The sequence below is a fragment of the Macrobrachium nipponense genome, chromosome 18 (assembly GCF_015104395.2).
Source record: "Macrobrachium nipponense isolate FS-2020 chromosome 18, ASM1510439v2, whole genome shotgun sequence".
In the NCBI taxonomy this organism is placed as follows: Eukaryota; Metazoa; Arthropoda; class Malacostraca; order Decapoda; family Palaemonidae; genus Macrobrachium; species Macrobrachium nipponense.
In genome coordinates this window covers 78,551,573-78,695,751 of record NC_087211.1, presented here as the reverse complement: position 1 = coordinate 78,695,751, position 144,179 = coordinate 78,551,573, and the positions used below count along the sequence as shown (strand labels likewise).

At 42.4% G+C, this 144,179-nt stretch overlaps 2 protein-coding genes across 4 annotated transcripts in view; one reads left to right on the top strand and one right to left on the bottom strand.

Moving 5' to 3' along the window:
* LOC135197232 (zinc metalloproteinase nas-23-like) overlaps nucleotides 1-16,195 on the top strand; it is an 86,299-nt gene extending 70,104 nt beyond the window's left edge. Inside the window, exons 9-10 of the mRNA XM_064224317.1 lie at nucleotides 8,334-8,379; nucleotides 11,424-16,195. Coding sequence (XP_064080387.1) covers nucleotides 8,334-8,379; nucleotides 11,424-11,974 — 597 coding nt within the window. The 3' untranslated portion in view covers nucleotides 11,975-16,195. The remainder of the gene's footprint in view (nucleotides 1-8,333; nucleotides 8,380-11,423) is intronic.
* A 22,176-nt stretch (nucleotides 16,196-38,371) lies between these two features.
* Nucleotides 38,372-121,608, bottom strand: LOC135197231 (uncharacterized). 3 transcript variants are annotated; one of them, XM_064224314.1, is made up of 4 exons: nucleotides 121,454-121,608; nucleotides 102,315-102,933; nucleotides 78,220-78,408; nucleotides 38,372-41,044 (listed from the first exon to the last, which is right to left on the bottom strand). In XM_064224314.1, exons 2-4 carry the CDS (start codon nucleotides 102,844-102,846, stop codon nucleotides 39,189-39,191), a joined length of 2,577 nt encoding a protein of 858 aa, XP_064080384.1. In that variant the 5' UTR covers nucleotides 102,847-102,933; nucleotides 121,454-121,608; the 3' UTR covers nucleotides 38,372-39,188. The 3 variants fall into 3 exon arrangements, with proteins under 3 accessions (XP_064080384.1, XP_064080385.1, XP_064080386.1); XM_064224315.1 differs by lacking the exon at nucleotides 121,454-121,608 and adding an exon at nucleotides 121,283-121,363; XM_064224316.1 differs by lacking the exon at nucleotides 102,315-102,933 and having other exon boundaries at nucleotides 121,454-121,605.
* Between the last annotated feature and the right edge of the window lie 22,571 nt (nucleotides 121,609-144,179).

Sequence of the window (144,179 nt, the reverse complement as noted above, 5' to 3'; positions counted from 1 at the left end):
ATAATGATAAACATAACACGAGATAGAGGGAATTTTCTATTATCCTCAGTGAACACTAATACCCAGTTTACCTACTACGTCAAAACTGCAAGAAGTGTTTAAGTGCCTACACACTGTCATACTGTTTGCATAGAACCAAAATCCGACCTAGACGCCTTTTCTTTCTGCTGGTCAATGTAGAATGATGCCATACCCAAAACCCATGTCTTTTCATCAGGGAAGAGGGGGATGGTTTGAGGACTCAATGGTAACTACCAAAAATAGGTTTTTCCTACATCAAAACCAGTTTCTTTTTATAGCATTGTCACTGTCTCATCCTCAAGGAGCTTTACAAAGAAATTGACAGGTGATGAAAAGCTCTTGGATTCTAATCATAACAACCCAAAAACATTTTTGGTCCAGGGTCAAGCCACTAGTTTCAAGGCCCCATTTTTTATTCCAAATACCTTTAGGTTTGATAGCAAAGAACAAGAAACTAAGTGCAAACTTACATTTTATAGGGTGAATTTCTCTGATGACTTACCTAAGGATGCTGGGTATGGTTGCAGTATTGTCAAACCCTCCCCAGCGATAATTAGCATACCCGCCTGCTGGGAAGACCCATGGTTTGCTGCTGTAGCGCCTATGAGCCAAGAATATATATGCCACCTACCTGGGCATAATGTTGTCTGCTAATTCTAGTTTACTAAGAGTAGGAGATTTCCTTCTTAAAGAAGTCCCATTCTTGGCCAGGAATGACAGGCCAGAGGACAATAAAAATTGATTGTCAGCTCTTTGCTTGATGTATTATCTCCGTCTATGAGATCCTGGTTTACTAATATGAGCTCCTGATACTAATGCAATCAAGAACATTGCATACTGTAGCTTGTGAATTGTGGTTGTCCCCCTCTAATAGGAAGACCCGTGGTTTGTATCAATTCAGGTCCACTGAATTGCGGGGCTGATCGAATTCTAAGCACCTTGTTCAAGGACCAAGTAACTGGAACCCTTCTAGAGGGGATCTTTGTAGTGTAAAGGACTGCAGAAGGGAAGTGACAACTCTTATATTAGAGTCAAATCACGAAATCACAAATCAATGATTCTGTTAATGCTGCCTTGTATTCCATGATTGCTGTAACTGCAAGGCATTTGTCTTCAAAAGGGTTGAGAAATTTTAAGATTTGTTTCCCTAGAATTTTTTATTGGGTTCTCAGTATGGATATAATGTAACTTTATCTTCCGTACATACTGGTATTGTCAGATATATGAAGTCTGTAATTTTTGCACCAGGTACCTAGCAATGTTGGGGGAGTAATTTTCACGGTATAGATGTTTAAGAAAATCCACTCATGAAGGTCTTGGCTTAGAAAGGAGGATCCTTAAAACGACTTTCCCTCCCACTATCTGGGATAAAACAGCAAACAGTTTAGGAATTTATCACTTTGCCCGTTATTTAAGTACGAGGAACCAATGCCTGTTTTGCCAGTTTGGGGCTGTTAAGTAAGCTGTTCCTTAGTAGGTTAGGAGTTTGCTCAACACCCTCGAAATCTGGAACTATGGAGGAAAGGGTATATCATCCTCCATCTGTTCCAGTCTTGTAGGAAGCATCTCTTGCTGTTGCTTGCCTGGTAGTTTGTGATTCTCATATATGGCGAACAGTCCACTTCCATTTGCAGAAGCATGTTGGCTTTTTTCTGAGAGTGGTTGTCCAATTCCACTCTGTTGAGGATGTCATTTTCCTTGATAGCGAGTCTATATTACATTAAGACACTCCGTAATGTGAATTGCAGAGAAGTACCACTTCCTTTCTTGTCCCATCGAAGGATGGCTAGCATTACCATATGGAGAGGAGGTGGGTATTATCCCGACCTCTTAATGTAGGACATTGCAGTCGTGTTGTCTAGAACCAACTAAATGTGTCTCATCTAGAGGTTTGAGTTATTTGAGAGACAAAAAGGCAGCTATCAGATCCAGGAAATTCATATGACAATTCCTTGGAGTAGCTGAAGACCTCCTTGCCACCTGACGCTCCTCCCAACCTGTCAACAAGGCATTTGTGTGTATTATCATTCATACAGACTGAGGAGTCAGGGTGACCTGTATCGCCAGAGATTCCTTCCAGGATCAAGACCAAAGTATCTCCCCAACATTTTCAATATGTAAATTCGTAGACTACAAACCTTAAAATTATATAGTCTAGAAAGGAGAAGAGAATGCTACATGATAATTCAGGCATGGAAACAGATAGAAGGAATAGCCGAAAACATCATGGAGCTAAAAATATCAGAAAGAGCAAGCAGAGGTAGATTAATAGTGCCCAAAACTATACCAGGAAGAATAAGGAAAGCACACAGGACATTAATCCACTACGCACCAGCATTGATAATGCAGCGTCTATTCAATGCGTTGCCAGCTCATCTGAGGAATATATCAGGAGTGAGCGTACATGTGTTTAAGAATAAGCTCGACCAATATCTAAGCTGCATCTCCCAGACCATCCAAGATTGGAAGATGCAAAATATACCGGAAGATGTACTAGCAACTCTCTGGTAGACATTAGAGGTGCCTCACACTGAGGGACCTTGGGCAACCCGAACAAGATGTAAGGTAAGGTAAGGACTGTTGTCATTTCCACTGGGTTCAGGTGGATCCTTGTATCCCTTATGGGGAAGGATCCTAATTTCCTTATGGAATTGATCAAATGCCGCAAGCTGTGTATCCCATTTGGGGAAGCTTGCACATTTTGACTGAGATTCAACAACTGAACTGTAACTGCCTGTTACTAAAGGGACAGAGGTCCTGGGTAAGTTACAATACCCCTACAGAAATATAGTAATATCAGTTGGAGTCAGATGGATCCTAGTATCCCTTTTGGGGGAAAAGATCCTCTTCAGCATCGATAGCTATAAATAGGGATAGAATTTCTTCTATAAGGGTTCTCCCATGGCTACCTCAAATTTGTGTCCCTGACCCATCTGGATTCGGCAGGGTCATTTCAGTGGCAATGCCCCCTTCGTATTCTATAGTAAGAATGCCTCCCTCATATAAAAATCCCTCTGTTTCCTCTGCAGGTTTAACCTGGGAGGTAGTGGGGACTGATGTTACTGGGTTTTTGCCCAAACATAAAACACCTTGGAGGTTACTGGGTTTTGACCCAATCATAAATCTCGGTCTGAGAAAAAAGGGTTACATATCTGCTGCTGTAGTTTTGCCGGAAAGACAATTTATGCTGAACCATAGGAATCAGTTTCATCATTAAAACTTGCTTGCAGTTGGTATGAGCCATATCCACTAGCACAAAATGACCCAAGCAATACAGAACACTTGAACTGAGGGTCCTGCATAATGGCAGCCCTGTAGTGATATAAAGCAAGTTGTTATTAGAAGCCAGTCAGTATTAAATCATGGGACACCTCTGTAGTTCTTCATACAGTTTCCATATTTGTAATAGATTCTATTAGAAATCTATGTTAACATAAGCCCTTTGAGATTTAAGTTAGTTTTGACAGCCATATATATACTATGGCTGTGCAATATATGTCTTTTTGCATTATCTAGCCTATGTATAATTTTAATTTTAATTCTCATATCATTTGGACTAATATCCTATGTACTAATTTCTGTAGTTAGCCCAAGCCACTGTATTTAAATGCTTTGGGTTAATTAATTACGCCTACGATACGGTTTATATCCCGTCCTAGGCTATTCAGGCTAAACTACCACTTAGTACAGCAACAAAAAGAAGTTTCCTAAATTGTTCTTCTAGCCTAGTATAGGGCATTGCCTAATCCAGATTATTTTAGATCAAATTAAAAGCTATATAAAAACAGTTACTTTCATGTAAATTCGTAGTTAGGCTAACATCTTTTGTCTAACTCGGATTGTTTATATCTAGCCCTAGGCTACTTGGTCTACTATATAAAACAGTAACTTTCTAATATGAAACTCACTGATGTGTAATTTTATAGTAAGGGTATCACCTAGTATAGGTTGTCTAATCCTGATTAATTTACCTTTAGAGGTCTGGGATTAACCAGGTGTAATTTGTAGTCTTCAAGATAGGCTACTACCTCATAGTCCATTAAATTTTGGTCTATGCACTGTTTTTGGTCCATATAAAACAGTAAATTACTAATGTGAATCTTTATAGCTAGGCTATCACCTAGTGTCCATTATTGTCCTCCTGATTCTCATTTAAGTCTACTAAAGCTAGGCTAGCCTATCATCTAGTTAGGGTCACTGTTCAAAATCAACGTAAATTATCTGATTCCCTCTCAAGGGTATGCACATGATAGCCTACAGTATTAAGACAATGCTTAAATATACAGGCTATATAGAAAGTGAAAATGAAAATGTCTGTAGCCTTTTATCTAATTCTAAGGTCTTTGGTGTAAACTTCGGCTACTGACTATAGGCCTATAGCCTAAAGGCCTGTCCACACGACTGGGCCTGATCAGCTGACCTCCCCTCTTAACGGGCACACTTGACGGCGAACCGTCAAATTGCCTGATGGGTCTTGTAGCAAAATCACCATGGTGGTGCCCGATGGCTTGAGCTTCGACCCTGGCAGACATACGTTAACCAAATACATTTCTTTTACTGAGCCATTTTTTGCACCACAATCTCTTCTTTTTCATCTCGCACAAAGCAATTATTGTGCTACACTATCTTCTTTGTGGTAGGCACGTTTATCGTACAGCACTGAACACTACTGGCATCGTCGGGCAAACCCACCTCTCCATCGCCTCACCCGTGTGGACAATATTCACGGGTACGCCCGCCAGAATTTGCCCGTCAACCCGGGAGTACGCCGATCAGGCCTGCTCGTGTGGACAGGCCTTAACAGGATATGTCCCTAAATCTTACCTTAATTAAGTTTAGTGCTTAATCCAGGTTATTTTTTTCTTCATCCTAAAGGATACATAATCCTAGGTTATAGGCTACAGATATCTATTACAATCTAGCTAACATACTCACTAAATCGACATAGATTGTAGGCGACTATTCAAAACAACTTTCACTTCTACAAACAGCTAACGAGTGCAAATTGTGAAAAGTGCCGATATGTATTGGTGAAAAAAACCGGTTTTCTGCTTTCCACACATTAATACAACTGTTCCATGGTCTAAACTAAAATATTTTTAGTTGGAACTTGAATTTACATACTCAGCTTTCAAGTTGGAGGTTTCCATGAACTTCGGCAATGAAATCAATAAGCGAAGAATGAAACTCACGGAGCTAATGATCCTAAATCGCCAGTGCCGACATGTACGGCAAAAATCGACGGTTTACGGCTTTTCTCGCACACAAAAATCATTGTTCCACATTATAAACTTGCAAAATTTTTAACTGAAACCTAAAATTGTACACTTACCTTTCAGCGTATGTTTCCATGATCCTTGGTAATGAAATTAATAAGCGAAGAACAAAATTCTTGGACTTAGCATAAGATTATAAATCGTAAGAAGTGCAACTTGCGTTGGCGAAATAAGCCTTTTACAGTTTTTCACTGTAAGTCATTGTTCCACTGTAAACTAAAAAATTTTTAACTGGAACTTACAACTATGCACTTAGTTGAATCAATAAATGAAGAAGTGGCTGAATCAATAAGCGTAGAAAGGGCTTATCTGAGCTCTGGTTTCTTGAAAGACTAGAAAAAGGAATGGGGTCTTAGTCAGATTTTGGTCGTTCGTAAACAATGTGACGGTGCGTATGCGCATAACCTCCTCCTCTTCTTGCGGTTTTGACTTAGTAAGTAAACTGTGTATTAGCGTTCGCTGAGGATAATAGAAAGTGCCCTTTCTTCCTGAGTCCATTTATACTCTATCACATGTTATAATGTTTATCATTACAACACAATACCCAGCCATAAGACCAGTTAAGAGAATTCTTTGACATTAGTCTGGTCACCATGGAGCTTTGGATAGACCACGGAAAGGGTACTCCCTTGAGGACGAGTCAGCAACTACGCTATCAAAAATACTCATGTAACTAGTATGTCAATCCATTCATTCTTTGAAGATAATCACCAGAGCGTGTTTGAAAAAAACCACAGGTAATAAAATTGGAATAATAAGAAAACTTTTCATGTCCTCTGGAAATTGATACACCAGCTACATGCTGATGTAAAGAAGATATGAATGTATTAAGAAGAATAAATAAGACAATATAAATTAAATGCAGCAGAAACAGCCATTATTTCTAATAAAAATACTTTAAAAATAATAATGATAATAGTGAAGAGTATGCCATAAGAGATAAGACAATTAGGTAATTAGGTACAAGTCTAATGCAGTGAGAAGATAACCTTCCAATAATTCAATGGGGCAAGCTATCGTTAAGAATGGGGAGAAAAGTTATCTTTTATGAAATTTGTTAGGAAAGTAGCATTTTTATTCCTTACATTATACTTTATTCCTTACATTATACTTAACATAAAAAGATGAAGGTATTTATGGCTAAAGAATGGCCTCCAAGGTCAAGAGAGCAATTGAGCACTCTACGTTCTGTACTTAACGTAAAAAACTGGGGTATATTTTAAAATTTATACAATGATTTGTCCATATAAAAATACAGTTATCTTCTTTGGAAGCTGGTGCTCTTTTTAAAGTTTGGTAAAAGAAAAAAGGGTAGTTAAATAGTGGTGGGTAAACAGTAAATTGAATCACTTTTGTCTTCAGCTACCATACTGTGCAGATACTGTTGGAAATGCTCTGATCATGGTAGTGGTTGAAGCAAATGCATGTGCTTTATTTTCTAATTTTGAATGGTTGACAACTTTGGCTTGTTTGTGGATTACTGTATTGTGGTTTTGACTGTGACAAGGTTGGTGCCTGATAATTCTCTGGATCGGTGTAGATGTTCCAGGCAAGATTAAATTATCACTAGATTTGTCTGTAACTGTAGACCCTCATTCTATGTACTGATTGCATAGATCAGGAGTGTATGCTGTCCTTGAACTGTGTTAAGCATATCTCTTGATTTCCTACCCAGTGGAAGATACACAGGTTAGGAGGAAGAAGTCAAAGGTTACATTAGGGTCTTCTGAGAATATGTTGCTATTCGCACCACTTCTTCCCTGACCTGTGCTTACTTTGACCCTGCTGCTGCTTTTGGGGTGGTGTCTGCCTGTTCTCACATTGTTCAGTCCAAGAAGGATGTTTGTTGGTCAGAAAGCGATCCACAGTCTCACCTGCTTCAGTCCCTACTTCTCTAGCATTAATTTAAAGATATCCCAAGGATATGAAGGAGCTCCTAAGGGTGCTGTCATCTGGCATTTTGTGAAATCTTTCCCAGTATGCCTCCCTTAACCATTAGCTTCAGCTTATAGTTGTATTTGACAGTCAGCAGTTTCTTTTTAGTGGTAGGGCATGACATTGTTGAGTCCATTACTGATTATGATAAGAACAATGCTGGTCTACCAATTGCTAAGAAAGGTCACTAGTTTAAGGGAAAGGCTCAAGAGTTTTGGAGTGTGTCCGACTTTATTCTCGGAAACTTGCTTGTTTTGACTGAGCGTGCAGTGAAAAACAAGTGAACAGTAAACCTATACTCTGTTTTTTTCCATCTGTCCATCCGCCTGTGGTGTTTGCGCATGGTAACACTGCGGGCTTTAAATAATACCTATTTCGAATATTAACGGTGTAATTCGCATATAGTAAATTATTAAAACACTTTTCAGTTGCAAATGTACACCCAGATATCCTTTTATTTACCTAAAACTTACACATAGCGTAACTATTTAAAGCTCGGGACGCAGTGTTACCATGCGAAAACACCACAGGCGGATGGACAGATGGAAAAAAATAAAGTATAGTAGGAGGTAAACACATTGCCATGGGGGTAACTGCGTGAATGGCTATCAAAGCTAGCGGTTAACCCAGATTTTGGCAGTGAACCTTGTGAAGCTTTGTTGCATAGGAGTGGTTCTTCACGCGAGACAAAATTTGCATTGTCATTGGAACAAGTTGTATATTATATTAAAATAATTAGCATTTTTCATAGATATGCAAACATGGTTATTTATTAAAGTCCTATCTTTATGATTCTTTTGCATAAGGGAAAAGTGACATTGTTAACTGAGTGAGTGGTTTCCCTCAAACCCCCATTCACCTTGTTGCCAAGTTCCAATGATTGGACTAGCTTTTGATATGGTAATTTTTATGCAAATAGCATTGAAATTGATAAAAAGGAAATCCCTTTTACCCTGACATGAACAGAAAAATTTTTGATGAATTGGTCTGATTTACAATAAATGATAAAAGGGTTTTCCAGAAAGTGTCAACATAATTTATGAAATTGGTTTCTCTTACATTTCAAAAATAGCCAATGGTTAATTAAACGCTCTCTTTCAGATTGATTACCAAAAGCTAAATCATCTGTACAGATGTGCACGCCAAGGTACAGTATTTCAAATTTTTTCAGAACTTTCTTGTGATTAACAAATTACCTTCAACATTCAGCAGAGTATACATGATGACTCAAATAGTGTATAAATTACGTTTAGTCTCCCAGTTGAAAAATGTCATTCAGATTGCTATAACTCTCTTAACTGCAGTACAGTATTTTATATTTCATGAGATTTACTATAAACCTTAAACAGAAGAGTGGATAAAGTCTTAATAAAAAATCTCAGTTTTGTAGAAAGTACAATTCCCCAGTAACTTTTATTAGGCCTGTAAAGAATGGCCATTGTCAACTCCTAAATTGTCGTTTTTCTATTATAGCTGTGCATATGAGGACACCACTGAGTACAAAATGATAGTGAATGGAAGGTTTTAATTTCTGAAGACAGACTTATAGTATTGAAACAAAAACATTATATTGACATGACCAAGACTTCTCAAAGGCGCATTCTAGATGTGTTTTTATTGTGACAATGAACTTAAATAATCCTAATTATATTGAAACGTGGTCAGAAATCAATCCTGGTGCATAATGTAGAGTGCGCCTTTGACACATGCCATATTGATAAGACTTGTTCCTCTAGATTTTCTTCCTTACATTGAATTTAAAACTGTGGAGATCACTTCACAATAGCAGTGTGAAAGTGTTTTGCAAAGGACTGTGGAAGACATTCTCTAAAAGAATGACCAAAACTGACGCAGTTATTTTGAAAACTGACCTGTCTTCAATAAATAAAGGTAAGTCTTGTATTGTGGCTTTTAAAACTCGAGGGAACGTCATTGGAATTTCACCATTTTTAATATTGCTGAAGACAGGCTACGTAATACAAGAAAGTAGCCAATATCATATGTATCTTTGTCAAGAAAGTAGCCAATATCATATGTATCTTTGTCAAGAAACTGTTTATCATATAATTTACTCATATGACTAGCATGAAAGATTAGATATTGACTGATGAAAATGGACTTGAGTGTAGGGAAAAGAAAATGGATGAAAATTTACAAACTGGAGTACATGTTGAAAATAATCCTTAGGAAGTATTGTCCATCAGTGTCCATGACATAGTAAAATCTCATTAGGGAGTGGTTCCCCTTTAAGTTTTATACGTCAGCAGGTTTAAAGGAAATTAACTGATATATTTTCAAAAGTTCTGTGGAATAACTTAATTTAGTCAAGAAAGTCACCAGATTTTCGTAGTGACAGATCTGGGCCTAGATTTGAGGAAACTAAATTTCTTGTAAACTACAGTATTTAGAGCATTTCTGTTCAAAAGTTAAGCTCTAAATTGTCTAATCTTTTAACACTTCAAGACTCGTTGGCTTTTGCAGAATTCATATAGCACATCAACTACTACTTAAGTCTTAGCGATATTTGCCTTTCAGTGCTCACAGTTGCAGTAAAAGTAATTTTCTTGCTAGGGTACGGAACTTACATTATTTTGAAGCTGAATTGATGCAAGTTAACCTAGTATATCCATGAAACAAGTTAAAGTTACATGAAACCAAATGGCTTTATTTTACCTTAAAAATTATATATATATTTTATTTTGCTAGTTACAACAATATACAATGAGCTGCCCTTTCTGAGTTTTTTTGTTCAAATGAAGTTTCTAGCCAAATAGTAATGCATGGTAAATTAGCAGTGAACTTTTACAACTGTCATGCTGCTGTTGAAAATCGGAATGAACAAATATGTATCAGTTTCCTATATATAAACCATTACAACAGTGATGTTCAAATCCTATGCGACATGATTCTTTTTGTGTCGTTCAGATTCTCAGACAATGTGACGTTGCCAAGTAGTATTAACTTTTTTTTTATTTCATGTCATACATGACAAAAAGTTTGCGAATTCACAGCTTGCACTATTTTCTTTATGGTTATATAAATATGATCCCTTTTATGCATTGGTATATAATTCGTAATTTGTGTGATTTAAACAATTTTTGTTTTTTTCGGGTTGCTTAGTTCAAACTACGGTGTGATACGGTTAGGCGGTGCCATCAATGACAGCGCACATAACATGCTTCTCGGGCTGGTCAATATAACTACATCTGCAACATTATAACAGTAGACTTAATAAGCTCAACAGTCATAACAACATTTTCAAAATAGGGCTATGAATTACAAGTTTTCTTTTAGGCTGTGTATAAACCTAATAAAATAATCTAAGCATAGCTGTTAATGAAATTATATGTAGAAGTTACCTGTTCTTTGAGGAATAAAAGATAATGATTTTAATTATTAATTATATGTAGAAGATGGCTATTAATCGAAATATTTATTAGTATTAATATCAAGGCATATGGAACACTTGTTTTTTTTTAACTGGCTTAAAATATTATTTTCTTAAAATTCCTTCTGCTCGCTTTTGGTGTATAATTAATTATTTCATATGGTAACTTGAAGTGCAAGAATGTATGGATAACCTCATTTGCTTTCTGGCCAGAAATTGTTAATTATAGAGAAGTGAATGCTGAGTGTAAAGTAAAAAATTCTAACACACCTAGGCATATGATCAAAATGTTGGTTTTGACAAAAGAATTATTGCATAGGCAAATATTTGCTACTAAGCATGAATTTTTAAAGTGATTTTACAGTTTTGAAATATACGACAGATCTCACTCTTACGGAATATATTATGACCCTATTGTATGCAATAATTGTGTTTTTACATTGAATTAATAGATAAATATGGAGCACGTTAGGTTGCCAGTTAGTGAATTTTGAACGAAATCCTATGCAATCGTGTAGCATCAGTTCTGAGCATATCTGTATAATTACAGCCTCCTTCCATGTTTGAGTTTGTAGTTTATAAATATAATTCAGTAGTTTACCTTGACTATTTTCTTTGCACTTAAAGTTCTGACATAGATCTGCATTGTGTAGCCTACTCTGTGTATACTACATCATGCATTAGCTCTAAAAATATTTAAGTGATACAGTAGTTTAGTAACAATATGGGCAAATTGGTACTGTGCAATTATAATTTCTTTATGGTAAAGATTTAATAATGTTCCAGTTACATTTGAATTTCAGGTCGAGTTTTGGTCTCTCTGGTTGGAAACACTGGGCCATCTGCGTCCTGGTTTTCAGACAATGGCTTTGAGTTAGACTCCCCAGCCATTCAACAGAATCCAGAAGTAGAGATCCTGCATCCATCACTTCTGACAGTACAAGCAGGACTAAATGAGAAAATGCCATCCATTGTTTCTAACCTAAAGGCCTCTACTGTAATACGCACTTCAGGTCACAATACTGCAAAAGCAATATTTCCCGTGAATAGTACCAGCACTCTTAGAAACTGGGTTAGGCCAAGGCAGGTACCTTTGCCAAATACTGGTAGTGTAAAACCAGTAGTCCTAACGACAAGAACTTCACCTCTTCTAGCCTCCTTACGGCCAAATTTACGTCCTGTTCCATCTTTGATTCCACATAAATCGTTACAAGGCAGGCTACAAAATATAACATTGCAAACTAACTTTGGGATTCAAAGGCAACGCCCATATATCAAAGGTTTAAGCAGGCGTCCTGTCCCAAAAGGCAGTTATGCACATCAACTGCAGTTCAGGCCACGAAGACTGTCTTAGAATAGTTGGGTATATAAAGAAATATTTAATCCATTTTACTGGATCATCAACTACCTCTTCATAATTTTCATGTAGTCCAACAGTTATCATTATTTATTGTGTGATAAGAACTGTGCAGTAGATGACATTGAAATATTTAGCTTAGCATACATTTCATTTGTTTTAAATTCACTAGTATTATACTTAAGTTCTTACCAGAATAAGAATTTGTAGCATCACAAGTATGACCGGCATTTAGAAAAAATTAAATTTACATGATTAAATAGCTTCAAAATGTAAAGGTTTTAATCTGTATACACGTAGATTATTATATATTCCCGATACTGTAAATGTAAACAGCCAAAGTCAAGTTATTTAGCATTTACTGTTTTTAGTATAATATAGATGAAAGCAGTGATTTTCAAATAACCGAACACAATAATGTCAGGTGTGAGGTACTGTAATTGCATTCAGGGACCAAACCACTTGGGTACTGTCTGCAAACTTTTCCTTGTCTTTCCTCAGGATTTTTTTTAAGTACAAATGGCTCTGTCCTCTTATACTGTAAGTTGCCTTGGAAGTGGATCATTCAGCTGTGAAATTTAAAGATCAGTAAGAAGTCTGTCGTATGAGATACCTTGATTTACATGGGGCCTATTGAATGAAACCTTGCATTGCTATGCCAGATTGTATAGGTTACATGAGTCAGGTGTCCCTTGCAAGTTTCTAATGTATACAAAGCAGAGCCTTTTATTAGATCAGGAACAAGTGATTGGGGGTTCCCCCCAATCACTTGTCGACCTCATTCTGATTAATACTTCTCAAGAAAAGGCCATAATACCTTTCAAGAAAAGGCTATGGTTTGTATGTGTGAAAATATAAATTACTCTAAAGATCTGGTATTACAACTGTTGAACACTAAATAGTGTATATCATTTAATACAAGTATAGTACAGAATGGCACAGATGTAACTGAAAGAACTATTTGAAATTCTTCTATTATATGGAAAGTAGTGGCATTGTGAACCCTACAAACGTCTGAAAAGGCCAAAAAAATATGCAAAACACTACAACTTTGTCACTTAACCTTTTATGTCAAGATTGTTGCAGTGACAGCTTTGTATATAGGCTTCCATGAATGGAGGATTTTCTGTAGTTAAAACCATGTATAAGCCTCCATGAACGGAAGAGTTGAGTTCAGTAACAGCAATGTATAGACTTCTGTGCCCCCTCACATATTGGTTAGGTTTTATTTAGTGGTAATATATATTGTTTGCTCAAATGTAAATAGGACTTCGTACATAATGTGTAGTACGTAGTATATTTTGTATTAGTTTACAAAGACCGCTGAGTTTGTCTTGACTCTTTTGGGTTGGTATTCAAGAATTGTGTACCCATAGCAGTTATATTGTTTACCTCATAAATAGTGTGTTAGCATTATGATTTTTTTTTTATTTGACAAAATGAGACAAATTTTTAATCAATTTCATATTTTTCATAGCTAACAAACCTGAGGTCTTAACAATAGGATAATTTTCTAGTGCCAGCTGGAAACCAGTTAAAAAAAGTCAAGGATTCTGTGTCATCTGGCAACTTGTGGATATATACGAGGTGGAAGCTGGTCACTAAATGGGCTTGGAACCACGTGACACGTCAGTCTTTCTTCGAACCCGGGATATGAGAGGGCCAGTTAGAGGTGAGCAGTTAACGTTAAGACCTCAGGTTTGTTAGCTGTGAAAAATACAAATTGATTAAAAATTTGTCATTTGTTCGTGAACGGAACATACCTTCTGTCTTAACAATAGGATAAACTTATACTTAGAGGGAGGTACAAGTACCCTGAATCAGTTGGAGGCTCAGCCCACTCGACCATCCTTCCTAGAAGCCTGGAGAGAATAGATAAGCAAGCGTCTAAAAACTCAGCCTGCTGGGATTTAACGCAATGAGACATATCCAGATTCATTGCATTTGTGGAAGCTAAATAGAACTCTCTCTGTTCAAGCAACAAACAATGTAGGCCACAGGGGTTTATTACCACTCCTTCCCGCCCTTGCCAGAGGGAGGAGTAAGTGCTACTGAGAAGCAGATTTGTCTATTGTATAGGAACAAACTAAATAACTGCAACTAGTATGGCTGCCACACTTGCCTGTATCAGACCAATTCCAGCATATAACGTGTGTATTCTTCAACCTACCCATAGAAAGAAAGGAAAAAAACAAGAGAGACCAGCTATCTCACTCATTCTCTCCCACACGATCATCTTGGGTAAGATACTATCTGCCATCCTGCCAGGAACACTGGATGAGCAGCCACCGCTGGACCTAAGAAAAAAGCGTCCAAGGACCTGTGGGCAATGTCCTTCATGAAAAGGAAGTGAAGTCTGCTGAAGCCAGGAACCAGCATTCAAAATCTGTTCCTCCGATGTCATGTGCTCTAGCCTGCACAGACTGTGGCAGAACTATAAGGTGAGGAGTATGCCTGTTTAATCACCTCACGCAGCCAGAATGAAATAGACACTAACATTCTGGACCGGCCAGTGCTAACAAAGTCTACGAAACCTAAGCCTTAGGTGATAAGTCCTTTTCAGAGAGCAGTGCATAGCTCTGACAGGACAAGGCAAAAACTCACTCAAGGAGGGAATTGAAGATGAGGCAAATCTGCCATCATGGACCAAGGGATTTTTCAGTCTTGGCTACGAATTCTGGGACAAATTCGAAGGCCACAGACCCCCAACCAGGTGTGTTTAGCATCATAACTCTCTTCGAGGAAGCCAAGGCCAACAGAAAAACTGTCTTTAGAGTCAGATTCCTGACATCGGAAGATTGAGTTTTCTTGGTGAACAGGATTGTTTAAAACTCCTGAACAACATTGAGATTTCCCAGAATGAAGAGATGTCCATGCCCTTCAGGCGCAGAACTAGCCCAAGCAGCCCTGTAGCCCCTGAGAGCTGAGACAGAAAGACCTTTCCCGTTTCTGAGAGATTAGAAAATCCACTATCGACCGAACAGAAGTTCCAACAAGTGGAGAGAAACCCTGTCAATGACCTCAATCACAGTAGATGCCCCACTTGCCTTGGTAAACTACTGATGAAGACCTATTAAGATGGCTGGACATCTGGCCCGCTACTTTGCGAGAAAAGCCTCTTGCTCTCAGGAGATACTTGACAATCTCAAGCTGTGAAGCAATAGAGACCCTACCTACTGGCAGGACCTTTCCACACGAGGCTGGAAAAGGAGGTTGTGCCATTGGGGAATTTCTCTTAGAACCACTGACAGAAGAGGTGAAAGGTCTGGGAACTGCTCTGCCTGTGGCCACAGAGGCTCCTCCAAAGTCATCCGGAGATTCCCAGAACTCATTGCTCTGTTCAGGGCCTGACGGGTCAGGCAGAATGGAGGGAAGGTGTACACCTTGAGATTGTCCCAAGGATGCTGTAGAGCATCCTCTGTCAGAGCAAGAGGATCCAGGACCACCAAAAAGTAGACCACTAGGTTCCTGTTGGAGTAGCAAAGAGGTCTAACTCAAGTCTTCCCCAAAGGTGAAATGGCCTGTCAGCTATGTCCTGATGCAGAGATCACTCCATACCTAGGACTTGACTCTGACGACTTAGCCTGTTGGCCACCACACTTGTCTTGCCTGGGATATACCAGGCCATGAGCTCCACTGAGTTATCTGTCACTCAATAGTGCATCTCAACTGTCAAGTGGAGCTGGCGGCAGAAAGGTGTCGTCTTTGCCAACGAACAATTCTGGAACCATAAACAGAAGACCTCTAGCTTCTGTCAAAGAGAAGTCTAGCACAGGTCTTTCCAAGTAGACATTAGATAATAGGATATCCCAAGAGGATGTCCTACAACAAAATGCTCAATACAGGTACGTTCTAAATAGTATCCTACTGCCAGTTTGTGCATTGTCAAAGTAATTGCACTGAAGACAGGGAGAAGTCCATGAGCTGCCCAAGAAACATGCACCTCCAACAGTGGAGAAGTCCTATGAAGATAGGACATCCCCCACACCCCCTTGACTAAGGAACCACCATGGCGACATTACAGAGCAACATATCACAAACTACGATGGATCTTAACTGCTTCAGAGATAACAACACAAGGATGCGAGTTACATTTCTGATCTGGTTACTTGGATAAAAAGGTGGGTTAAGCTAGGCACCGAACTGAATCTTACAGAATCACGAAGCACATGCTCAGGGAATCTGAAGAGTATGCTAAAAAAAAAAAAAAAAACATAAGTAGGATCGACTAGCTAGGATAGGTCAGGCTAAACACTAGCCTGAGTGGTTGGGTTCTTAGCCTAGCGAGTGGTTTTCTTAGCCTGGTCTAACTAGTTTGAAACTACCTTAACCTAGCCTAAATGTCTGAGTTCTCAGCCTAGCAAATGGTTAAATCAGAAAGGCCACCAGTTCTTATCCCTCCTTTGCCTTGAAGCCTTCTTGGTCTAGTCTCAAGTAACTAACCAGAATGTAGGTCTGAATCCCAATGAAGCTGTATGGCTTGATTGAATGAATCCATTGACTTGCTCTGGAGAACATCTGTCAGTCTTTTGCTGTGGACAAAAGATATTGTACAGACGTTCCGAATTACTGTTGGGTGGGTCGTCATCTCTTTCACCAGAAGAACTAAGCTCTCGAATGATGGAATAAGTCTGAATTCACCTTGACAAGGAAGAAAGTGGAATGCCGCAGTGTACATACATGGACGTGCAATGAATCATGTACATGGACGTGGGATGAATCATGTTCTACATGAATGTGCAATGACACATGTACACAGTTGTGAGATGTAGAACGATCCACAAGTGAATGTCAGGGAGAAGATCGCCCTTGCCTTGAAGTCTCTCGATCCCTTACTCTGGAAGGCGTATGAAGGAAGTAGGCCCGCCATCACGTACAAGGACATGCAACGAATAGTGTACACAGTCGCGATATGTAGAACGATCCATATGAGAGCATCAGGGAGATCCACCTTTGCCTAGAAGAGTCTTAACCCCTAACTCTGGAGAAAACAATTAAAGCAGGACCCCCATCATGTACAAGGATGTATGATGAAACACATACACAGCCGTGTTCACCTTTGACCCTGAAATCGGAACCTTCTCATCATGCAACTAACTTGAACAGGCTGAGGAGACGGAGAACCAGCCTAAGAACCCTGATGCGAGGGAAGAACACAGACTGGAACACATCCACACACTTGAAGGGGAGTCACGTACGTGCTGGGAAGATAGTGAAACACCTCTCTCTCAATCTCAGAAGCCACAAAGTCCTGAATCCTCCAATGTCTGGCTAGAATGAGGCAGAGGAGGAGGAGAAGGCAATGGAGCCCCTGCCTTAAGACATCTCTTGAAAGAACACCTCCAATGGGTTGACAACTGACTGCGATGACGTCATGGACGAGGATGAGAGTGACATCACGGCAACACATTGAGGGAGAGACGTCACAGGCGCAGAAGTGCTGAGTGATGTCATGGCATTCGGACTGGTAGCCCAAATCAAAGGCCTCACTGATGGCGAAGATGGCAGAAAGGTTGTTTCCTCTTCTATTGCAACCAGAGGGCCTCCCCAGGACACATATACATGAAGAATAGTGAAGAATTTACCAAGTAAATCCACTGTCGAAGGAAGCAGAAGAAAGATCACCACTCACTTGAACACCAATCGAAACTATTTAGTCATAAGAAGTCATGACGTCACAGGCCCATCCATGATGTTCACAGCAGACTACTTTTACAGTGAGAGAAAACAATGTGTAAGTTCAGAAAACCATTCAAACACAACCATACTACAATTTTATTTCATGACAAAAGGGAGTACCAAGTCAAACATCATTGGATGACAAAACATCAGAGAGAGACTATATCCACACATTGGAGAGCCATCTGTAAGGTTGGTATCCCTGCATGACGACGCAGTATAGGAACACACCGCCGATAGGACTGACTGGGTTCCAAACTCTCTTCACAGCACCAACAAGCATACCAAAATCAGTGAAGTGGCATCTCTGTCAGAGGGAAGCGAAGCAGAGGGCCTCCCAAGTTCTGAGTAGAATGCCGCCACTGCCATACTTCAAAACGAGAACCAGGGCTTACAACTGAAGAGCCTGTAAAGAAGCAAATAACATCTCTCCCTCAGGAAAGAAGATATCTTCTATCCTGTGAGAGCAAAAAGAATCATATTTATCTGTAAGGATAAAGGGAAGAGAGTGAGCCGTACAACTCATGCCCCTCCCCCACCAAAATGACGAGACAGCAATCATGACTGGTCCTGCAAGCAGATAGGACCAACGCAATCAGATTTTGTCCACTAATAAAATTAGAGTTGAAAAAGTGTAGCAATACTCCTATGCTAGAAAGCTGAATCCTAGCATAAAAATCTTAGTCTACAACACGAACCCCTAACGTCCCGAAATACAAATTCTAAAAGACTAAAACATTACCACGTTCCCAGAAAATGTGTTACTAGATAAAATAAAAATTGAATAAAGTCATAATACAAATGTTTTCAAAATATCATCAATATAAAAGTAATAAGCTAAAGAACAAAATGTAGCTGGCTCCTCTCACCCTGAAGGGGCAATATCTCTTTGGGAGACAGACCAGCATTACACATAAAACAGCAATATGCATCTATCCCAAAGGAACAGGAATTCTGGGCTGGATAAATATGGAACAAAGCCCATAAATACGGAACAAACCATGGGCTTAAGAAAAAAATTGGCTTGTGGGGAGGAGAGCAAAATGAAAGTCAACTCTTCACGGCAGTTAAAGAAAGACGTGTCACGAGGTTCCGTGTCCAGCCAGTGACCAGCTTCCACCTCGTATATGCACGAGTTGCCAGATGCCACAGATTCCTTGCCTTAGAATCTTTGATTGTTTTTTAACTGGTTTGTAACTGGCACTAGAAGATTATCCTCTTGTTAAGACCGAAGGGGTGTTCCCCATGTGAACAAGCTTAAATTGAAGAATAATCTTCATTTAGTTTTTCCATACAACCTGTATATACAAGAATTTGAAATCTCTTGTCTACAGTGGGTATGTTATATTAAATTTGTTCAAGTCCAATAATTATTGCTAACCCCTTATTTGGAAATGTATCAGCAATATTTATTAGTCTTTTATTTCCCTGTAATTTTATATTAGTGTTATTATAAAATGAAAAGCAAGCTACTGGGGTGAGTTGTGTCAATACCTGAAGAAAAATAAAAAAGCAAGAAAAATAATGGTGCAAGAACAAAGAAAGGGGCAGATCTTTCTGTCTCTTAAAAGCAGGGAGCTTGCAAGTCACTGAAAACAGAAAAGAATGTCAGTTTTGTAGTAGAAGGAAAGTAAGATTACTAGGAAGAATTCTCCCACCGAGCTCAAAAGAATAAGGGCAAAAACAGTACCTATGGAAAAGAGGGAGAAATGGTGGAGAGGAAAGAGACAGAAATGCGAGTTATTTGTGATAATTCATCAAAAAAATTGCCCAAGATTTAATGCTAACAAGAAAATAAAATGAGCAATAAATATGAAGGCAACACCAAAAACAGATGGAGTCATTTGTTACCATAAATTAGTTTATGACATTTTACACATCTCTAGACCCCTCTTAAAGCTCATCCTTCCAACCTTTTCAACATAAATCTTTAGTAGGCAAGATGAAGTCGAGAATTTATGGTGTATACAATATAAAAAAATACTTCATTTCTTAAAGAATTTACGGTATACAATATAAACACCAGATATCTTATTGGAAGGTTGTACAATTATAAGAAATCATTCTCTCTAAAACAGAGAGGGCAATCTCGACAACTAAAATATTAAGAACCATGAGATTCAATTACATTTTCACTTAAAAATAATGGGATGAAAGAGAAAACAGAAATATTGTAAGAAACATGCTATGAAAGAAATGACTCTTGTTCACAAGCTTACCATCAGCAACATTTACAAGATCAAAAGTAAGTCTACCTCCATCTGTAGGGCTCTTCTCTTCTGTAATTACCGTTTTCACTTATATAACTTACCCGGTGGTTACATATAGCTGTCGTCTCCTGACGTCACGGCAGAATTTGAAATTCGCGGTAGCGCTAATGGTTTGACAGGTGATCCCTCTACTCCCGCCCTCTACCGGGTACCGGGAACCATTCCAACAATAAATCAGAAGTTTCCTGCCGTCGGAACCGGTAACACGGTTCCTCTGCTGGTTGGAATTTGGAATTGATCATCTTGGTTTTCTCCTTTTGGTGATGTACCTTGAGTTTACTGATCTTTTTGCTAGCGCTATAGTTATTTTGGTTTTGATATTGTTGTCCTTTTTAGGAATTATTTTGAATTCTTCACGATGTCTGACACCGGCTCTGTTCAGTATAGGGTGTGTAGTAGTGGGTGTAAGACTAGACTTCTTAAAGCTTCACTTGATCCTCATTCTACTTGTTGGTTAGTTGTAGGGGACGTGAATGTTCTTTTGAGAATACGTGTGAAGAATGTAAGTCTCTAACATCTCAGGAGTGGAAGGCACTGGAAAGTATATGAGAAAGTTAGAAAAGATAGAATCAGAAGGCTTCACAGAGATCTTCTTATAAGTTAGTGAGTAGCCAGGATATTCCTCTGAATTCTATTAATCCTGTTCCTATTAACCCCGTAGTGGTTGCTCCTGCCCATCGAATCTGGTATCTCCTCTTCCCTTGTAATCTCCGATCCCGTCCCCCGGTGTCAGTATTACGAGCCGATATGGACTCGAAATTGTCTCTTTCCTCACCACTATGCAGAAAATGGGTGAGACAGTGCAAGAAGTGGTAGTTAAGTGTGATAATTACTTAGTGCAAGTGTAGTGGAGGAGGTGGTTGTTCGGCCCGTTCGTTCTCCTAGGTCTAGGCCCCTGTCAAACTCCCCAGATCCTGGGAGGAGGCATGCCGAAAACCGAAGGGAGGCGAGCGGGACCTGCTCCCGAGCAGCCGCCCCCAATCAAGCAATCTGCTAGCCGTTCTATCACCCAGGATGCTGTCGCTCACCATTGGAAAGGTGTTGCGAGGAAGTTTTTTCGTCAAGTGACTCTAGTTCAGATGTTTCCTCTTATAGAGGTTGGCGTAATAAGACTTCTAGACCGCTGAAAAGGTCGCGCGATGTTTCGCCTGCTGCGGTTCCCAAGAAGGTGGCGGCTGCCGAACCTTCTTGTAGTTTTTGGGAGGAGCCTGAAGCTTTTTCTCCGGCGGTTTCGATTTATCGCCCTTCTCTCATAGAAGTGGAGAAGCCGAACACGCACACTCCTTCGGAGCCTTCTCCAGAACCTCCTCAAGTGATAACTCCTGCGGCTCCAGACTGTTTTGTGGATCATCCTTCTACACCTCCCGCGCCTTCTACGTCGGTGGATCCTCACCTTCGGTGTTTGAACAGATGAATGCCAAGTTAGGCAGTATCTTGGAGCTTTTTGGCAAGTCTCTTCGTCCCCGAATGCGCTCCCGACCGCCTTACATCTTCCGCAGACTACTGTGCAGTCCTCTTCGCAGGCTCCTTTTGCAGTCGCCTCTTCAGGCTCAGACTCTCCATGTGACTCCTCTTCAGACGCCACTTCAGGCGCCTGGTCGGACTCCTTTCCTGACTCCGTCTATGGCGCCACGTCAGGCTCTCGCTCGAGCGCCAGCGCGGCCGCCAGCTCAGCCGCCAACGCAGCCGCCAGCTCAGCCGCCCGGATACGTCTCAGTACAGGCTCAGACGTCTTCTCCTGCTTTCTCACACCCTCCTCGGACGCGTCAGGGTGCGACTTCGCCGAACAGGATTCCTCTTCCGATGGAATGTTCGCCAGTTTCGTCGAAGGAAGCTTCGGAGTTGGAGGAAGAAAGAGAAGGACTTACAGAAAAAGACAAGCATTTGTCGGGGTATAAACTCCTTTTACGATCCTTCGTTGACAACTTTGGAGATTCTTTTGCGCCTTCCGTTCCAGTTTCTCCTAGTTCGCAGTGGAAAAAGGACAGTAAGCCTGACTCCTCGTCCTCGTTCACGCGTCTCGTCCTCTCGATTTCGGCTAAGAAAGCTATCAAGAAAGTTAACGCTTGGCTTTTGGAGAAGAGGGAACAGGGGAAAAATGTTTTTTGTCTTCCCCCTTCGAGACTTTCGTCAAGGAGCCGTGTCTGGTATGACACTGGAGAAGTTTTTTCCCTGGGTGTGACTGCCTCCGCTCAGGGAGACTTTTCTAGTCTCGTGGACTCTTCCCGCAGAGCAGCCCTTAATACGTACTGCTAAGATTTTCTTTTCAACAAATGAACTGGAGCATCTTTGCAAGAGTGTTTTCCGTGTTTTCGAAGTTGTTAGCTTCCTGGATTGGTCCATTGCTTCGCTGGCCAGGAAAGTCAAGTCATTTGGACTTTCGGAGGAGCAATTGAAGGATTTTGCCTCGGTACTGGATTGTATCGATAAAGGCATCTGTGATGGAGCTTCGGAGCTCGCTGCCATTTTCGCCTCTGGAGTGTTGAAGAAGAGACAGCTTTGGTGCTCCTTCTTGTCGAAAGGGGTTTCATCGAACCAGAAGTCTGCCTTGCTCTTCTCTCCTTTGGACAAGAAACACCTATTTCCGCAAGAGATTGTGAGCGAGATCGCTCAATCTTTAACACAGAAAGCGACCCAGGATCTTTTAACACAGTCAGTGAAGAAGCCCAGGAAGATATGCTCCGGTTCTTTCTGCTTCTCGGAGTGCTCCCTCCACGGAAGCTCCTAAACCATTTCGAGGGAGAGCTCCCGTTCGTCTTCCTCCAGGTTTCGTGGGAGAGGTAGAGCCTCTTCTAAAACCACTCCCTCTTCCATCAAAAAGTAGGCCCGTAGTCCTCCACACAGCAGTAGGAGCCAGATTACACCTTTTCTGGCAGACCTGGTTTCATCTCGGAGCGGATCCTTGGACGGTCCAGGTCCTGAAGGAAGGATACACCATTCCGTTCATCAAGCACCCCCCTCTCACAGAATTTCCTGTGAATTTGTCAGCCTACTCGGAGAACTCCGAAAAATTTGCTGCCCTCCATCAAGAAGTTCTCGCCTTACTGGCAAAGAGGGCCATAGAGTTAGTGGACTCTCCGCAGGAACCAGGATTTTACAATCGCCTTTTTCCTGGTAAAGAAGGCCACGGGGGGTTGGGTTGGAGACCGGTGTTGGACGTCAGTGCCCTGAACGTCTTTGTCCTGAAGACGAAGTTTTCTATGGAAACGACCCAATCGGTATTAGCAGCTCTTCATCCTGGAGATTGGATGGTTTCCATAGACCTTCGGGACGCTTATTTTCATATTCCGATTCATTCGGAAGATTCCTGAGATTCGTGTTCCAGGGCCGCATTATCAGTTTCAGGGCCCTCTGCTTCGGCCTGTCGACAGCTCCACAAGTGTTCACCAGAGTTCTGTCGTCAGTAGCAAAGTGGCTTCATCAGACGGGATACGAATATCCATGTATCTAGACGATTGGCTTCTCAGGGCAAGGTCCAGACAGAAGTGTGTGGAGGACCTACAAAAGACTTTAAGGATGACGGAAATCCTAGGTTTGTTAGTAAACAAAGAAAGTCATGTCTCACTCCTTCTCAGGAGATAGTTTATTTAGGAGTGAGACTGAATTCAGTTTCTTTTTCAGGGCTTTTCCTCTCGCCAAAGGATCGACTCTTGCCTGAACAAAATAGACGAATTTCTCGTCAGACAAACTTGCTCGGCGAATCAGTGGATGAGCCTTTTAGGAACCTTGGCTTCAATAGAGCAATTTGTAAGTCTGGGCAGGCTCAACATGAGACCACTTCAATTTTACTTGAAGCAGAAGTGGCAAAGGAAGAAGTTCCCAGACTCCTTCGTGTTTCCCCATCTCGGAAGGAATCAAACAGGACCTACTTTGGTGGAAATCAGAAGGAAGGCTAGAGGAAGGCTCTCTAAGCCAGTTGAGCCCCAACCTTACTCTTTTGTCAGACGCATTGGACAAAGGGTGGGGAGCTACTCTGGGGAGAAAGGAAGTGTCGGGTCTTTGGCAGATTCATCAGAAAAGCTGGCACATAAATCTAAAAGAGTTGAAGGCGATTCATTTGGCTCTAATGCACTTCAGACAGAGGTAAGAGGGAAAGTAGTGCTGGTTCAAGCAGACAACACCACGGCTCTCTCTTACATAAAAAAAAAAAAAAACACAGGGGTGGGGGGGACACACTCGTTCTCTCTGTGCGAGGCGGCGAGAGACCTACTCATTTGGGCGAAAGAGAACAAGGTTGTCTTGAGCACAAGATTTATTCAAGGCTCGAAGAATGTAAAGGCAGACATTCTCAGCAGGAGAGGACAATTCCTCCCTCCACAGAGTGGACATTACATCCTCAAATATGCAAGAAGCTTCGGGGATTTGGGGATGTCCTCAGTTGGATCTCTTCGCACAAACAAGACAGCTCGTCTACCACTGTATTGCTCCCCAGTTCCAGACGAGGAGGCGTTTTACAGTGGATGCCATGCTTCTGGACTGGTCAAATCTGGATCTGTATGCCTTTCCACCTTTCAAAATGCTAAGATTAGTTCTGGCAAAGTTCAGAGGTCATCAGAACGTCCAGGATGACTCTGATAGCCCCCTTTTGGCCGGCCAGGGAATGGTTTCCGGATATACTACTGTGTTGACGGACTTTCCAGAGAGTTACCGTTAAGGAAGGATCTACTCAGACAGCCCCACTTTCTGAGGTTCCATCACAACTTGTCCGCTCTTCGACTAGTCGCCTTCAGACTGTCGAGCATCTCCTCAGAAAGAGAGGATTTTCAAAGAGAGCTTCAAGGGCTATTGCTAGACCCAGAAGAGAATCCTCTGATCGAGTGTACCAAGCTAAGTGGGTCCAATTCAGAGCTTGGTGCAAAAGAAGAAGGAATTTCGTCTTCTAAGACCTCTATAGCTCAGTTAGCTAACTTCCTTCTTTTTCTTCGTGAGAAGAAGAAGCTTTCTACCCAGACGATTAGGGGTTATAGAGCTATGTTGTCTTCTGTGTTTCAGACATCGAGGATTAGACATTTCTAATAATCAAGACCTCTCAGACCTGATTCGTTCCTTTGATACGACCAAGACAAAGGAGTCAAGAACAGTAGCTTGGAACCTGGATGTAGTTCTTAAATGGCTGATGTCAGATAGATTCGAACCGATCTCCTCTAGTTCTTTTAGAGATCTGACCAGGAAGACCCTTTTTCTTTGTGCTTTAGCATCAGCTAGAAGAATCAGTGAGCTGCATGCTATTGATAAGAGAGTTGGATTCGCTAAGGGCAATGCCATTTGCTCATCAATGCTGGGGTTTTTGGCTAAGAATGAAAATCCCTCACGTCCTTGGCCTCGTTCTTTCTCTATAAAGAACATTTCGGAGTTAGTGGGCCTAATGAGCCTGAATGTCCCTTCTCTGTCAGTGAGAGCACTTAGACATTATGTGCAAGGACCAAAGGTATAAGAGGTAAGAGTGATAACCTGTGGTGTTCAGTGAAAGATCCTTCTCGTCCTCTTTCTCCTAAAAAATGCGTCTCCTTCTTTTTAAGGAGTTTGATTTCCTGAGGCACACGGACAATGTCAGGACTCAGATATCAAAGTGTTTAAAGTCAAAGCTCATGAAATTAGAGCAGTGTCTACGTCTATGGCCTTTAGACGTAATCTGTCTTTGAAAGACATTATTAAATCTACATATTGGAGAAGCAATTCTGTCTTCGCATCTCATTATCTGACAGATTTGCAAACCACATATGAAAATTGCAGTACATTGGGGCCATTCATTGTGACTGACACGGTAATTGGGTGAGGGAGAGAAGGATGTATCCCATCCTCACTAACTTTTCTCCTTGATTATGTTTTTTGTATTTTTAAGGTTGTCTGAAGATACAGGGATTTTTTTTGAGTATCTTTCGTTCTTTTAATGTCTGGTGTATTTCTTAAACGGTTGTGGTGATCCCTCGTTTTTTCATTGTATTTTGTGGTGATTTGTACTGCGCCCTGAGCAGGGGCATTATAGTCTTGTCCGTTACGGTCACGTCCTCAACGGCAAGTACTTATTATTGTGTCCGACGCACGGATCCATATATCCTGTCGGTACAATAAAGGCCAGCAGACTACAGAGGCAGTAACCACTGAGTCAGCGGTCTTTAAAGGTAAGGAACCTATATCTTCGGATAATTCCAACAGTTATTTTAGCTGCCATTGTCCCACCACCTAAATGTGTCAATCAGCTATATGTAACCACCGGGTAAGTTATATAAGTGAAAATGACATTTTTATAATAATATAAAGTTTCACTTATACTTACCCGGTGGTTACATAACGAAGCCCGCCCTCCTCCCCCCCATATGGACAGGTAGGCATGAACTTCTGATTTATTGTTGGAATGGTTCCCGGTACCCGGTAGAGGGCGGGAGTAGAGGGATCACCTGTCAAACCATTAGCGCTACCGCGAATTTCAAATTCTGCCGTGACGTCAGGAGACGACAGCTATATGTAACCACCGGGTAAGTATAAGTGAAACTTTATATTATTATAAAAATGTCATTTTTCAACAAATGAACTGGAGCATCTTTGCAAGAGTGTTTTCCGTGTTTTCGAAGTTGTTAGCTTCCTGGATTGGTGCCATTGCTTCGCTGGCCAGGAAAGTCAAGTCATTTGGACTTTCGGAGGAGCAGTTGAAGGATTTTGCCTCGGTACTGGATTGTATCGATAAAGGCATCTGTGATGGAGCTTCGGAGCTCGCTGCCATTTTCGCCTCTGGAGTGTTGAAGAAGAGACAGCTTTGGTGCTCCTTCTTGTCGAAAGGGGTTTTCAATCGAACCAGAGTCGCCTTGCCTTCTTCTTCTCTCCTTTGGACAAGAAACACCTATTTCCGCAAGAGATTGTGAGCGAGATCGCTCAATCTTTAACACAAAAAGCGACCCAGGATCTTTTATCACAGTCAGTGAAGAAGCCCAGGAAGATAGCTCCGGTTCTTTCTGCTTCTCGGAGTGCTCCCTCCACGGAAGCTCCTAAACCATTTCGAGGGAGGGAGCTCCCGTTCGATCTTCCTCCAGGTTTCGTGGGAGAGGTAGAGCCTCTTCTAAAACCACTCCCTCTTCCATCAAAAAGTAGGCCCGTAGTCCTCCACACAGCAGTAGGAGCCAGATTACACCTTTTCTGGCAGACCTGGTTTCATCTCGGAGCGGATCCTTGACGGTCCAGGTCCTGAAGGAAGGATACACCATTCCGTTCATCAAGCACCCCCCTCTCACAGAATTTCCTGTGAATTTGTCAGCCTACTCGGAGAACTCCGAAAAATTTTGCTGCCCTCCCATCAAGAAGTTCTCGCCTTACTGGCAAAGAGGGCCATAGAGTTAGTGGACTCTCCGCAGGAACCAGGATTTTACAATCGCCTTTTCCTGGTAAAGAAGGCCACGGGGGGTTGGAGACCGGTGTTGGACGTCAGTGCCCTGAACGTCTTTGTCCTGAAGACGAAGTTTTCTATGGAAACGACCCAATCGGTATTAGCAGCTCTTCATCCTGAGATTGGATGGTTTCCATAGACCTTCGGGACGCTTATTTTCATATTCCGATTCATTCGGAATCGAGAAGATTCCTGAGATTCGTGTTACCAGGGCCATGCATTTATTCAGTTCAGGGCCCTCTGCTTCGGCCTGTCGACAGCTCCACCAAGTGTTCACCAGAGTTCTGTCGTCAGTAGCAAAGTGGCTTATCTAGACGGGATACGAATATCCATGTATCTAGACGATTGGCTTCTCAGGGCAAGGTCCAGACAGAAGTGTGTGGAGGACCTACAAAAGACTTTAAGGATGACGGAAAGCCTAGGTTTGTTAGTAAACAAAGAAAAGTCATGTCTCACTCCTTCTCAGGAGATAGTTTATTTAGGAGTGAGAGAACTGAATTCAAGTTTCTTTTTCAGGCTTTCCGTCTCGCCAAGGATCGACTCTTGCCTGAACAAAATAGACGAATTTCTCGTCAGACAAACTTGCTCGGCGAATCAGTGGATGAGCCTTTTAGGAACCTTGGCTTCAATAGAGCAATTTGTAAGTCTGGGCAGGCTCAACATGAGACCACTTCAATTTTACTTGAAGCAGAAGTGGCAAAGGAAGAAGTTCCCAGACTCCTCGTGTTCCCCATCTCGGAAGGAATCAAACAGGGACCTACTTTGGTGGAAATCAGAAGGAAGGCTAGAGGAAGGCTTTGTCTCTAAGCCAGTTGAGCCCCAACCTTACTCTTTTGTCAGACGCATCGGACAAAGGGTGGGGAGCTACTCTGGGGAGAAAGGAAGTGTCGGGTCTTTGGCAGATTCATCAGAAAAGCTGGCACAAATCTAAAAGAGTTGAAGGCGATTCATTTGGCTCTAATGCACTTCAGACAGAGGTAAGAGGGAAAGTAGTGCTGGTTCAAGCAGACAACACCACGGCTCTCTCTTACATAAAAAAAACAGGGGGGGACACACTCGTTCTCTCTGTGCGAGGCGGCGAGAGACCTACTCATTTGGGCGAAAGAGAACAAGGTTGTCTTGAGCACAAGATTTATTCAAGGCTCGAAGAATGTAAAGGCAGACATTCTCAGCAGGAGAGGACAAGTCCTCTCCACAGAGTGGACATTACATCCTCAAATATGCAAGAAGCGTTGGGGGATTTGGGGATGTCCTCAGTTGGATCTCTTCGCCACAAACAAGACAGCTCGTCTACCACTGTATTGCTCCCCAGTTCCAGACGAGGAGGCGTTTACAGTGGATGCCATGCTTCTGGACTGGTCAAATCTGGATCTGTATGCCTTTCCACCCCTTTCAAAATGCTAAGATTAGTTCTGGCAAAGTTCAGAGGTCATCAGAACGTCAGGATGACTCTGATAGCCCCCTTTTGGCCGGCCAGGGAATGGTTTCCGGATCTACTACTGCTGTTGACGGACTTCCGAGATAGTTACCGTTAAGGAAGGATCTACTCAGACAGCCCCACTTTCTGAGGTTCCATCACAACTTGTCCGCTCTTCGACTAGTCGCCTTCAGACTGTCGAGCATCTCCTCAGAAAGAGAGGATTTTCAAAGAGAGCTTCAAGGGCTATTGCTAGACCCAGAAGAGAATCCTCTGATCGAGTGTACCAAGCTAAGTGGGTCCAATTCAGAGCTTGGTGCAAAGAAGAAGGAATTTCGTCTTCTAAGACCTCTATAGCTCAGTTAGCTAACTTCCTTCTTTTTCTTCGTGAGAAGAAGAAGCTTTCTACCCAGACGATTAGGGGTTATAGAGCTATGTTGTCTTCTGTGTTCAGACATCGAGGATTAGACATTTCTAATAATCAAGACCTCTCAGACCTGATTCGTTCCTTTGATACGACCAAGACAAAGGAGTCAAGAACAGTAGCTTGGAACCTGGATGTAGTTCTTAAATGGCTGATGTCAGATAGATTCGAACCGATCTCCTCTAGTCTTTTAGAGATCTGACCAGGAAGACCCTTTTTCTTTGTGCTTTAGCATCAGCTAGAAGAATCAGTGAGCTGCATGCTATTGATAAGAGAGTTGGATTCGCTAAGGGCAATGCCATTTGCTCATCAATGCTGGGGTTTTTTGGCTAAGAATGAAAATCCCTCACGTCCTTGGCCTCGTTTCTTTCTCTATAAAGAACATTTCGGAGTTAGTGGGGCCTAATGAGCCTGAATGTCTTCTCTGTCCAGTGAGAGCACTTAGACTTATGTGTCAAAGGACCAAAGGTATAAGAGGTAAGAGTGATAACCTGTGGTGTTCAGTGAAAGATCCTTCTCGTCCTCTTTCCTAAAATGCGATCTTCCTTCTTTTTAAGGAGTTTGATTTCTGAGGCACACGGACAATGTCAGGACTCAGATATCAAAGTGTTTAAAGTCAAAGCTCATGAAATTAGAGCAGTGTCTACGTCTATGGCCTTTAGACGTAATCTGTCCTTTGAAAGACATTATTAAATCTACATATTGGAGAAGCAATTCTGTCTTCGCATCTCATTATCTGACAGATTTGCAAACCACATATGAAAATTGCAGTACATTGGGGCCATTCATTGTGACTGACACGGTATTGGGTGAGGGAGAGAAGGATGTATCCCATCCTCACTAACTTTTCTACTTGATTATGTTTTTTTTTGTATTTTTAAGGTTGTCTGAAGATACAGGGAGTTTTTTTGAGTATCTTTCAGTCTTTTAATGTCTGTGTATTTCTTAAACGGTTGTGGTGATCCCTCGTTTTCAATTGTATTTTGTGGTGATTTGTACTGCGCCCTGAGCAGGGCATTATAGTCTTGTCCGTTACGGTCACGTCCTCCAACGGCAAGTACTTATTATTGTGTCCGACGCACGGATCCATATATCCTGTCGGTACAATAAAGGCCAGCAGACTACAGAGGCAGTAACCACTGAGTCAGCGGTCTTTAAAGGTAAGGAACCTATATCTTCGGATAATTCCAACAGTTATTTTAGCTGCCATTGTCCCACCACCTAAAATGTGTCAATCAGCTATATGTAACCACCGGGTAAGTTATATAAGTGAAAATGACATTTTTTTATAAAAATATAAAGTTTCACTTATACTTACCCGGTGGTTACATAACGAAGCCCGCCCTCCTCCCCTCATATGGACAGGTAGGCATGAAACTTCTGATTTATTGTTGGAATGGTTCCCGGTACCCGGTAGAGGGCGGGAGTAGAGGGATCACCTGTCAAACCATTAGCGCTACCGCGAATTTCAAATTCTGCCGTGACGTCAGGAGACGACAGCTATATGTAACCACCGGGTAAGTATAAGTGAAACTTTATATTATTATAAAAATGTCATAATTATTAAAAGGGATTAGTTTAACCAGACCTCTGAGCCTAATAATGGCTCTTCTCGGGCTGGTTTTCAGGAATTATTCTTAGAAAAAATTAGACTATTTAGAAAACCAGTTTCATTTAGGAACATGACGATCCTATTAAATAAATCTTTGCCTTCAGCAAAAATGCCTTTTAATGCTGGATTTTGAAAACAAATGCTGCTTTCACGGTTTAAAATTGGACATTCAACTAATAAGTGTTGGACAGTCGTCGTGTTTGGCATGTAATACATTTCAAAGGGCACCCTGTACCCTTACTTGAAGGCCGATACTGTCGACTCACTCTGTAGTGCTGCCACACTGTCCACTTGTCTGCCAGGTAACCCACCCCCTCATGGCAGCTCAAGAGGGGAACCTTCTCACCCCCAGCTGGAATGGGTCCTGTAGGAAGGTTGAGAGGACCAAACCTTCTAGCCTCCTTTGGGTTCCCTGTTCTGTACCTGCTGTTGGAACTTCAGCTGGGACGAAGAACATCTGCTGGAGCACCTCTGCCTGTTGAGGGGTGCCCACCTGTTTTCAATACTTCTGGCTGTTTGTGAGGTTTGGGAACCATCTTCACTAGGTGGTTTTAAATATCTCTCTATATTTCATCTTATAAAATGCAGTTTTCACATCTAATGTATAACTATTTCAATCTTTCTATTTTATTGTCAAGCAAAATTTTTCCCATTCAACCATTTCTTCTTCAAAACCTCTAGCTACCAATCTTGCTTTACATATCCTTTCCCCCAATTTATCTTTTCAGTTACTATCCATCTTGTAGATATACACACAGCTTTTTGTCCAACATCATTTACTTTATTTTCTCTTCCATTTAGTTTTTTCTATAGCTTCAATTATGCTTCTAATTTCAAATCCTAGCAAAACCTCTTCTTCATCTTTTAATTTTTTTCAACGACTATAATCTCGTCACCTGACAGATATTTTTATTGTTTTTATTGTGTTTTTATGTTGCACGGAACCAGTGACTACTCAGCAACAGGACCAAAGGCTTTATGTGACTTCTGAACCAGAAATACACATCACCAGATATACACACATCTCTCACCAATCAATGTAATGGCCGAGAATCGAACTCACGGTCACTGAGGTGGCACGCCAACACCATACCAACCACACCACTGGGGCGCTGTCACCTGACAAAGAGTCTTGTACATTGTACAAATCAGCCCAAGATTTGCTTTATCTTTTTCTTGCAAGACTTAATCTTGTCCATTCTTCTTCTTGTCCTGTATTTTAGTTTATAGCTTTAATTCTATTTCCCGTTTTGAATTTGAGTGGGTATCTCTTCAATTAACTATCCTTCTATTACCTCACTTTCCCCTTCAGGACAACAAAGTCCACATTAGCATGCTGGAGTCGAGTGCAACTCCCTGGGACTTCAGATGATTCAAGGAAGGGAGGCGGGGCATTAAATCAATCAACTTCCCAGAGAGTTCCCAGTAGGCAGAAGGGAGTGCTCTGCTCCAATGAACAATCCTGGGACCAGGAATAGAAGACCTCTACCTTCCTGTCAAAGAGAAGAAGTCTAACATGGATCTTTTCCAAGTAGACAGAAGAGATAATAGGATAACCCAAGGGGATGTCCTATAACAAAATGCTCAGCAGTTACGTTCAAAATATCATAGTGTCAATTTGTGCCATGTCAAAGTAATTGCACTGTAGACAGGAGAGAAGTCCTTGAGCTGCCAAAGAAACGTGGATCTCCAACAGAGGAGACATCCTATGAAGTGATCCCCTATGATGACATACACACAGTATATGCTACTCATTGGAGGAGAAGGACACACGCTCCCCTTTTGACTAAGGAACCACCATGCCGATGTTCCTGAGAAACGTAGCACAGACATAAGACAGATCTTAACTACTGTAGGATATTGGATATGTACTGATCTGATTATTTGGATATAAAAAGTAGGTTAAGCTAGGAATCGAACCCAACCCAACTCTTGAAATATGAAAATCCTCTTGCAGAATTCATGATGTAAACACGTTCTGGGAAATCGAAGAGCAGGTCCGATAAATATAAGCTCAAACCAGCTAGGCTAGGCTAAGAACTCCAACACATAGGCTAGGATAAGATCAAGGGATATGTTTGGAATACCTAGGCTATGCCTGGGACCCAACCACTTAGGCTAGGGTAAGTTGGCAGGAAAGGTTCAAACTAGCTAACCCAGTGTAGGCTAGGCTAAGATGGAAGTTAGGTTCAGACTAACTAGGCTAGGCCAAGATAAGAAGCTAACCACTAAGGCTAACCTAAGATAGAAAGGAAGTTTTGAACTAACTAGGCTAGGCTAAGATGGTCAGGTAGTTTCAAACTAAATAGGCTAGGACAAGGTGGTTAAGGTAGCCTCGGACTGGCTAGGCTAGGCCAGGGTAGGCTAAGAACTAAACCACTTGCTAGGCTAAGAACTCAATTGCTTAGCTTAGGCTAGGATGGTTAAGGCAGGTTCGACAAGCTAAGCTAGACCAGGCTAAGAACTCAACCACTTAGGGTAGGCTAAGATGGTTAAGGCAGCTTCTACTAGCTAGGCTATGCAGACTAAGAACTCAACCACTTACTAGGCTAAGAATGCAACATCTTAGGCTATGCTAAGTTAGAAAGGACGCGTTCCAGACATCCCCAAGAATAGCTAGAATCCGCGAATACTTAGAACCCCTCTATAAACACTTAAAACTGGCCATTGTGTTAGTTAAAACTCAAGAAAAAACCACTAAAAATGCTTATACCTGGGTTTTTTAATAGTTTTATTACAAAAAGTGTATTTTAAAACATGAAATTACGTACACAGACTTGTGATGTCGAACAATGCATGCATGAATGTCTGGGAAAAGATTTCACTCTGTCTGGAAGAGTCAAAACCCCTGACTCTGGAAGGGAAACAATGAAAGTAGGACCTCCCGGAAGAACGAAAAGCCTAACGCCTAGACTTCTTGGTCACAGGATGAAGAAGTGTTACTATGATGAGATACACAATCGACGACAGTTCCACGTTCACGACCGATACTAGAAACACATCCGTGGGGATGAAGATCCGGCGAGCTGAAGTCTCTGGAAGAGGAGAACATCTAGGAGGCCCTGGAACAGCAACCTGAGAGGAGACCACCTTTGACTTCTAAATGGGATCTTTTTCATCCTATGCCAAACATGAACAGGCTGAGGGGACACAGTAGGAACTTCAAGGTTACTTGAAACTAGAGAAAAATGATGAATTGGAGCTCCGAAGAAAACAGAGAGTAGGAAGCAATGAAGCATCCTTAAGGTTGGTCGCTTGCTCTACCCAAGTGTCCGAAGAAACAAGGGAGAAGATACTAGTTGAGAAAATTCCTGAACTAATATCAGAGTCGGTTTACCTCTCCAACTCGCCGAATCCAAGGAAATCGAGCACCAGGTGCTGAGATCTGTCAGATCTGGAAGAGAAGCTCATCTGAAACAAACCCCAGTTTGTTGATGGATGGTGAACACTGAAGAAGACGAAGAGGGCGAAATGGTCTTCCTTTGTCTCCTACAGCAATTAGAGGGCCTCTCCAGTACACATGAAGGAAAGCAAAAATTTACCAAGAAAATCCAAGGCTGAAGGTAGCGGAAGATGGGTCACCCTACTCTTGAATGCAGCATCGACTGAAACTGTCACCATAAGAAGAAGCCATAATATCACAAGCCCATCCTTGGTGTCCCACTACTTTTACAGAGAGAGATAAAACAATGTGTGTAAGCACAGAAAAACATATTCAAACAAAATCGTATTACAATTTTATTTCACACGACAAAAAGGAGTACGTACCATGTACCAAGTCTAACATCATCAGATGATGAAACATCAGAGGGAGATGAGAAGCCACAATGGAAAAGTTGTCTTAAGATTGGTACTCCCCATGATGACGTACTCTCGCAGGCCAACAGAAAGAAGGGGCTCTAAGGCTAGAAAGGACCACACTGCTGGCAGGACTGACTGGGTTCCCAACTCTCTTCACAACACCAACAAGCGTACCAAAATTAGTGAAGTGGCAACTCTGGCAGAGAGAAGTGAAGTAGAGGGGCTCCCAAGATTTAACCGGAATGCCACCGACGCCATCTGACTTCAAGGCGAGAAGCAGGTCTGATAACTATAACTGTAGAACCTGGAAATCAATAATATGCCTTCTCCCTCAGGAAAAGAAGACACCTATCCTGAGGAAAAAGAATCATATTTATCATGCCCTCACCAAAATGATGAGAAAGAGATGAGGCAGTAAATCATGACTGGTCGTGCACAAACAGAAGGGACCAATGCAATCGGAGTTCTTCCCCATCAAAATTTGTGTTGAGGAAGTGGAGGAGTACTCCCATGCTAAAAAGCCAAAACCTAGCTTATATAAACCATGTCTGCAACACGAACCCATGTCTTGAACATTCTGAATCACGCTAATTCTGAAAGACTAAAACATTACCATGCTCCCAGAAAAATTGAAGAGAAATAAAACATTGAAATATGTTAACACAAATGTTTCCATATATCTTTCAATAACAAATGCAAAATGTTAAAAGAACAAAATGTAGCTGGCCCCTCTCTCCCTGAAGGAGGAATATCCCCCTGTGAGAGACAGACCATCATTATGCATAAAACAGCCGATGATGAAGCAGAAGGAATAGGCGTGAACCACATCCACTGCAATTTGCATGTCCCAGAGGAAGTGTGAACACAGGAATCCTGCAGGACCATTTAAATACATTGACTGTCACAGGACTTCTGGGCCGAGAAAAATATGAAACAAACCACAGGCGTTGAAGAAGAAAAAAGGCAAAAAAATTAAACAAACTATGGGCATAGGGGAAAAAAGAAAAAAATATGAAACAAACCACGGGCATAGGGAAAAAAAAAAAGAAAAATAACCTTGGGGGGAAGGAAAGCAAAGTGAAGGTCTACTCTAAAGCGGTTGAGGAAAGACTGATGCGTCACTGGATACAAGTGCACTCTCTCAACTACACATTGGATGCCAGATGCCACAGATTCCTAGCATTTACATTCTTTTTATCTGGTTTCCAGCTGGCGCCAAAAGATTTATCCTATTACTAAGACCAAAGGTTTGTTCCACATATGAACAACTACTGTTATCACCCAGGAGCCAGCAGAAAAATGATGGAACTTGACAGTTCGGTACCTTTTGTTCCCAAAAGTGGACAGGTCCTATTCACCTACAAAAGCGATGGCAGCGCCACCACAAATTTTAATTTTTGACTGCCATGGTAGGAAGCTTGCAGCTATTTATGATTGCTCGGTAAGTCACATGCGTAAAATTTAAAAAATGAAGGGAAAAAAGTCAGGATCTCCACCCCAGTTATCAAGATTATCAAGAATTTGTTAAAAATTCCTAGAAAGGAATGCAAATTTTGTAAGAGTAGGTTCAGAATGACAAGTATCGGGGAGAACATTATCAGCTGATTGCCAAGCTTCGAAAGCTCTATGAAGCAGCTCAGCCTTTTCATTTGGGCCAGTAACCAATTTACCAACATCATGACAAAGCAAGACCACAAAAACAGAAAACACACAAGGTAGAGAGATTGCAGATGATGTCAACTTTGAAAGATGCTGAAGACAATATGTCTGGCAATGGTAGGTGACTGAGGGGTATCCCCCCACTGCCACACTTAACTATTGGCTAATGGCCATGATACAACTGTCTCCCAGCTTGTGCTGAAGGATACAAATATATAAAAGGCAATGGTTTGTATTTCCAAAGGAGCAATCACTTCAATAATGACTACTATCATTACAAAACCTTCAATAATGGCTAGTATCATTATAAAATATTGTAAAAAAGGCAATGGTTTGTATGTCCATAGGGATAGTAATCATTTCAACAAAGGCTACCATCATTACAAAATTATCATCATTATTATGATTTAGTAGATGAAACCAACTTACAACGGAACAAGCCTACAGAGGCCATTAACTTGAAATTCAAACTTCCCAAGAATATGATATTCAGTGGGAAGAAGGAAGAGGGAGTAAAGGGAAAAACAGAATGAAGAGATTTCACATATTAAAAAATAAATTAATAGAGAAAAATATATTGAAATCCAGAGAATAGTATTAGGATATAGTATGTAATGCATTGCAACTTGAACTTCAGAAGCCCCAGCTGCACGACATCCTCTGGGAGGCTGAAGTTCCACAGTACAAAGGTTTAAGGAATAGAAGACATCTGGAACTGAGAAGTTCAACAGCAAGGCAAAATGACTGCATGTTGGTGCTTCTGCTGTTCTGCGAATCTGGTTTCTCTCGTCAAGTAAAGGGGATCAGGGATCAATTATGAATGTGAAAGATCTCTGTTAAAATACAACTTATGAAAAGTGACGAACAAGAGACCATCTGCCAATGGTCCAAGTCATAACTGCTACCATTAGGAAATAGGAACCTACCCCCACTAACAACTCTTATCTAGAAGAGATAAATCTCTGACAGAAGCAGGCATCAACACCAAAGAACAATATTCTAGTAAAGAAAGTACAAATGGCCTAAAACTAATTGCACTGATTTTATCATTGTTATAAATATATGAGGTCTTACAAACAATACCTAACTGTCGTGTGAGAATTGCTGAAACTTTCATTAAATGTTTCTCAAAAGTTAGATGTGCTTTAAAAGTTACACCTACAATAGCTTAATTTACAAACTCATCAAGCAAAGTTCCATCAACCTGAACGGGAGGATTGGGTGGAAATCTCTGCAAGATCTATTAATCAATAGTTTTAGTTTTACTGGAATTCAGCCTCATACCCTACCAACTATGCCATTCCCTGATCCAGTTCATGTCCCACTTAAGGCTGATGGCAGCTTCATTTCTCATAAGTGGAGACTTTACTACACCCACAAGTATTGCATCAGCATACGGAACAGTCTTGTCTTCCAGGCCAACAACCATATCACTTGTATATACTAAAAATAACAGTGGACCAAGAACACTACCCTGCAGAATTCCAGACACAATAGGTCTTGGTTCACTAAGATCCCATCTGCAACAACTTGCTGCTCCCTACCTGTAAGGAAATCTTGAAGTAATTCCAAAACATATCCACCTACTCAAAGACTCTGTAATCCCAAAACATATCCACCTCAAGACTCCGTAATCAAAAAACATATCCACCTATTCCAAGATTCTGAAGTTTATAAATAAGTGCCTTGTGATTTACTAAATTGAAAGGCAGCACTAAAATCTATTTGAATTACTCTGCACACAAAAGACTTATCAAGGTTCCTGTGCAAACGGCATGTCAAGTCTAAAAGAGCATCGCCGGTACTTAATGGCTTCCTGTAGTATAGTACTTGTGGACTATCAGCTCACAATCCGTCAGATTCCTCATAGTTATATAGTGGCTTAAAAATAAGTTTTTTAGCAACTTTGGAGAGCACAGCAAAAACAGTTACTGCAGTCTGCATATATGCCACTCTTTGGAACAGGCACAACTACTAAGACTACGCTCTTCTGAAAATATACTGTCAGCATAAAAATATATAGAATCTACTAATCTTATGAGGCAACACAATAGAAACTTTTTTTAAAAACAATGGGAAGAAACCATCAGGATCTTCGACACCCCAGCTTTCAAGATTATGTTTTCATGGTTTATCTTATAATCAAAGCATATAGTAAACATGTTTTTAAAATATTTCTTATGATTATGATTACAATAATCAACTATGTACATATCTGCAAATACAATAACATTCAAAGCAAATAAGAAAACAAATTCTTCATGTTAGCAGTATGATTAAGTTGATTTGATAACAGAGCAATAGCTTCACACTACTTTCAGCACCTTAATACTGGTGAAAATAAAGAGGAATATGACCAGTGGTTGATCAACATTCTGAAACAATCACTGACTAAAACTTATATTTAAGTTTTTATATAAGAAAAATTAAATATTCCTCAAAACCTGGAGCCACAAAATAATTACATATTTTTGTTTCAACCAGTTAGAATATGAAGAAATTATAACAACCTCAAGATATAAAAAAGAATTAGTGACATAATGAAATGAGTAAAAGGGCCCTAAAGTAATGATCGCCAATTATTATGAATTTGGACTGGCTTGTCATGTATACATTTGTCATTCAACTCGCATTCTTTTGATTACTGTACTTAGCAGTCAAAATTTATGTTCATAAAACAGAACTAATCTGAATATTTGTACTCACAGCAAACACCATAGTTTCATTGCCTCCGCAATAAGGTCCCATTTGTAATTTCCAAGTAATGTAACCTTGGTGACATCCTTTTGTAGCATAAACAGTATCAACCACCATGGTACTTTCAAAATGTTGCTATACTGTATTGTATTAAAAAAATACCATTCCTATTCTAATGCACATTTTAACAATGGTTCTTGCACAACCATATCCATACCAAACACCCTGATCCCTTGAAATGAATACCATAGCATTTGTCATGTCGGCCCCTTTCTTAGTATCTCTTACTTCGAGTACGGACACCAGAATCATATAACAATTTCCTTTTTGTTTCTTTTTTCTCAGAATGTTTTCCATTACCTGAAATTGCACTCTGTCTAGTTATCCTGATGCCTGAATGTTCACCAGTTTTTTGCCTTGTATTAGGCACACCTTGTTCAACATTTTTGGAAATTCTATGTTGCACACACACTCTCTCATGGGTTTCCTTGTTCTTCTGTAACATGAAACTGTCCTGCACAATTTCTACCTCTTTGTCAACTGCATCTACCACTTCAACATCACAAGAATTACTTTCTTTCACAGCTATTTGTTTATCATTAATTTGACTTTTTAAACCACAATATGTATCATCTTTCTTATTTACAAACATGGCCCCCCCCTTTTCACACACTTCCACAGAGTTGCAGTCCTCTTCACACTCTGCATTGATGTCATCCTTTTCAATTATTTTCACTTCAACTACATCAATTTCTGGAGCATCATCTGGATCAGATGCTCCCTTTACCATTTCCATATCAATGTTTTTGTTTTCTTCCTCATTGACACTGGAAGCTATTTCACATGTAACCTCTCCTGTACTATCTTCAGGTTTTCTCTTTTTACCTGCAGTTCGACTAAACTGAATATCTACAAAATCTCCTTTCAGGTCACAATCCTCTTTTGGGTTATTTTCCTGGGCACTGATTTCTTCCTCTTTCTCTCCCATGATAACTTTGCTTTCAGACTCTACACAAATATCTCCCTTAACCTTAGGGCATGTACCTTTGAAAGTTTCCAAAACAATAATATTCTCTTTGCTATGCAGAGATTCTATCCCTTGCTTATCATTAACTATTCTTTCAATAACAATTTCAGCATCTCTCACCTTGACATTTTCATGAGCCTCCTTTTCTTTCTGGGTCATTTTTTGAGTGGAGCTATCAATATATTTTGGCTCATCATCTGATACAGGCACTTCTTGAATGTCATAGGTTACAGAATCAGAACTTTCATTTTCTGATAAAATATCAGCTGCTATTTGTTCTTGCCACAATTGTATGCCTGAGTGGCCTATCTTTTCAACAACTGAAGCATTTTCAGTGCTAAAGTTTAATGGAACCACATTTTCTGACTCTGCAGACAAATTATGACATTCCAAGTTTTCATTTCTAAGCACATTTTTATTTTTTGCTTCTCTCATTGACCATTCTTGTATAGTATTAATCTGTAAATCATTAGTATCATCAGATATACCTTTTCCACTTGTAGACCCATCACACTTATTTTCAGTCATATTTATGCTCTCAGTAACATTACTGGCAAGTATACTGTCTGTTCGTCCCATAAAATTTGTGAGTTGTTCATTTTCATCCCCCACATTACCACTTTCATCTTCCACATTAACTACTTTTTTTCTTTTTGTATTTAGTGTATTAGATACAGTAACACAAAGTTTTCTTTTCCTGTTCATCTTAATAAAACGACCATTGACTTGGGCAAGAAAAGTAACTTCACCTTGCCTTTCCTGAATAAAAATGACATCGTCTGAACCAAGTTCACCAACAATCCTAATGTCATCACTGTTATTTTCATAGCTGTTCATAGCATCTTCAATTTCATCATCAAGAGTCAATACTTCAATATTTTCTTGAGAGTGGGGAATAACCTGAACATCATCAGGATTAATGTCTTCTGTCTCCTCTGCTATGGGTGATTCTTTATTTTCATTTTTTCTGCTTCCTATATCACCAACAGTTGGTAAGTGACCAAGTCGATCTTGTATTGGTGATGTCTTGCCAGCAGCAACACATCCAGTGTCTCTGCTAGTTGATGCCCCAAAATTTAAAGTATCTGAATCCTGGATATTTCCTGCAAATGTTAATTTAAAATAAAATTTTAGAAAAAAGTTCAGTTCCATAGTTACAAACCTCTTATTCCTACTTGATCAACAATGTACATAAAAAATTGGAAGCTTAATAGCTATTAACCCTTAAGACTCGGGCTTAAAAAAAAAAAAAAAAGTTATGCAGCATCCCAGACCAGGCAAACTTTGAGGTCGGCAAAAATAAAAAAAAATAAAAACTTCAATGGAAAAAGGAAATGCAGATGCACATAAGAAAAAATATTCTAAAAAATTCTCCCTACCTTTCATGAGAAGTTAAAAAATGACAAATCCTTAACAGATATGAAATTTTTTTTTATAATAAAATAACATTTTGTATATACTTACCCTGCAATTAAAATAGCTACAAGTTCCACTTATCACGCCAGCTTGAATTCAAAGTTTACAAGTAACACTTCAAACTGTGTAGATGACAGTTCCACCCACTAGCCAGAGAATAGGAATGACTGTACGCAAAAAGATCAGTTTGTTCATGCCTCATGTCCATCAGCGGGAAGGAGGGTGGGCTCCAAATCTTTAATTACTAGTAAAGTAGTTCAGTGGGGGCCCCCGTATTCACGGACTCATGCATAAGTGGATTTCTCTCTGGAACATATCCCCCCATTATTCACGGGAAATTTGCCTATTCGCAGTATTTTTCTATGAGGAATATCCACAAATTCCTGTTGTTGTTGTTTTTTTTTTTTTTCTTTTTTCTTTTATCATAAAATGCACTTTTTGTGATAGACTATTAAAAAAACCAGGTATAAAAATTTCTTTTATTTTTCTTGAGTTTTAACTAACAAATCAGGCCATTTTAAGCATTTTTACAGGGGTTCCAACTATTTGCGGGGAGGGGGGTCTGGTACGCATCCCCCGCGAGTACGGGGGGCCACTGTATATACAAAAGTTATTTCATTATATAAAAATGTAATTTTTAAATATGCAACTTACCCAGTAATTTAAATATGGTCAGTCCCTGGTTATCGGCGGACTTGGTTATCAGCAATCCGGTTTTATGGCGCTAGTCTAGCCCCGTAAAATTGGCGACTTATGGCACCATAACAGGCCAAGTTCTGGTTCTTGGCGCCACAAACGCCTTATGGTGTCATAAGGCTCCTATGGCACCATGAGGCTCCCTATGGGGCCCATAAAATACCTAAGAGGCGCCATAAAAGTGCTAATGGCACCAATCGGTTATCGGTGCCACGCCATAATCCCCATTTTTTGGCGCCATAAGTTGCTGAGTTTAGGTTATAGGTGGTTTTCGCTTATCTGCATCCCCTCGGGAACAGAGCCCCTGCCAATAACCGAGGACTGCCTAGCTGATTCCCACATTGACAGGAGGTGGGAGACGTGGACATATACTACTCCAAAATATTAAGATACGTAATAAAAGGAAATAGAAAAAGTTGCTGGCATTGAATATAATGCTTGCCGTTCCTTATCAGTTAAGAGAGCTACTGGGATACTGCATATGGTAGGTGCTAATCTTAATCTGTAGTGGAGTGGCAGTATAGCCAAGAGTCACCTACTACGTAAGTGGAAGCTTTACAGCAAAGGTTTTCTGTCCTAATGCTGGTAAAGTGATATAGGTGCCAATCCTTGCCCTGGGTGCAGCACCTAATAAAGACAACCATACAGCATTGTCAACTACACTGTGACAAAACCACAATCCATCCACCAAAAGTGGTGAGCACTTCAGGTGCATTGCATTCCCCCCGGCCCTGTAAAACTCGACACCTTTTTACAAAGTGAGGAGATGATAGGAAAAGATCTTGTGCTTCCTTCCACTAAAGCATGCCAGTCAATAGAAATAGTATGAAAACTTTTTAAAAACTTGTAAAATTATTGTAAACGAAGAACAATCACATTCCCAGTATGCAAAGTTCAAAAGCAATATGGACGTACGAGGCATAAGTATGAAAGATAAAGATTAAGGGGTAGAGGTTACTCTAACATCCTTAGTTTTACTAGAAGGCAAACTGCTCTTCTAATTCTGAGTGTGCCTCTAGGTAAAAGTCCATAAAGTAATATGAGCTAGTCAGAGGATGAAACGGATATGCCAACAGCACCTGGTGTCCCAGGCAGTCCCTCATCCTAATACTGACCATCCCCAATGCTGCTTTACTTCGTTGATCAGACAATAAGCGGTGGTTGTTGCCATATCACTATGAAAATGATGGTCCTCTGAAAATCTCCAAATAGACAGAGACCTCCCCTTCTCCAACAGAGCTGAAGAGCGCTTCGAATGCTCAGAGAACTATCTGGTATCAAGCCGTAACTGGTGCCAAAAGCACTTACACCAGTCAAGCTACAAGCTCATGGCTGGTAGACACTAGTGGAGGTTAGTGGGGGCTCAGAGCAAGAGATGACGCCAGGCTGTAACCAATACCAAACGAGAAAGGCACCTGGTGAGCTGGACGCCAAACGAGCTCAAAGCTTGTGGCTCTATAGCTGGAGCCAGACCACAGCTGAAGCCAGAATGTAGCTGTTGCCTACGAACTGGCCATCAGGCGAGTCAGAAGATCAAGGCATTGTAAAGCCCTATCAGCTGGCTTCATACAAGTTGGTTGTCAAGAGAGCTAGGAACTTCAACTTCTTATGAAAATGAAAAGCAAGGGATGTGCCTGTAAGCTAAAGTACAGCCTGGTCTGCTGTCCTTAACTTTCACATAAAAAGAAGGCAAAAGTTCTCTTTGATCAAACAGTGATCATAATTTGACTTCATCATGACAACCCAAAGCTGTAGCCTTATGGAGAGTTTATTCTTCAAAGCCAATTATGTCCAATAATTCCAAGGGGTGAAAAGATGGATCTAGAGTTTGAATGTGACCTCGTTCTAGCTAAAGATTCTACAGTAGATGAAGAAAAATTCTCTTCCTTGCTTGGACGCAGCAAAAACATGAAAAGGTCGTCAAAGCTGAGCCCGTGCATAATCACTTGGTTAAGTCCAAGACATCCAATACTCTTCACTGATTAAGTATGTAAGATGCAGAACTCCTCGGGTACAGATTAGCAGTCCGAAAAAGGCCATAAATTCGATGGGGATTCCCGATGGTTTATGAGTAAACCTTTGTCCTGGGTTTAAAGAAGTGTCTTGTGAAGGTCCTCCATGCATTTGTTTATGACATGGAACAAATAAGCCAATTGCCGATGCAGCCATCCTGTCAGAGGAGCTAGTACTTGCGTGAAGATTGCGGTGCCATTGACAGTCCAAAGCTAGGGGCTCAAAACTGGAAAACCCGGTCCTGGAAGCAAATCTGATGTACTTCCTTGAGTCTGGGTATGTAAGGATGTGGAAGTACGTATACGTCCTGCATACCTATTGAGACTATCTAGTCTCCTGACCAAATGGCACAAGAATGGAATGAATGGATTCCATTCCAAGTCCATTTGTATGAAAACATTCAGACCGCTGGTGTCAAGGACCTGTCTCCATCCCCCCGACGCCTTGGGACAAGGATGGATGGATGATTGGATGATGTAATTTTGGCCAACGACCAGGCACTGGGACCCTCCAGGTCATTCCGCGCTAGGACAAGGGCAGACACTTCCTCTGCAAGGGGTGAAAACTTCTCTGCACCTATAGAATAGGCTGTCAAGGCTATTGCTCATTGACTAGAGAAGGTTTTACCCTTGAGTAATTGAACTATCACTGCTTGGCTTCTCTCTCGTTCCACATCTCCCAAAACAACTGGAGACTTGCCTCTACAGGTGCATGGAGGACTTGAACCTCATAACTTGGCTGAAAGCTTAGTTTGGGGCTTTTAAAGAACTTGGAAGCAACACATACGCTGCTTTGAGGAAGTCTTGCTCTTCCGCCACAATATGTTTGTGTCAAGAGATCTTGGGCCAGCTTCTTGTGTAGCTGAGAAGCAAAATCATTTACTGTTGACTGTAGGAGCAAGTCTTGAACTAAAGGAGAAAAGAGGAATGCCGATTTCTCTGTTGAAGTCACTCCTAAAGAGGCATAAAAGCATCATAATTGTGTTCCTTTAACACTCCCATAGTGAAAGGACAAGCTAACATCCGAGCACTGTCTCTAACTCCCTTATTAAGCACAGAACACTCCAAAAATTATTAATACAAAGTCCAAAGATAAGATCTGGCATTCTTGGATTGTGCACCACTGCACTCAATGACCAGTCTAAAAACCAACCACTTCAAAAACCTAGAATAGGTTACAAAACAAATGGTCAATCTCAGCCGGAGAAAAAACATTACTTAAGCGGATGAAAAAACTGATGCCTTCAACAACTTGATGAGAGCCGAGAAGTCCCTCTGTGAGGAGGCAGCTGCCCCTGGGGGAGGAGCTTCTCCAGTGGCATAGCAAGAGTATCTTCTCTGGGAAAATCTAACTGGAGTAAAATTAAAGCAAGATTTTCCATCCTCTCACTAGACTAAGAACCAAGGGTCTACCTCACCAAGTGCTTTCTTCATTGATGTAGACAAAACCACCTTAGGAAACAACCTGGGGGGACAAAAGGTTGGTTGCTTAACATTAAAATAGAGACTAGGGACTATAATCGCTGATGAGAAGGTAGGAAAACTGCAAAGCAAATACTGAAGTAAATACCCATATACAGTTGAAGAAGAGTCCTCCTCAACTTCCTAGCCCTCTTTTCTAGCACCAAAGACACCAGAGGAGGTCTTCTTAAAAAAAACCACAAATGTTGTCTAAGTACTACTAGATAGGTGCAAAAGATGGAGCCAAAGTCGAAGACTGTCGTTGTAAAGCCAGAGAACCTGAATACACAGGTGCTAATGGCACTCTACTTCAATAAGTGCTAATGGAACTCTACTTCAATAAAGTAGGGCGCTCCCGGCCGTTCTGGTGCCAGAGCATGATCACTGGTTGCATCGCATTCTTATGTTGTTTGGTGCTCAAGTGCCGATGGGCATCAATGGGCGCTCAAAACTGTTGCTCCAAGCAGTGTATTAGAGCAGAAGAGCACATAAGTGGAAGAACTTCTCCACTCAAGCACCAAAAATTTCTCTTCCACATGCGTTAGCAAGAAGTTGAAGAAAAAACGAGGTACTTCTGTAAAGACGCCTTTCCAAAGGCTGTCTGTAGTGCCCTGTGATTTGCAACAGGTGCGCTCGAGGGGTCAACTACCAATGGGCAAATCCCACCAACTTCCCTTGGGCCTTCGGTATGGTTTCTCCCAGGTTCAGGGGAATGTGCCAGGGACCTTTGCCTAGGAGAATCAGCGAGACAAGTAGCCAGCACCTCCATTAAACTTCCATGAAGAAGCCTTTTCAGTGGCTGTCTGTCGATACCTGGGAAAATGCAACAAGTTCCACTGATGGGGCAATTACATTGGGTAATTCTCACCAGGCTCCCTTGCATGTTCAGTATGACTTCTCCCAGGTACAGGGGATAATGTCAATGCCTTAGGTTTAGAAGAACTGGCAGGCCAGATAATCACCTCCTACACAACACAACTCTCTCTCGGAAGGTTAACTTCTGTTAACCAGGACACAAGACTGGCAATGGCACAGGAAGGAAGAGGTGAGCCAGGCATGGAAGCAAGTGGATAAAATTATGGGGCTAGCAGAAAGAGAGATAAGAGGGCTTACTTGTATGATGTTTATCAGGAGGGCAATTAAGAACATGGGAACTTTTAGCGCTTTCCTGCTCCGAGTGCAAGCTGGCGCTATCAAGCATTGTAGCCCGAGTTGGTGTCAAATGGTAGTGAGAATTCCTCTGAGCTGGAAGACTGGAGCATTCACAATCTTCACATCAAATTAGATGTATGTCCTCCTTGTGCAGGAAACATGAGAAAATTATCTCAGAAAAATTCTAATTTTTACTGCCGAAGTGAGTTCTAACCACAACATACTGCTGAAGCAATTACTGTAACCAATTCTCGGTCAACAATAGCAGACAGATTCTTGGTCTATAATAGCTACATCTTAAATAAGCAATAGCCTCTCCTACTACTTTCTGGTCTTACACTTTAATTCTCTGCAAAGGAAAGTGCGAGGGATAAGGTAATATTATTTACCAACGGCTAGCAATACTGGGTTCGGTAAACAACACGACAAGCAATTCTTTGGCCCAAAGAAATGACAAAATATTTAGTAAATAATTTAAAACAAGTATTGTTTGACGAATTTGCTAATAGCCAATGTCCTGAGTACAAGCTTTAAAGTAATATTATTTACAAATGGTTGGCCAGAATGCTTTAAGTAAACAAACATGATATGCAAAATCCTGGCCTAAAGGAATGACAAAACCTTCCAGAATTACCTTTAAGTAAATAGTATACAGTGGTCCACCTGTATTTGCGGGGGAGGCATACCACACACCCCTGAGAAAAGTTAGAACCCGAGAATAGTTGGAACCCCTATAAAAAATGCTTTAAACCTCCTATTTTGTTAGTTAAAACTCAAGAAAAACCCACTAAAACTTTTTAAACCTGGCATTTCTAATAGTTTTATAAAAAAAAATGCATTTTATAATGAAATTGATAAAAAAAAAAAAAAAAAAAAAAACTGGAATTTGTGGATATTTCTCAGAAAAATACCGCGAATAGGCGAACTGCCCGCAAATAATTGGGGGGAAATGTTCCAGAGAGAAATCCACGAATGCATGAATCTGCGAATCCGGACAACACGAATATGGGGGACCCACTGTATACATAGAAGAATTTACTAGTAGCCTACGCACTGTATGCAAATATCATCGATGTCATAATTTGGCCTAAAAGAATGGCAGAAGATGCATGAATTCCATTTTTAGGACAAAACAATATTGGTGGCTCACACTCAGCTTATGAATGACGAACATTCATGAATTACTTTTAAGGCAATTGTTTGAAGACGTCTAGTAATACAGTGCTCCCCCCGTATTCGCGGGGGATGCATACCAGACCACCCATGAATAGTTAGAACCCACGAATAGTTGGAACACTTATAAAAATGCTGAAAACAGCCTATTTTGTCAGTTAAAACTCAAGAAAAACCCACTAAAAATTTTTATATTTGTTTTTTTTTAATAATTTTACCACAAAAACTGCATTTTATGATGAAATTGATAAAAAAAAACCCCAGGAATTTGTGGATATTTCTCATACAAAATACCGCAAATATGACAATTTGTCGAAAATTGCATTTTTCCTAACTATACAAACCTGAGGTCCTTTAACAATAGGAAGGTAACTAGCGGCAGCTGGGACGGTCGTAAGCTTCGAACAAGGGGAGAACGGTAGTTAACTGCTTGTCCGATCGTGCGCGCGCCCGTGCGCCCGAGAGGTGAAGAATCACTTTTGCTTTAGGCCCATGCAAAAAGTTGCAGAGTGAGGGGTGGCATGAGGTGGGACTATATGTAAAGGACCTCAGGTTTGTATAGTTAGGAAAAATGCAATTTTCGACAAATTGTCATTTGTTCCGATACGTAATACAAACCCTCGGTCCTTTAACAATAGGAAGACTCACTTCTTGGTGGGAGGAATCTGAGTCTTTTTGGTGAACAGACTGGTGTTCGTCCAACCCTGGAGTGCCTCCCTGGTCGTAAGAGCAAGGGAGGGATCCAAACCTCTGTCCGATTGATCGGGGTGTGCACCGCAGGATCAATGGTCAGACCTCTGGGCCAAGTACTAAGAGAGAGGCAAGCGTATCTCTTCGTACCAGCAAGCAAGAACTTGTTCCTGTTTGCAAGAGACAATCATAAAATGATGGGTTGTCTCAAATTGGCATCCACTTCCTCCCCCTTGTTGGAGGAAGTGGTGGATATTTACTCCTATCCCTACTGAAAGGGATTAGGATGGTGCTCTATTGAGTAGCTCACCTGCATCTCGTCCTTACCCAGCAGGGTGACGACCGTGTCCCTCTACCCAGAGGTAGAGGAAGAAAAAGATGGGAAGAAGAGGAGCCAGTCACATCTCATTCCTCATCCATTCTTACGGTCACACCAGGACTCGATGCTGTTCAGCCTGCGAGGGTTCTGGGGTTAACTACACAACGTGTTGAGCAACAACCACCACGGTTCCCAAGGAAAAAGATCCAAGGAACTGTGGGCAATATCCTGAAGGTAGAAGGAGGTGCAATGCAGTCCGGTTGGACCCAGGCGCCTGCCTTCATTACCTGCGCCACGGAGAAGTTCTTGCGGAACGCGAGAGATGATGAAGAGGCGTCCACACTCATCCTGGGTGTCGAGTTTCTTCGACAGCTCCGTCGCGCCTTCACAGGACAAAGCAGCATAGCCTTCGTATCGGAGGCGGTGAAGTCCATTAGGGAGGGTATTGTGAAGGACTCGAACCAATTGTCAGTTACCGAAGGGTTCTGAGTCTTCGCTACGAAGATCGGTACGAAATCGAGCGTCACAAATCCCCATCCCTTTGTGCTTGACTTCTCAAGAGAAGTCATGCAGTTACCTAAGACGAAAAGAAGGGAATAGTCGTATGACCTATCCCTCTTCTCGACTTTGGTTAGTACAGTACTCATAACTGACAAGCTATTAAGACGAAGTAATGATTGCTCTGGAACAACCGAACTAAGTCCACAGCATAGTTCGTAACTGACTCGGGCGCTCTGACAGCTGCCGACTGACTGGTTCGGAATCAGTAGAGGCAAGTTGTCCAAGCATCCGGTAAGTCACGTGACCTTCGCCCTTTAAAGAGTTATGCTGAGAGACCAAACAAATAAAATATTTGTTAGTCACCGATGCCGGACGGCGCGGCGATGATTCTCTTAATGCATAAGCTCAAAAGGCGAAAGTCAATTGCCTTCAAAAGACCGAGGTCCCTGATGGCAAGAAAATCTCATAGACGTTGAATCTCAGCTTAAGGAAAACAAAACACTATGTGACGTTGAAGACGAAGGTAGGCAATGAATGCAACCTACGTCTTCCAGCTGAATCGAGAGAAGGAATCTCAAGATTCTAAACCTGTGCTTACAAATGACTGAAAAAGCTAACCGCCATTTCATTGCTGTCCGTTGTGCAATGAAAGCGGGGCGTTCTTCAGTAATGAAACACAGGGGAGAGCCGCTTGAAGAAGAACTGCTTCTCATGGGCTGAACGTTTGGAAGTAGAGCTGGCAGGTATGGGAGTAGGCGATGTCTTTCAATACATCTGCTAATCCGGGGTGAACAATGAACAATTGCACACCTCCGAATACAGGATATTTTGAGGACAACTCAGATTCCGCAAAAATCATTCGCATTATCGAGATACGATGCAGCAAGAGACTATTACAGAATTCTGTTACCGTGCGGTAAACAGAAAGATGAGAGTCGAATAGATATCTCTTTAAAATTCTCGCATACGAAGACGATGAATACTAGCGTCACAGCAGTAGATGGTCATTCATTTATGCGAGAATCCCCGTTAATCAGAGACTTAAGTCGTGATTGTTGGGCAGAGATACGGTTGGTATTCAATCAAAGCAGGTGAGAAAGACATAACCAACCGTCCATCTCAAAGCGGCCAGCTGGTACTGAAATGCCTCGGGCAATTCAATACGCAGTAGCTGTCGCTGACTCGTCATCCTGAGTTGCCAAGTAATCCTTTCCACGAAGGAATGCGTTCGGCTAGAACTACCGAGCATAAAAAGATATGCTCGAGCAATTATATTTATGCGAAACGAATTTCGGTAAATATAAAAGCTTAAATGGTGTTGTTGTGACAACACCATAAGTATATAAAATTGAAACTGGAAACTCCTGGGAGGTTGCAGGCAACCCCGAGTTGCAGTTCAATTAGAATACTTTTCGTCTAAGTCGCAATCCGTAGAATAACCAGGATATGCGCCTACCCCTCGGACCATTCAACTGCTTAGCAGAATCATGTCGCGAGGTTTAATATCGTAGTTATATTTGTAGGATTCTGAACAACGATCTCCATCCTAAATTCTTTCCTTCAAGAAAACAAAATAAGGATTGGAGATCGACCACCTTCGGTCTCTATCAAAGAGAGTGAAGAAGTCTTCCTCGAAGGAAAGCTTCAATGGTGAACAGAATACTAAGAACTGATTAGTTCAAGCCAAACTGGATATTCCCTCCGTCTTTCTCTATTCCGGTTGGTCGCCTATTGTGAGATAGTCTTCTTTCAGCAGCAGTCTTCTTCCTAATGCTAGAAATTCCAGGAATTCGAGCATAGGCGAGGTTCCCGATTATCGTGTAACATATCGGGGATTCTCGTCTCGCTCACTTTGGACCGTGGTCTCGCCTAAGTGTTTGATCGTAAGAAACTCTAACACTCTGAATGCGCTAGAAACTCCGTAGAAATCTAAGCAGTCGGCGAAACCCCCACCGAATTCGTCAAACGATATCGGCTGGTGGTCCTCGTCGATTTCCCCGTAGAAATCGAGAATGGGGCAGGATCCCCTCCTCAACGACCCGGGGCTTACGTCAGGTAGGACCCGAAGGTCCCCCCCCCGGTAGCGCAGTTCCCCAGCGTGGAATCCTACAGAGAAATCTCTGTAGGATCCTTCCCCTTTGTTTCCCCTCGTAGCCGTAAGGAGAGAGGGAATGGGGGAGGATTGGATACTCGATCGCCTTCCCAGTGGAACTAGCAGTTGGAGAAGAGTAGGAGCAGCCATCGCCTTGCGGCGATGGCCTCTCAGAGTCTGGGAAAACGTATCGTCGGAGAAAACTTTTTCCCGAGGAGGGTTACGAACTCTCACTGTAGGTAAGGGTCTGCGCCACTGTGAACGTCGTCTGGGTGGGGCTGATCGACACCTGAGACACAGGAGAGAGCCGATACCGTCCTCCGACTCATTCCAGTCCTCGTCGAGGTCGAAACCTCTCAGGAGGACCGAAGGAGTATTTAAATACGGTGTCCGAAGACACGTAGAAACGCCGCTGTCGCAGTAGAGGAGGTGGAAGTAGCTTGATCGACCGGCCAGAACTGAGAGAGCCTTCTTGTCCGGAGACGAGAGACTCTGGTTCAAGACAGAATCGGCAAGCTCCGATCGCGGAAACCCACCCCCGTCGGTTTGGGTTCCCTCTCGGGTCCCCAAAACGACTCAAGCAGAGACATGGCTCTGCTGGTGGGAGCGGCGATCCTTCCCCCAGGTCGTTGTGCTGACGAATCAGTGCAATAACCTGGGCAAAGTTACTCTGAATCTCGGAAGTTACAGCGTCTTGAGGAGTTAGGACCATCCAGTCCCCCTCCAACAAGAGCAGCTCCCAAGACCCTCCTCCTTCAGAAGAAGGACCAGCAACAGATCCCTGACGGTTGCCTCCATCACTTGCGCGTTACGTCCTGGCTGGTCCTAAGACCATACCTGGCACGTGCGGGCGTCGTGACGGGATCGTGACGGCGCATCTCTCACGATCACATCCTATATACCTCGCTCTTCCTGGCGTATGCCGAGGAAGTTGAAGGTATCGGAGAGACAGAATAGACGCTACCCCCTCCCCCCCCTGACGGTCGCCTCCAATCACTTGCGCGTACGTCCTGTTTGGTCCTAAGACCATACGTGGCACGTGCTGGCGTCGGTGACGGGATCGTGAGCGGAGCCACGCCTCTTCACCCGATCACTCCTAGCTACCTCGCTTCTTCCCGGTGTAGCCCGAGGAAGTTGAAGGTAGTGGAGAGACAGACCTGACGCTCCCCCCCCACGCTCGCTGGCAGGACCAGCGTACGTTGGGGGGCTGCAGCCGATCACCAACCCAGCGGTGGGGATCGATCTGCAGGCCTGGCCGGTGCCGCTACACCTGTGGCGAGCGGCTCGACTGAGCAGTGCGACCCGGTCCCGTGCGTCAGACGGGCTGCTGCTGGTCATCGTATCCGCCCGGTCCCTGTGGGAGCGGCGGTCAGGTGACCTGCAGAGCTCACTTTCGCGGTGAGACCGGTGAGCGTTCCTCGCGGCACGTCAAACCGCTGGTACCGTCGGTCGAGGGGACCTGGGGACCTCTTCCAGCCTCAACCCGTGCCGGTCAGAGACCGTCACGTCCACCCGAGGTACCGGCTGGTCGCTGCGAGAGCGGCCGCTGGCCTGGCGAGAGTCACCTGAGCGGCTCTCGACAGTCTTCTGCTCCGTGCCTCGGTCATGACGCTGAGCGAACTCAGGCGTCTTAACTTTGGCTGCACGGTCACCCAAAGGAGACCTGTACACTCTGGAACTTCTCGCAGACGAGAAACCGAGCCGGTACCTGGCTTAGCAGCAGAGCTGCCAAGACCAGGCGAGGGTGTACCAGCGGTAGCCAGCATACCCTTGGTCCCCGTCTTCTTCTTCTTCTCAGAAGGGGAGACGGGCCCCGTTCCCGAAGGAACATGGAGGACCAGCAGAAGAACCCCCCCCGTCACACCGGAGTGTGACGAGCCCTTCGAAGTTCCCGAAGGAGTCTTCTTAGGGGGAAAACCCGGTTACCATCTGGTCGCTGCGAGAGCGGCCGCTGGCCTGGCGAGAGTCACCTGAGCGGTTCTCGCCAGCCTTCTGCTCCGTGCCGTGGTCTTGGCGCCGAGCAAACTCTGGCGCCGAACTTTGGCTGCACGGTACTCCCGAGGGAGAGCGTACACTCGGGATCTCCCGCGAACGAGAGACCGAGCCGGAAACCTGGCGTAGCGGCATCGCCGCTAGCACCAGGCGAGGAAGTACCAGAGCTAACCGATACTCCTCTGGTCCCCGTCTATCTCTTCCTTAAGGAAGGGGAGACGGGCCCCGCTCCCGAAGGAGCAGGAGGACCAGCAGAAGGACCCCCCGTCCCACCTCTTAGAAGTTCCCGAAGGAGACTTCTTAGGGGGGAGAGGCAGCCTTCTTCTTCTTCGGCTTATGGGCCTTAGAAGTCGAAGGGGAAGAGGCAGCAGCAGACGAAGACGAAGAGACACCTTCCTCTTCTTCGTCAGCTCACGGCAGGACAGTCCGTCAGGTCCTCCATCCAGGCCGGAGTCGGGCCTATTGCCGAAGCAACACGGCCCGACTGCACCTGTCCGGAAGGACCTGGGACTGGGGAAGACACACCATGGCAGGACCAGCATGGACAGGCGCCAGGAACCAGTAGCGACAGGAAACAGCAACCAGCTCAGGAGCGGCAGGAACAGCGGCAGCGTAACACAGAAGGGACAGCCAAGCCAGTAGCGGGAACCACATCAGCGACAGGTACGGCAGGCCCAGCCATCGCCTCGTAGAATCATCGGCAGCCAGCGGGAACCTGGTACTGGCGGCCGGTCTAGGGGCGAGCTGCTGGAAAGCGGAAGTCTGGGGCAGGCAACACGAAGAAAACACAGGCGGGCGGCGGCATACCCCTCCTCGGTACGGCGGCGACCGGGCGACCGTCCCAGCTGCCGCTAGTTACCGGTACGGTGTAGACCAGCGGGGGGAAGCAGCATAAGCGGCCGTGAAGGTTGTAGTGGAGACCACTCCAAGGTCACCGCCCCAGACCTCGCTAGACGCTGCAGCAGATCGTGGATGCTAGGCACGCCCTGCAGCCGCAGTGGTCCATACCTGTCCAAGGTCGTCTCCCACGGATGTAGCACCTGCGGTAGCACAGACAGATTAGTAAGAGGGGTTCCCTCACGCACGGGGGGGAGACATGCCCCACCCCGAACGCAAGGAAGACCCCAAATACAAAATACAACGAAGAAGCTGAGCGGGGGGCAGGAAGGAAGACGAAGAATCGGATACCAAGGGAGTCGCGGGAGAGCTTTCCGACGACTTCCTGGCAGACCTTCGCCCTTTTCTTCCCCTACACGCACAGCAGTGAAAAGTAATATGAAAATGAAACAGAATACTGCCCTTGCGATTCACTTCATAGACTTAAAGGGGAAAAAGATCAAATCCCGGGTAAGAACGGAAACTTGATCCAAATAATTATGATGCTATCATAAAAATATATGAAAATTGAAACAGAATACTGCACTTGCGATTTCACTTTCACAGAAAATAATCGTAAGGATCAATTCCCGGGTAAGAGCGAAATTGATCCAAATTAAATTATGCAAATAAATAAATGAAAATGAAAAGAATACTGCATTGCGAATCCACTTTCATTGCATTTTATCATACAAAATAAAAGGTTCGTGCCGAGCGCAATCACGCTCTCGGTAACGAACGCACAGGGCAAAAATATAATGAAAAAAAAGTACTTACATTTTTCAATTACACACTTTCGCCCAAATACATGACTCGGCGCGAGCGTCGGCACCGAGACATAATTCAAGGGTTCAATTCATGAAAAGAGAGGAAATCGCCGCATCTACGGCGATAGCTCCATGTTGGTTCATAATTAAGTAATGAAAATGAAAACAGTGTACTTACAGTTTCATTCAAGTCAAACAAACCATTAGTAGAAAACACAATATAAAACAAAGCATACGAACGATGAAGCCGGGCAGAGAGTGATGACGAACACGTCCTTCACACCCGCGGCCGAAAGCAAAAGTGATTCTTCACCTCTCAGGCGCGCGCGCGCGCACGATCGGACAAGCAGTTAACTACCGTTCTCACCCTTGTTCGAAGCTTACGACCGTCCCAGCTGCCGCTAGTTACCTTCCTATTGTTAAAGGACCGAGGGTTTGTATTACGTATCGGAACAAATGCTAATTTTCCACAAATAATGCGGGGAAACTTTCCCAAGAGAAATCCGCAAATGTTTGAGTCCGCGAATCCGGAGAACGCGAATAAGGGGGGTCCACTATACCTACGCTCTGTAAACATCATTGATGTAAAACATTCTGGGCTAAAGGAAAGGTGCAAGATACAGGAACTCCTTTTCATGACACCAGGCCCACAACAGGCCTATGAAAGACGAACATTCACGAATTACTTTTAGGGCCATTGTCTAACATATGTCAAGTGAATCCCCTATACCCTATAAACAACACTGATGTACAACCTTGTATACTAACATAAGATACAAGATTACTTTTCAGAGCAAATTCATACCAGCAACTCGCAAGATAAGTTGCTGATCATTTAGCCTAAAAGAATGAAAAACCTTCAAAAATAACCTTGAGGCCAAAGACAGTTTGCGAGTACTTATACTCGGGGAAACACACCATTCCAGAACTAAAATAAAGGCAAAGCTATTTAAATGATGGTTACAATGAATGAAACCAGGTAAATAAAAAAGAATATGCAAAGTTTGGCCTGAAGGAATGGCGCTACATACGAGAATTACTTTAGGGCTGAACTACTTTCATCGGCTCGCAATAGTAAACAACAGATTATGTAGTTGATGAATCAACTCAACAATTACAAAAGTAAGAACAAACTCATTCTGAGATTCCATTGAAGTTTACTAAAAATGCATTCCAGTGAGAAGTACACCACTGAAATCCAGTTAAATAACCAGAAAATAATGAACAAGCTACCACCATTGGTGTTAACCCAACCACGGCAGGAACAAACTGATCTTTCTGCATACAGTCATTCCTATTCTCCCGCTGGTGGGAGGCACTGTCGCCTACACAGTTTACAGTGTTACCTGTGAATTTTGAATTCAACCTGTTGTGATAAGTGGAAATTATAATAGCAATTTTAATTACTGGGTAAGTTGCATAAACAAAACTGTATTTTTCAGAGCTAAGAAGCCTGAGGTCTTAACAATAGGATAAATCTTTTGGTGCCAGCTGGAAACAGGTTAAAAACAATAAAAAATTTTATATTATACAAGGAATCTATGGCATCTGACATCTAAAATGTAGAAGAGGTGGAGAGTAGTCACCGGCCACACTTGAACCCTGCGACATGTTTAGTCTTTCTTTCAACCCAGGATTACCAGAGGGGCGGCTAGAGGTGGGCAGTCAATATTAAGACCTCAGTTTTGTTAGCTATGAAAAATGCAAACTGATTAAAAATTTGTCATTTGTTCCTATGAGGAACACATCTTCATTCTTAAAAATAGAATAGACTCATACTTGAAGGGAGGTACGAGAATCCTGAACTGACCACTCTTCCTAGAAATGAAATTTCTACATTAGGGGTCTATTCCCCAGTTATCGGCAGTCTTGGTTAATGGTGATCCAGTTTTGTGGCAGATTGAGTTTCAGTTATCAGTGCCATAAGGTGCTGATAATAGTTATGTTGCCATAATACAGTGGACCCCGGTATTTGCGTCTCCGGATTTGCGGACTCACACATTCGCGGATTTCTCTCGGGAACGTTTCCCTGCATTATTTGCAGAAAATTTGCACATTCGTGGTAATTCTAAATGAGCAATATCCACAAATTCCTGGTTTTTTTTAATCAATTTCATCATAATATGCACTTTTTATGATAAAACTATTAAAAAAACAGGGTATAAAAATTTTTAGTGGTTTTTTCTTCAGTTTTAGCTAACAAAATAGGCTGTTTTTAGCGTTTTTATAGGGTTTCCAAACATTCGCGGGTTCTAACTATTCACGGGGGGGTCTCTCTCTCTCTCTTGTACGCATCCCCTGCGAATACAGGGGGACAACTGTTTACCTAACAGAGATGCCATTAACAGAGATGCAGCGGCATAAGCGCCATAAATTGCTAAGTTTCAGTTAATGGCAGTTTTCGCTTATAAGTACCCCTCCGAGAACGGAATTCCCGCCGATGATAACTGGGGACTGCTGGTGTGGAGGCCGGGCTTCCTTTTATGCATTTCACGTTTCCGTGGTCCACTTTATACTGGATTTTTAAGGAACACATAATTCACTTTCCCACAGGGAACTTTTGACTAATTTGCGGATTTTACTGCACAAGAGGTGAAAGATGCCTTAAAATCTGTAAAAAATGGAAAAACTGCTGTGTGTGCGGGATAACTGCAGAGATGCTGAAAGCAGGGGGACGAAGGATGATAAGAGGCCTTAAGAGTTGCTTTTAGCATAGTTTGGAGAACAGAGGTGGTACCAAGTGATTGGAAAAAGGCAATTATGATAGCAATATATAAAAATAAGGGAAGCAAAAGGGAGTGTGGTAACTATCGGGGCATAAGTTCATTGTCAGTCCCAGGGAAGATAATCGTGAGAGTGATACTTAACAGAATAAGACCTATAGGTAGAAGAGAAATTTAGAGAACAGCAGTATGGTTTTAGAAGTGGAAGGTCAACAGTGGATCAAATTTTCACCTTAAGAAAGAATGGGCACTCCTGCGCTACTGAAAGTCCATGCGTCAAAGTCTCAGGTGCTGATGGGCACTCATGTGTCAACAAGGGATCCGAAGTTGAATTACGCTTGGAAACAAGACATGGCTAATAGGAACAGCACATATAGGAGCCACAGCAGAGGACAATTTGCACCCTGGTGTCCTAGGCTGCTCGTGAATTGTAATTGGTAGAGCTTGAGGGGCCACAGGCAACAATGGTGCCGAAGTGTGCACCGACCTCAGACGCTTACATCTCGCTACAGGTCTGGAAAAGTCTCCCTCTGGAAGTTTATCAGAATTATCTGAAGACAATGTCTCTGGGCTATCCCAGAAACTACAAGAAGGTTTAACCTCCTTTATTTTCTTAAGCAGTACCTCATGGGTACAATTAGAGTCCACTGCAAACCTTTTCAATGGTCTGGGAAAGTTACTATCGCGCCATTGGCGCCGTTTCTCTGGACTTGATGAATCCCAGCTTGAAGAAAGACGATGACCACTGTCCAAGACGTCTTTCCAATGACTGTCTTTCGCTATCTAGGAAACACCTACAGGTGTGACAGAGGGGCCAACTGTCTGTGGGCAGACCCACCGACTTCCCTTGGGCTTCCGGTATGACTTCTCTCAGGTATGGGGGTGTATGTCAGGGACCTTCGCCTTGGAGAATTGGCGGGATGGACAGCCAGCTCCACCACTACCACTACTTTTTTCTTCATCAAGAAGCATAAGCACTGACTCACCTAGCTGAGCCATAGAGTTAGCTAACAGCTCAAACTTATGTTCAAACTTTGCGTTGAGACTGGCAATGGCACTAGGATCAGAAGCATGGGTCGGGAACAGGATTAGGTGGAAAAGAGGAAAGACTGGGTATGGGGGACAAAACAGACATCACAGGCACATAAGAGGAAGTTTCCTGGCTAGCTAAAGACCTTTCATACCTGGGGGTAGCCTTACACTTCCTATCTTTTTCTAACTTTGAATGGTAAGAAGACAGAACCCTCCATTGTTTTTCATCCCAGTCTATACACTCATTATAAATTAAATCAATAATGCAAACTTGACCCCTACATCTAATACAAACAGAAAGGGAAATGACAAAAGAATCTGAGTACCTCACCAAAGGTACTGGAAACTCTCATTGAACGAAGAAATCATAAATCAAAGAAAGCTACAGCTCACGACCTTTGTTGGAAGCCAGTAGAAAATAAGATTGAGCTTCTTTGCCAAGTTGTTTACCTATTCCCTGATAGTGGGCGGGGTACCAACCAACACCGAAACAAAAGAACTGCTTCCACGATTTTCAAATTTTAGGTACCAGTATACTAGAAATACTTAGCTATTTAATTACTTGGTAAGTTACTTAAACAAAACCTTAAAGCTGGCTTCACAAGCTCGCTAGGTTGGCGCCTCCACTTCTCTAAATTGACGGAGAGATAAGACAACATACCGAGTTAAAAGGTAACAACTCAACAAGCTACACTGAGACTCCATAAGTATTCCCAAAGCACCTGTCAGTCTCGAGTTCAACTCTCCCCAAGAAAGGGAAAGAAACCAAACCTCCTACTAAAGACAGTTAAAGCAGTAATAAACGCTTGTATCATAAGAGGCGGTCTTCGGCTCTAGGCGACTTCATAAGAAACAAGAAGACAAGCCAAGGCAGAGCTAAAGGGAGCTATGTGCGTCTGAGTATGAGAAAAATGATGAAACACACACTAATAGAAGGAGAAAGTTTAGGTTCTCTTCTCCAAATTTTTAAAGGGCATCAAAATATGCTAAGACAAGCAAGATATATTCTCTATGTGGCCTCTTTTCTCAACTAAATGAGGATACAGCAAAACATAATGTTGCAATAAACACATACCAGACTGAAAGAGTTTCTCCAATTCAAACTTTTTCTGACAAGAGGGCATCAGGAGGAGACAGCTGCCAACAGGAGGTTAAGAAGAGCCCAGAGGATTGCTCTTTTTTCGCAACACTGGTAACAGGAAGCAACATCTGTCGATAGACGGCAAAAGCAGTGGAGTACTGTATCGCATCCACAATTCGATGAGAGGGAGACAGTCTTAACCCTTAAACGCCGACTGGACGTATTTTACGTCGACATTTTTTGTCTCTCAGGTGCCGACTGGACGTATTTTACGTCGACATACAAAAGTTTTTGTGTTTTTTTAAAAAAAAAAATTCGCCGCGGAAAAATACTTTTAGGCCTACCAGCCGAAAACTCTTGAATCACACGCCTTGGGGATGCTGGAGTTCACGATCAAGGGTGTTGTTTTGTTTACAATCGTTATGCAGGCGCGCAAGCGCGAATTTCTTTCTTGCCGCACTAAAAAGTATCTGTGACACATCTCGGAAATTATTTCGTCACTTTGACATAATTTTTTTACCATTTTAAATTAGCCGTTACATGGACTATTATATATGAAAATGTGCGCATTTTTATGTAGAATACAACAAAAAAATACTCATGATTGTAGCTTTTATCAGTTTTGAGATATTTTCATATAAATAACGATAAGTGACAAAATTTCAACCTTCGGTCAACTTTGACTCTACCGAAATGGTCGAAAAACGCAATTGTAAGCTAAAACTCTTATATTTTAGTAATATTCAATCATTTAACTTAATTTTGCAACTAATTGGAAGTCTCTAGCACAATATTCGATTTATGGTGAATTTATGAAAAAGCTTTTTCCTTATGTCCGCGCGGTAACCTCTTCCGAAAATAATCATACATGCGATTGTGGTAATGTTTGCACCATTTTAAATTAGCCGTTACATAAAGTTTTATATATGAAAATGTGCGCAATTTCATGCAAAATACAACTAAAAACAACCCATGGTTGTAGCTTTTATATTTTCAATGAAATATTTTCATATAAAAAATGATAAGTGACAAATTTTCAACCTTCGGTCAATTTTGACTCTACCGAAATGGTCGAAAAATGCAATTGTAAGCTAAAACGCTTATATTCTAGTAATATTCAAGCATTTACCTTCATTTTGCAACAAATTGGAAGTCTCTAGCAAAATATTTCGATTTATGGTGAATTTATGAAAAAAATAACATTTTCTTTACGTCCACAGCGTAACTCTTCCGAAAAAATCATACGTGCGATTGTGGTAATGTTTGCACCATTTTAAATTAGCCGTTACATAACGTTTTATATATGAAAATGTGCGCAATTTCATGTATAATACAACAAAAAATAGTTGAAGGGTTGTAGCTTTTCTCATTTTCGAAATATTTGCATATAAATCACGATAAATAGAAAAAAAACCACGTTCGGTCAAATTTGACTCTACCGAAATGGTCGAAAAACGCAATTACAAGATAAAACTCTTACAGTCTGGTAATATTCAGTCATTTATCTTCATTGTGAAACAAATTCGAAGTCTCTAGCACAATATTTAAATTTATGGTGAATTTTAAAAAAAAACTTTTCCTTCCCTCCGCGCGCGGATTCTCCGCCACCCCCAAATCTCCGAAATGCCGTAAGTCCCATTCTCGGAATATTTGCTCCATTTCATATTAGGCATTTCATAGAGTTTTATATATGAAAATGTGCGCAATTTCATGTAGAATAAAACGAAAAATATTTGAAAGTTGTAGCTTGTCTTATTTTCCGAAATAATTGCATATAAAATAATATATATATAAAAAATTCGACATTCGGTCAACTTCAACTCGTCAGATATGGTCGAAACTGCATTTGTAAGCTAATATTCTTACAGTATAGTAATATTCAATCATTTGTCTTCATTTTGAAGACATTGGAAGTCTCTAGGACAATAATTTAGATTATGGTGAATTTTTTGAAAAAAAAAATATGTGTTTACGTCTGCGCGTTACGAATTCATGCATTATTTGTGATATAATATTCTTCTGTGTTGCTTTTATCGTTTACAATCTTTTGTTATATACCAAAATGATCGAAATTTAGTGTACATTACAAAAAAAAAGTAACTTGTTACCTTCAATTGTTTTGCGCACAGCGCGATTTGAATACAATTATATATGAAATTTCGTTTTTGCGCTATCATATATCGCATTATTTATATATGATAATGATAATTTTTTTCATTTGATGGTTGCATACTAAACTTCAGGCAATGACAAAAAAAGGAGCCAAAAATGACAATTTGTCGAAAATTGCATTTTTTTTTTTCCTTTTTCCTAACTATACAAACCTGAGGTTCCTTTAACAATAGGAAGGTAACTAGCGGCAGCTGGGGACTGGGTCGTAAGCTTCGAACAAGGGAGAACGGTAGTTAACTGCTTGTCCGATCGTGCGCGCGCGGGCGCGCCCGAGAGGTGAAGAATCACTTTGCTTTAGGCCCATGCAAAAAGTTGCAGAGTGAGGGGTGGCATGAGGTGGGACTATATGTAAAGGACCTCAGGTTGTATAGTTAGGAAAAATGCAATTTTCGACAAATTGTCATTTGTTTCCGATACGTAATACAAACCCTCGGTCCTTTAACAATAGGAAGACTCACTTCTTGGTGGGAGGAATCTGAGTCTTTTTGGTGAACAGACTGGTGTTCGTCCAACCCTGGAGTGCCTCCCTGGTCGTAAGAGCAAGGGAGGGATCCAAACCTCTGTCCGATTGATCGGGGTGTGCACCGCAGGATCAATGGTCAGACCTCTGGGCCAAGTACTAAGAGAGAGGCAAGCGTATCTCTTCGTACCAGCAAGCAAGAACTTGTTCCTGTTTGCAAGAGACAATCATAAAATGATGGGTTTGTCTCAATTTGGCATCCACTTCCTCCCCCTTGTTGGAGGAAGTGGTGGATATTTACTCCTATCCCTACTGAAAGGGATAGGATGGTGCTCTATTGAGTAGCTCACCTGCATCTCGTCCTTACCCAGCAGGGTGACGACCGTGTCCCCTACCCAAAGGTAGAGGGAAGAAAAAGATGGGAAGAGGAGCCAGTCACACTCTCATTCCTCATCCATTCTTACGGTCACACCAGGACTCGATGCTGTTCAGCCTGCGAGGGTCTGGGTTAACTACACAACGTGTTGAGCAACCACCACGGTTCCCAAGGAAAAGATCCAAGGAACTGTGGGCAATATCCTGAAGGTAGAAGGAGGTGCATGCGGTCCGGTTGGTTTGGACCAGGACGCCTTGCCTTTCATTACCTGCGCCACGGAGAAGTTCTTGCGGAACGCGAGAGAATGATAAGAGGCGTCCACACTCTCCCCTGGGTGTCGAGTTTCTTCAGACAAGCTCCGTCGCACCTTCACAGGACAAAGCAGCATAGCCTTCGTATCGGAGGCGGTGACGTCCATTAGGGAGGGTATTGTGAAGGACTCGAACCAATCGTCAGTTACCGAAGGGTTCTGAGTCTTCGCTACGAAGATCGGTACAAAAAAAAGAAAAATCGAGCCGTCACAAATCCCCATCCCTTTGTGCTTGACTTCTCAAGAGAAGTCATGCAGTTACCTAAAGAAGACGAAAAGAAGGGAATAGTCGTATGACCTATCCCTCTTCTCGACTTTGGTTAGTACAGTACTCATACTGACAAGCTATTAAGACGAAGTAATGATTGCTCTGGGGGAACAACCGAACTAAGTCCACGCATAGTTCGTAACTGACTCGGACGCTCTGACAGCTGCCGACTGACTGGTTCGGAATCAGTAGAGGCAAGTTGTCCAAGCATCCGGGAGAAGTCACGTGAACCTTCGCCTTTAAAGAGTTATGCTGAGAGACCAAACAAATAAAATATTTGTTAGTCACCGATGCCGGACGGCGCGGCGATGATTCTCTTAATGCATAAGCTCAAAAGGCGAAAGTCAATTGCCTTCAAAAGACCGAGGTCCCTGATGGCAAGAAAATCTCATAGACGTTGAATCTCAAGCTTAAGGAGAAACAACACTATGTGACGTTGAAGACGAAGGTAGGCAATGAATGCAACCTACGTCTTCCCGCTGAATCGAGAGAAGGAATCTCAAGATTCTAAACCTGTGCTTACAAATGACTGAAAACGCTAACCGCCATTTCATTGCTGTCCGTTGTGCAATGAAGCGGGGCGTTCTTCAGTAATGAAACACAGGGAGAGCCGCTTGAAGAACTGCTTCTCATGGGCTGAACGTTTGGAAGTAGAGCTGGCAGGTGTGGGAGTAGGCGATGTCTTTCAATACATCTGCTAATCCGGGGTGAACAATGAACATTGTACACCTCCGAATACAAGATATTTTGAGGACAAACTCAGATTCCGCAAAAATCATTCGCATTATCTGGGATACGATGCAGCAGAGACTATTACAGAATTCTGTTACCGTGCGGTAAACAGAAAGATGAGAGTCGAATAGATATCTCTGTTTAAAATTCTCGCAATACCGAAGACGATGAATACTAGCGTTTCTCAGCAGTAGATGGTCATTCATGTATGCGAGAATCCCCGTTAATCAGAGACTTAAGTCCGTGATTGTTTGGGCAAAGATACGGTTGTTATTCAATCAAAGCAGGTGAGAAAGACATAAACAACCGTCTATCTCAAAGCGGCAGCTGATACTGAAATGCCTCGGGCAATTCATACGCAGTAGCTGTCGCTGACTCGTCATCCTGAGTTGCCAAGTAATCCTTTCCACGAAGGAATGCGTTCGGCTAGAACCACCGAGCATAAAAAGATATGCTCGAGCAATTATATTTAAGCGAAACGAATTTCGGTAAATATAAAAGCTAAAATGGTGTTTGTTGTGACAACACCATAAGTATATAAATTGAAACTGGAAACTCCTGGGAGGTTGCAGGCAACCCGGGTTGCAGTTCAATTAGAATACTTTTCGTCTAAGTCGCAATCCGTAGAATAACCAGGATATGCGCCTACCCTCGACCATTCAACTGCTTAGCAGAATCATGTCGCGAGGTTAATATACGTAGTATATTTGTAGGATTCTGAACAACGATCTCCATCCTAAATTCTTTCCTTCAAGAAAACAAAATAAGGATGAGATCGATTGAAGATCGAAACCACCTTCGTTCTCTATTAAAGAGAGTGAAGGAGAAGTCTTCCTCGAAGGAAAGCTTCAATGGTGAACAGAATACTAAGACGATAGTTCCCGCCAAACTGGATATTCCCGTCCGTTCTTCTCTATTCCAGGTTGGTCGCCTACTGTGAGATAGTCTTCTTTCAGCAGCAGTCTTCTTCCTAATGCTAGAAATTCCAGGAATTCGAGCATAGGCGAGGTTCCCGATTATCGTGTAACATATCGGGGATTCTCGTCTCGCTCACTTTGGACCGTGGTCTCGCCTAAGTGTTTGGAGATCGTAAGAAACTCTAAAACACTCTGAATGCGCTAGAATTCCGTAGAATTCTAAGCAGTCTGCGAAACCCCCACCGAATTCGTCAAACGATATCGGCTGGTGGTCCTCTCGATTCCCAGTAGAAATCGAGAATGGGGCAGGATCCCTCCTCAACGACCGGGGCTTACGTCAGGTAGGACCCGAAGGTCCCCCCTGGTAGCGCAGTCCCCAACGTGGGATCCTACAGAGAAATCTCTGTAGGATCCTTCCCCTTTCCCTCGTAGCCGTAAGGAGAGAGGGAATGGGGGAGGAATTGGATACTCGCTCGCCTTCCCAGTGGAACTAGCAGTTGCGGCGATGGCCTCTCAGAGTCTGGGAAAACGTATCGTCAGGAGAAAACGTTTTTCCCCGAGGAGGGTTACGAACTCTCACTGTAGGTAAGGGTCCTGCCGCCACTGGTGAACGGTCGTCTGGGTGGGGCTGATCGACACCTGACAGGAGAGAGCCGATACCGTCCTCCGACTCATTCCAGTCCTTGTCGAGGTCGAAACCTCTCAGGAGGACCGAAGGAGTATTTAAATACGGTGTCCGAAGACACGTAGAAAAAACGCCGCTGTCGCAGTAGAGGAGGTGGAAAGTAGCTTGATCGACCGGCCAGAACTGAAAAAGAGAGCCTTCTTGTCCGGAGACGAGAGACTCTGGTTCAAGACAGAATCGGTAAGCTTCCGATCGCGGCATACCCACCGTCGGTTTGGGTTCCCTCTGGGCGGGCCCCAAAACGACTCGAGCAGAGAGGGCTATGGTCGTTTCTGCTGGTGGGATCGGGCGATCCTTCCCCCCGGTCCCGTTACGTGCTGACGAATCAGTGCAATAACCTGGGTAAAGTTACTCTGAATCTCGGAAGTTACAGCGTCTTGAGGAGTAGGACCGTCCAGTACCCTCCAACAAGAGCAGCTCCCAGGACCCTCCTCCTTCAGAAGAAGGACCAGCAACAGATCCCTGACGTTGCCTCCAATCACTTGCGCGTACGTCCTGGTTGGTCCTAAGAACCAACCTGGCACGTCGCGTCGTCGTGACTGGGATCGTGAGCGGCGCATCTCTCACGATCACTCCTATATACCTAGCTCTTCCTGGCGTATGCAGAGGAAGTTGAAGGTATCGGAGAGACAGAACTGACGCTACCCCCCCCCTCTCCCCCTGACGGTCGCCTCCAATCACTTGCGCGTACGTCCTGGTTGGTCCTAAGACCATACGTGGCACGTGCGGCATCGTGACGGGATCGTGAGCGGCGCACCTCTCACGATCACTCCTAGCTACCTCGCTCTTCCCGGTGTAGCCCGAGGAAGTTGAAGGTAGTGGAGAGACGCTCCCCCCCCGCTCGCTGGCAGGACCAGCGTACGTGGGGGGGGCTGCAGCCGATCACCCAACCCCGCGGGGTGGGATCGATCTGCAGGCCTGGCCGTGCCGCCTCACCTGTGGCGAGCGGCTCGACTGAGCACGTCGACCCCCCGGGGTCCCCCCCCCGTGCGTCAGACGAGCTGCTGCTGGTCACCGTATCCGACCCGGTCCCCTGTGGGAGCGGCGGTCAGGTGACCTGCAGAGCTCGCTTTCCCGCCGTGATTTACCGGTGAGCGTCCCCTGCGCGCACGTCAAACCGCTGGTACCAGCCGAGCTGGTACCGTCGGTCGAGGGGACCTGGGGGACCTCTTCCCAGCCTCAACCCGTGGCCGGTCAGAGACCGTCATGTCCACCCGAGGTACCGGCTGGTCGCTGCGAGAGCGGCCGCTGGCCTGGCCAGAGTCACCTGAGCTGGCTCTCGACAGTCTTCTGCTCCGTGCCTCGTCATGACGCTGAGCGAACTCAGGCGTCTTAACTTTGGCTGCACGGTCACCCGAAGGAGATCGTACACTCGGAACTTCTCGCGGACGAAACCGAGCCGTACCTGGCTTAGCAGCAGAGCTGCCAAGACCAGGCGAGGGTGTACCAGCGGTAGCCAGCACACCCTTGGTCCCCGTCTTTCTTCTTCTTCTCAGAAGGGGAGACGGGCCCCGTTCCCGAAGGAACGGAGGACCAGCAGAAGAACCCCCCCCGACGTACATCCCGGAATGTGACGAGCCCTTCGAAGTTCCCGAAGAGTCTTCTTAGGGGGAATAACAAAACCCGGTTACCAGCTGGTCGCTGCGAGAGCGGCCGCTGGCCTGGCGAGAGTCACCTGAGTCGGTTCTCGCCAGCCTTCTGCTCCGTGCCGTGGTCTTGGCGCCGAGCGAACTCTGGCGCCGAAACTTTGGCTGCACGGTCTCCCGAGGGAGAGCGTACACTCGGGATCTCCCGCGAACGAGAGACCGAGCCGGAACCTGGCGTAGCGGCATCGCCGCTAGCACCAGGCGAGGAAGTACCAGAGCTAACCGATACTACCTCTGGTCCCCCCGTCTATCTCTTCCTTACGGAAGGGGAGACGGCCCCGCTCCCGAAGGAGCAGGAGGACCAGCAGAAGGACCCCCCGTACCACCGAGGTGGGACGGGCCCTTAGAGTTCCCGAAGGAGACTTCTTAGGGGGGGGAGGCAGCCTTCTTCTTCTTCGGCTTATGGGCCTTAGAAGTCGAAGAAGAGCAGCAACAGACGAAGATGACACCTTCCTCTTCTTCGTCAGCTCACGCAGGACAGTCGTCAGGTCCTCCATCCAGGCCGGAGTCCGGGCCTATTTGCCGAAGCAACACGGCCCGACTGCACCTGTCCGGAAGGACCTGGGACTGGGGAAGACACACCATGGGCAGGACCAGCATGGACAGGCGCAGGAACCAGGAGCGACAGGAACAGCAACCAGCTCAGGAGCGGCAGGAACAGCGGCAGCGGTAAACACAGAAGGGACAGCCAAGCCAGTAGCGGGAACCACATCAGCGACAGGTACGGCAGGCCCAGCCATCGCCTCGTAGAATCATCGGCAGCCAGCGTGGTACTGGCGGCCGGTCCAGGGGCGAGCTGCTGGAACAGCGGAAGTCTGGGGCAGGCAACACGAAGAAAACACAGGCGGCGGCGGCATACCCCTCCTCGGTACGGCGGCGACCGCCCTAGAAGCGGCAGACGCGTCACCACACAGCATGGGATGTAGACCAGCGGGGGAAGCAGCATAAGCGGCCGTGAAGGTTGTAGTGGAGACCACTCCAAGGTCCCGCCCCAGACCTCGCTAGACTCTGCAGCAGATCGTGGATGCTAGGCACGCCCTGCAGCGCGCAGTGGTCCATACCTGTCCAAGGTCGTCTCCCACGGCTGTAGCACCTGCGGTAGCACAGACAGATTAGTAAGAGGGGTTCCCTCACGCACGGGGTGGGGAGACATGCCCCCACCCCGAACGGAAGGAAGACCCCAAAAACAAAATACGAGGAAGCTGAGCGGGGGGGCAGGAAAGAAGACGAAGAATCGGATACCAAGGGAGTCGCGGGAGAGCTTTCCGACGACTTCCTGGCAGACCTTCGCTTCCCCTACCCCCGCACAGCAGTGAAAGTAATATGAAAATGAAACAGAATACTGCACTTGCGATTCACTTCATAGAACTTAAAGAGGGAAAAATCAATTCCCGGTAAGAGCGGAAACTTGATCCATAATAATATGATGCTATCATAAATATATATGAAAATGAACAATACTGCACTTGCTATTTTCACTTTCACAGCAATAAATCGTAAGGATTAATTCCCGGGTTAAGAGCGGAAATTGATCCAAAATTAAAATTTGATGCAATTAATAAATGAAAATGAAAAGAAAACTGCATTGCGAATCCACTTTCATTGCATTCTATTCATACAAAATAAGAGGCTCTTGCCGAGCGCAATCAAGCTCTCGGCAACAACGCACAGGGCAAAAATATAATGAAAAAGAGTACTTACATCTTTCAATTACACACTTTCGCCCAAAATACATGACTCGGCGCGATTGCGCCCGCCCTCGGCACCGAGACATAATTCAAGGGTTCAATTCATGAAAAGAGCGGAAATCGCCGTCTCTACGGCGATAGCTCCATGTTGGATTCATAATTAAGTAATGAACATGAAAAACAGTGTACTTACAGTTTCATTTTCAAGTCAACCAAAAAAAAAAAAACCATTAGTAGAAAAAGTCACAATATAAACAAAGCATACGACAGATGAGCGGGCAGAGAGCGATGACGAACACGTCCTTCACACCCGCGGCCGAAAGCAAAAGTGATTCTTCACCTCTCGGGCGCGCGGGCGCGCGCACGATCGGACAAGCAGTTAACTACCGTTCTCCCCTTGTTCGAAGCTTACGACCGTCCCAGCTGCCGCTAGTTACCTTCCTATTGTTAAAGGACCGAGGGTTTGTATTACGTATCGGAACAAATGAACTCTTAATCTTCAAAACTAAGCACGCTATGATTTTTTGAAAAAAATATTTTTTCCGCTCCCGCGCTCACTCTGAAACGTCTCCGGCACACGGGAGACATTTTTTTTTTACCGCTTCGGCGTTTAAGGGTTAAGAGACTCATGGACTCAAGTACATCCACACGAGTCAACTGAGGGAAGGAAAACGAGGTGCAAAAGAAAATGGGAAAGATCAAGAGGATGGGGAGAGGAGTTACAAGGACTATCCCGGCTCGTCCAAAAGCAAGTCAACAGTGTTCCCCAGGGAGCAGGTACCAGATACCCCCCGCGAATAGCTTGAACCCGCGAATAGTTAGAGCTCCCCTCTAAAAATGCTTATATCTGCCTATCTTGAAAGTTCAAATACCAAATGTATACTTGAAGTATCATCCTACATCAAATATATTTGAATTGGTATTATTAATATTATTTCAAAGTTATCTGAAACATTTTACCATTAGAAATATATACACAGTCAATGAGAGAGAGAGAGAGAGAGAGAGAGAGAGAGAGAGAGAGAGAGAGAATACAGTGGGCCTCGTTATCCACGGGGGATAGGGCCTAGAACCCCCCCGTGATAAGTAAATACCCGTGTTAGTCCTGATACCCCCCTCAAAAATTGCTTAAAACTGCCTACTTTAATAGTTAACCACCCAAGACCACTATTCCATGTTTATAACTGCCTACTTTAGTTCAAACACCAAATATGTTTTTCAACTATCACCTAAAACTAAATTCAAGACAGTTTAAAGTTATTGTAGAAAATTAGCCTTAAAAAATAAATGTAGTTATATGTACTACTGTACTAGGTATGTAGCCTACTAGCCTAGGGATTACAGCTAGAAGCCTACATACGCATGGTGGGCCTCTTTTTTTTTTTACAAGGAAAGAGAGGATGAGTGGTAGACAAAAAGTAAATCAAAATATGTACTACTCACCAACAATCTATGTTGATAAAAGATGGCGACGATTTTGCAGTGCAATCCAGTAATATACTAGTAATAACGATAATGCTACCAACAGTATGCAGCGAAACATCTCTTCCCTTCGTCACAACACGTTAATACTAGTATATTCCACGTAAAAACCTTCATCTGACCTTTAGGCGTCTTTCCCATAAGAGTAAAAGAATCAGGGCTTTTGGATGCCACATAATTAACTCGTTTATATGGGTACAATTTAAAGAACGCGCCGCACACCACATTTCATAACAACAACAAACAAACGTTTGTAGGCCAGTGTTGCCAACTGGGTATGGCAATTTCTTGCTAGATTTTGTTCCATAAAACTGGCTAAAAAAATCACATACCGTATATACTCGAATAACGTGCAATCTCCCATATCGTGCAACCCCCTAATTTTCACCAATAAACAGTGGTTTTGTGTTTTGTCATGTATCTCATGTATCATGCAAGTTCATAAGGTGGGTGGTTTAGCCTGCTAATGGCCGAGTCATTCAGATGTGTGCTGATGCTAGTCAATTTACGGTAATTTTCTTATTAATCTCGAGAATTGAATAGAAAATCTCAAGATTAAAAAAAAATCCCAAGATAATAAAATAATTGTAAAAATAACACGCCTTGGAGTCCTTAATCATCTCTCTCTCTCTCTCTCTCTCTCTCTCTCTTCTCTCTCTCTCTCTCTCTCTCTCTCGTCAAATCTCTCTCTCTCTCATCTCTCTCTCATCTCTTCTCTCTCCTACGTACTACTGTAATTTGCAGTAAATGTGTAGACATTGTGTGCGTGTTTTAAAAAAATGGTGCAGTACACACACATTCCGATGTTTCGGTTTTTGGAATTTTTCAGATTTCGGAAATGTGAGGTCAGATCATATGCATAATCAAACAAACACCACTACTGCAGCAAAAACATTTTTTCCCTTTATGTTTTTCATTATTGTTATTTATTAATTACAGTTTATTTAAATAAATATTAATATAATACTGGTTAAATGAATGTGAGTAATTTAAGATCACCTATAATAAAATAGTGGGACAATTAATACCATATGTTCACTAATAGGTATTTTCAAAACAAACATTCCGTAAAACACAAAAATATATGTACATAACAATCAAATATAATAATGTTTTGCAGTTCACTTGTGAATTTTAACAATAAGTATGACTATATAATATATTTTTACCATATCGATCTTGAAGTTGAAGAGTCGTAAAATTCTGAGGATGGTCTGGAAAAAAAGGATTTGTACTTTGTGATTACGTATCGCTACAACACCATGTGGTATTTTCATACCACTATATTGATGACACATCGCTACGACACACTGGTGTTTTTCATACCACTATACGTTAAAGTTAAAAACATGACATAGAATCGACTTTGCGACTTCGTTCACTTTGATATTTTTAAACGATACAATAACTATCATTTGTACTACTAAAACCATCTTCACATAAGTAATTTTCGTAAGATATGTGTTGTTGCAAAAGCTAGCTTATACATAAAAGGCTTTTATAATTTAAGTCATCTTAGATATACATATGCACCCAAACTCATTGTGGGGAAATTTTACTACTGTTTTCCTCGGATATTGAAATACTTTAGCATCATTCAAACACTTTAATAATATAATGCATAAATACTAGGCTATACATATTTACATCGTATACAAATACTACATACAGTTATATACACATACTTTTATATACAAAGTTAACAGTTATATACACATACTTTTATATACAAAGTTAATAATATGATAGTGATCAGACGACAGCTGTGCACTGGACTACGTACGTACTACTTGGAAGATAAAACGAACAAAACTTTTTTGTTTGTTGTTAGTCGCCGGGATAGATTAACATTTTTCCAGAGATTAAAAAGCTGAATTTTGTTTGAAGGTATGTCAATCGCGATATTAAATTATTGTTTTCACGAAGGAATAATTATATAAGAAATTATTGAGTAATTTTTGCCGTCAGCAGTCAGAAAATCACGAACATGGTAACGTTCAAACCTAGTGCCATCCATGGCGTATGTCTATAATAGAACAGAAGCAGAGGGCAGTCATTGGATAACAGATCTCCATGGCTACCAAACCAACCAATCAGGTGTTAGTTATACTACTCTGTAATTTCTTAGAATGAACGTTTCTTTACACACGAAGCTAACTATGATGTATGTGTTTTGCATACAGTACGTAGTTTTAGTTTTTAATTATTATTGTAAGTATTTTACTGATTTCATGAAGAATAGAATGATTCCTTCTCATTACTTTGAATGCAAAATGGCTTGAAGATTCTTCCGCAAAAAGAAGAGAAAAAAAATTCCTTAGAAGATGATATCTATTTACTAACGCGGGGTTGACATACCTTCAAAACAAAATTCAGCTCTTTAATCTCTGGAAAAATGTTAATCTATCCCGGCGACTAACAACAACAAAATTTTTGTTTGTTTTATCTTCCAAGTAGTACGTACGTAGTCCAGTGCACAGCTGTCGTCTGATCACTACTCATATGATTAATTTTTGTATATAAAAGTATGTGTATATAACTGTTAACTTTGTATATAAAAGTATGTGTATATAACTGTATTGTAGTATTTGTATACGATGTTAAATATGTATAGCCTAGTATTTATGCATTTATATTATTAAAGTGTTTGAATGATGCTAAAGTATTTCAATATCCGAGGAAACAGTAGTAAATTTCCCCACAATGAGTTTGGGTACATATGTAGTATATGGTGACTTAAATTATAAAAGCCTTTTATGTATAAGCTAGCTTTTGTAACAAAACACATATCTTACAAAAAATTACTTATGTGAAGATGGTTTTAGTAGTACAAATGATAGTTATTGTATCGTTAAAAATATCAAAGTGAACGAAGTCGCAAAGTCGATTCTATGTCATGTTTTTTCCTAACGCGTTGACTTAACCTGTTAAGCGTCACCCACGTAATACTACGTTTACCGCGATCTACTCGGAGTAGCGCCTTCAACGGATATTACGTTCAAAACTTTGACTGTGACTTGTCAAGCCGTCAGCCCCGTAATAATACGTTTACTCGTATAGAAAGTGTAGGAACATCATTTGCTGAACACTCTCAGCAACACGGGGAACTTATTCCAGCCTGGCACTCTTTCCTGGTGGTCGCTTATGCTAAAAAAAAACTGAAAAACCCCCTGGCCTGTCCCTGTTTGTATTTTCTTTCAATACGCTTCGGGCGTTTATCGCGATTGACAAATTGGATTTCGTGTCTTTCACAATGAATGTCCCAAAGAGGAGGCGTATTTCTTCAGGTGAGATCATTCAAATACTAGATGAGGAGTCTGATATTGATAACCTATTTGATGATGAGAGCTCTAGTTCTGAATCCTCCAGTGATGATACAAACTTTTCTTCCAATAGCGGAGTGAAGATGAATTTTCTTTGCCGAGTGACTGGACTCGAGAGAGAGAGAGAGAGAGAGAGAGAGAGAGAGAGAGAGAGAGAGTAGAGAGAGAGAGAGAGAGAATTTCCTACACTTAATTACAGTAAGAATAATAAACATAAAAATCAATATTAACTTTGAAAAACTATCATCAGTGCTATGATCGCTGATTACAAAAAAAGCGTGACGGTACGTTAGCAGCGAGCTCATCCGGGATGGACGCTTAACAGGTTAAAGGAGAACGTTATTTGGTTGTTTATCACTGGCACAAACCCATAACAATGCAGTGTATGTATGATCATTCTAAACTATTATTCACTACCAAAATAACGATGATATTTTGTATTGAAAATTAATGTTACGTATATTCCAAACATTATTACTACGTAGCATGAATAGTACTATAAAAATTTCGAAAGATAATCTTGCTGTGAACGCTACCATAATTTGATTTTCATATACGTACGTACATTTTGTCAGCTGGCTGGCCTCGCATAGATAAAATTGATTTCACTGATATGGAATTACTCCACGAATAGCCTTTTTATTATGAAGATATGACGATAATATATAAGGTAAAAAATGCTTTTATGTATTTCGTTTACGCTTCGTCGCCAATAACAAACAGCAATACTTACGATAATCTATGACAAATAGCGTTTGTATGACTTCATTGTTCAGAGAAGTTATATACAAATACTGCCAAAATAACAATGAAGTTCGAATTAATTTTAGCCTTATGTTATTACTACTGTAATTACACTACCACTACTATTAAAATTTCTAAAAGTTTATCAAACAAAAATGTCGCTTTGAACGCAAACCGTATACATAAACCATTTTCGTACGTAAAGGTATATGCTTACATTTTGTGGCTGGCCACTCTGACGATAAGTTTGAGTGCAATGATGTGGAATTATTCTTCGAATAGGCTATTATTATGAAGATATGACTATAATATATATGGTAAGAATGGTTTTATTACCTTTATTGTCAATTAATATCATAATGTGAATGTTTGTGTACGTTGGTGGTTATCGCACTGCAACTACGCTTAGCCTACCAATGAATGTCGTACATAAACCTTGAATAGGCTATTTATTTCGAAGATAGGACAATAATATATTAGGTGAGAATGTTTATTACCTTTATTGTCAGTTAATATCATTATATGAGTCTTTAAATGAATGTTGGTAGTTATCGGACCACGGCCGAGGGTTAGCCTACCGAAAAACATCGCATACGCAACACAACAAACCCGTGATGCAGCGATTCATACCAGTGATGTAACATGAGAAACGGTCCAAGAAAAAACCCGTGATTAACTGGATCCGTGAATACTGATCCGTGAATAAGCGATGCCCCACTGTAACCCCTTAGATATCAAAAGATTGAAATGAACTTCTATGGGCAACACTTCTTCCCTTCCCATAAATACATATATCTTTTCCAGAGAAGAGAAAAAGAGCAGTAACAAGTATCTATTTGTCTATTTATCAATTCTTTTTGGAGAGAGAGAGAGAGAGAGAGAGAGAGTAGAGAGAGAGAGAGAGAGAGAGAGAGAGAGAGAGAGAGAGAGAGAGAGAGAGAGATAAAAGAAGGACGAAATAGAAACACCAAATGTATATACCTTACGTTACATCCTACATCAAAATCTATTTACCTTAAATTATCATCATATTACTGTATTAATCTCTAAGATTATATTAATATAATTTCAAAGTAATTTTAAACATTACATATGTACTTCTAACACTTGCAGGAGAGAGAGAGGAGGAGAGAGAGAGATGAGAGAGAGAGAGAGAGAGAGAGAGAGAGAGAGAGAGAGAGAGAGAGAGAGACTGTCTTTATAGTATATACTTAAAAGAGTGAAATAGAAAGATTATTGCATTTCTTTAAAATGCATATGAATTTTGTAATTACAATTATAGTATTATTATATTATATTATTATTATTCAAAAATATTAATAATAAACTTATTATATACACACATGTACCATAAAAATTCTCTCCATCTCAGTAAGAGAGAGAGAGAGAGAGAGAGAGAGAGAGAGAGAGAGAGAGAGAGAGGAGAGAGAGTGAGAGAGAGAGAGAGAGAGAGAATGTTAAATATATTTATGGAAGATGGTAAGGAATAACCACAATAAAACGTAAACCAAGATCTCACTGTAGTAAATAATTCTTTTTTATAAATGTATTTGTATGTAATCACAAAAATACTAACATGACATACCAAACCTAGCTTTCTGTTTGGAGGTATACATACATGTCCCATTGATCTAAGCTACCCATGTAATTTAGATATGCTCTATACAGGCAGTCGCCGGGTTACGACAGGGGTTCCGTTCTTGAGATGCGTTGTAACCCGAAAATCGTCGTAAGCCGGAACATGGTCAAAAATCCTAAGAAAACCTTATTTTTAATGCTTTGGGTGTATTGAAAACTATGTAAGCTGCATCCTTATTGCATTATTCATAAAAAAACCTTCAAATTAAAAGTTGAAATATTTTCCATCTTTTTGGTGTTTCATAATTTCTTTTCTGCCAGATGAGCGTTGTAGGCATCATAACCCTGGATAAATTTCTGAAGAATATAATTGAAAAGCGCCTTAACCTCGGAACATCGTCAGCCGAGCCCGTTGTAACCCCGGGACTGCCTGTTTGGGGGTTACGTTCTCGGTGGGGTACTGATGTGCGAAAAACACCATTAACCGAAACTGGTGCTTATGACGCAGAGTTTCAGTTAATAGCGCCTCTGTTAGGTGTTATGGTGCCATAACCCTATTATCGACAACTTATGGTGCCAATAACCGGAACTTGGTGCGTTATGGCACCACAAAACCGAATCGCCACCGACTCTGCCAATAACCGGGAGACTGCCTAGTACAATCCTAAAATACATAGTACCTGTACAGTCAATATTTAAAAGCAATCTTGCAATGCTGGAAAATAACAATACAGGCAGTTCCGGGTTACGGGTTAAACTTGGGTTCGGCTTAACGACGGTTTTCGGAGGTTATTTTTAAGGCGCTTTTCAATTATGTTCATCAGGAAATTATTTCCAGGGTTACGACACCTTATCAAAAACAGATCAATCTTGGCACAAGAATAAAAATGAGGACACCAAAAAAAGCAAAATAATTAAATATTTGAAGGTTTTTTGGGATGAAAAAATGCAAATATGAATGCAGTTTACATAGTTTTGAATGCACCCAAAACCTATTAAAAGTAAGGTTTTCCTTTGGATTTTTGACCATGTTCTGGCTTACGACGATTTTCGGGTTACAACGCGTCTCAAGAACGGAACCCCCGTCGTAACTCGGGGACTGCCTGTATACATAAAAAGTAGGCACATAACGATGCGCAATGTTACGTACGCCAAAGAAAATGTGGTCTGAATGGTAGGGGATACTTTAAGGAATAAACAGTTGTTTCGGCTTGGTCTTACATAAATTTTGCAACAGACTTTGACTTTAAATGATATTTAGGGGTGTTGCTGGGATGATATTTTGAGGTATATTTTTGTTTGAACTATCAAGTTTGACAATGAACTGTTAAAATAGGAAGTTATAGGCATTTCAGTGGTGTATATAGCCTACTTAGTAACAGTAGTAGGAGAGTGCTGTAATATATGCTTGCTTTGGGATGATGTTTTAGGGTGTATATTTTTATTTGAAATATTGAATTGTTTTAGTATGATAATTTTAAGTATACTTTTGCTTTAACTATCAAATTAAGCAGTGAAATGTTAAAATAGACAGTCATAAACATTTTAGTTTAAGGGGTACTAAGTCAGTTATAAGCACTTTTAGAGGGTATTTTCCTTTCCACAACAGGTTCCGGAACCTATTCCCGCATAAAATTGGAGCAGCACTGTACCCGTAATTTCTTTTGTCAAGTCTATAGTACTCAGATATTATGCTGTACACCAGGCATTGTAGACTAAACAAACTGGCAAAGTGTACCTTGCACTGAGTACTCCATCTATAAAAGCATAGGCTCGTATTCCGTTCAAAACAAATTATTCTTCCCATCACAACTATTGCCTACTTTTATTTTACTTTGCTTCAAAACTTTAGAAAATTAGTGAGGACAGACTATCATACTACCTGTTAAGTAAAAGACAAAAACTTTCCCTTACCACTGCCCTGCATTTCAGCTTTCCATTTACTCTCTGCAACAATTCTTCTAGCTTCATCCTTGGCTACTTCAAAGGCCCAAATACGCTCCATACGAACTTCAATCGGCGCATTATCATTCAATTTAGTTTGGAGGTATGTTTCTCTTCGTTTTTTTAAAGCTCTCTCCACATCTGTATTCCACCATGATCCTACAAAGAAAGACAAAAGGAAGCTTGTTAAAACTATACTAAGTAAAATTAAACAAATGTGGTCAGTTTCTTGATTAAGGTGTCACCAAAAAACTTACTCATTAAAATCCAATAGCTGGAATGTTACAAAATGTTTCCCTTTCCCTTAATTCAACCCTACATGACTATTTAAAAGAAAATCTTATTCAATACCTACTTAATACAGTGAAGCATCCACAATCTGGCAAAGGAAAAAATGAGATACATATACAAACTTTTTAAATATCTCCATTGACTATTAACATGGCCATAGCATTGTACTAATACTGAAGCAAAGCAAATAAACGAATAAAGGAAAAATTTTTATTAGTTTAAAGGTAAATTAAGCATCAATTTTACTTGATCAAGATGCATATTTTTTCTGCTTTTCTGTTTGGTGAATACTGCTGAACGACAGAACCCTAAGCTGTCTGTCTATGAATATTTCTTTATGACCATACAATTAGGGAATTGTTCAATATTTCTTTCTATTAGCTAAACGTAGTAGTTATTTAAGCTAATTGCCTTGCTTAACTTCCAACCAATTCTCATAGCCCATATTACCGTTTGGAATGTTTGCTAGGAAAACATATGAAAACATTCTTTAATACGTTTCCCAGCCCCTCCCAGGGGGGCCCTGTGATGCAACTTCTTTTAGTTTCAGTGTGGTAAAGAAATCTCAAGGATTCTTTTTTTCAGATCTTTTCATATAACTTGGTCTCAACTTTTAGTGCTATTTCTAACAGTTGTTAATCACTAAAGGGACTTACTTCCAATCTTAGGAAAGATGGAAATTTGGAAGGAGTTTCCTAGTGTTAAATCTATCAAACGCATAGGATTTACCAATGGTCAATGGGCAGCTTTACCAGCAACAGTAAATGTAATTTCTGGGATTCATAAAACAAAAGATAAGTGGCTTTCAGCGAGGAAAATAAATTGGTTCCTTATTGTGGGACAATGCTTAAAACTTAACACTTATTTCATCCATAAACAGTCCACTTGTGGTCGCTAAGTTCTTTTGACAACGAAAGCTCAGTAAAAACCCTTACCAAAAACTTTAAAAATGCAAGGTCTTGGACATTTGATGTTTACATTCTAAGGTCTACTTTAAGATTCCACTTATGGAAAAACAATTAGACAAAAGGACCATCTCTTGAAATAAATAACTTCAAAACAAAAATTAAAAATACTGAAAAGATCTTTTTAAGGGTTTTAAGACACTTGATTTTTGCCATTTTTGGAATACCAATTTGCCCTTGTTGGTACTCCAGCAACTGACTCAACTTGTGTTGGATGTAATGCACAAAATTCCAGTAAAATTTCTATATCCTAATCCTAGTATCAATTACTCCTGCACTGTTGTTGTTTAAACTTACTGTAAATTGCTTGTAAAAATATTTCATGGATTCTAATAAATGTATAACTTTAGCATTCAGATCTTCCCAGCCTACACCAAGCACCAACTTTGGTAACTAACAAGCCTTTCCTTTTCTTTTTTTTTGTTAATGTTAAAATGTTGTACAGCTTTAACTACAAAATTTGTTTTTTCAGGGTTAGTATCCAAAATTATGAAATGATTTCCCCAAATTCGGAAGCTGAATCATATTAGAACTTCAGAAAGTTCCAAACTAGTTATGGTGTAATTGCTGCTTGGTGTGCAGTCACTTCAAAATTCAAACTGTTTTTAAATCGGTTTGGGTTTGTTTCCATACGTTAGTTTCTCAACTTTTTTTATTTCCCCCTTTTTTTCTCCATTCATTGACTCCTTTCCTTTCTTATTGGGAATTGGAATCAAACAGAACACAGGAATTTAGGCCAAAGGAGCCAAACGGTGGGGGACTTTAAGATGGTTCATTTCCAGTGTTGATAGGAAAAAATTAACGGTTTAAGAAGGATGGAAAGGTACAAACGGGATACAAACCTCATAAGGGTTGCAATGTGAAAACATTGTTAGAAGAGGGTTGGAAAAGGTCAGATGGAAAGAATAGAATATGAATGGAGGTACAGTAAAAGGATAAAGAAAGAGGTTCAAGCTAGGGGCTGAAGGGATGCTGCAAAGGACCCATTGAAGTTAATATTTACAGTGCAACTGACTTGAGGTGAAACTGAAGGCATCAACCACCCTACAGGATTGTTCGATTGGGGCACTTGGGCTTGCAGTCACTGTAATTCTGCATTTTCGAAATTGGGTTACAAAGCTTTAGGTAATTAAAAAGGTTTATTTTTCTATCACTTTACGAAAAGTTCTTAGGCTTAACAAAGGTCAAGACAGATTTCAAGTCTAAAAACTATTATAGTTTATTAATAGTAAATTAAGTAGGAGAGTTCAGGCAATTCCTACCATTAATGGGTTACCCATTCTAGCTATCCTTTGAAAACAAGTCCTCACTCTTTCTCCTGCCATATGCAGAATAAAATAGCCCATTTTTAAAGTAATTAATTTATTTTTCATAGGTATAAAAACCAAGAGTATTTCATACCAGGATTAATTTATTTTACATGACCCTGGAGAGGTTGTGGAATTTTGTTAAAACTAAGGTCCATAACTGATGGATTTTAGGGTGGCGGTGAATAACAGAGTTCCCCGTAATTCAACCTAGTCACCTACTTAACTATTTTCCTGTAAACTATAAGGAAGGAAGGGAAAGGCAGGATCGTTGAGGTGGGTTTAATCTACATAAAAAGAGAACTAGGAGTTTGTTGGTATAGCCGTTAAGAAAAAACCAGAAACCGGACTTCCCCCAACAAGGATCTCATGTCAGAAGGCTATTACCAAACGCCACAGGGCAAGTTTAGGGGTTATGTCTTGGGGTTCTGTACTGACGCTGCAATGTAACCTCAGGAATGTATAGTAAGGCAAAATTAAGAAAAATGGATATTGTTATGATACAATTAAAGTTGGTTTTATGCATACCTTACCTGGCAGGATATACTATAGCTGTATTTTCTGAAAGTCCGACAGAAATTTAAAAAACTTCCGACACAACGCAGGTGGTTCGGCCACCAGGTCAGGTTGGGAGTACACCCATTCCCGCCACTGGGAGGGAAGGGGGCGGGTATCAGGGAAAAAACCATTCCCATTTTCTATTCAAATTTTTTAATTTTTATTTCCACACTGTCCCCTGAGGGGAGGTTTGGGTGGGTACTTGAATAATATAATTATATCTGCCAGTTAAGTATGAACAAAACTTTATTGTATCAATAAAACAATATCATTTTTGCTCCATGAACTTACCTGTCAGATATATATATTATAGTTTGAACCCCCACCGTTGGAGGTGGGAAAGGGACAGAATAGAAGGATTTTGGGATACAAAATTGGCATGCAGATGATTTACATATTGGTTTCCACCGTCTTAGCATAAGACGACTTCGTGATTACTGTCACCCAAGGTCCTGCTTCTGCCTTTACTAGAGTTTTGCCAGCGAGGTTAGAGGACCTATGAAGCTGGTGCACTCCAGATGATCTGTCAACGGGGGAGTGACCACAATGTGGACAGACCATATTGACCAATACCAATGAGGGCTAAAAGTAAAATAAATAAATATACAATAATAATTAAAATTATATAATTCCACCACCTTGACCAAGCCCTAGGCCAAAGTTAATGTGTGGTTAACTAAGGCTTCAGAGTAAAGAACGTCGCCGTGTCCAGCGATTACCAAGCCTTACACGCGGAGTATCACACTATGTGGCTGTACTCCCTCCTCCACCAAACTAAAATTGAAGAGCTCTTCCTAACCATTTTCTTACAGGATAGGATGAGTAAGTACTTCTTGCCCCAAGAGTTGTGTTCTTGGCAGGACACCGTATGGGCCCTATGCGAGCAGCAGATCTCATATGCCACATTCTTAGCATCTCGCAGGGGAGTAGTGAATCGTGAACCCAGAGTTGCTTCGCTAACAAAACATGGTACTCAGGATGTTGCTGAGTGGCCATGCTCTGTTGAAATGCTTCCGAGGCCGCGCACCCTCACCTCGGTGAGCATTCAGATAAAAAAGCTTTCAAATCTTTGTGCCAAAACAAACAATGAACGGAGCATTTTTGAAAGAAACTCCTTAACCCTTCAAAACCAGGGTATTTGTACTTCGAATTATGGGCAAGTCTTGGTCTTTCGGAACAAAAAACTGCAGATTCGCCCTGGACTGACTTCGACTTTCTTGATTTTAAGTAGATAAAACTTGAGAGATCCTGACAGGGCACAGGGACTCTCTCCTGGACTCCTTGCCCACTAACTTGTGCCAATCCTTGCTTCCAAGATCCTGGCCCAAGGACAAAAAGGGTTTCCATTCTTTTAGGCCATTAACGAAAGGCTTAGAGAGCACACCGTCCTTGTGTTCTCTAAAGCCAAAAAACTTGTGATGATGGGCTTCAAAATCTTTCATTCTAACCCCTCTTTGTCGTTATCTAGGGTGGTTAGAAGAAGGGCCGTTCCGTGATCACATACAAGAAGTTAACCAGGCAGGAGGGAGGTTCGAATGCGTTTTCACATCACCGAACTTTCAGAACTACGTCGTCAAGTTCCCATATTGAAAGCTTCGATCCGGAAATGCAACAAGTCTGTACTAAAAGTCACGGTGAAACGAACCAGTTGACCAGTCAGACGAATCAAGCGGACAGCAAGGCTGGTTACCCTGAAGACCAAAAGGGCACTATTCTTAGCTGAAGGATTGTAGTGGTCTGGAACTTGCCTGGGCGATTCAATCTAAGCAAACCCCTTGGGGGTGTATCAACGCAAACCCAAACGTCGCCGCAATCGACTTCGTCGAAATAAGAAAAAACTCAGGGCTACTATGTATGTAGCCTGATTCTCGCAACGAGTGTCTGGAGCGAGAAAAACGGAAGGAAAACAGGCAGGCAAAAAGTAGACTGGTGAGGCTTAGGAATCGGAGATTCCACCACAGACCTCCCAATGACTCGTTGAAGGTCTTTGTTGTTTGACAGATGCAAATCTTGTCAAAACAACATTCTCTGTTGTCGTTGGTTCAGCACTGGCAGAATTTTCCAAAAAACCTATCGGCAAAAACCGCTAGACCACTGGGTAGTTCAGGTTTTGATCGCCCCCCACGTTTCCCGTGGAGCTGGTACTTGGAAAAAACTATTCCCGTTTTTCCTCAGATTTTCTCTGAACCCTGTCTCCTGAGGGGGAGGGGAGGGTGGGAAATTTAATTAATTATATTACCGTGCCAGGTTAAGTATGCATAAAACTTTATTGTAATCATAACAACTATCATTTTTATTTGCCATTGACCCACTTCAACCTGGCAGGTATATATATAGCTGATTGACCACATTTGGAGGTTTGGGTCACAGACATGCAACATCGTCCATAATTCCAAAAATTAACAATTTTAACAAAATTTAGTTTATTAAGTTCCTTACCTGCTAAGGTAGCTGACTTCGTAGGTACCCTGCCTCTTAGCCTGCTAAACCTTAGTAGCTCCTTCAAACTAGGATGGATGACCTTTGTTTGAGAGAAAGCTAATAACAAGGGGTCTGACAAAGGCTGGAACGGGGACCAATTTGTTGACAGGAAACTCCTAGGCCCTCTCTTACCAGGGGCATTTCATGATAGGATTAAGTTAGACCACCTGAAAACCACACACAAAGCTTAACGTAACCAAACATTACACTTCACATAACTGAAAGAGTGGAAATAAAACCCTCTCAGACAAACCATTCAAAAAAGAACACCAACTTAATTAAAAATACTTAGTAGCATTGTTAGTAATATATCGTTTGACTGCCGTCGATGAGGACGATTCGTTACGGAACTTTTGCCAATCCCTGTAACGAAACCTCTAGATGATCGTTTACATTCTACGCCTGTTGTTTTTATAATAGGCTCGCTTTCTCGTAAACTAGAGCAGGGGACCAGAGGAAGAAGTTAACTTCTTAAGGATATGAGTTTTAGAGCTGTGGAATGATCAGAGTTGATGTGGACCACCCCTGTTTTTTTTCCAACCAAAAAACTCGTTCGAGGACGCAGGGGGACTACCGAATTGCATTTACTTGAGACTTTCAGATTTAAGATCCAAGGGGACAATCTGAAAACACTCAATCCAGGCATGTCCGGCCACCTTCTTTTTATTCATTGACGCACTGAGAGATGTTCAGAATAATTCCTAGATATTGAATAATATTTCAAGTTTCCCGGGTAGGAAAAAAGAAAAAACTGTGGTCTTGGAATTGCAGTCTTATTCGGGGGAAACAAAAAAACTTAATTTCAGGAAGGAAAGGTGGTCCTCCAGCAAGCTCATCCATTCCCTCCCAGAGGGGGTATGCTTACTTTCCATTATGAGGGCTGCGGCGTTTTGCCTAAGGCAGGAGAGCATGAATCAAAAGCGGGCGAATGTTGAGGTTAGACTCGTAAGTTCTATTTTATTCCGTGCGGTAACGAGCATCCTGAAAGGATTAAGAAGGGGATAACTCTTGTTGAAACATAGTAAGGCAAAACTTAATGCAACGTTTATTCATTCATCGTAAGAAAATCTCCCCTTCAATCTTAGGCTAAAGTCCGTGGGGGATTGTAGGGACAGAGATACAGTTAGGTCAGTCCCCAATCCTGCAGGAGAGACGTTAGCCGCCAAGCACAGAGATACGGGGTTAGTCCCAAGTCAATCCCGCAGGAGGAGAGAGACGTAAACCTACAGCGCGCAATGACAGCGCACGATCTTGTTACTGGGTGGCTTTCGGTTGGAACTTGGGACAGGCAGGACACAGCCAGCAGCCAGCAGCTTACGAACGTCGTCTCTTAACTTTATGGTCTGGGTTGCCAGCTACCTTAATTATGGACGAAAGGAAAAAGGTCCGTTATCTTTTTTGAAACCAAAAAGGAGAATCGTGCAAAGCTTGGTATAATTTAAGAGAAAACAGGAAAACGATAAAGATATAGGGATGCGTTTGTTGTCGGTCCAGAACACCTACCATACAACGGTAAAAAGATTAAATCGGGAAAAACTCCTGGAAGGGGCGTGCAGTGGGAAGTGACGAGTTAAATGTCCTTAAAATAGTAGGACAACTAAGACCTCTCGGTTTGCCATCCAGAAAGAGGTAACTACAGCAAGCGTTGATATGGAACTTGAAACCGAACCAAGTAGTACAAAATAACGCCAACTTGACAAAAAAAATTTTATTATATCACAATAAAGTTTGTTCATACTTTAACCTTGGCACAGACATATATTATAAGCTGAATTCGGAAACTTACCAGATACATTTTTTTTTTTTACATATATGGAACAGGCAAGGTTTCATGAAACCAAAACTTTAGAGAATCGAAAGCAGACCATCTCAAGCTTATTAAGATACTCGGACATAAAGCGTTCATTGGACGTAGGTCTAACAAGTTCTATTTCTTGTACGAGGTTTTCTCGCGACAATGAGGGCAAGGAGAGCTCTATTCCGAACCTTGTCCTTATTCGCTTACGCAATAATTCAAGTTAATGAGATGTTTGTCAATGAGAACTAACCCAATTAACGGTACAGGAGAGATTTATTTTGTCAAGAGGGGAGGACCCACTTAACTTGTACAAAACGACAAGTATACTTGTCAATGGGGGAAAAGTCACTGAATTGACAAAAACGTAATAACCAGGAAGTCGAGACCTTTTATTTTTCGATTTCCCGTCTCAAACAAGGGAAAGGGGACAAGAATCCTGTTAAAAGAACTGGGCTTTACGGTCAGGTTTAGGAACGACGATGCTCAATCGGCAAATTGGAAGTCTCGATAGAAACTCAAACAAAATCTTATTCATCTGGAAAAAACCCTTTCAGATGGTCTAAAAAGCTTTAAATTTATTGGGCAGTATGGCAAACGGAAGGTCTTGTCTTGCGCTTTCCATGAAGAGCGGTCCTTTTGATGAGTGCCTTTGCAAAGAATCATAATTGAAACGTTGCCACGAAAAATCCTGACGTTCCGGACGTCGAGCCTTTACATAACCCGTGTAACTGTCTTTATCTCAAAGTCTTGGAACTGAGGTAGAGGAAAACTGAGATCTTCCCTTGGAGCTTTCCAGTTCAAACTCCATCAACCTTTGCGGAAAAAAAAGCAACTATAATATTGACAGAGGAACCTCTTGAATTCACGAAAAACCCGAGGTCTTGTTGTTGGTTGGGTTCGAAGACGAAAGTTCTGTTCACTTTCTTGAGGCTCAAATCTTTTTAAACAAGAGCTTGAAGAGTTCAACCAGAAAGCGATTTGCTGGCGCGCTTGGCTCGGCGTCCACCCCTGGCGAGGGGACGGCTTCGGCGTTCCCTGGTGCTGCGTTCGGGCGGTTCACTGACCGAGGGACGCTCGGCGGTCCACTGGCGAGGACGCTTGGCAGGGTCCTGGAGCGCTTCAGCGCGCGGTCGGGCCGGCCACTTGGCGATGGGACGCTCGGGTCGTCCACTGGGTGGAGTGCGTCCATCCGAGCGGTTCCTGTTCTAAGCCGATCGTCCAAATAACGCGTGCAGAAAGAAAAGCGTTCACGCTCCTGACAGGCGTCAAAATCAAAAAAAAGCGGAGAGAAAGGCTTGCATTTTCCTTTTTCCATTTTCTTGGTTGGAAAGTAGTACAGCGTGATCAGGCAACTTTCGCCTTCTTACTTCTCACTGAAAACACATAAAACGAGGGGAAGAAGGGGAAGCGGGAAAGCGGGTCCTCTTCCTATACAAAGCTTCTTGAGAGGGGCGCGAGACCTTTCCGAGAGCTCCAACCCTTGTTTGCGGGGAGGACGGACGTCCTTGCTGGAGGACGAGAAAGCAATCCTTCAGGATTCGTGCATGTGCCACGCACTTTGGCAGTCTGGGTATTTTTTTTCATCAGAAAGCTGCCGAAAGGCCACGCCCCAGGATCGGTGGGGGTTCCCTGTAACCCTCCTTCGGCTTTCGACAAATGGACCCATCTCCCTTGGTTCTGGGGAGTTCGACAGAGGTTCTAGGGACCTAGAGGCGTTTTATAAGGCCGATCTGGACGCCACCCTCCACTTACTACAAAGGGGCACTGTTCACTGCACTTAGCCACTTCACCATTGCTCTCTAAAGCCAACACTATTTCCGATTCTAAGTTACGAATCGAAATAGTATAAGAGGAAAGGGCAAATAACCTCTACAGACACTGTTTTAGGGCCCGAAAGGCCAAACATTACCAGGGTTAAGGCCGTAAAAACCCCCCCCAAAAAACAGAAGTAGAACTCTTTCCACAACAATGAAGGAAGGAGGCCCGATTCACCTCCCTCGCAGACCATAGTTCATAACAACGTAGGCCATACTACGAGCGTTAGGCAAAACAAAAAAAAAAAAAAAAAAAAAAAAAAAGTGCTACCGGAAGGTTAGCAGTATCACTACCCTGACTTTCGTAATTGATAATAGCGTACCTAACTAAAACAAACCTTTTTCCGACTGGAATTAGGAACACTTTAAATGATTAATTGCGTACATACGAATCATACTTTTTCCTTACGGAAATAGGACATGTTTACTGATTGAATTGCGCCACACCCCAAAACGGTGCGGAACTACCGAAGCTTTCGGTAGCCACACCCTACTCTTTGCACGACAACACCCTCTGAAACTAGCCTAACCTGATTCAGGATTCAGATATCTTATGCAAAAATGAATCAAATTCAAATCAATTAAGATAGCGTATGCTAGCCACAAATCCAAGTAAATAAATTAAAAGACAATTAGGATACTTAGCGGCAAATGAAGTTTCCAAAATCCTAAGCCGGAGGTACTGAAAAATGACATTGTTATGATACAATAAAGTTTCATACATACTTACCTGGCAGATATATACATAGCTATAGACTCCGTCGTTCCCGACAGAATTTCAAATTTCGCGGCACTCGCTACAGGTAGGTCAGGTGATCTACCGCCCTGCTCTGGGTGGCAGGGCTAGGAACTATTCCCGTTTTCTAATAATAATCTCTCTTCCACCGTCTCCTCCGCGGAGGCTGGGTGGGTCTTCAATTGTATATATCTGCCAGGTAAGTATGTATGAAACTTTATTGTATCATAACAATGTCATTTTCATACATTCAACTTACCTGTCGATATATACATAGATGATTGACACCCTTTGGTGGAGGGCAAGAGACAGCTAACTAACTGACTAGACAGGTAAACAACATATGTTGTAGGTATAAATAAACTTAGTTCCTACATCCTTAGATGGAAGACTTCGTGGCTACTGCCTAGGAGTCTGCTTCATCTCAAGAACCTTAGCGAGATAGTGATCTGTGGCCAAGAATTCTTGTGGATCTGTCGATGGGGTCTCTTCCACTTACTCGACAGAATCCTAAATGGCGTTTGTCAATGGGAGCACATCCGCTTATATGACAACACGCACTAATTTAAGGAGCACACAACCAATCCCGATCACCCGATCCTAACCGTGTAGTTCTAAGATTGCCTCGAGTTATCCCCAAACTCTAGCAAACAACCACAAATCGAAACTCATACATACAAAAATAACAAATTTTTTGTTACCCCTCTAATAGTCAGATGTCACTCGATTTTCAAAAATAAAGAGAAAGTGAAGGCCGCCTGAGCGACAACTGACACTCCCATCCATCGAAAACCCGAGAAACACATCCGACAAGAGGGTTACGTACATAATTTTAAGGATGGTGCTTTCTCCTCCTTACCAGAAACCGTCTGTGCTGACACAAACGGACCTAACGAAAAGCATTATCATACGTAACTCGTACGTCTTTTAAATAATGGGATGCAAACACAGAGTTGCATCTCCAAAAGTTGTGTCCAAGATGTTCTTTAGTGACATATTTCTTTGGAACGCCACGGAAGTTGCGATTGCTCTAACTTCGTGGGCTCCCACTCTTAGGAGATTAAACGAATCATCTGTACACTTCTTATGCGCTTCTGTGATCACACTTCTCACAAAGAAGGCTAATGCGTTCTTGGACATAGGTCTTTTGGGGTCTTTCACTGAGCACCAAAGACTTTTCTGCGAACCTCCCAACTGCTTCTTCTGGTCCAGATAATATTTTAGCGCTCTAACTGGGACACAGGGATCTTTCTGCCTCTCTGCCCACCAAGCTAGACAGTCCTTTAACTTCGAAACTCCTGGGCCAGGGATTCGAAGGGTTTTCATTTTTGGCCAGAAAAAGGGACTGAAATGAACACATTGCGGAGTCACCTTTGAAGCCAACTCTTGATTCAAGGGCGTGCAACTCACTGATTCTTTTTGCCGTTGCAAGAGACATCAGAAACAAACACTTTCTAGTGATATTGCGGAACGAAGCAGTGTGAAGAGGTTCGAATTCATCTGATGACAGAAATTTAAGAACTACATCTAAGTTCCAGCTTGGAACCTTAGGTTCGCGTGTTTAGATGTCTCGAATGAACGATGAGGTCGTGTAAGTTCCTTGTCATTCGTTAGATCTAATCCTCTTTTCCTAAAGACTGCTGAGAGCATACTCCTGTACCCCTTAATAGTTGGTACCGAGAGATGCGACTCTTGCCTAAGAAACAGAAGGAAATCTGCAATTTCGGTCACAGAGGTACTGGAAGAGGACAGCTTCTTCGACCTACACCAGTTTCTGAAAACTTCCCACTTCGATTGGTACACTCGCCTCGTAGATGATCTGCGGGCTCTAGCAATTGCATTTGCTGCCTGGCGAGAAAACCCTCTCGCTCTGACGAGTCTTTCGATAGTCGAAAGGCAGTCAGAGCAAGAGCGGGTAGATTTTGATGGTACCTCTCGAAGTGGGGTTGTTTGAGCAGATCTATTCTGTTTGGAAGAGATCTGGGGAAGTCCACTGTCCATTCCATCACCTCTGTGAACCAGGTTTGAGCTGGCCAATACGGAGCGATCAGAGTCATCTTGGTTCCTTCGGATGCCACGAATTTTCTGACTACTTCCCCCAGTATCTTGAACGGGGGAAAAGCGTAAACGTCTATCCCTGACCAGTCCAGGAGAAAGGCGTCTGTTGCATAAGCCCGGGGATCCTCCACCAGGGCACAAAATGTCTCTATTCTTTTGGAGAGGAATGTGGCGAAAAGATCTATTTGAGGCTTCCCCCAAAGGCGCCACAGGCTCTGACAGACTTCTGAGTGGAGTGTCCATTCTGTGGGAAGGACCTGGAATCTCCTGCTCAGTCTGTCCGCTCTCACATTCCTCTCCCCTTGAACAAACCTTGTTAGAAGAATTACCTCCCTTTGGTTCGCCCAAATCAGTAGGTCCCGTGCCAGCTCGTACAGAGCAAAAGAGTGCGTCCCTCCTTGCTTCTTGACATAAGCAGAGCTGTCGTATTGTCCGAATTTATCTGCACGACTTTGCCTCTGACTAAGTGTTCGAAGCTCTTTAGCGCCAGGTGAATTGCTAAGAGCTCTTTGCAATTTATGTGCCATGACACCTGTTCTGCCGACCAGGTGCCTGACACTTCTCTGGGTCCCAATGTTGCCCCCCAGCCCGCCTCCGAGGCGTCTGAAAACAATGTCAGGCTTGGGTTCCGTACTTGCAGGGACACTCCTTTGTTTTCCTTTAGTGGAAGCAACCACCACTTCAAATGTTGTTTTATCTCTTCCGATATTGGAAACGTGTCCGATAGCTGACCTGTCTTCAAATCCAACTTCTTCTTAGGAAGAACTGAAGCGGTCGAAGATGTAATTCCTAGGAGAAGGAACTGCTCGAGCGAGGAAAGGGTTCCCAGGAAGGCTCAGCCATTCCCTCGCCGATGTGCGCTCCTTCCCTAGAAAGTTCGATACTTTGGTACAGCCTTTCTTTAGTCTCTCTTGCGATGGAAAAGCTCGAAAACCCCGAGAATCCATCTGAATCCCCAGATAAACCACGTTCTGGCTGGGGATCATCTGAGACTTCTCGAGGTTCACGATCAGTCCCAAAGACTTTGTCAACTCCAATGTTATTAACAGGTCCTCCAAACACTGCTTTTGAGACCTGGCTCTGATGAGTCCAGTCGTCCAGGTACATTGAGACATTTATCCCTTTCAAGTGTAGGTGTCTCGCTACATTTCCTCATCACGTCTGTGAAGACTTGAGGAGCCGTGGACAGGCCGAAAAAACACAGGGCCCTGAACTGGTAATTCTTCCTTCGAACATAAATCGAAGGTACTTCCTCGACGAATGGTGGATCGGGATGTGGAAAGTATGCGTCCTGAAGGTTCTATGGACACCATCCAATCCCCTTGCCGTAGTGCTGCAAGGACTGAGGCAGACGTTTCCATGCTGAACTTCTGTTGTTCGACAAATTTGTTCAGCGCACTTACGTCCAGTACTGGTCTCCATCCCCCCGAGGCTTTTGTTACCAGAAACAAAGCGGTTGTAAAACCCCGGGGAGTTGCAATCCAGTACAAGTTCTCATTGCCCTTTTTTACCCACATCTGTTCCACCATTTGCCGAAGAGTGCCGTCATCATCTGGTCCCTGTATCTGGCGGACAATTCCCTCGGAGATGTTGTCAAGGGAGGAATGTCCTTGAATGGGATGCGATACCCCTTCTTGATGATCGACATCGTCCAAGTGTTGGCTCCTAAGTCTTCCAGGCGGCTTTCACAAAAATACTGTAGCCTGGCTCCATACGGGTGTCTGGAGGACAGAACTCTCACTTCCCTTTCTTAAAGGCACGGAAGGAAGACCTACCTCTCTTGTCGTTGACTTCCTTCTTGCGATCGGTCTAGTTGGAAGACCTCCTCGAAAGGGCTGTTCTGGGCTGGTTGAACCACTTTCTTTCTCCTCACTAGCCACAGGCCTACTCTTCCTTGATGATTGTCTAAGGAGGATCCTGGGTGGGGGCCTTTTCCGTTAGAGAATGCGCTATGTCCTTCACCAAACTGCGAAGGAAAAAGGTGTTCCGAGAGAGGCGCAAACAATAAGGCGGCTCTCTGCGGAATGAGAGACTTTGGTTTCCTTTGTGAGGAAAGCACTGTGCACCGCTCTTTTCTTTAAAACTCCTGCACCATATAGAGAGCATACCTCAGCTGATCCATCCTGAACCGCCTTATCAATGCACGCTAGTATGCAATTCAGGGTTTCTGGGTCTAGTTGTTCATTTTCTTGAGATTTCTTGGCCAGAACCCCAAGGGACCAATCTGGGAAGAAGTTATTCAAAAACTACTTCTAGGCGTGCGAAATAGACTCTTGATGAGGTGGTCCGTTTCCGAAAGCCCCCCATGTAAACCTTTGCTGCATTCAAGGCGGGTGCCATTCTAGACGAATCCACCAAACTCGAGAAAGTCTGATTCGGCTGAAACGGACAGAGGACAATCTATATCCTCTCCCGTTTCGTACCAAATTCCTTCCTCCCTTCCTGTAAGTTTGACGGGAGGCATACAAAAGACCGTCCTTCCTAACTCCTTCTTCTTCTTGAACCAGGAGTCAAGAGATTGTAACAGCTCTCCTCATAGACAAATGGCAGGGCTTCATTTTTGAGAAAAGAGGAGGACTTGAGTGGTTTCGTGCTCGAAAACTGCGAACGTGGCGAAGGGTGAAGCAGCTGGTGTCAAAGAGTCTCCATATTCCTCCAACAGCAGGACGAAAGGACTTTATAATTAGAAGATCCTTTCATTTCGTCCTCCGAGGCATCTTCTGGGTTAAGAGACTCGGAAGGAGAAGGTTCTCTCCTTTCTACTGACTCCTCTCTTACTCTCTTACGAGTGTCAGGTTCACTTTCAGCAGGCGCATGGCGCCTGGCAGGCGCATTTTCATCAGGCGCCTGGCGCCTGGCAGGCGCATTTTCATCAGGCGCCTGGCGCCTGGCAGGCGCATTTTCATCAGGCGCCTGGCGCCTGGCAGGCGCAGCGCGCCTCGAATTACTCCTGGCTTTCAGCAGGCGCCTGGCGCCTGGCAGGCGCAAAGCGCCTCGAATGCTCCTGGCTTTTAGTAGGCGCGTTCTGTTCATAATACTCCTGGCGCGTGGTAGGAGTATTAAGTTCCGCATATTCCTGGCGCCTGGGAGGAGTATAAGCTTCGTAATACTCCTGGCGCCTGGGAGGAGTAACTAGTTCAGAATACTCCTGGTGCTTGGGAGGAGTATCCGTCTGATGTTTAGTAGGAGCTTTCCGTCTTATAAGTGCTCTACTCCTAACAGGATCTTCCTCTTCATCCAGTTCTAGGTGCTTGATTGAAGATCTTGCCCTACTCTTGACAGGAGTAGCTTCCTTTCCTATCTCTCGCCTGACTAGCGCACCGCCCCCCCCAGAGATGGCCGCCTGAGCGACAACTCCCCTGGAGGATGCTTCGCGCCTGGCAGGAGATAGTTCTTTCGATCTTTTAATAGGAAGCCTATCATCCTTCTTACGAGTAGGCTCCCTATAACGATTTCCTACTAGCAAGGCTAATTGCTCTTGCATATTCTTCAAGATTTTCTTTGTTGAGGAATCTTCCGATTTAGGAGAGGGAGATCTGGAAGGCGCTCTAGGATCTCCTCCATTCTCAGAGTCTGACTGTATTCTCGCCCTCTTTACTACTGAAGGCGCTCCTCCTTCTGAGAAGCGCTCGGGACTCGAGTTGATCTCATGTTCCGCAGGCGCCTGGCGCCTGGCAGGCTCTTGCATACTCCTCTTCAAAGGACGGGAAAGATTCGACTCCTTCCACCCTCTTCTCGGAGAAGGCGAACGACGACGACGAAAAACACTCTCGTAGGACCCTTTATAGCGGTCTTTAGCAGTCGATACGATCGATTCTGCCGAAGGGACGCCTGATCGTTGGGGATTCTCCACAACCCCCGTACGGCTTTCGACTTTCCTTCTCCTCTGGGCCAGGGAGCTTGGAAGAGGTCTAGGCCTGGGAGCGTCGCAGAGACGACCAGACGCCCCCTCCACTGCACTGGGGACACTAATATCACTGTCACATTCACTTTGCTTACCTTCCAATGCTGCGACTTTTTCCTGCATTTTCTGAAGGGAAGCTCTAAGTTCTGCTATTTCCGAAGCCGAACTAGAGGGATTAGCCATTTGTGAACGGGCTGAAACAGAATGGTCATTATCATCATAGGAAGAAGCTACAGAGCTAGAAAGTAAATCATGAGAGGCAGACCTTCTATGGGTTTCTTCCTCTATCTATCTCTCTCTAACTTCTTCAAGTAAGAAGTTAGATTCTTCCACCTACTTGTGCACTCCAGATTCTCACACTCATTACACGTATTCTCAAATGAACATTCAACCCTTCTGCACCCTCTACAACTAGTGTGAGGATCTACCGAAGCTTTCGGAATCCTCACCTTACATCCCTCATTCACACACACTCTGAAACTAACACTAGAATCAGACATATTCACAAAATCCAAAAACCAAGTCCAAAAAACAGTCCACGATAGCGAATGCCAAACAACGATCCAAGTACGTCACCAAATATCAGCGATAGATGATCAAAGCTTTGCGAAAAACGAATTCTAGTCAGGAGGAAGTAACAACAATGTTGATACAGCCGGCGACAGAGAGATTATGATTAGAAAACGGGAATAGTTCCTAGCCCTGCCACCCAGAGCAGCGGGCTGGTAGATCACCTGACCTACCGTAGCGAGTGCCGCGAAATTTGAAATTCTGTCGGGAACGACGGAGTCTATAGCTATGTATATATCTTGCCAGGTAAGTTGAATGTATGAAACAGGTGTTTTCAGTACCGGCGACAGAAAATTTATGAATAGAAAATGGGAATGGTTCCTGATACCCGCCTCCCAGCGGCGGGAAAAGGGAATGGGTACTAACCACCTGGCCGACCACTGCGTGTGTCGGGAAGTTTTTTAAATTCTGTCGGACTTCAGAAAATACAGCATATATATACCTGCCAGGTAAGTGTCATGCATAAAAATGAGAAATTAAGTGATGAAATTCTTACCTGCAATCCTCTGGGTGTACTCTCCAGTATTTTCCTTGCATTTTGATATAGTGTATATACAAAGCCTCCAAATTTTGACTTTATTTTGTAGCTGTATGTACTTTTACCGTTCCATCACAGCCTAAGATGACAACATAAAATGGGAAAATCTGCTGTAACCAGGGGGCTTCCTGTAATGGGTTCAAAATATGCTCTACTACATCTATCACACCTTGTTATAAGTCGGAGGAAAGGAGATGCACTCTAATTACCAGTTCCTCTGTGTAGTTACAGATATCTTGTCCAGCTCTAGCAGGTATTTTGGCCAAGCGAGTTCTCTTGAAAAAGAGTCATAAGGAAGGGGAGAGTTCAGTCATTCTACATTGACACCTACTGACTTACGCTGTGCTTAAGTACTTGAATCCAACTGTATACCATGTACGTACACTAATACACTTTATTTACAGGTACATATTAGTAGTAAGTATTAAGTTACGTATTGAATGGTCCAAATTGTTGTATTATTTCATTGTTTATTGGTCAATTTAGCTTTATTATAAAATTTACTGGGGTGTTTTTGTAGGGCTTGGAACGAATTAGACAATTTACATGTAAAATGCTGTTCAAGATACGAAAAGCTCAGGTTACGAAGGCCGCCTCAGAACGGATTAATTTTGTATGTCGAGGTACCACTGTAGTCCATCTATCCCAGACACCTGCCCTTATTACCTGAAATATCGAGAAGTACTCTAGCATTCAGTACTTCCTCTGATGCATGAGCAGAAAAGAGAGAAGCTTGCTTGATCTACTGGATGCCAAGGAACTTCCTTAAATAAAGCTCTGTAGACAATACAGAGTAGGTAAAAAGGCAAGGTAGGCTACCCAAACTATTATGATTCAAAATGAGCACAATGGTCATCTCAAAATAGTGCTCAAGCTCTGCCAGTAATGGAAGAGAGGGACCATCAGGACCCACCATATACCCTGGGTCATAAGCTAAATCTTCTTCAGGCAAAGATGATGTGTCAACTCTCTGCTCCATTGCTTCCCATGATGAACTGGAAGAGCCTCTCCCAAAGAGGGAGTTCCGGACATGCCTTGAAGGCAGGGATCATCCCTGGTCCATAGGCTGGAGGAGAGAGGTGATGTTGGCAGGGAGGAACTTGGGCTGGACTCCCTTGTAATAAAGATCCAGAGGGTGACCACCAGCATTATCCATAATCAACAGCAGCTTAAACTCCATGATTCACAAGTCATTGAGGTAGTCCTCAACTTGAGAGATGAAGCTCAGAATGAACCAGTTTGACATAGGTAAGGACTTTGGTGATCCAGGCCTTGGGGTTGTGCATTCAAAACAGGCAGAAAGTTCTTGTTCTTATTCTTGAGGGCCCTGGAATTTGCAGACTTGTAACGAGGCCTGGTTTCAGCATGTCAGCTTCTGGGCCTTAAACCTGGGGGGGGTGTCTGGCTTCATCCTTCATGAGGCATGTCTGTGAAGGCATTTTCTTGCAGAACAAGCCTGTCTCATACAAACTGAACACCTGTTCTGGATGGTGGTCCTTGTCCCTGAAGATATTCTTGAAGGTCTCGGGATATTTCGCAGCTGCTTATGTGTCTGCCAATATCATTTCCCTGTGCAGAGAAACAATTTAGGTGGAACAGCTTCTGGAAATGGTGAACTCACCCCTTGCTGAAAAAAACCTTCAGGCGCTGACAATGATCCTGTTTCTTCCCCTTCTTCACAGTAGAAAACTGCTGGTAGAGTTTTCATGCCTTCTTGCGGATGATGTTGCCGTCAAAAGGGGATGTTCTTCTTGAGAAGTTCGTGATCCACATTGAACAAGACTAGACTCCATCCTTACAATGATTTCTATCTTGCACAATGGAAACTGTTTTGGCACTACCGCAGAAGCTTATCACCAACTCTTTCTTCTTGATGTACTGGATGGTGGGCTACTGCAGCATAACTTTTCCCTTCCTTCAACATTTCCAGTAGTGCTATCTTCTCCTAAGCATCATGACCTCATTCTGGTGCTTAGGCTCTTTGCCAGCAGGGCATTTAGGAGGCATCTTAAGACACGATTAAAAATATGCACAAAAATTACAAACAAGACACAAAGTACGTAAACAGATATGCGGTGAAATACTCGAACAACAGAGGTCTACTTAGTGAACTGGCAGAGATGTGGGCTCCTGCAGCACTTACCTGAACACCTGAATTAGCCCTGGTCACTGACTAGCCCGAACTGTATCCCCACAAAGTGGCTAATTTTAATTGTCAGAGCTACCAACGCTGCAGGTAAAATCTAGTCAAATGAGTTACTCAAGGTCCCGTTGGCAATGCTACTGCAAATACCGGCCGTTAGAGGCCGACAACCTCAACTGATTCATTCACTCTCAAATTGAAGTGGGGAGGAGGGTGGGAATCATTCAGGTGTTCAGGTAAGTATACAATACGTATTAGTTTTATTGTGAAAAATACTTATTGCAATACAATCCCTGGACACCTGAATTTGCCCGATTAACAAAATTTTAATGGAGGTGGAATCAATCTAATTCAGCCTGACCTGTCTATGGAGCATATGCAGGTAACTCATTATCAACCTACTATGTGTAAATGTGTGTCCTCACCCAGTTATCTAACTCAGTGGGTGAGGATGCTTGCAGAGAAAGTACTACAATGCCAGTGTTGAGTCTAAGGTACCATCTGAGTCAGAAATGCCTCCAATGTGGTATTCTATACCTCTCATGCATGGAGGTAAAAGCAAATTTCTTCACCTAGTTGTCCAACTGGTAGGTGAGGATGCCTGCAGAGATGTTTACCCCAACATCAGTGTGATCTAGTTACCGCCTGAGTCAGAGTGCCTTCCATGAGGTATTCTATACCTCTATACCTCTCATGCATGGAGGTAAAAGCAAATTTCCTCACCTAGTTGTCCAACTTGGTAAGCGAGGATGCTTTCAGAGAAAGTACCCCAACATTAGCGTTGCGTCTAAGGTATCGTCTGAGTCAGAAGTGCCTCCCATGTGGTATTCTATACCTGTTATGCATGGAGGTAAAAGCAAAATTCCTCACCTAGTTGACTAACTCACTGACACAGATGACTGTGCTGAAAATGTCACTCCAACATGACTATCGGGATCTCCCTAACCTTAAGAGCCAAAAAGAACAATACACTCCTTCTAAATCCTGACCAACAGACTACCACTGACAACCTAAACTTTCAACACCCTAACGATACCAAGCTAATTATGAACCGAGTTGGCTGCAACAACAGGACCCAGAGAGTAACCTTTCCTTGAAGAAACTGAAAATCCCTAAGATAGCGCATTGGGAACACCAACACTAACTCCCAATTAGCCACCTCCAAGGTCGCCAACACCAAAAATTTCCTCCAGAAAGCCGAAGGAGTAACCATCACCAATACTAAGTGCCCTTGGACGTGAAGAACAACTCGAAGGTTCCGAATGCGATGAAGAACCAACCAATGCTTGACTAATAACCTTTTGCAAGAAGAAACTAATCACATTTTTGGAAAGGGAACAAGATGGACACAAATGAGGTTCTTGGACGAGGAAAAGTTCCTCAGTACATGACAAATAAACTTTAAGAGCCTGAATGGGACACAGCAGCATTTGAGATTTGTCACATGCTATACTATCATCCAACAATGCTGCTGTGACTCTACTTATGATGACGATGACACAAAATTAACCAATAAGGAGACATCTTGTTCTCTTAAAGACTGCTGCAGAGAACAAGAGGCGCCCTCAACAGAACCCTCTTATGAATGTCCAGATAGGTGGGAGATGATTTAAAAAGGAAGTCCCTCCTCTTGTTAACAAAGAACGTTATATAGCCATCCAAAATGTTAGTTCAGTATGCCAACCCCATTGAAACTGAAGTGATGAGGGTGTCACCATTAGGATCAGAAGGAGTATTACCCACCATGTTTGAGAAAAACCCCTCAATTCAGACAACATCCACATAGAGTGGAAACAAGGCCTCCGACTGGCTAAGAAAGGTATCTTCCAAATACTAGCCTCACAGTATTTAACCCCTATCACACGAATTGATGAAGGCAGCCAAGAAAGAAGAGCCTCAACAGATTCGTCGAGTGGAACTCTGACACCGGCAGAAGGGTTACCCGCTAACCCATAAAAACCCATTCAAATTAGAAACAAGGTTGAATCTAGCCTACTGGATCCCATAAGTGATGCAAACCTAGAGTCGTCCTCCCCCAATCCTGCCCGAATTGGCCGAAACCAGATTAGCTTACTTGTTTTTGAGAGACTAATAGTTTAGTTGAATACAACTAACAAACCTTACTCAAATTAATTGGGTAGGTTCCTCCAGAGCCTAGGACTGCAGACAGAAAGAAAGGACAAAGTTTACCGTCCATTTATACTTGCTTGTCTTTGCTGGATAAATAAAACCCCACAACTAGTACCGGATGTCAGTCCTCTCCGAGCGCACTGGAACAGGAAAAGGAGAAGCCTGAACACCCGCAAGAGCAGCACCCAATAACCCGGAACTTACTACACTTGAGTGATACCCACAACAGACATACATGACCCCAACATGCCTGATCCAACCGCAACCGGTTGCGCAACGCTATACCAACAAGACGATGATAAACTCCTAAGCCAGTCACAATCGACTGTGCAATACTGCACCACCCTGACACGATGCCATAACACCTCGGCTGACCACCTGGGCGACCAAGGCCCACCTCAAGAGGCAACCGCACCAGGTTGCGCAAATCGTGTACACACTAAAGACGATGACATATCCTGAGCCAGTCTCACTCAACTGCGCAAACCCGCACCACCCAGTGACGATGACGTAATCCCTGGGAGACTAACGCCCACCCATAAGAGCCAACCGCATCCTGTTGCGCAGACCGCTTACCAACCAAAGATGATGAAATAACCTTGAGCCAGTCTTACTAGACTGCAAAACCCCCACACCAGCCAGTGACTATGATCAAGGGCGAACTCACATTGAACACCTTGGAGGAGGAACAGAAATAGGGAAAAAGTTGGGAAAGAAGCAGAAGGAAAGGAAGAAGCCACACTCGGAGTAACCACCTGAGTACCAAAAGTCAACATTGTGCAGATGGAGAAAAACAACTGCTAGAGCATACAAAAGTGCCTCTAAGGACAGGCTACAAACTGTGGAACCAATGAGAGCTGAAGGAGGAAATTACCAGCTACCATGATGAAAGGAGGCCGAGGGCACAAACGGTACTAACAATGGTGCAGACAAATCGTGCTAAGGGTGCTAAGATGGGTCTGTAGACTAAAGTGTTGAAAAGTTCTAAGGAAGAGCAGAAATTGGGCGCCCGGCTGGGGCTGAATGCTCAGCTGGTGTCGAATGCTCATCTGGTACTGGGCACTTGCCAACTGTGTCCGAACATTTGGGAGAAGGATACTGCAGGCTAGGCCAGCACTGCACTTCCAAACGTCTCTTCAAAGGGCGAGAATCCCTTGGAAAACACCATCGGTACCTGTTGATGGACTCAACTCTCCGAGTCACAAGATAACTCACTTACATTAACCAAGACGCCTTCACAATGTTTATCTGTAGTTGTAGCCTAAGTTACAGACCAGACTGAGGGGGTGTCTACAAGCCAGCAAACCCCATCGGCCTCCCTTGAACCTCCGGTATGTCTTCTCCCAGGTTCAGGGGAGTGTGACAGTGTAGGAGAGCTGGTGGGATGGCAGCCACCTTTTCTGCTGGTACTAAACTTCACTTTTTTATTTTTCACTAAAAACCATTCTCACTGGTGCTTTGGACGGACGCTCCTAATTCTGCCACAGAAACTTGACATCAATTCTAAACTTACTATCAATTCTACCTTCAAGACTGGCAATGACATTGGGGTCGGAAGCATGGGAGCCAGTTATAGGAGTAGGTGGTACAAAGGTAGGAGGACTAGAGGTAGGAGACAATGCTGAAAAAGGGGAAGGAAGGAATGGAAGGAAGAGGAAGATTTCAGCATTAAGGTTAGGCGTAGAATCACAGCTACATTCCCTAACTGCTGCTTTCTGCTTCCTATCCATGTCGAGTTTGTCTAGATGGGACTACAAAATCTTCCATTTTTTCCACTACAGTCTTTACATTCATTGCATGTATTCTCTTTCAAACATGAATGTTACCTACAGCTAGTACAGATTGTATGGGAGTCGTAAGTAGATTTAGTAAGTCTCCTGACAGTACCTAATACTATAGGAACTACAATCAGACATAATGAAGTCACAAGTAAGTCCAACTAAACTGGTTATAAACACCTAAGCTAGTGCTTGTAATAGAAGCTATACATATGTAGGAATACTTCAGAAGATCCTTTAATACAAACCAGAAATAGATGAGAGAATTCAAAACAGAGAAATGTTACTCGAAGGCTGGCAGAAATGAATTGAGCCCTCTTGCTGTGTTGTTACTTACTGTTCCCCCAATAGTGGGTGGGGCTGTCGCCTACACGAAAACAACAGAAGTACGTACTGACGCAGCTTTTAAATTTTGAGCTGCTACACGAGTAGAAATAATAGCAATGTAATTACTTGGTATGTTACTTATATAAAAATAGGTTTTTCCTCTGTCAAAACCTATTTTTTTGCTATGCTACCACTTTGGATGTGAAAATTTCTTTTATATATCTCTTAAACTGAACTTCAAATGTAAAGTCAAGTTAGTTTATACTACTAACATGTGGAATTACTGTTAACTTTAATATATCTAGAAATATTCAAGTGCAGGGTGTGAGACTGGGTCTTTGTCTTTGTTACTTAGCAAACTTGCTTACTGAAGAGGCACAAGACCCCAAAAGCATCTTTTAAGTTGCAGAGTTACTTTATGGTATTCTGCCATGTAGAGTAACAAATGAAATTAAACCATCAGTTAATGGAAGACTGAAGGATAAGATAGAAACATTGCTTTAAGTGTAAGAATATTCTTTAAAAATGTATCTCTAAGGGTAAGAGAGAAACATTGTTTTAAGTGAAAGAATATTCTTTAAAAACGTATCTCCAAGACAAATAATTATCAAACTTTTACTTACTGACTAAAAGGGTTAGTATTAAAAGTAACACAGAAAGAACTTACTTGATGCACCATGTGGTTCATGGATGTCCCGTGTATATATATAATGCCAATCTGGAGGGGGCCCGTTTCTTCTTTGTGGTGCTGTATTCCTGAGCTTTAGTTCCATCTCAGACAAAGGCTTTGGGATGTAATGGTTTTGCTTTGTTTCATTCTTTATATGATTCTGTATAACTAGAGGTTCCCATTTTATTTGAGGCCAATTAAAATCATGAGGAAATTCTCCTTTCACAAGGGCACGCTCAATATATGCCACTGGTTCACTTTTAATGTCAGATGGTTCTGTTTTCACAACAGAATTTATGACTGAAGATTTTTTGACTGATGGAAAGAGCACTGGTGAGAATTTTGGAGGTTTACATAAAGAAGATGGGGGAGATGAGTTTACAGGTTCTTTTTTAACCAAAATCGCTGGAGACTTCCCAGGTTTTGACACCATGGTACTGGATTTTGAAGATGGACTCTGTTCCAAACCACTGCATACAGACCCATTTACCTTTGATGTATTCCACCATGGCCTTCCTTGTTCTGTCATTTTTCATTAAACTGATGGACATTACACCTACTCAATGCTCACACTGGTCATGCACTTTCTGAAAGTACTGTAATTTTCTTGCTCCTCCTGAAAAAATAAGTGTCAGTAGCAATAATGATAAAACTATTAATGCATTAACAATTCAACAATGATACAAGAATAATTTTGGCACCAAATAAGTCAGCCTCGAAGGGGGGGTAAATGGCAAATACTGAAATAAAGCTTGTTTAAAAATCCAACCCAAGAAGTTATTCATATAGAGCCACAATATTTTTAGAAAAGTTATAGAAGTCCCTTCATTTTCAAGGAATACAAATTGCACAAAATATCACAATTTTTGGAAGTAAATTGTATTTTTCCTAGCTATACAAACATGAGGTCCTTTACATAAGGAATTACTTTCGGCGTAGCTGGAATTACGGCTGTTAAATTCTTGAACAAGGTGGTTAGGCAGTAACTACAGTGTGGCAGGCAGGTAGGCTAGCCTGCCCGGTGTAAACACTCCACTTTGCCTCTCGACCCAGGTTCAGATTGAGGGGTGGCATGAGGTGGGCATATATGTAAAGGATCTCAGGTTTGTATGGTAAGGAAAAATTCAATTTTCTTCCAAAAACTGTGAATTGTTCCTACACGATATACAAATCCTTGGTCCTTTACATGAGGAAGACTCACTGATTAGTGGGAGGAATCTGAGTGAGCCTCTAGAACTGACTGGAGTTCTACACACCTAGGCTACTCCTCCTGGCCGTAAGAGCAAGGAGGAGTGCCCTGCCTCTGACAACTTGATTGGAGTAAAGGAGCTGCATGATCAAGAGTCAGACTTCTGGGCCTTTTCGAAATGAGTGAGGAATCGTAACTCATCCGAAAAATGGAAAAAAGGAGCGGGATTGCTTCTATGATTCTGATAAGAAACATAAAAAGAATGCTTTATGAATAAGCTTACCGCATCAATCGTCCGACCAGCCAGTGTTAGTTCGAGTCCTATCCTCAACCCGAAGGAAGAGGAGTGGAAGGACGAGGTCGGGAAGGTGGAGAGGCCAGACACTCTCGCATCCTTCTTACCTCTAGAACAGCACACCATAGGCGAGATGCAACTTGTCCTCTTGAAGGAGTTGGGTAAGCAAACACAACCTGCAAGCATCCACCACTGGTCCAAGGAAATGAGGTTCCAAGGACCTGTGGGCAGGCCCGAAGGGTAAGATAAATATGGTCGCAATGACCTTATCTACCCTCCTGTCCGACATATTCTTCGGAGTGATGACAAGTACCCATCCACTGGACTATCCAACTGCAGAGAAGTCTCTCATGGTCTCATAATATTCCACAGCGGATGAAGGCATCAGGACTCAATGGTGGGTGTCGATCCTTATGGGTACAGGAACATGCCAATAGGACAAAGTAATGACTGATCTGGATCAACCAATACAAAGTACACAGCGTAGCTCATGACGGTCTCAGACTCTTCAACAGCTCCCAACTGACTGCGCTCAATGAAAGGTGAGCAGTCATGTATCCGAGACGTAGTCCCATGACACTCGCCTTTTGAGGGGTTATGCCAAGAAACCATACAAATGGTCTATATTGTTCACCACCAATGTTGGGAGACGAGATGATGATTCTCTCAAAGCATGCGCACATCAGACGAAAGTCAACTGCCTTCTAGAGACTGAGGTCCCTGATGGCAAGAGTTCTCATAGTAGTCGAGTCTCAACTAAGGAGAAACAATACTATATGCCAGTGAAAGACTAAGGTGAATGCGGACCTATGTCTGCACAGCTGAATTGAGAGGAGTTAATTCTCAAGATTCTGAATGTAGAAAAAGTCCCGTTGATGACATCAACCAGTGAAGACGGCTTAATCCCTGTTGTTTTACTGAGGATTGAAAACGCTAAACCACTATTTCACTGCTGTTCGGTGAGAAGTTGGAGTTTGCAATGAAAGCGGAGCGCCTTTCAGTAATGAAAACACATGGATTGTACTGCCTGAAGAACCACTTCTCATGGGCTGGATGAGGGAGGACATTCTCCTACTGGAATAGAGCTGGCAGGGCGGGGAACAGGTGAAGTCTTCTGTTATTCATCTACAATTCGGGGTGAAAAAAGAATAATTGCACACCTACGAATTACGGGATGTATTTAGAAGACAAACTCAGATGTCTGAAAAAATCATTCTGTGTCATCGCAGCGGCAGGTGCGATGATGCAAAAGACTAGGCTTCAGACTTCTGTTACCATGAGGTAAACAGAAAGATGATAACGAGTCTAGTGAGATATCTCTGTATGAAAATTCTCTCAACGGGAATGCGTTCGGCTAGAACCATCGAGTGCAAGAAAATATGGTCGAGCATTTCCATTTTAACCGAAACGGATTTCGGTGAATGCAAACACTTTGGTGTTGTTGTTGTAAACAATACCACCAGTATCTCAAAATTGAAACTGGTAACTCTTGGGAGGCTTGCAAGTTGTAGTTCAATTAAGAGATACTATTAGTCTCGGTCACATACCCGTAGAGTTAACTACAGTATGTGCTTACACCTCGGACAATTCAACTGGTAACAGAAGCATGTCACGAGAGAAATAAACGTAGTATATTTGTAGGTTCCTGTACATAGACCTCCAGCCTAAATTCTCTTCCATTCAAGGAACAAGAATAAGGACTGGAAGCCGACTTCCTTCATTCTCTAATGAAGAGAGCGAAGGTGAAGTTTACCCATAGGACGACCTCTACGGTGATAACAGGATACCGAAGACAACTAATTCAAGCCGAACTGGATGTTCCCAAAACAGTAGCACTGGAGAGGCATTCAAACTCTCGGTGCTATACATTCTGAACGGATTGACGTATGTTCAGTAAAATCCTGGGATTGAACCAAAAACATAGTCTCAGTTCGAATTCCAAGGAGTCAAACTCCACCGAATTCCTCTTATTCCCTTGTTCATTTTCTTCTGGTTATAACCAAGAAGTAAAAAAAAAGGGAAAGGAAAAAAAAAAGAGGAGGATTGACTGTTATTGCCTGTTCTTCTCTATCCCGGGGTTGACCGCCTACTGAGGCGACGAACCGTCAGGTCCATCCAGGCTGAGCCCCTTCCAAGATATTCTTCCTTCAGCAGCAGTACTTCGAACACTAGAAATTCCAGGAATTCGAGCATTTGGCGAGATTCCCGATTATCGTAGTAACAATTACAGGAATTCTCATCTCGCCCACTCTGGACCGTGGTCTCGCCCAAATGTTTGCAGATCGTAGAAGACAAAAACACTTGGAGTGCTAGAAACTCCAAAGAATTTTAAGCACCCCCAAAATTTCGTCAGACAATCATCGGGTGGTGATCCTCCCGATTCCCAGTAGAAATCGAGGAGGAATGGGCAAGATTCTTCCTCAACGACGGGGACTTACGTATGGTAGGACCCGGAGGTCCCTCCAGGAACGCAGTCCCTGATGCGGAATCCTACGGAGAACGCTCTGCAGGATCCCTCCCATTCCCGTCGCAGCCATAGGAAGAGAGGGAATAGGGGAGGAAGACTGGACGCTCTTGCTCACCTTGCCAGCTGAACTAGCAGTCGGAGAAGCAATTACGGGCAGCCATCAACCTGCAGTGATGCCTGCTCAGAGTCTAGGAAAACATTACCATCTGGAGAAAACGTTTTCCCGAGGAGGGTTACGAAACTCGTACCGTAGGCGGAAAGTCTGCCGCTACCGTGACTGTCGTCTGGGTGGGGCTGAGCGTGCACCTGACAGGAGAGAGCAGATACTGTCCTCCGATGCATCCCAGTCCTCGTCGAGGCCGAAACCTCTCAAGAGGACCGAAGGGGGAGCAAACACCGGTTCTCTGCGTGCGCGGTCCAGGTGAACAGCGGTGATGGTCATTCTGTGAGTCTAGAACATCATTGTCCTCGCCAGTCCCCACGATCTCCTCCAACCACTTGAGCGTAAGATCTGTTTGGTCCCAAGACCGAACCAGGCTCATGGCCGGATGGTAAAAAGTGCATTCACCATGGTCACTCCTGTTTGCCTCATTCCTCCCGGTGTAGACCAAGGAGGTTGAAGGGACAGGTGAGGGAGACCTGACATTCCTACCCTGCCTACCAGCAGAACCAGTAGGCTGGGAGGACTGCAGGCGATCACCAACCCACAGTGGCGATCGAGCTGCAGGTCTGGACCAGCGGTCTCCTTGTGGAGAAGCGCTGGACTGAGGACGGTAGCGTCAGTCTCGTGTCAGGGGAGCTGCTACCAGTCGTGCGAGCCGTCTGGTCCCGGTGGGAGCGACGGTCGGGTGACTGGTAGTGTCCACTAACGCGGTGAGAGCAAGCATCGTCCTCATGATCCGCCACTGTACCAGGTCCAGCGAGACTGGACCAGGCTCAGGCGAGGCTGAACCAGGTCCAGGCGAGGCTGGACCTGGTGACCTGGGGGGGACCTCTTCCCAGCCTCGCTACGTGAACGTCAACCCTGGGTAGCGGACGATCGCCAGTCTGGTGAGAGTCACCTGAGCAACTCTTACCATCCTTCCGCTCCGTGCCTGGGTCCTGAAACGGTGAGCATACTCAGCAGTCTGGACCTTGGCTGCACGGTCACCCGTAGGTGACCGTACACTCGGTGCGAGCAGGCGAGACGGTTCCTGATCCAGAGGTGGAACCTCTGGAGCCGTGAGAGGAGGTACAAGCGTAGCCAGTGCCCCTACGGTCCCCATTTCCGGAGGAACGGGAAGACCAGTGGAAGATCCACCAGTCTCACTGGAGCAAGATAGACCCTTAAAAGTCTCTGTGTGAGACTTGTTGGGGTTGGGGGGCAAGGCCATCTTTTTCTTCAGCTGAGGGGCCTTGAAGTCGAAGGGGAAGAGGCAGCAGAAGAAGACGACACCTTCCTCTTCTTCCTGGACTTCCTCTTCGCCAGCTTCCTCAGGACAACCGACAGGTCCTCCATCCAGGACGAAGTTGGGGCAGTTACGGTACCAACATGGCCCAACTGCACCTGTCCAGAGGGACCTGCGGAGTTCCCCGATGAATCAGACCAAATTATCGTACCCAATCTCTTCAAATTATCGTATTTTGATTAATAATCGTTTATCGTACAGATGGTCAAATTACCGTACTCGTACAATAATTATCGCGTGTCTGGGAAACCTGGTCCGCAGTCCCCATGAGTCGACAAGAGGAGAGAGACCAAGGCGCCAAAAGTGGAAAGCGGTGGGAGAGGAGTTACAAAAACGCTCCCGCCTCGTCCAAAAGCGATCGTACAAACTTGAAAGCATTCCTATATGAAACTAAGTAAGAAATCGCTGAAGCTAGAATATCTAACTTGGCGAGAACTGTAGATACTACAGACAGTGTAGACTTGAAAGAGAAACATTAATCGAGCCAGTAGTAAGAGATTTGCTGATAGCCGAAGAGGAAGCGCGCAAAGAACAAACACAAGCATTACAAAGAAAAAGGAATATGCTAGCATACAAGAATTTAGAATAACCAAAACATGAGAGATAAACAGTCGATCGAGTTGACATATCTAAACGTGTAAAACTCGCTTAAGATATATTATCATCTCAAAAAAATGTCTACACCTATATCAAGTATCATTAATCCTATGCATGCTAACACCTTAAACTAGGTGCTAGGTGTTGAAGACGACAGAATGCACCTACGGAGCGAGCATTAACGCTTACCGAAACGTTCCATATGCGAACTCTTTAAAGGTCCTTTGGCGAACGCTTTAAACAAGATTCAGACCATGAAAAGGGCGAAGTAGGTATTGGAGGGCACAGAATCCCATCGTCCCGAGAACCAACCCGGTTCCCTGGCAGCAGACGTTTCCCAACTGTAGCGGCAGTCCTAGGCTCCGGGCTAATCACTGACGAGGGCACCAACACCTTACTTCTAACAGAGAACGCGAAAATGAGCGCACACTGGAGGGATTCGGAACGTTCCCGTCACGAACTAAGTTCAAATTGTATTAGAACTAAAAATAGGTTAATGTTCTAACTTCTCGTTACGCTTTTCCTGAACCGAATGGGGAGTAGAAGACGGAGCTACAATGGAAGTCAATACTAGCCTACTAAAATGCCTAGTCTGAGTAGGGATAGCCTGACAGGTTTAAGCCCTAATCTAACTAATTGCTTTCCCAATCTATTATAGTTCCAGTCTTCCTATATTTGACATATTCAGGCATAAATTTCTCAGAACAATTCCCTACATTCTTCATATCTAGTAGTTCCAAAATCACACCCTGTACCCCTACCAGTACAAAGGAATGTTGATAAACATGTTATTGTTATGATACAATAAAGTTTGTTCATACTTACCTGGCAGATATATATATAGCTGTATTCTCCGACGTCCGACAGAATTTCAAAACTCCCGGCACACGCAGTGGGCGGCCAGGTGGTTAGTACCCATTCCCGCCGCTGGGAGGCGGATATCAGGAATCATTCCCATTTTCTATTCAGATTTTTCATACCACTGTCCCCTGAGGGGAGGTGGGTGGGTACTTTAATATATATATCTGCCAGGTAAGTATGAACAAACTTTATTGTATCATAACAATAACATTTTGTTCATGAAACTTACCTGTCAGATATATATATAGCTGAATCCCACCATTGGAGGTGGGAAGGGACAGAATAGAAGGATTTAGGAAACACCTCAAGTGCAGATGATTGACATCTTGATTCCTTACCTGTTAGCATAGCTGACTTCTTGATTACTGTCACCGAAGTCTGCTTTTGCTTTACTAGAGTTGCCAACAAGGTAGTGACCTGTGTAGTTGGTGCGCTCTAGATGAATCTGTCAACGGGGGCGTGACCACAATGTGACTAGACCATATTGACCATACTGTGAGGGCAACGAAGCTAAAACCACCACCTGACCTAACCTATCGAAGTTAGTCCCATAACTTCTAGGCTAACGAAAGGGAAAGCGCCTCAAGCGACCAACCCTTCAAAGTTAAAAGCACACCTATCCCTTTTCTATAGGATAGGATTCGTGCTGCTTCCTGCCTCCAATAATATTTCTAACTGGATATGTATGGTCCTAGCTGACTCGCAGATCTCATATGTCGTCTTCACATCCCGTCGGGAGTGTGAAGCGAACACAGAGTTGCTTCGCTCAAACGTGGCACTCAGGATATTACGAGTGTCATGCTCTGTTGAAATGCTTCCGAGGCCGCGCCCTCACCTCGTGAGCATTTACTTTAAAGGTTTCAAATCTTTGTTCAAACATGACGAATGAGGCCTCTTAGAAAGACTCCTTAAAAATAACGCCAGGGCGTTCTTCGACATGGGCAAGTCTGGTCTTTTACGGAACACCGCAGATTGTCCGAATGACCTCGACTTTCTTTAGTTTTATCAAGATAAAACTTGAGAGTCCCGACAGGGCACAGGACTCTCTGTGGCTCTTGCCTCCAAACAAAAATTGTGCCATCCCCTTGATCTCCAGGTCTCTGGGCCAAGGGTTAGACGGGTTTTTGTTCTTAGCAAGAACGGAAGGCTTAGAGGACACCGAATTATGTCCTCTAAAGCCAAACCTCTGATGATGGCTAAAACCTCACTACCATCTTTGCCGCAGCTAGAGTGGTTTAGAAAATTAGCCTTTCTGGTTACGTGTATTAAGTTTACAGAAAGGAGAGGTTCGAAATGCTTTGACATCAGGAACTTCAGACTACATCTACGTTCCATGCCGGAAGCTTCGATCTAAAAAATTTCAAGATTTCCACAGACCTCAAAGATCGTGAAGGGCTTTGTTGTTTGACAGATCCGAATCTCTGAGCCTAGAGGCCGTCAACATATTTCCGTATTCTACATAGTTGGGACTGCTAGCTTATCCCATACTTCAGACGGAATGGGGGAAGGCGGTAAAGTAATTCACAGAGGTCAGAGGTGGAGGAACAGAACAGTCATTCCTTCCTGCCCTATGTCCAGAAACGGCCCACTCCGATTGGTACACTGCAAAATATGCAGCACTGCTTTGCTTTGGCAATGAGACTTGCAATTAATCTTGAAGATCCTCTCGCTTCTTGACAGTCTGAACGCATTCAGACTCAGAGCGGAGAGATTTTAGGTACCTCTCGAAGTGAGGCTGTTAGAGTAGACCGATTCTCTCAGGGAAGGGTCTTGGAAAGTGCTCTCTGAAGGACGTGACCTCTGTGAATCCAGCCTCTCGAAGGCCAACATGGGGCGATCAGCGTCTTTCTCAATCCCTCTGACGCCAGCGATTATCTTATTACATTTCCTAAGCTTTTGAATAGGGGAAAAGGGCTAACCAAACTATCCCCATTCCATACTATAGGATGGCGTCTATTGCTACCGCTCTCGGATCGAGAATAAGGGCGCAAACGTAGAGAAGCTTCTTCGTCTTCAATATTGCAAAATCTACGAAAGGACTCCCTCCCCAAAGTCTCCACAACTCTCGACATACTTCTAAGCGAGGATTACTCAAAAGTCAAACGTCAGTAGTTGCTGCCGTCGATCGAGAAGATCCGCACGGACGTGCCAATCGTGTAACGAACCTCTTAAGGATCGTTACGTTCCGTGCCTATGCCGATAACCATCTCTCTTTTCTTGGGATATGAGAGAGCTGCGGAATTATCTGAGATGATTTGGACCACTCGACCAAACCTCACCCTATTCGAGGAACTGGAGAGCCAACCAAATTGCTTCCAATTCTTTTAGATTATGTGCCAGGACCTCTGTCCGGATGCCTGGCTCCCTCTCATTATCACCTGAGGTGATCCTTAACCCATTGAGAGACGTTTAGAATTATCTCTAGATCTTTGATGTTATTTCAGTTCTCCTGTAGGAAAAACTGTAGAGGTCTGAATTGCAGTCTATTCAGGGAAACAAGCTTCTCCAGCGAGGAAATGGTCCCCAGCAGACTCATCCATTCCCTCACTAAGCATGCTTCCTTCCCTAATAAGGCTGCGCTTTGCATAAGCAGGAGAGCATTATTATAGTGCTATGCTGCGGTTAGACTCGTACAGAATTCTGTTACAGTGCGGTAAGCAGCGCCGAACATGTCTAAGAGATATCTCTGTTGAAAATTTCTTTCTTAGCAAAAGGAAGTCGTTTATTCATGATTACCAGAAATCCCCTCAACCCGAGGCGAAAGTCATGATTGTAGGGCAGAGATACGGTTCGTAAATCAATCCCGCGGGAGAGAGAGACGTAACCGACTGAGCAGTACAACGAGCTACCTAACACTGAGTTGGTGACAGTGTGAGACACTGTGACAGTTACAGGCAGCAGCTTATGTTCACCTTCTCGCAGTCTTATGCCGAGTTGCCAGCTATTCTATCATCTAAGGAATAGATTTTCCATTATTTGAACAGAAACTCTCAAGTTGGCATATCTAAGCGAAACAGAATTCGCTAATACAGAAAGCTGATTTTGTGTTGTCGTAACATTACGCTTAATTAACCAAATGTTAAATCGGAAACTCCTGGAAAGTTGCCGGGAGTACCGATTAAATATACTGCGTCATCCACAATGACAGCAACCTCTCGTTTCGCACTATTCTGCCTGAGTTACCAGCTACTCTCTTCTACGAAGGAATAGGTTCGTTACTATTATCGATCATAAGAAAATTCTCAAGCAGGCATATTTAAGCGAAACATAATTCGCTACATGCAGAAGCTGAGTTGGTGTTGTTGTAACAATACCTTCAAGCATTGTCCTTACACCGGAAACTCCTGGAAGTTTGCAGGAAGGACCGATTAAATACACTTAAAATAACAGTCCTTTCGGTTGCCATCTGTAGAGGTAACCACGATATGCGTATATGACTGACTTTCATTAGTAATATGACGCGAAGATAAAATACCTAAGTATTGCAGTCACTTGAACATCTAATTCTCTACTACATTCTTTCCTCCTCGACGAGGAAGAGAGAGAGAATGGAAATCGACTGTCTTCATCTTTTTGCCAAGAAAAGGAATAATATTATTCAAATGGAAATCCTCAAGTGAGAACCGAAGATCGAAAAGGAAAGTTTCAAGCTTCTTATGATATTTGACATAAGACTTCATGGACGTAGTCTATAAGTCTTTTTTCCTGGATGAGCCTCTGACTAATGAATGAGAGCTCTTTCGAAATTTTGTTACTTATCCGCTTATGCGATAAAATGTTATTAAGAACCTTGTCAATGAGAACTAACCCAATTGCATGACGGAAAGTAATCCAGGAATTCGAGCATATAGCCTTCCCGATTCCCGCAGAAATCGAGGAAGGGGCAGGATTCCTGATTAGAGACTGGGCTTACGACAGGAAGGACCTTAATGTTCCCCTTCGGCAGCGCAATCCCGAAAGCAGACGAGGCGTTTTATGACACCGAAATCTGCTTACAGTTTTCCTGGAATTCATCAAGTGATGGATTCTATTGAACGCTCCCTTCGTAGAAAGCGAAGTAGACATCTTGACGAGACCAAACTCCTTCCTATACCCGTTACGACACGCCATCTTGACAAGAGCGTTCTTGCAGGAATCCTGCGCACGTCTTGATGCGTAGGACGCCCATACCTATCGTTCTGAAGAACGTCCTGGCAAGTGCCTCTACCGAGCGTCATGACGTGTAGGATGCCGAGCGTCTTCAAAGCGTCCTCCGTAGCTCCTGGGCGAGCGTCCTCGCTAGCGTCCTGGCGAGCGTCCTCGCTAGCGTCCTGGCGAAGCGTCAGATGTGTAAGACTCGAGCGTTCCTTCCAAAAAGCTTATCAATGTTTATGACGTCGAGCGTCTTCTGAAAAGGCCACCCGAAAAGCGTCCTGGAGAGCCGCACACTGCTCCTGAAGTGTGAGAGCACTATAGGAAGGACGTAAGGCTATCGTCTCCAAGACGGCCTTAAAGACTTTCGTTACCTTCTAACAAAGACGGTGGCCGCCTGTGCAACATTTTGCGTCTTAGTAATGCAAATGAACATATCCAAGACACGCGCTCAAAAAAGGAAACGCCGAGCGGGTTTCCGAAAGGCATCGTCGCGAGGTGCTTGCCGAACGTCCTGATTGCATTCTTTGAGCGTCTTGAAGAGCGTCCGGAATAGAAGAGCGACGAACATCAAGGGAAGCGTCATAGTGAATGACGTGCGTCAACCCGAGTAACTTGAGAGGCTTCCTGGCGAGGGAGAGAGCCGCTCATGAAACGTCGAGCGTCCTAAGCATAAGTACGGTGATCGTCATCAGGACGAGTCTTAAGGACGTTCGCCACTCTTGACAAAACGACGGACCGGCTGTGCGACATCTTGCGTCTTTGTCACGCTCATCGACACTGCAGAAGGGCATTTAAAAGGACGCCTGTGTGTTCTTGGGTATGAGGAATTCTTTGCCCTTCTCCTGTCGAAAACTAGGATAGTCTGTCCAGTGTCATCTCTGTCCGCTGACAGAGCGTCCCTTAGGGACGAGTAAGATGCGTCTTGGCGAGCTGTTTGACTATGCAAATCAGCTTGCCGGACGTCAATCTTTGAGCTTGAACAATATCCCGTTTCGTAGTAAAGCGAACGTCACATAACGTATACATAGCGCCATGAGGGGAGGAGGAAACCTTAGCCGATGACAAATAAGACCTCCTTGGAGCGTCCACCAAATTGGCGAAATCTCCTTGAGAAGAAGACGGTGCTTTCAATCCTGTTTCTTCTCCTGTTTCGTACCAGATTGTGAAGGTGGAGCGTCTTGGAAAGCAAGAAAACAATCCTTGCTACAAGAGTAAAGACGTTCCTTCCTCTCGATAGAGCGTTGAATGTCTCGAAAGGCATCCTTGTGAGGGTCCTGCCTTAAGGACATTTTTAATCTCTTGACCAAGACGACAGCCGCTGTGCGACATTTTGCGTCTTTGTCACGCTTATCGATATTAAGTCAAGCCGAAGGGACGCCAGATCGATGTGGGTTCCCCGTAACCCTCCTTCGGCTTTCGACATGCCCTCTCCCTAGTCCTGGGAGTCCGACAGAGGTCCAGGCCTAGAGGCGTTATGGGGCGGATCTGACGTTCCCTCCTGACGAGAGAGAGGACGTGAAGCGTCCTCTTCTCTAAAGCTTCTTAGAGGGCGCGAGTCCTTCCGAGAGCTCCAACTTGCGGGGAGGACGCCTCGGAGGACGAGAAGCAATCTTTCATGATTCGTGCACGTGCACGATCTTTGCAGCCTTATCCTGCCGAAGGGACGCCAGATCGGTGGGGGGGGTTCCCGTAACCCTCCTTCGGTTTTCAACTTGCCCCTCCCTGGTCCTGGGAGTCCGACAGAGGTTTAGACCTAGAGGCGTTATAGGACCGATCTGACGCCCCCTCCACAACACTAGGGGCAAAATCAACATCACTACACTCACAACACTGATTGGAGAGCGAGCACTTTTTCAAGCTTACTTGATGTAATCCACAATAATAGAAAGGGCATTACTTCTCACAGAACTTCCTCTAGGCCCGTAAGCCATACCACAGGTTAGGCAAAAATAAAGTCTACTGGAGGTAGTAGGTTCATTATCCTAACTTCGTAGTTACTGTGGAGGAAGACCTCTGATTCTATCACGCTCTAATTTGCGTACATACGAATCATACGTCTCTTTCGGAATCAGTCAACATTACACTAATTACATTGATCTCTCAACAAAGAAAACATGTAAACGTCATGTATACTAAACGAGTGTCTACCGAAGGTTTCGGTAGCCTCCCCTTACCCGTTGCAGACAACAAAATCTGAAACTAGGCTAACTAGATTCAGATATCATATGCAATGAAAAAATTTTAATTAATTTATGATAGCGTATGCCTAGCCACAAAATCCAAGTCAATCATCAAAAAATAAGTAGGATACTTAAGCGGCTAATGAAGTTTCAAAATCCTAGGCGGAGGTAGTGGAAACAGGTGTTTTCACTACCGCGACAGAGAAAAATCTGAATAGAAAATGGGAATGATTCTGATATACCGCCTACCCAGCGGCGGGAAATGGGGTTACTAACCACCTTAGGCCCGCCCACTGCGTGTGCCGGGAGTTTTGAAATTCTGTCGGACGTCGGAGAATACAGCTATATATATATCTGACAGGTAAGTTTCATGAACAAATTCCAATTTCACCATCCTGGTTACACCAAAACATTCCTACATAGCCTGATGTTATTGGTTTTACTTCCGCTGGAAGATATCCTAGGAAAATGAAATTACAATACCGTAAAAAGGTGTAAAACAGCCAAACTTCATAGAATACCAATAATCGCCCAGCCGCAATGGCGGCAAGGAGAATTCTGACGAGCTAAAACATTCGAAACACACCTGGTGGAGAACAGGTAAACTAGACAGTCATCCGGGCAGCCATTCAACTTTTTTTTTTTTAAATGCTGACTCGCCTATTCGGCGGGGAGATATAGCTAATTTAACAGTAGGTAAGATTCATCGCAAATAAAAAGGATTAATTAAAAGAGGGCTGGATGGCCCGCCTCCACCGCTCTCTGCATGCCTGGACCCGCGGGAATGTCACGTCAACCCTGGGCACCAGACGATCACTGCAAGAGCAATTGCCGGTCTGGCGAGAGTCGCCCGAGCGACTCCAACCATCTTCCGCTCCGTGCCTGGGTCCTGACACCGTGAGCGAACTCCGCAGTCTGGACCCTGGCTGTACGGTCACTCGGGCGGCCGAGACGGTTCCCGGTCCGGAGGTGGAACCTTCGGAACCGGGAGAGGAGAAACCAGCGGTGGCCGGTACCTCCATGGTCCCTGTCTGCTTCCTCCCCGAAGAAGGAGAGACGTGCCCCATTCCCAGTGACATAACTCCCGGGTAGTAGTCGTAATGAAAATGATTATCAGCAGGGGATCGGTACAAACACTCGAGGATCAGTACGCAACATGCTACGAGTCATAGGTATAATTCCAAGGTTAGGATCACCAATACGAAGAGCATCCAACCAATACTGCTGAAAACACAATTACCACTAGTCTGTAAAATAAGGAAAAAAATATTAAAGTAATGAGGATACTCCTCACACATCCAAGGGCGCCGCCCTCTGAAGTGAGAGGAGATCCCCCAACATCAGCACCGCACGCCCATCCTTCTACCTTCTTCCAATAGTAAGTGAAAGGAAGAAGAAGAGAAATTACCATAACAACAAAACACGGACAAACCTTGAAGTTCCCTTGGTAATTCCCAAGCGTAAGCGTAATTTCCGGATGAATACATGTCCCGTTACAGGATCAAATCACTTACGTTAAATACATGTCTCATCCTCACGATAAATACATATCTCGTCCTCATGCAGGTCTGAGCCAGTGTTAAAGGGCGAAAGAATGTAAATATGTAGGCATACCTTAGCCGCTGGCTCTTAATACTACAAGTAGAGGGGCGGTTACAAAGGCTATCACAAAAAGTGGGTTTGTATATTAATTGAAAAACCAAGGACAAACCTTTGTTTAGTATTAAAATCAAACACCGTACATGCATAATTATTTAAATACGAAAAATAAACCAAAAGGATCCCACCGGGAAAAAAGATTAACGACCAGTCAGCCGGAGCTCACAAACACAGCCGGAGCTCATAAACACACATCTTCCTCGGAAGACGGCCGAAAGTAAAGTGGAGTGTTTACATCTGGGCAGGCTAGCCTGCTCCACAGTAGTTACTGCTTAACCACCTTGTTCAAGATTCAATGGCCGAAATTCCAGCTACACCGAAGTATATTCCTATTGTTCAAGGACCGAAAGGTTTGTATTACTTATCGGAACCATACATTTTTACCTTGTAATAGGTGGTTTTATCCTTACTGCCATCACAACTGAAACTTCGCAGTGGTTATTTGATCGTAAGTATACACATTGTGGTCTTAATTCACTCCACGTTGCACTTGAACCATGTTGCTGTTCCTGGTTCCTAATTACTCACTCCGCAATCACAGTTACGAGCAGCAGACAACAACACTGATTATGGGTGCAAAGCTTTATTCCCTTAATTGTTTACTTTACTCATTATTTAGTTTAACTTTACTTCAAAATGTTTATTTAATTCATGTCTATTATCCCTTTTTTGCAACCAAACTAACCCCAAAAAATTACAAATATTTCGGATGTATACTTACGAGCAGACGACGCGAGGAAAAATTATTCATTGTTGCCAATCTAGTGGAGCATCCCACATACGCCGATGCATTTACAAACTGTTTTCATGAATTCTAGTTGTCATACTAGTGCAGTAATGATAAAATTGCCGTAATATGTATATATACTACAAATAGATCCGTTAATTTCACTTATTTCCCCGGTTTTCTGTAAGACTCATACTCCGTTAGGAGGGTAAACACATACCAATTGACAACACAGATAAACAAGAAGAGCGCAAAACGCTGCAAAGAATGCCGTAGTTCCCTTTCGATAAGTGCTGGTTAGAGGTCAGGGTTTTGATTGTTGTGATGAAAGTGCCCCAACATCCATGGGTACAAGTGGTGTGCGGATTTAGCACAGGAATGGGAAGTTTATTGACACAAGCGACACCGCAAACATTGAGATGGAGTCAATCTTCTAAATATTTCGAGTTATAAGTAAAAATTCCGAAAGCGTTTTGGTGAAGTTTGCACTGCGTTGGCCACCCTTTTCACTACCCTCTGTTTAAAGCTTTAAATATGGCCTTAATTTCTAACTCTGGAGAAAATAGCCTACTTACTTCAAAAGGAGATTAGAGGTCTTTAGCTCCGTTTCTCACCAACAACAAGTCGCGACTGATGCCCATCTCCAGTGTCAGGACGCGTTATAGGCTAGCCTAAGTACTTTTTCGGAGGGTGGCATGCAGTGATCGTCGGTGGGTTGAGCCAGGCCATGCGGTTGTTTACCCCATATCACATAATGTTGACGAAACTTCAATATTTTGAATGGTATGCTTGAAGTTGTAATTGTATTCTTGTTTCACCAATTAAATATAGAGTGAATAAGGCCTGGCCAGCGCGATGACGATGGATCATCTGCGGTTGTTTATTCTATGGCAGTTTGTTTACGTTTCTTGGTCCCGAACCAAAACTTTGAAGATTGTTTATCTGGTCGAAGTAGATTTTGGCAGTTGACGTTTTTCTATGTAATTTTACTTACTTTACAAGAGTTTAAGGTAATATTTTGCTGGTAGACTGTAGGAACTAATCTGTTACCTAGGTAGTAGGTACCTTTGAACTCTGTACATCAGTACATACCACCCCTTGTACAGTAAGTTCCAAAACTGAAGCGACAATTTTCAGAGGATTTCGTTCGAAATTCACTAACTGGCAACTACAACTCTTAGCTGAAAAATTAATTTTTTTGCTACAGTGAAAGCTCTATCAAGCAAAATAAAGCTAACATATGATGCACAAATATCAAATCTATGATATTTATAACAATCATAAGAAAAAATTACTGTAATAGTTATTATTTTAAAGTATAGTAATTACTTCAAACTATAGAAATGAAACAATTTGAAATTCTCGTTCAACATAGAATTAACAACGTTACCAATGTATATTTCGAGCAATGTGGAAACAAACATTTCATATCATAGTGTATTATCAATTATTTTAGCGAAGATGCATAAAACCATGCAAGTATCAATAGAATGTAAAAGGAAAATCTCCGCGACATTAAACATAATCAACCATGAATGCACATAGATTCAATAGAGAAGTTGGGTGTGGTTGGTAGTTCTGATTTTATCTTCTAGGTCCGAGCATAAAATACCATCTTTGAGAAAGGCTCTAACCGCTGCTGCTACCTTCAGGTGACTAGGCCTAGTTCTGGGCATAGCAAGGCTTACAATGCAGGGCCACTGTCTGTTATTTAGGGAAAAGTAGAACCATTAGGACCGACACCAGGATCTGTCCTTGCACCTAGGAAACAGACTCGCTATAAAAAATAAGAAAGACGGTCGCAAGCAACCAGAACACCCTCAAAAATTATCACCTGGTTAAGTAAGGAGACAATAGACCCCAACCCCAACAACCCCGCCTCACCCTCTACCTCTACCCACAAACCTAACTCCACCTTTTCACTTCAACCTTTTAACTCAAATCTTCCAATCATTCCAACCATGAAATTTAAGACTGAATGTGCGTAAGTGGGCGTATCATAAGGGAGTGATATCACCCAAATTCATATTTCCACGGGCAACCAGTAATCAATTCGATCCAGTCAAGCATTAGTATTGTATAACATAAATTTATGATTTTTTTGCAGATATATATATATAATATATAGATATATATATATATCATATATATATATATATAGATAGTTATTATTATATATATTATATATAGAAGTACCCGAGCATGGACCAATAGGCCTAGTGCTCGATTCTTAAAACAGGCCTCTGGTTATTCCTGACTAGATAAAAAGGTCCTGAGAGAGAGAGAGAGAGAGAGAGAGAGAGAGAGAGAGAGGAGAGAGAGAGAGAGAGCATAACAGGAGATACTCGAATTAAAATAATGCTCGCCAAGCATATTCACACTCCGGATCGTATGGACAAAAATAGTCTCCTTACTAGCACTGCAAAAAAGGGTGGAAACCTACGAAAATAATTGTTTGATGCGACCCTGAACGCTTCAATCAAGCAAAGATTTGCACAATTGAGGAATTAGATGAAATTATTAACTAACAAGCTGGAAAATATATTTCCTTGATTCTTGAATAGGCTTAACCATGTAGCCAATGCTAACCGCGCATATAACTTGGATTTTTTTTTTTTTTTTTTACACCAACTTGTGTCTTATTTATATTTCATTTAATCAGATACTAAACTTCTTTGTGCTTTATCAAAAGACATCATAATAACTTTCGATATAAGCTATAGTAGTAAAGTTAATTTGCAATCATATTAGGCAATGCTTATGCACTCGGTTCCTGCTGCCACTCATTGGTGAACACTTGATATCACACACTGAGAGCCACAGATGTTTCTATGGGGAAATGAGTTTTTTTTTAATAAACAATTATTGAACAAACATTGATCATTCACTGGGGAAATAATTTCTGTGCTTCTACAATTAATCACCGATACGTATTGTTAGATAAAAAGAATGACAATAATTGGAGTAAAATATACTAACTGGCAACCCCACGAGTTTCCAAAGAAATACGATCAGTTCTGAAATTTGTCGCTTCACTTCTGGAACTTACTGTACCATCATGTACTACGTAGGCTAGTCTTCAAACGTAAATTACCTACTGTTTAATTACAGTAAGTAAAATAACATAGGATAACGTCAACTGCCATAGCCTACTTTACCGCGGAATGCGGGCTTAGAATTATACCCATGCAGCAGTCCTAACCCAGCTGACTCTCCCACCAGCTGACCTGGGCTAACCTCTAAACATAGGGCTACCTACTGTTCCACATTTCAGCTCGATCTCGTTGACCAATACAAAGGTCCTAAGTACTAGGCTAGAAGCTAATCAAGGAAATGTCATGGTTACGCTGCTTTCTTTCGACATGATTTTGTGATGGATTACACTGTCTTATTAGGCCTAAAGTTTACCTTTATCCCTTTGTTTCACTCTCGTTGCCTGGACTCGTCCACGCTGGTTGTCTCTACCGTAAACACAAGACATTTACCTTATTTTCACCTTTCTCTATTAACTACTTTGCGATTACGAAAAAAGGGCACCACGCAGAAAAGCATTAGTATAAGTACACGCTGGGTAATTACCTTATGTCCACTCTATGACACCATACGACGGAATATATACGCCAAAATGAAGGAATGTCAGCAGCGAGAGGTTCTGTGAATGGACAGTGGTCATTCAACGGGAGGTTTGTTTTGGCTGGTAGGTGTTTGTGGCGAGCGACAACGCAAGAATACCAATCCAGTGTTGCCAGATCTGGATTCTTAAAAGTAGCGAGAAGTTGCTGTATATGTAGCGAATTTGTATACAATAAAAGTAGCCCCATTTTCTAGTCACTTTTATACGGGCTGCTCTACGAGCAAGAGCCCGTGCTGGCACAAGGCCAGCTTAATCTTAAATAACAACTAGTCACTGGTTGGTTTGTATTAAATGACAATACCTATGGGACATAACATCGTTTCAATAGCTTATTGCCATTACGGCTGCAGAAATTTGATAAAAATGTAATAACAGAATTACTTACCAATATTTAAAATATTAGTTAATAAATTGCAGGCTATATAAAGCAGAGTAGTATACATCCCACCACTCCACCTCTTCATAATTACAGATTATAAAAAATATGTCATTTTCTTCATCAGCATCTACTGCAGCATCAGTTTTCTATACAGAAGAATCATATTTCAACATAGAATTCGGGGGCTCGAATGAAAAGCAACAAGTCATGTTTTATTCAAGATGTTTTGATTTTCAAAATTGATGTCAAAAGTTCTAATCCTATTCTGTTTCTCAATTTAGACTTCACAGATAGTAATATTGAAAAGCTTTAATAATGATAATATCTATCCGAGAAGAGACATATTTACTATAAATTAGTAGCCCAAATATAGCCAAATTAATTTTAAAAGTAGCACAAAAGGTCGCAAGTAGCGAAAGTAAAAATTTAGTAGCACAAGGCCTTCATAAGTAGCCCAATTCGCTACTCGTAGCCCAATCTGGCAACCCTGAATACCACTACAACAGCAGTATACAACAACCCACTGAAAGTGAACTGAACATTCAATTTCGCTCTATGACAATTTGTCAATATCAGCCCTTTAAAAGTAGGCCATAAGGCCATAGCCCTATGTAAATGTGTGTTTCTGTGCTGATTTCATTTTCAGGTATCTTGTTATGCTTTCAGTCTTAGTAATCTAATATAATTTTTAGGGTTTCTATTCTGATTTAATTCTTTAGTATCGAATATCATTTTTAAGATTTCTGAGTTTTCACTCTTTGGTAACTAATATTTCTTTTAGTGTTTCTGTTATTTTCATTTTTTATCTCATACAATTTTTAGGGTTTGTGGTGATTTCATTCTATGGTATCTACTAATATCAGTTTTTAGTTTCTGTGCTGATTTCATTCTTTAGTATCTAATACCAGTTATTAGGAAAAGGATGTGTTTTTGTCAATAAATTATTATATAAATAAATATAATTAGACTATACGATGATTTGAATTTATGATCATTTACAAAGTTTTCTCACTGCTTAGAAGGAAGAAGAAGGAAAGAAGAAGGGAAGGAAGAAAAAGGGGGGGGAAAAAGAAGGAAAGAAAGGAAGAAGAAGAAGGAAGAAAGGAAAAGGAAGAAGAAGGGGGAAAGGAGAAAGAAGAAAGGAAGAAGAAGAAAGATAAGAAGGGGGAAGAAGAGGGAAAAAAGGAAGAAAAGAAAAGAAGAAGAAGGGGGAAGAAGGGGAAAGAAGAAGAAGAAGAAAAGAAGAAGAAGGGGGGGAAGGGGAAGAAAGAACGAAGAACAAGAAGAAAAAAGGAAGAGAAAGAAGAAGAAGAAGAAGAAGAAAGAGGGAAAAGAAGAAGAAGGAACAAGAAGAAGAAGAACAAGAAGAAGAGAAGAAGAAGAAGAAGAAGAAGTTCTCTTGCTCGACAGAACCAAGAACCAGGGACGCAATAGAAAAAAAATGGATGTGCGAAAGATTAAAGTAATGAGCCTAAGAAATATGCTAGCCTGTTAAACGAAAATATAATAGTGTGGGGGGGGCGGATTACAAGCTGGCTAAATCCTCCCCCCCCCCCACCCCCAAAAAACATAAACCTATTCACTCCATGGCAGAGCTGCCCAACTTCATACCAGTTTCCCACCCCCACTTTCCTCTTAACACTACAGCATACCACGCCAGGGACAATTGACTTTACCTTAAAAAAAAAAAAAAAAACCAAAAAACACACACACACACAAAAACACCATGTACTTACCAACCACTCCCAACTATACAACACAACAACCCAAAAAAAGGACACAGCCACCCAAAACCCAAGACCACTGCAAAAACCAATACCACCAACAACACAAACAGGCAAACAGGAAAGAAAAACACCCCCACTAACAAAACCTCAAGGAATCACAACAGGGGTTCCCCCACCCAACACAAACAACCCTCAGCAACTCGCAAAACCACAACAAGGGGGAAAACCCACCCCAAAAACTACCCCCCAACAACAACCCCAACCCTCAACCCACAACAATCACATACAAGGCTCAGGAACTCAAAAGCACAACAAATCCATTTCAATATAGGCACAAAAAAACCGCTCCAAGGTGGCAAACACACCAAAGACTAAAAAAACCAAAAACAAATTAATAACCACACAAAAAAAAAAAAAAACTCAACTGAACTTTCAGTGCCTTCTATAAAAAAAACTCCCGACACTTACTAACTGTCCACTAGCTCTCACCAAAGACTGACTTGAAAACAAAAACTAACTAAAAACACAGAACTCTGATTTCTCTAACAGCACCAGGCAACCAGAAACTCCCCACAACAGCCAAATCCAGTCGTTAAAAACGATCCATACAGCAAAATTACACCCTTCCTCCCTCTCTCTCTCTCTCTCTCTCTCTCTCTCTCTCTCTCTCTCTCACAAACGTTGTCAAATGGAACTCCATAACTCCTCCATATTTCCTCCCCCGTTACATTTGACAATGTCGTCTTACACTCACAACACCCACATAAAACAGCCTTCTGTAACACCCACGGATGCTCAGACGCAGGTCCCCTGGGTCTTGTTTGAGGGCCCTCATACACACACTCAGCTACACCGCCATCAACTTCTCCCAGATCACTTCCAATCAGACTCCCATTACCATCTCCCTCACTACCATCCGCCCAAATCCCATTCACTATCTCATCTACCCCTTCCAACTCTTGTCCGAATATCTCTCGTAACTCTGCCACCAAATCACTTACCTAATTTACACTCCTGCCAAACTCCCAAAGAGACTCATTCATACTGCCAACTACATCCTTACCACCTGATTCCCTTCCCGGTGTTCCCGGTGAAACTTCACTAAACCCTGACAATTCAAACCCACACACGATATATGTATTATTCCTCCCCTCAAAGTCATCCATATTACATGCCTTATCCACCATTTTTACCCTGACACTAACCCTTCTATCATGCAGCTCACGTTTCTCCCTTTCATTTCCTTTCCTCACCTTCTTCCGCTTTCTTCCATACTCAACCAACACTAACTGCCGATCTTCCAGACCCATTTGCTCACTGATACTCAGCTCACATTTATTCACTTTCAACCAATCACTCATCACATTCTCCTGAACATACTGCCGCACACTAGATGACCCACCCAACTGAATCCCCTTTTCACTTACTTTCCCAAATTCCTAGCCTGAATCATCCTCTTTCGCCTACACACACTCGCCATGTGACCTTCCATTCCACATTCAACACATTTTGCACGCTGTTCTTTACACATCCTAGCATAATGCCCATTCTTCCCGCAGCTGCCGCAAACTACGTTCATACGGGTACCCCGACATCCACTAGCTATGGGCCCTGCCTGTCCACACCTGTAACACTTAATATTCTTATCTTTCTTACACTCGCTCACTAAATGCCCTGTTTGCCCACACCCGAAGCATGCTCCTAACGCCCACCGACATTCATTCTTTCTGTGTCCTGGCTTACCACATCTATAACACTGATCTCCTTGCTCACGACTAACTGACCCTACTCTTCCAACACTCACCCTCCTATCTCTTTTTGGACTAACTACAGTCATGTTACTTGCCCTAACACTCCTATCTACCACTCGCTCTGCCATTCACCTCGGCCCTTCCAAAACTGCCTCCCTATAGCTTTTAAACTCTGGTACAACCTCAGCTACTTCAGTCCTAACACTAACACTTCTACTCTCTTTCATACACCTATCTAACTCGCAATCCTCTACTATTTCTAAAATGTTGTTCCATGTCAACCTTTCATTCGTCCATTGCATTTTCTCCTTATGTTTCAGATTTATAAACTCATATACACTCTCTGGTACAGTCGCCAACAACTTTTGCACTAACTCCTTACACTCATTTATCCCTTCGTCCCCAAACTTTTTCCTGGCTAATGTTTCCAACCTGCCCACATACATCAACAACGACTCACCAACATTCATTCTTACCTCTTCAAAATCTTGCTTTCTCCAATATCTAACACTACTCTTTATCCTCTTTGCCTGTTCTACAATCCTAGCTTTCACACTCTCATACAGCACATTCCCTACACTCATCATTACCCCATACATACTCAACAAAAATCCCATAAAAAAGCTACCTAACTCTCTTGCCCAGACTCTCTTGTTATCCCCATACTTTGCCTCACAATACTTCTCATATTCCTTAAAAAAGTCCCCTATGTCCCTACTACCATATTCCTTGTATTGCACACATCGGGGTACCTCTCTCATATACACAGCCTCTCGTACTTCCTGCTCACTCTTACTCGCACTTTCACTACTTCCATTCTGACCCTTCTTTCCATCTTCCGAATACAGCGAATCCACTTCCATACTCCCGTCCATACTCTTGACTACGCTCTTCTTACCCTTCTTCTTTCTACCTACCTGTTTCCACTCACCACTATCTAAATCACTCGCAGCCCTTTCCCCAATGTATTCCAGCCTAGTCTCATCCTGTCTGTCACCCTTACTAACCTTCTTTCCCTTAGTCTTCTTCTTTTCCTCAGCCCCTTTCTTATTCTTGTCCTCAGGTTTATCCTTATCCTGTGTCTTTCCCATCTTTCCCTTACCTATCACAACCAAATCACCTTCATCATTTGTACTCTCATCCACTCGCTCTTTTGCTTCCTTTACCACTCCTGGCCGTCACAAGACCCAGTAGGCCTACCTCCTACAGCTCCCTCTCCCATGAATCCCTTCATCATTTCCTGCATCATCTCTTGCACTGCATTCATCATTACCCCAAATTTTTCTTCCATTTTCTCAACCATTCTCTCTTCCGCTCCTTTCACCTCTTCTTTCATTTCCACTTTTGCACTCCTTAGCATTCCTCTCATTTCCTCTAACTCGCTCTTCAGCTCCTCACACTCTACCCTCAACCTATCATTCTCCACTTCCAACCTTTCCTTAGCTTCTCTCCCCAACCTCAGCTCCTCCTTCAGCCTCTCTATCTCCTTCAACCCTTCCATCCTCACTTTCTCCACCAATCACACAACACAATACCCCAATCGTCCTGCAGCTGCCACACCAACAGTCCCTGTTCGGGCGCCAAAAAATAATGTGGTGGGATCACAAGCTAAAAGAACAAGCTGGCTAAATCCCCCCCCACATAAACCTGATCACTCCAGCTGCCCAACTCACCCCAGTCACACTTTCCTCTTAACACTACAGCATACACGCAGGACAATTGACCTATACCTACAAAAAAAAAAAAAACAAAAAAAAAAACACACAAACACGCACACAAAACACATGTGCTTACCAACCACTCCAGATACTCCGAGCTATCCGGTGCTGTCTGCCGGTTGAGGTCACGGAGCACTAACAACCACAAGACAAAACCAAGAAACACAACACCACAACCAAAGACCACAACTATACAACACAACAACAACAAAAAGAAACACAACCACAACCCAAGACCACTGCACAAACAATCACCAACAATACAAAGAAAACAACTACACAAAAAGGCAACAGAAACACCCACTAACAACCTCAAGGAATCACAACAGCCCCCCACCAACAACAATCCTCAACAACTCACAACCACACCAATAAACCACAACTACCCCCAACAACAACAACCCTCAACCACAACAATCACATACAAGGCTCAGGAACTCAAAAGCACAACAAATTCAACAATATAGGCACAACCGCTCTAAAGCAAACAACACCAAACTAACAACAAATCAATAAAACAATTCAATAACACACAAAACTCAACTGACTTCCAGTGCCTTCTATAAAAAAACTCCCGACACTACTAACTGTCACCAGCTCTCACCAAAGACTGACTGAAAACTAACTAAAAACACAGAACTCTGATCTCTAACAGCACCAGCAGACAACCCAGAACTCCCCAACAGCCAATCCAGTTGTTAACGATACATACAGCAATTACACCCTCTCTCTCTCTCTCTCTCTCTCTCTCTCTCTCTCTCTCTCTCTCACACACACACACAGACGTTGTCAAATGGAACTCCATAACTCCTCCATAATAGTATTTGAAAAGAAACAAACAGTTAAATTGGGCTAGTGAAGTCCTAATGGGAAAGTAACAATAGGGTGACAGTTTGATAACAAAAAGATCCTACTAATTAAAGAAGTATTAAATAAGAAGCTAAATCAGCGTGGCATCATATACAAGAATGAATGATAAGTCCAAAGAAAAAGTAGATAATCTTTTTGAAGTTTTATAAAGCACTCCATTTTACTCGTGTATAGTGTATGGTGCCCGCTGAGTGGTGAACGTTGAGGAACTAGAACTGGGATGCAACTGCAGGAACCAGTTTGTATTCACCTGGAAAGCAGTTTGTAAAAGCAAGAGCCATCCAATTATTCAGTAAACGAGACAAGGTGTTAAATCGGTCTTCAGGTTATGTGTTAGATGTATTAACGTGACCACTCACTGTGGGCACATTTTAACAGTATTATGATCATGTGATAGCTTTAAAAGAACCGTGTGACCGCTGATGTTTATTTCAGTTACCGATGACCAACCAGAAACTTACTTTTGCTGATAATTTATTTTGTGACTGCTTCCTTTACATCATTTGTATGATATTCAGAGACAACATGAGACACAATGTGAGATTTGGACCAAGGTTTGTACCTCCAAATAACGTCCTGAACCCAAAGGAACGCAGTTCCATGGTTTTGTTTTTTACTGGTATCTACATTTTTCTTATTCCAATTAAGCTGGCCTTATGCCAACTCTTGCTCTTGGGCAGCCTGTAAAAATACCTACCTTATTCACTGGTGCAGATATTAGTAACTTGTCCGAGGTGCAGCCTTTCAGCTGACTATACAGCTGCTGATATTTTTGGAGGCATTATATAATGATGATTCACCTTGAGTAATAAGTGTAATTTTTAAAATGTTTTTGTGCAAATTCTTTCCGTTTTCTGTGGTATATGTTCGGCAAAGAGTTTACTCATCTCTCTCTCTCTCTCTCTCTCTCTCTCTCTCTCTCTCTTTCACACAGAAATGTATGTAGTACCGTCTAAACCGGCCCCTACACTATCAATAATATTGACGTCAATCATATTAACTTAATACTCGGGGTCTTCAATCATTTTCCCTCACACTGCTCAATAATATTGACAAATGACAATTATCGTCATTTCTCTTTTGGCCTTCACAGCGGCAACATGCGCTCTGACAAGGATTTAGTTTACATATCCGTAGGTTTTTGTTTTGTGAGGAGAGAACACAACAAATAAAAAAAAAAAGTTGATGAAAGAATGGTTCCAAAAGAAACATTGATATACACATGAAAACCTCTTCATGAACAGAGATTCAGTGAGCCATCTGATTTCAGACAGTTTCTTCACTTAGATGGATCAGGGTTTGATGAACTGTTGAATTTAATGAAACCCTTAATAGAAAAGAAAGACTGTCAGTAACTCTTTGTTACTTGGCCACTGGCAATGCATTTGAAGACTTGATATTTGTTAAGAGCGATGTCGCCTCAGTTAATCAGCAAGACAGCCATGGAGAAATATTATGCAATCATATGCCATCTCAAAGTTTACATAAAGATAAAAAATCATTAACATTTTCTCTTAGCTCATTTTACTAGATAACGATTACATTTCAACATTATTAGAATAAAATTATAACAAATGAAAAATTGTGAAAAGTTATTTTACTACCCAATAATCAAGCTAATGGAAAGAAATACTCGTAGAAAAACACTTTATTAAGCAATGTCTATATCACTGAAATGAAGAAAAAATGTAAAAGGGTTCTTTCATGTGAACTACTCTGAACATATACCATAGCATCACCTATGGGGGAATTGATAAATTGGTTGCATTTGACAACATTCTTAAGGGTTGCTGGAGAGAGAGAGAGAATGATGAATGGGTGGTTGATGAGTGAACTGCTTGTTTGGTGGGCGTGTTGGTTGGTTGAGAAGCAGTAAGTCAGTCAGTCAGTGAGGGTATTTCCACGTCCCCAGACTGTGCACGAGTTGAAAGGTTTTTTGGGTTTGATTGAGTTTGGAAGGACGTTTGTTAAGGTCTGTTCAGGGATGGGAAAGCCACTGACTGAATGGACGGGGTGGAGAAATTGCACAAAGTTGAGATGGGATGAGTGAATGATGAGAGGTTTTGAGAAATTGAAGGTGGAGGCTGCACAGGATGTCACATTGGCTTTCCCTGATTATGGCAAGGACGCGATTATGCTTGAGCTCTACACAGATGCTAGTAAGTTTAGTATGGGGGGATGTTTAGTGCAGTTGCAAGAGGTGAATGGGGAGCAATTGAGAGTGATAGCTTATGTAAGTAAAGCCTTTAATAAGGCAGAGCGAAATTACTCAGTAGTTGAGAAAGAGCTTGCAGCTATAACGTGTGAAAGCATTGAAAGTGTTTCTATATGGGGTAAAATTTGTTATAAGGACGGACCATCAGCTGATAGTGTATATGATTAAAAAGAAAATGTGAATACTAGGATTGCAAGGACGATTGAGGATTTGAGAGAGTTTGACTTAGGGTTAGAGTAAGTGCCAGGGAATAAGAATGTGGTTGTGGATGCAATGTCGAGGGTGCATGGTAAGGGTGACAGTCCCATGAAAAGCAACTGGGATCCAGATAAAGTACCTGAGGGTTTGATTGTGAGAGAGAAGTTTGTTGGGGATGACAGAGTTTGTAAATGTTTGTTTTCGGCATTGAAAGATTTGGAGAGTAAGGGTCTGGTTGAGGGAGTGCCCAAGAGTGCATATGAGCTGCGAGTAATGTTGATGAGTGATGTGAAGAAGGATGGGACATGTACAAAGACGGGAAGAAGAGGTGTTGTCGCAGTTATTGTTGGCAGTAGCAGAGTTGTTTTGAGGTTGAAGTGTTGTATTTTGGGTGGAACAGACCAGTTGAGTATAGAGTATAGAGGGAAGCTAACTGCAAATAGTGAGCATGGGGTTGTGACAATTCAGTTTGGGGAACACGGTTGTAGTTGGTTAGTCAGAAAAGAGGATTGTGAGGGGGATTTGAATCAGATGTATGAAAATGGGGAAATAACTGAGGAAGAATGTGTGGAGGATGCTTGTGGTATGAATAAACAGGTAGATGTGGAGTGAATGTGTGTATGCATGAAACCCAAGGGAAAATGGTGACGTTTGTGAGAGTGAATAATAGTTGTAGCTTAGTTGATACGGGGCGCAAGTTTCCCTAGCGAGTGGGTCAGTGGTAGTGAAATTGAGGGATGCGACTGGGGAGTGAAAAGGCAGAGTACAAGTATAAGAATACATGGGTTAGGACAAGGAAATGTTTTAGTATGGGAAGAGGTACAGCTGAAGGTTAGGTTGGGGGAGTTGGAATTGGTACATAACTTTATAGTCATGGGAAGATGATATGTGGGCTTGTTTTTTTTAATAGGGATAGACTTTTTGAGGATGTGAGTGTAGACATGGGGAACGGGGGTCTTAGAAAGGGGGATAGTAAGACAGCAAGGATTCAGGATAGCAGTGTGTTTGTGGCAAACTTTGTGGGTATGATTGATGTTGCTGGAATGATTTGTTGAGCGAGTAAGAGATTGAGGAAATGCAAAATATGTGCTTGGAGATAGTAAGTCGCGAGAATGCATTTTGGGAGGAGCGTGTGTGGAAGATTGGCCGTGTGAGTTGGAGGTATACAAGAGGCTTGGAAGATGGTTTGTAGTGTGCAAAACTGTAGTGTACTTTTTGCACCAGGACGAAATGCATGATAAGGGAGTGTATGTGCCGGTGTTTCCCAGTGACTCAGCACTGAGTATGTGCCTGTTGATCCATGATTGGTTTGGGCACATGGGGAAGAATAAGTTGTGGGAATGCATGAGAGAGAGATTATCTGCGTCTGGGTTAAGTAAGATTTGTATGGATGTGGCTGTTACATGTGAAGAATGTCAGAGGGGAAACTATCAGAGTGTGCATGCAAGTCCGCCTGTGTTGCCACTGCAGATGGAAGAACCGTTTGAAATGCTTGTGATTGACTGTGTTTCTTTGCCAATGACTGCGAGAGGACATGTGGGAATGATTGTGATGGTGGACCACATGAACAAATTTGCATATGCAGTCCCCATCAAGAATAACAGGAGTGAGACTGTTGCGCAAATGATGAGCCAAGTGATGTTACTGATGTGTGTGTGTAAGCCTGTGAGAATGTTGAGGGATAATGGGCCTGAGTTTGTGCAATGGGAATTTGAGGAAATGTTTAGGGAATGGGGTATTGTACATGTTTATTCTACTCCGTATATGCCCAGTGCAAATGGTTTGGTTGAAAGGACTGTTAGAATGTTGACTGAGATTTTGTGAATAAGTGTGATAATGACTGGGATATTCATGTGGGGTGTGCAGTGAGGGTGTACAATGCCACGTTGCAAAAGAGTATAGGTATGTCACCCTGTAAGTATGTGTTAAAATTTGAGAGAATTATTAGGCCAAGGTTGGCGTTATCAGAGAGTGATTGGGATGTGTAGAAGAGAGCAAGTGAGAGGTTTGAAAGTTTTAGGGTTGGGGATAAAGTGTTAAAAGAGGTGATTGGGAGGGGAAGGATGAATGTGAGTAAGGTGAGAGTAAAGTTTGAGGGGCCTTTTGAGGTTTTGGAAGTGGGATCAAATGGGTTAAGTTATGTTTTGGGAAAGTTGTTATGGAGGAGTTATGGAGGTACATTTGACGTCTGTGTGTGAGAGAGAGAGAGAGAGAGAGAGAGAGAGAGAGAGAGAGAGAGAGAGAGAGAGTGTAATTGCTGTATGGATAGTTAATGACTGAATTGGTTGTTGGTGGGTTCTGGGCTGTCTGCTGGTGCTGTTGATTGTTAGAGTTCTGTGTTTTTTCAGTCAGTCTTAGTCAGAAGCTGTGAGAGATAGTAGTGTTAGCAGTCTGGTGAAAGCATTGAGATTTGTCTGAGTTGTGTTTTGTTGATTTGTTTGTGTTTGTTGTTAAGTTGGTGTTGTTAGCTTAGAGTTGTTGTGCCTGTGCTGTTGTCTTTGTTGCTGTGATTTCTTAGTGTAGTTGGTGGGGGTGTGTTGCCTTTATTTGTGTTGTTGTTTTTGTGTTGGTGGTTGGTTGTGCAGTGGTCTTTTTTTGTGGTTTATTGTGTTGCTGAGTTTTTGTTGTTATGTGTGAGGTTGTGGTTGTGTTCCTTGGTTGTTGAATTGTTGGTTGCAGTCCTTGGTTGTTGTGTTGTTGTGGCTCTTGGTTGTTGTTGTTGGTATCTCTTGACCTCGACCAGTGGACAGCACAGGATAGCCCTGGAATATCTGGAGTTGGTAAGTACATATGTGTTGTTTTTGTTTTGTTTTTGTATAGGTGTAGGTCAATTGTCCTGCATGTATTTGTTGTGTAAAGAAGAAAGTGTGACTGAGGGTGGATTTTGGCAGCTGGAGTGATTAGGTTAATGGTGGGGGGGGGGGGGGGGGGGGAATTTGCCAGCTTGTTTTTCAGCTTGTGATTCCGCCACATTATTTTTTGGCACCCGAACAGGGACTGTTGGTTCGGCAGCTGCAAGGCAATTGGGGTATTGAATTGTGTGATTGGTGGAGAAAGTGAGGATGGAAGGGTTGAAGGAAATAGAGAGGCTGAAGGAGGAGCTGAGGTTAGCGAGGGAAGCTAACGGAAGGTTGGAAGTGGAGAATGATAGGTTGAGGGTAGAGTGTGAGGAGCTGAAGAACGAGTTAGAGGAAATGAGAGGAATGCTAAAGAGTGCAAAAGTGGAAATGAAAGAAGAGGTGAAAGGAGCGGAAGAGAGAATGGTTGAGAAAATGGATGAAAAATTTGGGGTAATGATGAATGCAGTGCAAGAGATGATGCAGGAAATGATGAAGGGATTCGTGGGAGAGGGAGCTGTGGGAGGTAGGCCTACTGGGTCTTGTGACGGGCCAGGAGTGGTAAAGGAAGCGAAAGAGCGAGTGGATGAGTGTATGAGTGAAGAAGGTGATTCGGTTGTGATAGGTAAGGGAAAGAAGGGGAAGACACAGGGTAAGGATAAACCTAGGGTAAGGATAAACCTGAAGACAAGAATAAGAAAGTGGCTGAGGAAAAGAAGACTTAGGGAAAGAAGGTTAGTAAGGGTGACGGACAGGATGAGATTAGGACAGAATACATTGGGGAAAGGGCTGTGAGTGATTTGGATAGCTGTGAGTGGAAACAGGTAGGTAGAAAGAAGAAGGGTAAGAAGAGCGTAGCCAGGGGTATGGACGCGAGTATGGAAGTGGATTCGCTGTATTCGGAAGAGGGAAAGAGGGGTCAGAATGGAAGTAGCGAAAGTGAGAGTGAGAGTGAGCGGGAAGTACGAAAGGCTGTGTATATGAGAGAGGTACCCCGATGTGCACAATACGAGGAATATGGTAATAGGGACATAGGGGACTTTTTTGAGGAATATGAGAGGTATTGTGAGGCAAAGTATGGGGATAACAAGAGAGTCTGGGCAAGAGAGTTAGGTAGCTTTTTGACGGATTTTTGTTGAATATGTATAGGGTAATTATGAGTGTAGGGAATGTGCCGTATGAAAGTGTAAAAGCTAGGATTGTAGAACAGGCAAAGAGGATAAAGAGTAGCGGTAGATATAGGAGAAAGCAAGATTTTGAAGAGGCAAGAATGAATGTTGGTGAGTCGTTGTCGATGTATGTCTGTAGGTTAGAAACATTAACCAGGAGAAAGTTTGGGGACGAAGGGATAAATGAGTGTAAGGAGTTAGTGCGAAAGTTGTTAGCGACTGTACCAGAGAGTGTATATGAGTTTATAAATCTGAAACGTAAGGAGAAAATGCAATGGACGAATGAAAGGTTAACATGGAACGACAATTTAGAAATAGTAGAGGATTACGAGTTAGATAGGTGTATGAAAGAGAGTAGAAGTGTTAGTGATAGGACTGAAGTAGCTGAGGTTGTACCAGAGTTTAGAAGCTATAGGGAGGCAGTTTTGGAAGGCCCGAGACGAATGGCAGAGCGAGTGGTAGATAGGAGCGTTAGGGCAAGTAATGTGAGTGTAGTTAACCCAAAAAGAGATAGGAGTGCGAGTGTTGGAAGAGTAAGGTCAGTTAGTTGTGAGCGAGAGCAGCAGCAGTGTTATAGATGTGGTAAGCCAGGACACAGGAAGAATGAATGTCGGTGGGTGTTAGGAGCGTGCTTCAGGTGTGGGCAAACGGGGCATTTAGTGAGTGAGTGTAAGAAAGATAGGGATATTAAATGTTATAGGTGTGGACAGGCAGGGCCCATAGCTAGTGGATGTCGGGGTATCCGTATGAACATGGTTTGTGGCAACTGCGGGAAGAACGGGCATTATGCTAGGATGTGTAAAGAACAACGTGCGAAATGTGTTGAATGTGGAATGGAAGGTCATGTGGCGAATGTGTGTAGGCGAAAGAGGATGAGTCAGGCTGGGAGTTCGGGAAACTGGGTGTAAAGGGGATTCAGTTGGGTGGGTCATCTAGTGTGCGGCAGTATGTTCGGAAGAGAATGCGATAAGTGAGTGGTTGAGGGTGAATAAATGTGAGCCGAGTGTCAGTGAGCAAATGGGTCTGGAAGATTGGCAGTTAGTATTGGTTGAGTATGGAAGAAAGCGGAAGAAGGTGAGGAAAGGGAATGAAAGGGAGAAACGTGAGCTGCATGATAGAGGAGTTAGTGTTAGGGTAAAAATGGTGGATAAGGCATGTAATACAGATGACTTTGAGGGGAGGAATGATACATATAGCGTGTGTGGGTTTGAATTGTCAGGGTTTAGTGAAGTTTCACCAGGAAGGGAATCAGGTGACCAGGAAGGGAATCAGGTGGTAAGGATGTAGTTGGCAGTATGAATGAGTCTCTTCGGGAGTTTGGCAGGAGTGTAAATGAGGTAAGTGATTTGGTGGCAGAGTTACGAGAGATGTTCGGACAAGAGTTAGAGGGGGTAGATGAGATAGTGAATGGGATTTGGGGGGATGGTAGTGAGGGAGATAGTAATGGTAGTCTGACTAGAAGTGATCTAGGAGAAGTTGATGGCGGTATAACCGAGTGTGTATGAGGGCCCTCAAACAAGATCCAGGGGACCTGCATCTGAGCATCTGTGGGTGTTGCGAAAGGCTATTTAGTGTGAGTGTTGTGAGTGAAAGGAGACGTTGTCAAATGTAACAGGGGAGGAAATATGGAGGAGTTACGGAGTTACATTTGACAACGTCTGTGTGTGTGTGTGTGTGTGTGTGTGTGTGTGTGTGAGAGAGAGAGAGAGAGAGAGAGAGAGAGAGAGAGAGAGAGAGAAGAGGGTGTAATTGCTGTATGGATAGTTAATGACTGAATTGGCTGTTGGTGAGTTCTGGGCTGTTTGCTGTTAGAGATCTGTGTTTTGAGTGAGAGTTTTTCAGGGAGTCTTTGGTGAGAGCTGGTGATATAGTCGGTGGTATCGGCAGCGATCTAGTGAAGGAAGTGAAATTTGTTTGAGTTGTGTGTTGTTGATTTGTTGTTGGTTATTATTAAGTTTGATGTTAATTGATTTAGAGCTGTGTTGTTGGATGTGTTGTGCTTGTGAGTTTTTGTTGAGTTAGTGTGAGTTGTTATGGTTGAGGGTTATTGTTGGGAGCTGTTGTGGTTTCTTGGTGGGTTGTGAGTTGTTAAAGGTTGTTATTGGTGAGCTGTTGTGATTCCTTGGTGTTGTTAGTGGGTGGGTGTGTTGCCTTTTTGTGTTGTTGTTTTGTGTTGGGTTGTAGTCCTTGGTTGTTGTGTTATTGGGTTGTGGGTTGTGGTTGTTGTTGTTGGTATTTCTGTGATCTTAACCAGCGGACGGCACAGGATAGCCCTGGAATATCTGGAGTTGGTAAGTGCATGTGTTTTTGTTTTTTCGTTTTGTTTTTGTATAGTGTTGGTAGGTACATGTGTTTTGCTTTTTTGTTTTGTTTTTGTATAGGTGTAGGTCAATTGTCCTGCTGTATTTGTTGTGTTAAGAGAAAGTGTGATTGAGGGTGGGTTTGGCAGGTGGATCATTTAGGTTAATGTGGGGAGGGTTTTGCACTTGTTTTTTTTCTAGCTTGTGATCCCGCCACATTGTGAATGGATGGGGGTATGGATGAGGTCAGGGCACATCATGATCAGCTCCGCAAGCGGAGGGATGTGCCACAGTATGTCCATGAGAATGCGATAAGTGAGTGGTTGAAATGAATAAATATGAGCTGAGCATCAGTGAGGAAATAGATTTGGGGGATCAGCAGTTAGTGTTGGTTGAGTATAGAATACAGCGGAAGAAGGAAAGAAAAGGGAATGAAAGGGAAAGGCAAGGAATGCATGATAGAGGGGTTAGTGTTAGGGTAGAGATGGCTGATAGAGCGTGCAATACAGATAAGCCTGGGGAGGGAATGGATGAGACTTAGTGTGTGTGGGTTTGAGTTGACAGAATTAACAGAGATTTCGACAGGAGTCCACACTATAAATACACCCAGTCAAATTGGAGGACTGTGATGAAAAAAATTATGATAATAATAGTAATAGTAAAAATAATATTTATAGTAATAATAATAGTAAAATGTAAAAATAATAAGGGTATAAATAATAATAGAAATAAAGTATAGTACTATGAGCTAGACCAAGACCTTTCAATATGGCCAACCGAGTTCACACGTTAGGCAGGGAGATCGCCACTCCAGTGATTGACTCTTGAAAAATCTGGGTGTCCACACAAAATTTCAATATGGCTGCTAGTTGTTCGATTTCTGACACTTTGAATAAATCGTTGTTGAAATTAATTTACCAGTCATTGTTCAGATAATGTCTTCCTGGGTAGATGAGCTAATTGAAGATATCACCAGAGTTCCTACTACTATATTTACCATTATGATAAAGACAGTGTACAAAATGGCCGCCATGAAACATTTTGCTTGATAACTCTTCAACTAACAAAGATAGACATGGCATCATTGATGCATCCTTCAAAGGTACTGTCAAACCTGGACTTAAGATCCAGAATATGCCTCCTCAGTATCTTTGCTGCTTTAGAAGTCACAAAAAGTTAAGTATATCTTAGTTTACCCAGACCACTGAGCTGATTAACAGCTCTCCTAGAGCTGCCCGAAGGATCAGATATTTTTACGTGGCTAGAAACCAATTGGTTACCTAGCAACAGGACCTACAGCTTATTGTGGGATCCGAACCACATTATATCGAGAAATGAATTTCTATCACCAGAAATAAATTCCTCTGGCTCTGCGTTGGCCGAGCCGAGAATCGAACTTTGGACAACCGTAGTGATAGCCGAAGCCAAAATCCACTCGTTCAATGAGGAACTTTTAGCAGTCACAAATGTATACTAGTAATCATATGGCTGAGATAGGCAAGGCAAGTAGCATACTTTTTCCTTTCTTGTATGCTTCTAATTCAGGGATTTCCGTTAACAATTATTTGTCCTTTAAACTTGTATTCACAGTGGGTGAGGGAATTGATATATTGTGGGGTGTCACCCTATAAAATTGCATTACTTTATTGAGTAACATTCTTGTTGGGGTAAACACGAGTCAATCAGTGATGTATATAACTTGGGAATCCAAACAATGGTACATCTAAGCAAAAGACATCATATTGAAACAGGACTGGCCAATTGTGTTCCAGGCACTGCTGGTATAATTGGGATATGTCTACAAGTGGAAATATGGCAGGGCCATCTGGACTGAAGCTGGTTTCAATGATATAATTAACCAGATCTGATAGAACCAGTGGATATACATCTGGTTCTTCACTGTGACATCATTCTTTCTAAAGATTTCTGAGCTGGAACCTCTCCTATTGTAAAGGCCAGTGAGACATACAAGATGGTATTTCAGCTCTTGTGCTATTACATCACTTGCACCTAATTTTGCTACTAATTTACCATCGATAAAGGTGAGCGCGCACTCGTGTATAGTCTCCTATTGAGATTCATAGTCATCACTTCTCGAAGATTTGATGCAGATGCCACATTTTCACAAAAAAGGCATGCTTCCATGTCATGACTTATTTGACACTGTTTAGCATGCTTTTCCTGTGGTTCACTACCTTCAACTGTAGATCTTTGCTTTCTTGCATAATCAAGTTTTGCATTATTAAACATAACCCTACAGCTCTTTTGGTATTTTGCCATGTTTTGTCAGTGTTGCCTCTATGCCACTGCCTTTATCCAGCCTTGCTGGGTCAAAGTTAAGCAGCATTTCACCAATCGCCTGGAACAACGGCACAATGGTTGAAATCATAACGTGCCCATCACGTCCAGGATTGTGATGTATACAGAGGCCAAGGGTGAAGTTAGACCTTCATTTTTCTTGTCTTCCTGGCAAAGACAACATTTGCTACAGTCGGTCTTCCTTTTGCCTGTGATTGAATTTACACTTGCCATTATGAGCTCGACTGAGGCCGAGGGGCTATCCTTTTAGTACCGCCTTAATCCGACATGCACATTGATGTATGAGATATAACTAGGTTCGGTTACCCTACACCTAGCCCGATCATTCATCCAGTGCCATTTAAGTCCCGTCTCCCATGTAATCTGTATATCATCCAGGTAGTAGTACATGAACAAGCCATGTAGAACCCAGCTTACCCATGGCTCGGCTCTCTTGTACTGGCACTTCCTGTCAATTCAGGTGCAGTTGTCTAACTAGATCTACCAACTATATATAGTATAGTCTCTACCAACTAATTGATATGGGGCTATTAGACAGCTTCGAGACATTTAACTACATCAAAGAAAGCTAGGTAGTACAGCATAAGTAAAGCGAGATTAGCTGACACTGAACCTCATGCTGAGTTGCACAGCAGTGCAGTCACCAATGTGTCCTGGTTGTGCACTGACATTCACTCTTTTAAACTAAAATAAAACCAACACCTAAATTATATATGTATAGACTTGCAAACTATTATATTGAACAGGAAGACATTTTTCCATGCCTACTGAATCCTGAAATGGGATTATTTACGGTTTTTGGCTGCTATATTGGATGCCATCTTTCTTTATACATGCTATATGAAATCTTTAACAGAAATACATTTTAATTTTGCTTGGTGACTGCCCAAAACAAATGCCTAAAAACATGACCAAAGACACACAAGTTCTATGTTAAAACCTTGACTAATGGCCATCTTGAAAAATGGCAGCCATTTTGGAATTTTGAGTTGACACCCAGTAATTTTTTAAAAGTGGCTAATAGAGAAGATATGTACCAAAATTCATGCTTGTATCATTAACTGACGTATATTTTAGTGAAAAAATTATTTTGTCTGCTGCACATATCCCATTCTGTTTTCAAAGAGTATGGGATTAACAACTTGGTTTGTCACTTCTCGATTCCAGTTGTGAAGTTGAAATTCGAATAAAGAAAGTACTACAGTAAATGCAAGGAATAAACCTAATCTGAAATAAGCTGGCAAAGGTCAAAATAATTTGAGGATTATTAGGAAATTCACTTGCAACACACAAAAACACAAAGAATGTTTCAAACTACTACTGGAAACTCTTAGCAGTCTGTTGTAACATCTGAAGTGCTTGAAATTGTTTAGTGGTGGACACAAGAACTAATTTTAAGAAATGGATTTGTATTGAAATGGGGTCAAAGCAGGTTTTGCTTTCTGATGCCCTAAACCACAATAAGAAACGAGGGTGGGAAGAGAACTCACTGAATTCTCACTTTGTATGTTAGTGCTGGATACAGCTCATTATTTATTTAAAATGTTAATAACAGCCCCAAAATTTGAATATTGGTACTGCTTGTGTTCTTTATTCTATTATCTCCCCTTCAGAACCAATCTTTATTTTTTTCTTCTGTTTGGACCATGCCTTGGTGGAGGTATGAGCATTGGTTTGCTGTTTCCAGCTTTCATAAAAAAAAAAAGAAGATGCAGAAGCAAGTCTAGTAGCTTAAAATTCCTTGAATATCTTTTAGAAATTACTGCAAGTCTTGTCAGTAGTTAAAAATGGCTATCAAGAGTAGTGTGAAATACTGGTTTGTATGTCAGTCAACAATGGAAGCCTTATTAAAAGTATGCGTAGTTCATTACTTTTACCCTAATATTTCATTTTTAAAAAATATGGTTCAAGTTTTGACCCTGTTAGACTGAAACTGCTCACTACACTTATTTTACACAGACAGTGTAGCCACAACAAAATTTTGCATGATCTATATTGTATTTATAACTGTGAAGGATTAGAGATTGTTTGAATTTTGATGAATATACATATGTTGGAAGGTCCTAATTTGTGTGCCATATTTCATGATGATTTTTACATTAATGTCCTAGTACTGTATGTTGATTAATCATCAATTTCACCCAGGTATAAACCTGGAAACTGAAAATGAATATTGAAAAAGGGATCTGACCATCCTACTCCAAAATCCTACAGCAGAGTACCCATGCCTTTCTACAAAACATATCTTATGGCATTTGATCATATGGGACTAAGTGCTTGACATTTGAAAAGCAGTTATTGTAAAGGCCTTCACAAGGTCACAACAAATGAGTAAAGCTCATGTGTATGGTAATACGTTACAAATAGTATAGTGACAATAAAAAACCCCAAGATTGGAACCACATTGCATGGTGTACCTGTTGCAGCCATTGCCTCACGTTTAAGATTTTGAGGGAGCACATCATTTAGGTAATAAGCAACAGTACAAGCATAGTCTTGTGCAACATCTGAGTAAAAAATCTGTTAAAATTACTGTACTCAGGTAAATTCTTTTGAGTCTGGGCTTGGTTAGTGTACCAGTTTTGATAGGCCTTTTTTCTAACCTTATAGAAAAAATTTAGAAAGGTTCAAGTAATGGAATAATTTGAAATTGGTATTCATTCCTATTGAATAATTTCATTAATTATGAACATGTAAAACATTTTTCTTAATAGCAACATTGCAGCTTTTCATTTCAAATGGAAGGACCCATTTTTATTATAGTGTTAGATCAAACTTTTTTTGGGATGATAAAACTGAATTTATGAGAACAAGGTTACTGAAGACCTTCCCCAAAAGTGGTAAAAACCATATTCACCAGAAGCAAACAGTAATTTTCAAATCCAAATCCAGGTAAACAGTGCTGTAAAGGTGTACATTTATATCATCTCTACCCAAAACTACACAGTAGGACAGTAATACAAAGTAGAACATTTCCAAGAGAATTTATTTCCATGAAAGTCTCTTATTTTGTTTGAATTTCATAGGGAAAATGATAAAAGCACAAATGACACACAGAACAGCTCATTTTCAATTTAAAATTGCAATAAAATTCTTGAGAAAATCCAATTGTGGTATAATCTAGGAAATTCGATGGAGCTCAACATTCTTCGTTTGAATACATTGACTACACAACACATGTGATCTTGTTAATGTCTTAAAATATCTCATCTTAGATTATAAATCTATATGAAAAAATTAAGAAACAGCAGCTGGAGGGTAGCCAGCAACCATGTTCCGTCCCGTGAGTATATTTACTTAAAAAGATCCAAATTCTTAGTAACCACTTGAAATGTATATATCACACAAATACTTTAAGGTATCTTGTAATAAAAGCACATGATATGCAAATATATCTTGTACAGTATATAAATTTTCTGGCGTTCAAGGGATTTTTAAGAATCTGGTTAGGAGTCCTGTTAAATAAAGGACGGCCACTCTTGGGGTTACCCTTCAACCTCATGCTTTCTGAGGACATATGAGCCTGCCTTTCTCAAAGCTCTTGAATGATCAAACAAGGAAATCCTACCTATTAATGAAAAAAGAAATCTTACATTCTAAGATATAAATACTTGAAGCAGGCTTGGGAAAAGGCAGGGGTGGAAAATGTTACAGAAAACTGCAGGCAACAATACAACAGACTTTATGTAAACCATCAAATATGACATTTAATAAAAAGTAGAGTGATAATCTTGTACACCATTATAGTACCATAACTTGCGCTCACATCACTTATGCCCAAATATTGAGACAGAATGGACTATTACACCATTTTTACCCTCAAAATTATTTTGAAATCAATACTTGAGCAAAATCACACAACCTGGCGCAAAAAAAAAGGACCAATCACAAGCATGATGATGGCAGGAGGTGGCCAGATCCTTCCACCTAAGATCCTGCCTAACTGGGGTGCTGTGCTAGCTTGCTTCCTGCTCTCCATTAGCAGCAGCAGTAGCTACAGCAATGTCAGCAGCAGCAATGGCGGTGGCAGGGACGATAGGACAGTGTTGAACATGAGAAGACACCAACAAGATTTGGCTTACAGTAACATGCATGATACGCCGCAGTTCAAAATCCATGATCTGTGCTCTGAATCTATAAACTCAGAGTCATTCAAGGAACATGGAAAATTTTCAAATTCATTTGTAAAAGGAATCAGGATATCTTATAGAGGGACCAGTTGTTCCTGAGAGATTATGTATTTTCTAGAAAGCCATCCGTTGCAGAAATCTTGTCACAAGAGGAAATACTGTATAATTCAAAATATGTGCCCTGCTTATTTAAGCTCACCTGGCAGTCCTATTGCAATGTACACAAAACAAGAGGCCTGGAAACTGCATAAGGGTCTTTATGTTTAAGTAATAAGACACTTAGCGATAAAACGATATCTTATATCGAATTGGATAAATTTGTTTAAAAACATTAATATAAATATATTACATTCCTGGTAAGCATCAACAACAATGTTGCTCCACCAAAGTGGGGGTGAAGCAGAAAAAATTACCTATCATATGGAAATCTACAAAGATATCAAACTTCTTCTCAAGCTTCTGAAAAAGGCTTAGATACAAATATACAAATTCAAAGAAACCACAAACTGACTTGGAACTATACTTATCTTAGACCATTTGCAAAATTTAACTTAAAAAAGTAAACAGCAAAGCAAATGACTAGATATACACCGGTCATTTCGCCTGCGTCGGGCCGGTCAAACTGTCACTTACCATTAAGCACCAGGCCATACACTTGGAGTTTAAACTCTACACCACAGGTATGGATCACCGAGCAACTATTATTTAAGTAGAAGAACTTTGGAAAATTGCCCACTTAGAATTCATCCGACTGTATACCTTAAATTTTTCAGTTATTAGCTACGACTGCAATACATCCCACATGGATAACCAAATAAGGTTCAAGTTGATATCACACAGTATTCAGGGCTACATATGGTGATGCAAGCAGATATACAGGATACCCATGATGATAGAAATTTTAGGGAAATGAATAAGGAAGATATCCAGATTGGTGAATTGAAGAAAACAATAACTGGTTAATTCCTAAGCAAGAAAAAAGATAAACCCTCAAGTGCATAAGAAGGTAAGCAAAGAAATCAAGTTACTTGCTGATCAGTTTGCCATAATGCAAAAGT

Bases quoted from the DNA above. Each gene is read 5' to 3' on its own strand.
- LOC135197231 (XM_064224314.1), bottom strand. From the start codon at position 102,846: ATGACAGAACAAGGAAGGCCATGGTGGAATACATCAAAGGTAAATGGG. The intron at 78,409-102,314 runs GTAAGTTCTTTC...CTTTCTTTGTAG, and splicing joins TGAACCACATGGTGCATCAA to GATCATGGTGGAATACAGAT. The intron at 41,045-78,219 runs GTAAGGGAAAGT...TAACATTTGCAG, and splicing joins AGCTGAAATGCAGGGCAGTG to GAAATATCCAGGATTCAGAT.